The sequence below is a fragment of the Apium graveolens genome, unplaced genomic scaffold (genome assembly GCF_009905375.1).
Source record: "Apium graveolens cultivar Ventura unplaced genomic scaffold, ASM990537v1 ctg24, whole genome shotgun sequence".
Classification (NCBI taxonomy): domain Eukaryota; kingdom Viridiplantae; phylum Streptophyta; class Magnoliopsida; order Apiales; family Apiaceae; genus Apium; species Apium graveolens.
The window spans coordinates 77-144,255 of NW_027417638.1; the positions used below are offsets into that span (position 1 = coordinate 77).

The 144,179-nt window shown below is 34.1% G+C and overlaps 6 long non-coding RNA genes, 16 other non-coding genes and 5 pseudogenes across 22 annotated transcripts; 23 read left to right on the plus strand and 4 right to left on the minus strand.

The window, feature by feature from the left end:
- Positions 1 to 401: 401 nt before the first annotated feature.
- On the plus strand, positions 402 to 504 carry LOC141700469 (U6 spliceosomal RNA). Its single transcript, XR_012566358.1, has one exon. It is a non-coding gene; the product is annotated as a U6 spliceosomal RNA (small nuclear RNA).
- A 1,576-nt stretch (positions 505 to 2,080) lies between these two features.
- On the plus strand, positions 2,081 to 2,201 carry LOC141700464 (U5 spliceosomal RNA; annotated as a pseudogene).
- A 16,927-nt stretch (positions 2,202 to 19,128) lies between these two features.
- LOC141700473 (small nucleolar RNA U3) lies at positions 19,129 to 19,345 on the plus strand. The gene has a single exon (XR_012566362.1). It is a non-coding gene; the product is annotated as a small nucleolar RNA U3 (small nucleolar RNA).
- A 1,624-nt stretch (positions 19,346 to 20,969) lies between these two features.
- Positions 20,970 to 21,086, plus strand: LOC141700461 (U5 spliceosomal RNA). Its single transcript, XR_012566353.1, has one exon. It is a non-coding gene; the product is annotated as a U5 spliceosomal RNA (small nuclear RNA).
- Positions 21,087 to 22,202: 1,116 nt separating this feature from the next.
- LOC141700459 (U4 spliceosomal RNA) lies at positions 22,203 to 22,348 on the plus strand. The gene has a single exon (XR_012566351.1). It is a non-coding gene; the product is annotated as a U4 spliceosomal RNA (small nuclear RNA).
- A 1,408-nt stretch (positions 22,349 to 23,756) lies between these two features.
- LOC141700457 (U2 spliceosomal RNA) lies at positions 23,757 to 23,967 on the plus strand (annotated as a pseudogene).
- Positions 23,968 to 25,470: 1,503 nt separating this feature from the next.
- Positions 25,471 to 25,573, plus strand: LOC141700468 (U6 spliceosomal RNA). Its single transcript, XR_012566357.1, has one exon. It is a non-coding gene; the product is annotated as a U6 spliceosomal RNA (small nuclear RNA).
- Positions 25,574 to 53,742: 28,169 nt separating this feature from the next.
- LOC141700476 (small nucleolar RNA U3) lies at positions 53,743 to 53,958 on the plus strand. The gene has a single exon (XR_012566365.1). It is a non-coding gene; the product is annotated as a small nucleolar RNA U3 (small nucleolar RNA).
- A 1,616-nt stretch (positions 53,959 to 55,574) lies between these two features.
- On the plus strand, positions 55,575 to 55,770 carry LOC141700456 (U2 spliceosomal RNA). Its single transcript, XR_012566350.1, has one exon. It is a non-coding gene; the product is annotated as a U2 spliceosomal RNA (small nuclear RNA).
- Positions 55,771 to 58,779: 3,009 nt separating this feature from the next.
- On the plus strand, positions 58,780 to 58,975 carry LOC141700479 (U2 spliceosomal RNA). Its single transcript, XR_012566367.1, has one exon. It is a non-coding gene; the product is annotated as a U2 spliceosomal RNA (small nuclear RNA).
- Positions 58,976 to 61,210: 2,235 nt separating this feature from the next.
- Positions 61,211 to 61,313, plus strand: LOC141700471 (U6 spliceosomal RNA). The gene has a single exon (XR_012566360.1). It is a non-coding gene; the product is annotated as a U6 spliceosomal RNA (small nuclear RNA).
- A 5,694-nt stretch (positions 61,314 to 67,007) lies between these two features.
- On the plus strand, positions 67,008 to 67,203 carry LOC141700474 (U2 spliceosomal RNA). Its single transcript, XR_012566363.1, has one exon. It is a non-coding gene; the product is annotated as a U2 spliceosomal RNA (small nuclear RNA).
- A 9,547-nt stretch (positions 67,204 to 76,750) lies between these two features.
- LOC141700453 (uncharacterized) lies at positions 76,751 to 78,340 on the minus strand. The gene is made up of 3 exons (XR_012566347.1): positions 78,158 to 78,340; positions 76,976 to 77,664; positions 76,751 to 76,875 (listed from the first exon to the last, which is right to left on the minus strand). It is a non-coding gene; the product is annotated as an uncharacterized LOC141700453 (long non-coding RNA).
- A 121-nt stretch (positions 78,341 to 78,461) lies between these two features.
- LOC141700450 (uncharacterized) lies at positions 78,462 to 84,912 on the minus strand. The gene is made up of 5 exons (XR_012566344.1): positions 84,705 to 84,912; positions 84,266 to 84,408; positions 83,310 to 83,390; positions 81,602 to 81,737; positions 78,462 to 78,502 (listed from the first exon to the last, which is right to left on the minus strand). It is a non-coding gene; the product is annotated as an uncharacterized LOC141700450 (long non-coding RNA).
- LOC141700455 (U1 spliceosomal RNA) lies at positions 79,602 to 79,761 on the plus strand. Its single transcript, XR_012566349.1, has one exon. It is a non-coding gene; the product is annotated as a U1 spliceosomal RNA (small nuclear RNA).
- LOC141700449 (uncharacterized) lies at positions 79,619 to 81,278 on the plus strand. Its single transcript, XR_012566343.1, has 2 exons — positions 79,619 to 80,046; positions 81,026 to 81,278. It is a non-coding gene; the product is annotated as an uncharacterized LOC141700449 (long non-coding RNA).
- Positions 82,205 to 82,308, plus strand: LOC141700472 (U6 spliceosomal RNA). Its single transcript, XR_012566361.1, has one exon. It is a non-coding gene; the product is annotated as a U6 spliceosomal RNA (small nuclear RNA).
- On the plus strand, positions 83,892 to 84,012 carry LOC141700465 (U5 spliceosomal RNA; annotated as a pseudogene).
- Positions 84,913 to 111,268: 26,356 nt separating the features above from the next.
- On the plus strand, positions 111,269 to 111,381 carry LOC141700477 (small nucleolar RNA U3; annotated as a pseudogene).
- A 1,501-nt stretch (positions 111,382 to 112,882) lies between these two features.
- LOC141700478 (U2 spliceosomal RNA) lies at positions 112,883 to 113,078 on the plus strand. Its single transcript, XR_012566366.1, has one exon. It is a non-coding gene; the product is annotated as a U2 spliceosomal RNA (small nuclear RNA).
- A 783-nt stretch (positions 113,079 to 113,861) lies between these two features.
- On the plus strand, positions 113,862 to 113,964 carry LOC141700470 (U6 spliceosomal RNA). Its single transcript, XR_012566359.1, has one exon. It is a non-coding gene; the product is annotated as a U6 spliceosomal RNA (small nuclear RNA).
- Positions 113,965 to 128,547: 14,583 nt separating this feature from the next.
- On the plus strand, positions 128,548 to 129,764 carry LOC141700451 (uncharacterized). The gene is made up of 3 exons (XR_012566345.1): positions 128,548 to 128,815; positions 129,434 to 129,499; positions 129,633 to 129,764. It is a non-coding gene; the product is annotated as an uncharacterized LOC141700451 (long non-coding RNA).
- LOC141700452 (uncharacterized) lies at positions 129,523 to 131,643 on the minus strand. The gene is made up of 3 exons (XR_012566346.1): positions 131,474 to 131,643; positions 130,292 to 130,980; positions 129,523 to 130,191 (listed from the first exon to the last, which is right to left on the minus strand). It is a non-coding gene; the product is annotated as an uncharacterized LOC141700452 (long non-coding RNA).
- A 118-nt stretch (positions 131,644 to 131,761) lies between these two features.
- Positions 131,762 to 135,016, minus strand: LOC141700454 (uncharacterized). Its single transcript, XR_012566348.1, has 3 exons — positions 134,650 to 135,016; positions 134,292 to 134,427; positions 131,762 to 131,818 (listed from the first exon to the last, which is right to left on the minus strand). It is a non-coding gene; the product is annotated as an uncharacterized LOC141700454 (long non-coding RNA).
- LOC141700463 (U1 spliceosomal RNA) lies at positions 132,365 to 132,527 on the plus strand. The gene has a single exon (XR_012566355.1). It is a non-coding gene; the product is annotated as a U1 spliceosomal RNA (small nuclear RNA).
- Positions 134,896 to 134,998, plus strand: LOC141700467 (U6 spliceosomal RNA). The gene has a single exon (XR_012566356.1). It is a non-coding gene; the product is annotated as a U6 spliceosomal RNA (small nuclear RNA).
- A 1,566-nt stretch (positions 135,017 to 136,582) lies between the features above and the next one.
- On the plus strand, positions 136,583 to 136,703 carry LOC141700466 (U5 spliceosomal RNA; annotated as a pseudogene).
- The last annotated feature ends 7,476 nt before the right edge of the window (positions 136,704 to 144,179 follow it).

Below are 144,179 nucleotides of genomic sequence, written 5' to 3' on the forward strand. Positions count from 1 at the left end.
CAGTAACCTAATAAATGCTCCTTTTACGTCAACCAGTCACTGATCTATATGAATTGTATGTCATGAATGAATTGTACTAAAAGACTAGCACAACAAAACGAAAATTTAAGCACAACATCAAACAAGAAAAAATTATAAGCAGGAAACGGAAACTAACCAGTGACTAGCTTAGAATTTAAAGAACAGTCTGCTAAAACTTTAAGCCATAACAATCCCATAGGAACGCAATGTTCGCGCAGCTTTGTTATCCATAACACCTAATGCATCAAGCATTGCATGAGCACAATTATAGATTCAAAGCCTTCATGTTGGCATACACTTGATTTCTTTTAAAAACCTCCCACATTGGCCAAGAATAGTGTTAACTTATTCTTTATATAATAACAGTTTAATTACACATTGTCCCTTCGGGGACATCCGATAAAATTGGAACGATACAGAGAAGATTAGCATGGCCCCTGCGCAAGGATGACACGCACAAATCGAGAAATGGTCCAAATTTTTTTGCCAATCAAATCTAGGAAATGGACCATAGTTTTGTTACAAAACTCTTTCCGTTCAAAATCTAGCCATGAAATCAGGGCTGGAGGAAACCTACTACGAGTCCAAGATCCCCGAATATATTTTTTAAAATTATTACATAAAATTAGAAAAAAATTACAATCACAATACATAGGAAAAATATCGGTTAACTGTAAAATATTAGCTAAGATACAACCAACCAGAAAAAAAACGTACTTCAAGATTTCCTTACTGATTGAATGGCCATTAGAGTCCACTATTTTTAATTTATCCAATAAAACTGATGAATACAAATAAAATACAATCACTCTTAATATAATACCTATTACTACTTTACTAGTTATAACTTATATTAATAGTAACAACTAATTTTAACTACTTCTGACCAATGGCCTATACTTATAAAGTTACTACGCACTGCATGCACTCACACATCCTCCTAACTTCCTATAGAGTATTATGTATGCACTCGCCCATTCTTACCGCACAATATGCCAGTTCTAGTTTAGTCCTTTATTTTGACATATCGACTAAATGGTGCAGAATTAGAATTTTAATTCTCAATTCAAGATATAAAGGACCATATCTATAAGTGAAATCTAGAAACATGCACTAAGCCTTTTATATCATGCCCTCTTGAACCTAGCCATGAAGTCACCTTCTTTTAAATGTACGACCGACAATTAAGAGATCAAAAGGTTTCTAGTTGCACAATTGAGGTTTCGTTCCTGGATTCTTAAGTCCGGCTCGGATACGTATGCTTGTGAATTTAAGTTTCGAGATAAATCAAAAGTAAAATGCCTATCTAATTAAGCTGCTATTGGATCCAATGAGATAATCTTTAGCAATCAACACAATCCTTGTTTTCGTTATCAACTCCAACAAGTTGAACACTGATGGAGGTTAAATAGTATCTTAAGAAGTGTCACTGTACACAACAAAACTTTTTTCAATTTAGCTAACTTTGCGCCCTTACCAGATTCATGCCCACTTATGTTTTCACCGTAACATTAGCGTTCTTTAAACTTTTGTACACGTAACAAATTGCTTCCTTGCTGCTGCATTGAATCAAATATACATTATTAATCATTTTTATTCAAATCAATTATGTAAAACAGAGTTTTGCTTAACAGGTTATAGGCTGCAATATGAACAGGTACTTGCACAAGGAAAAAGTACGGGCAGATTAGAGGCACTTAAGGCTCTGTCACGATCCTTTACTACAGTGACAGTATACGCATTAGGTTGAACTACAGCTTGTCACAAGCTAACAGATTACACAAAGAAAGCTAGCAGCGAATAATTCTCAAGCGTACAATCAGTACATCCTGCACATAATTTCACCTTGCTACAAAAAACTCTAGAATCGCCAATCCACATAACCCACGTCTATATACAGAATTATACAAGCCCCTCTTAGAATTACCAAGTTCCATATGGTTATTCATTTTTTTGGGAATTCAAAGAAATTCCACATTGCATGAATAAGGTAAACAACATTATCAACATCACATATCAAAGAGCTGTCCGGATTTCTACTAATTGAACGCAACCACGTGACCATGTGATGAGCACAAAGCAAACTATTGTTTCACCTTTTACTTAAAAATAACGTGTGCTTGTCACTTACAGTGGAATATTAATATCCTATCTTCAAGGGGGTTTCTGTATGGATCTCCGAGCAATTCAAGCTACAAGACTAATGCAATCCACCGACTAAAAGGGTTTACCAAACTCTGAAGTGTTTTAACAAACCCGTCCATCTGTGTCGTAATTATTTCAATATATTCACATAGTTGTTAAGTCTACAATTCAAGGTCTAAAATTTATGCAATACACCCACTTAAGGGATAACTAAATCCTAACTCACGTGTCTGAATATACTGGTTCAACAGTGAGAACATAACTATTAAGGCAAGGGACATGATTGCATAAAAACATATTACCATTAATACTTCATCATCATAACCTCTGATTTGAAGGGACGTACGAAACAACCCCGAATGTCTGAACCAGCCAAATGTTGATTCCCGTCTCAACTCCAAAAGTTAAATGGCTGATGGAGCATTTCCTTATGAGAAGTGATGCCTACATATTAAGAATGAAATTTGAGCAAGAGGTCAATTAATGTATAGAATCAGCTTTTAATTTTGTTCGAATAAAACATAAACAAACATATAAAAGAAATATAAAAAATGGAACGGAATTACATCAAATGATTCCACCTTGAATTTTGGACTAAAAAGGTCCACAAAGAAAGTAGATTTGCAATTGAACCGAGTGCATTTATTTTCTTACACGGAGATGTTAATTTTTTTGTCCTCTGTAACTTTAAAAAACAGAATGCAGATAGTACTTGTACTGATTTATTTTTCCATACCTGCTTTTAGATGTTATACAAGTTAACTTCTCGTAGGTAAATTTTTGGAATGCACAATATTTATCCATCCTTCCTTTCTATTTACTTGCCTCAAGCATAACTCTAGAAACGATGAAGACCGGAAGAATATATTGTTGACAATTGCAGTGACAGCCACTTGGTCAAAACTTTGAGTAGAAAGATGAATTCCTTGATATTAGTAGAAATCCCTGAGTCATTCAAAACAGAACATGAGATCAAAAGAATATGTTAATGCAGTCATACTATGTAGAGCTGGCAATTTGGTATACAACATGATAAAACGACACGAGAACGACACGATATAAATGGATATGTGTTCAGCTTTTTGGTACACGAACACGAAAGTACACGACACAAAAGAACACGAAATCTAAACGGGTACGGATATGTGTTTACCCTTAGATACACGACACGACACGAAAGTACACGAAATAATAAATTTTTTAATAATTTTTTAATATTTGTATATTCATTTATATAAATATACATATTACTATAATATTATATGTATATATACATAAAATTCATGTATATTATAAAGTTATATCCAAAAATATACAATTATATGTAAATATATATATTTGTAATATATATATAAATATTTATATGTAAAATTATATCAAACTATATAATATTTTATATATTTATTAAATTATTTATTTATTTATTTTTATACACGAAACGATGAGTTACGGATATGTGTTTACCCTTAAGTACACGAATGCTAAACGGGTCGGATATGTGTTTGTTCTTCACTACACAAAACACGAAAGTACACGATACGAAAAGTATACGAACGACATAAATTGCCAGCAAATAATGGGACCAAATTGTTGGAAGATGCAAATGTTCATAGTGATTAGCAGAACTCAGAATTAAGTTCACCAGTTCTTCTCCGGTTCTAATAATCAATAAACTCTTACAAAACAAACACTGCCTTATGCGTGAGAAGAGGACTCTGTCTGAACTCTGAAGTAGGTGTACGTGTACAACACACACTCAAACATGCTTTGAGTGTCTTGGAAATCGTGATGCTTGTCAGTTGCAGCTTAGGCCTCGAGACTTCCCTTTAAAATAATAATCTACTACTTTAGTCCTCGGGCCGTACCGGTTAATATCTAGTTTATTTGAAATGAATGTTTTAGTTTAGTTTAGAAAAATCAAGTAGATATTAAAAAAATATTTTATATTAATATTTTTTTAATATGGAAAAAATAATTTCATCAATAATATATTAATCATTTATGAAATAATATTAATAAAAATTTGCATCGCACGGGCGAATAAGATGTAATTTGATTCACCTCTCGATTTAGTTTAGTTGTCTCTTTTAATCACGACAGTCACATGTTTTTAATAAAATAACTATGACAATTCGATCAAAATTTTTTTAGTGTCTCTTGTTGGCTCTTCGTGGGAGGAATGCCGATCAAAATTGTCAACTTTTAGCTTCATTCGGCACTTTCCTAAAAATAAAAATGATGTCATGTGACCTACTAAAAACATGTACTTTCATATTTATTTTTAATTATATTTGTATATAAATATTTTGACAACTTTAAATGCTAATTGTTATAATAAATTTTGATAAGAAATATGTCAAAAAGTACGGTCCCAGAACAAAACAATAATATATTAGTATTACTGATGAGTTTGACAATATTAACAAACTTGAATTTGTACACCAATTGGTATTGCTCGTATGCCCACTAATTATGTAACATCGTATCAGAGTTCGGACCGATAAATGACTCAGATTCGAGTCCTTGTTATACTAATATTCTCATCTATATTATATTATAATAGACGAAATATTAAAAATTTGGTAGTCGGTTGGTCGGTACTTGCTGAAATTACTTAATTACTCTTACTTAATTATTTAAATTCTAATTATTGGGTCGAACAATTCTAATTATAATTGATCTTGTAGACAACTTCATCTATTACTTTACCAATTTCAATTCTATTTTATATCAAACTCTATATCATTATAATTTATATTAAATTCAACTTATTCTACCAATTCATATTGTAATTCATATCGACTTCTATATTATTCTAATTTGTTACTTCAGGCTAAATTAAATTTAAGCAAAATAAATATAATTATTAAGATTTAGTTGATATATCATGTGAATCAGGTTAAGATAAAATAATAATATTAGCAATCCTCCAAAAAAAATTATATAATGAACTTGGATAAATTAATTAATATATTTTATTTATCTAGGATAAAAAAATACATTATATAATTGATGCAGACTAACACAAAACTAAAATAAAAATATAATTCGACTAACAAAAATAAAATTATATATACTAATTATTCAGTCTAAAATAAAATTATCTTATTGATCTAGACTCTAAAAAATTAAAATTAAACTAAAAATAATTAGTTTGATTTGGTCGGTGTATTGGGTATCGGGTTAAAATAAAATAATGTAAACCACTGATCTGAGATAAATCAAATTAATATTAGAATAAGTATAATTCGTATCCTACTGATGTGAACTAAAAATTCAAATTTTAATTTAAACATAAATATTATTTTTTTTAAAATACATATAGAATTATCAATAAAATTATATTGTTCAATCAGTAATATTGTCTCTTTCAAATATCTTTTATAGAATTATAGTTAATCAATTAAGTAATCATCATGCTAAAAATAATATTTTTTTAAGGTCCCGACATAATGGAGATATTATATTTTTACCCTCAATAAAATAATAATTTCGTTATAATAATATTTCCCCCTTACCAATGCTATCACTTTAAATAAGTTTAAATGTTCTAAAAAGTTATGAATATACAAGTCTACTGATATAATTATTATGAATTCATATCATATAGAGTTTTAAATGAACAAAATTAGGAATTGAATTCAATTTTTTTAAAAAAAATTATATAATATTAAAAAAAATCTGTGAGATCCGTGCATCGCACGGGTTTTAACCTAGTAATAATTAATTAATCAATGCACCATAAGAGGATGCGCGTGATCTACTTTTCATGTGTCGGGACCGGTTGATGACTTGTGTGTGGGTTTTCGAGTGACCGGAAGTGGTTAAATATTAATATAAAATTGTGATAATTGTAATAAACGGAATACAATACAATTTTTTGTTTAATTTTCACAAATTTTGGTTCATTTTGTTTGATTTTCACATTTTTTGGTTCATTTTGTTGGGAATGGAAATTTTGTATCTAAATATCAAATCATAAATAAACAATATATCCTTTCATTTAAAACTGTGCATAATCTGTGATTATATCTCACAATTAAATGTATAAGATGAAGTAAATCTTAACAAATACTTATTAATTCTTAAATAGTCTGGGAATATATCACTAGAAGAAGACGGTTTTTCTCCTATGAAGTGAGAGCTTTTGTTTTTCTCTCCCTTTTCGAAGTGTGAGAGTGTTGTCTTTTTAATGGCGAGAGTAGAGGATATCAACGATAGGTTAGCAGAAATGGGGATTGACGATGAGCAGAATACGGAACTTGTGTTTGAGGAGGAGGACGAGGACATATCGAAAACGTTTGAAACTTGTCTAGTAGGTCATTTTTTGACTGATAAGAATCTGAATGTTCGAGCTATGAAGTCCAAAATGGCGGATATATGGCGACCTGCAAAGGGGATAAATATTAAGAAGTTGAAGCCAGGTGTGTTTCTTTTCCAACTTTATCAGTTGGATGATTTGGAATGGGTCACAAATGGAGGGCCTTGGAGTTTCGATGGTGCGATGCTTATCACTAGTAAAATTGGTTATGGTGAAGATCCACTGGAAGTTCCATTAATCCATTTACAATTCTGGATTCAGTTATTTGGTGTTCCTTCAGGGTTGATGACTAAAGCAGCGGGGAAACAGTTAGGCAATTTCTTTGGTACGTTTATCTCATATGATCCTAATAATAACTCTAGTATATGGCGTGACTGCATGCGTCTGAAGATCAATGTTGATATAAGGCAGCCTCTAAAACGTAAGAAAAAGATTTGCAGGAAGAATATGTCGGAATGCATTGTCCAATGTAAGTATGAAAGACTTGGCGACTTATGTTTTGTTTGTGACGTGGTGACACACACTGAAAGGTTCTGCAACAGAAAATCAGCATCGTTGAACAAATATTGTCCTCGTGAATGGGGGGCATGGTTACGAGCTCCGACCAGGAGATCGTTGGGGCAAGAACGAAGCCGTTTTCTCCGTGATGATAGGGATACAGATTGGGACGGGAGTCAAGGAAAATTTCATGTCAATCAGCATATTCCGAGGGATTCTTTTATTCTAGTGGGATGTACCGGTGTGTATGGGCGGGATTTAAGTATTGAGTTATCTGATAAAGCTAATAGTCAGGGATTTGTTTTTAAATCTGTTGGGGAGAACTCTTTGGCGGTACATGATAGAATTACTGGGCCTACTGAGGAGGAATTAATTGGGCTAAATATGGAGGACAGTAATAAAAGGATACGTGGGCCAGAAAATTCTATGTTAATGGATATTGAGAATGGGGTTACTTCTGTTATTGGGCTTTCTAAAGTTGATTGTCCAGTTTCATCTGGTTCTGATTTGGCTCGCTTGGGCTCAGCTTGCTTGGCAAGCGAGCCAGGCCCAATGATTTTTCTTAGTTGAAAATGTCGAGGGTTGGGATCCTCTCGCACAGTTCGAGTCCTTGGAGATCTCATCAGGTCACATAAGCCTGAGTTTCTTTTCCTTTCGGAGACTATCTCGTTTGCAAATAAAATTGAGGAGCTGCGTATCAAACATGGTTTTGCTTCTTATTTTTCAGTTGATAGAGTAGGTCGTAGCGGTGGTTTAGCAATTTTTTGGAGACACAATGTTAAGTGTGAGGTTACTAGCTTCTCTCGTAACCATATTAATGTAAATTTTCTGAATAATGGGGCTGCTAGTTGGTCCTTGTCGTGTTTTTACGGGTTCCCGGAGAGGGCTCGTAGAAAGGATTCTTGGGAGCTTATTCATAAGTTGGCTAGTATGACTCGGCTTCCTTGGCATATTATTGGTGATTTCAACGATATGTTGTATCCGCAAGACAAATGGGGGGGGTGTTCCTCAAGCTACTTCTTTATTGTCTGGTTTTAAAGATGCTTTGGACGATTCTTTGCTGGTTGAATTGGATTTACAGGGAGGTGACTATACCTGGGAGAAATCTCAAAGTACCCTGGAATGGGTTAAAGAGCGTTTAGATAGAGCTTTCGCAACTCGAGATTGGTTGCTTGCGTTTCCTCTCTGCAAGTTACAGGTGGTTCCAGTGCCGGTGTCTGATCATGATCATTTGCTTCTTGATCTGTATAGTGTGGCTTTTTCTAAAAAACAATTTCGTTTTCGGTTTGAAAACACGTGGTTACAAAAGCCTTCTTTTCGTTTCCTCTCTGTAATGTGCTTTATAAGATTTTATCAAAAGTGCTAGCCAACAGGTTGAAGAGAATTTTGCCACATATTATTTCCGAAAACCAAGCCGCTTTTGTTCCTCACAGAAGTATAAATGACAATGTGCTCATAGCATTTGAGCTCATTCATCACACGAAGAAAGCAGTTGGGGGTGGGGAAGGAGATGTGGCGCTTAAGCTCGATATTTCGAAGGCCTACGATAGAGTTGATTGGAACTATTTAAGGCGTCGTCTGCAAGTTATGGGTGTTTGTGACCAATGGATAAAGTGGATGCTCATGTGTGTCAAGACAGTATCTTATGATGTTTGCTTTAATAGTAGCACTATTGGTCCAATTATTCCGTCGAGAGGAATAAGGCAAGGAGACCCTCTTTCTCCCTACCTATTTCTATTTTGTGTTGAGGGATTATCAATCTCTTTGATAAATGTTGTTGATAGAGAGGATATTCATGGTGTCAAGGTGACTCGTACAGGCCCTGTAATATCCCACTTTTTATTCGTCGATGACTCGTTTTTGTTTTTCCGGGTAAATCAAGTTGAAGCAGAGGCAGTCAAACGAATTCTGGATGAGTATGCTGTAGTTTCGGGTTAATCCATCAACTATCAAAAATCGGGCATTTTCTTCAGTTCAAATGTCAAACAAGAAAAACGAGGGCTGATTTCAAATATTTTGGGGGTTCATAATGATCTTCAGAATAGTATGTACCTGGGTTTACCCTCTCTGATTGGGAGATCAAAGAAACGTGTGTTTGGGTTTGTGAAAGACAGGTTATGGAAGAGACTCCAAGGCTGGAAAGCTAAAAAAAAATCACGTGCAGGGAAGTCTGTCCTTATCAAGAATGTTGCAACAATTATTCCTTCATATTGTATGTCCTCTTTTCTTCTTCCTGAAATGATGTGTAAGCAGATGGAAATGATGATGAATAAGTACTGGTGGCAATCAGGTTTTGCGGACAGGAAAAGAATTCACCGGGTTGGTTGGGATGGCATGAGTATGTCCAAGTGTCAGGGGGTATCGCTTTCAGGAATCTGTATGGTTACAACATTGCTCTCATGGCCAAGCACGTATGGAATTTCATTTACAAGCCTAATTCTCTTGTGTCGCGATTTTACAAGGCAAGGTATTTCTCCAACACGCATATTCTCCAAGCTATTGTGCGTCCTGGTTCTAGTTTTATCTGGCAAGGCATTGTCAAGGCAAAGAACGAAGTTATGCAGGGTTATGGATGGATTCTTGGGGATGGGAAAACTATCAAATGTTTTCAAGATCCGTGGCTAGCTGGGAAGGTTGGTTTTAAAGTCGATCAGTCTAGAGAGTATGCTGATAACACCTCTGTTGTGTCTCCATTATTTCAAGAGAATGCTAGAGAATGGGACACTAGAAAAGTCATGGAGATTTTCTCTAATGTGGATGCTGATTTGATTTTGGCAACTCGAATTCCTGCTAGTTCTGTGGATGATCGTTTGGCGTGGACAAGGACTACGAATGGCAAATATTCAGTTAAAACTGGGTATCAATTATGGCATGGTCGAAATATTGGCACTGGTAATGTGGTTCAATCGCAGGGTTGGAGTAAACTATGGAAACTTGATCTCCCTCGTAAAATCAAGGTGTTTTTATGGCGATTATGCAGAGATAATATTCCGGTGAAGTCGAGATTAATTGTAAAAGGGGTGGCTTTATCTCTTGTGTGTCCTATGTGTGATAGGGGGAATGAAGACTTACTCCATCTTTTTATGTTATGTTCTTTTGCTATGAGTTGCTGGCACTATGCAGGGTTATCTGTCGATGCAGGGGTCGATGAATCTATCCCATCTTGGCTTCTTGCTCGACTCTCGTCAATGGATATGGCTCAGATTAGTACTGTTGTCAAGGTGTTATGGGGCATCTGGTTTTTCCAGAATAAGAAGGTGTGGAAAAATAAGTTAGTTACAACATCTCTGGAAATGGATTGGAGCGCCAAATGTATTGCAGATTGGAAACGTGCTAAAGATTCTCGAGCTCCTCGGTTAAACCAGCTCCATAAGTCGAGTTCTCAATACTCTATCCGACGGAAGAAGCCAGATGTTGGGTCATTTAAACTCAATGTGGATGAAATATTTCGAGTTGGAGCTTCTTCTTTCTCTGTAGGGTTGGTGATTAGTGATCATGACGGTGCTTTTGTAGCTGCTAAATCTTTGTCGTATCCGATGGTTTCTACGGTGTTTGAAGCAGAGGCTGTAGCCATTCATGCAGGTCTGTCTTGGCTATCCTCTCTTCACTATACTTCAGTTTTCATCAAATCGGATTCTCTAGTTAATGTTCGTGCTCTCCAGTGCTCTCACGAGAATTTGTTGGAGGTTGGCCATATGTTGGAAACTTGTCGTAGTATTCTTGATTCTTTTACAGGCTTTTCCATCTCGTTTATTTAAAGACAAGCGAACAAGGTTGCTCACTTAGTAGCATCTTTACCTTGTTCTCTAAATTGTCCTTATATTGTTATGTCTCCTTCAGGTCTGTTGTTGAAGGCTATTTTGTCTGATGTTTCTTAAGAATGCAAGCTGCTTTATTCAAAAAAAAAACACTTAGAGAGAAATATCATTTTAAAAATGATAATCTCATATCAAGATTTAAAATAAAAAATAATATATAAATGCACACCATATGTCCTTATATCTCACAATTATATATACAAGATGAAGTAAAGCTAAATTGAGAGAGAGAGCTACAGAAGAATGTTCTCGATTTACAATCATGCATTATGTTAATCTATTATCCACGAGTTCTACTACTTTATATCTAAGAACGTATCAAATGACCTTTAACAAGAAAATGTTGTTATGTCTAAGTGGCATAAACATGGTTATTGCTCCATTTTGATTAACATTTTTCAATTACAATTGTTAGATATTGTTAGGAATATGTGTATTAGTTTGATGATAAGTTAAGCAAAACACTTAAGTAAAATATAGTGTTTGTAGCCTCAACGGATAAGACCACTCTGGCTATCCGTTGATGGAGTAGTTTTACTTAGAAATAAGTTTAGTATTGTAGCACATTTCAGTTTCTGTATTTAAGTTATAATTCTTAGAAGTTGTGGGAAATTATAAGTCATGTTGACTACTAGTGGATATGCAAATAGGAGGGCTAATTGTAAAAAATTTCATGCCTTGTAAGTTTATATAAATGAAGTAGTATCAACTGATAAATTAAAGGCCTTCAACGGATGAGAAACAAAGCTTCAACGGATGTCTCTAAAGCTTCAACGGATAACATCCATCAACGGATGAATGCATCAATGGATAAAGCTTCAACTGCTAATACACCAACAGATGAAAACTTCAACGGATGCTCAATTCAATAGCAGTTGACAGTGACAATTCATAAGCTGACAGAGGCACATGGGTTGACAGAGACAATTGGAATGTGGCAGCCTCTTGGAGGAATCAAGAAAATGCAGCATTTCCATTCTGGTGCAAACAAGGAAGTATTCAAAGATTCACAGATTATCCTAGATTGCATTGATAGAGAAATGAAGAAGAAACATGTGAAGAACTATTTTAAAATTGTATTTTATCTTTGTCTTCACTTGTAAACTTGGTGATATATAAACCAGGTTGTAGCTAGTAATTAGAAATGAATTTTCCAGAGCTGTTTAGAAAAATATAGAGAGAAAATCATCTAGTTTGTACTAGGACGCAGCTGTGATCAATTCTTTGAATCACAGATTTTCTGAAATACACATCTCTGGTGGAATAACAAATCCACTAGAAAAGTTTTTAAAACTTTTGTGTTCTTTACATTTGTGTCCTGAATATATATCTGTCTACACATGCTCAAAGCAATTCACACACAACTGTTCATCAAAACACTCAGCCTTTGAAACTGCTCAAAACTTGAAAAAGTTTTGAAATTTACATTCAACCCCCCTTCTGTAAATCTTGTGGCACCCTCCAAACCCGGGTCAGAAGTTTGGGGTCCACACACACACCTTAATTATAACCTGCTTATAACAATAATAAAGATAATAATAATATATGCAATGACCCTACTTACCAACCACCACGGACCGCAACAGGTTAAAGTATGCACACAAGCCAAACACACTAATATATTACAAACCGTTCAAATCCCAACTATTTCAAATTCAAACTGAGTATTAAACATTATTACAAACTTTTACAAACTTAAATTATTCCAAAAGAAGCCTACTAGCTCAGCTTTCTCAACCTGAACCCCTAGCTCTCGCGCTGGACTGGGGATCCTCTTTACCAACTGGTTCCTTTTTAACTGGAAAGAATATAAACAACATCGCACAAATGAGCTAACTAGCTCAGCAAGTCACAATGACAAAACTGAGAATAATGATCATCAGGTGAATATGGTTATGATATCAAGTGAACAATGGATTACGATTTAGAATTGGATATTATACTTTTAATTTAAAACCAAGGTTAGGCTGCTGATCAGTCACGCACTAACCCCGAGCAAGGCACACAGCATTGCTCTAACTACTGGATCCAAGGCACACATTGGCCTAACTTGACCATTATATGGTCTGACCACGAATCTGGTCCACAATTTTATAAAAACAATCCAATTCTAACATAATAACAGAATATGCAATAATAAACAATAACCGAAATCATTAACAACAATAAATGTTTAACAATGAAAGGGTTTCAATCCTTGCAAGGATCAACAAGGTACTTTCAAAGCTTGAATGCTGGGTAATGAAAGAATTGGATAACAAAGGAAACAACGTTTCAGGGTTTCAAGAATTTGGTCTTTCAAAGCATAAGATATCATGGATTGAGTATATAATAATTCAGTTCAGTGTCTGGTATTTAGTTTGTATGTATTTGTGGAGTAGTATCGTAGATTTGTGGTTCGTGTTTGGGTATACAATAATCAATGGCTTAGAAAGAATATGGTTCATAGCTCAAGAACAATAACTGAAATCAGGATTTAGGTTTCCGTGCTTCAAAGCACTTGCAATGTCAACAAGACTATCAAGAATTACAATATCTCGAGAAAATTCAGAACACTTGCCTGATATTAGCTTACTATCCTGCACTTGCTTTCAATCACAATCGTTTTACTCCTCAACTACCTGTTTCCCTTTCCTACGCCTTGCCTCTTCTGCTCACATATCATAAGCATCTATCAATCATCAACTCACATGATTCTATTCAACACATACTTCTATCTACCCTTCGTTTTACCCAAATCCGATTAACGGATTGAAAGTTATGCGATAATCAAGTAAACACCGAATATATAGACCGATAGTCAATTAACAAGTCACATGTAGCACATAATACATCACGTAATCAATGATATATTATTTATAAAGAAATCTCGGGTCATAAATAGGCTTTCTGGTATTTAAAATGATTTTTAAAACATTTTTCGGAATTAAAACGGGTCGTTGGATCAATTTCGGGTTAATAAACAGGGTTCGGTTGGCCCATTCTGGCTCCGAAATAATTTTAGAATAATTATCGAGCCTTGGAAATAATTTAGAATAATATTTTAAAACTCGAAACTATTTTTCAGAATTTTTAAATTATTTTTAAATAATTAAATCTAATTAAATAACTAATTAAAATCAATTAATAATTAATTAAATCAATTAATCAATTAATTTTCGAATTAATTGACTAATTAATCAATTAAAAATTAACTGAAATTAATTAACTAATTAATTCAGATTTATTTGTGAATTAAAAATAATTTTCGGAATTAAAATAATAATTTTTAGAATTTTCAGAAATTAAAAACGAATTTTTATAATAAAAATAAATAGGAAATATGATTTTTAAACATTTTTAAAACAGGAATCCAATTTTTTGCAAAGTCTGGAAACTACAGGGACCAAACTACATCGTTTTCAAAACTGCAGGGACCAAACTACAATTTTGCAGTCCAGTCGCCGGGAAAAAATCGGAGTGGCCGGAGAACATGTTCCCGACGTCCTCACCCCACCAACACCTACAGATCACATCTACAGGTTACCGGGAACACAACCATGCAATCAAAACAACCTAACAATCCCTGAGTTGGCCGGAATTTGGCCGTGAAGTTTTCCAGTTTCCGGCGAACATCGAAAAACTTCAAAACACAACTCCCTTCTCTACAGACCTCGTTGGTTCATGAAACTTATACGACTAGATTGCAAATTTCACAGAGAACACAACCCACTATAACACAGCATCAATCTATCACAGAATAAGAAACCCCCAAATTTCAATTAAGAACATTCATACGGGTTATAAACCCTAATTTTGAAATTCGAAAATTAAACTCAAATTTGAACATGTTATTGAACTCCAAATCAGACATATGACATATGAAAATCATCAGGAAAACAATCTCTACAACATGCAATCATCAAATCATACAAACAATCATCCGAACAAAAAATCATATTTTTAATAAAATAAATTCGAAAATAAATAAATTTTTAGAAAAATAACCTTGATTTCTGCAGTGAAATAAAGCTCAGAATCTGATAGAACACCTCAAATCCTTCGTTTTGGTTACTCAAGCTTTAAAAACAGAGATCGGTAACGCCTTCGTTTTGCTGTTTGATTCTTAGAACAGTTTTAAGAAATTAGGGCTTTTCTCTGAAAATTATATAATTAACTATCTGCAAATGATTTTGATACGAAATAAAATACGGTAAAAGGCTATTTATAATTACGGAAAATTTGTATCCCGTTGGATCATTCCGGATATAAGACAGTACGTTTATCTGTAAAAACTGATCCAAACGGTATCGGTTTTCGGGATAATTATCCAAATCAGTACAATTTGTACTGCGGTCTTGATCTCAGCGCCTGGTTACACGTATTACGAAGTGATAATTGGAATAGTTTAATAAAAAGCTCCCGTTTATCGAAAATACGGGTTTTATTGATTTACCGAAACGAATATTGTATCGAAAATGTTGCGCCGGGACCCGCGCAGGACAAACCGTAAGCCGGATCGAAAAAGTCGAAACATGAAAAATGCTCGGAATATTCCAATTAGGTTAGGAAGGAGTTCTCGGAAGAGTTTCGGGTTCCAAAAACGTAACAACGGTTGACGTCGGTTGGTTCCTGTTTTTATAAAATAGATTTTAATTAACCGGAAAAAGATTTTAGAAATTTCATATGATTCTTATAAATCCATATATCAACATAAAAATAATTAGGAAGATATGATAATTATCTATATTTTATTTTGGACATATAAAAATTAAAATACTCAATTAATATTATTTTTGAATATTCAAGTACAGATAACACTTAACAATTAACTCACAGAATAGATACTGGGCACACATAATAATATCAAAAATAATTACACGATATATCCCGGATATTACAAATCTCATTGTTAGTTACTTGGGAATAACAGATATTTTAAATTAAATTGATAAAAAATATTAAATTTAGTAGTAAAATTATTATATACATTAGTCTCGTATTTAAATCTCATCAACAACATTAGCTAATTAATAAAATTACAACTAATTTATACATTCATCTCAAGTTTGAATTTCACCAATAACATTTAGTACCATAAACAATATTTATTAATTACAATGTAAACAAATTTCATTTAACAAATAATTCATACATATAATTCATATTACAAATACGACAAAAAAATATATTAAAAATAATGAAAAACTAGAGCTTGTAAAAACAACTGATACGAATTAATTATACACAAATTTAATATTATGATTTAAAACTATTCCAAAACAAGTTCATATAAAATTTATGCGACTCTTCCCTAATAATTGATTTTCACCCATTATAATGCGTTCGTTTAAGTTATTTATAAAAATGAAAAATTCAATTATTTTTAATGAAAGAATTTTAAAATATTTATTTACAAATAATTGAATGTATTGATTTACATGTACAAATAAATGACTCATTACCTCCTATTTAGAAAATAAATAGTATCTTTTATTTTTTTACACGTACATTTAAAAGTTTTACCAATGTAGTAAAAAATATCGTTTTCAAAATCTTTTTTTGGAATAAAAGTTATAAACTAATTATTTTATTTGCAAAAAAACATTAAAAAAATAATTTATTTACTATATAGTCAAACTTTTTAAAATTACGTGCAAAAAAGTCAAACGATTATTACAAACATAGAGAGTATTTTTTATGACAAAATAATATGATCCAATGAATACCCGATCTGAAATTTAAAATTTTGGATTTACCCAAACCTAAATTTTTTGATTTGAATTTGGATATGAAATTGATTTTTAACCTCGAAAAATTTTGAATTTGGATTTGGATTTCGAGTATATCGAGCCAAAATACGAAACGCAATTCAAACTTGATCCGAACTTGAAACCCGAAATAAACCTGAACATATGTATTATAATTATATATATTACACATTATAATATATTTTATAATATATATATATATATATATTTCCCGGAACCTATATTTTTATATTTATGTTAAATTTTAACTAAATAAATTTAATAAAATTTAATTATTGTATAATTAAAACAGTTGATAAGGTGCATAGAGAATCTTCTAGTAATAAATTTAATTAATTGGGTATCTATTAAGTTGATTTTTAAAATGTTAGTTATACATATAAAACACAATTAAAATTGTGGTGAAATGGTTGAAAATGGACTGTTAAAATGTTTCACTTGCAAGTCACAATTTTGATCTCAATCACTTGAAATATTATTAATTTATACAAAATTTTCAATTTCGGGTTTGAGTTTCGGATTTCAAATTTTGGGCGTGAATATTTAATTTAAAAAAATATATGTTTCACATATACCCGAATCCGATGAATTAGGTTCGGATATGCATTTTTGAGTATTTTCCGGGTTTAGACCGAACAATGAAATTCAGTTTGTTACGGTTCTGAAAATCATAATATACTTAACAAATAATATTAAAAGGCGAGTTTTTGACAAAACTTGAATATAATAACCAAAAACCAAAACCAAGGAAGTAGTTCCATCTTTGGAAAAATAGTATATTTAATGAATGGATCAATAAGTTGTATAAATATATAGTAGCATATAATCCGTGTGATTTACGAATAACTTTTAACATGACTTTTTTTATTACCATCTTGATTTAAAATTATATTTTCAATAGTTGGGAAATTAATTGAAAAAGATAATAAGTGATAATAATATATAGTTTATTGTATTTTGAGACAAATAGATGATGGTGAAAAATCAAAATACCCATCATTTGGAGGGGGCAAATTATCAAAACACAGTTTTGGCGATAAATATTCACCGAATAAGTATCTTGGAGATGCGTGTTTATTTCTTTTATCTCCGCGTGTTCCATTTTGGCAAATGCATGTTTTTTACCGAATTTTAAATAGTTGAATACGCACCTCCTGAATGCCATATTTTGGGTAGTGTTCAATTATTTTATTTTGGGCAGTTGATCTCCAAAAATGAGGTATTTTGATATTTTTTTAATAGATGAAGGGGGTTGTACCTGAATCCTAAATATAGATAATATAAAGTCTATAGATAATATGTTGATAATATGTTGTTAACGAGACTTGAACCAAGTGTTATGAAATACAGAATATCCAAATAAAAAATTAAAAATTTAATATGCTAAGGGGATTCGAACCCAGGTCCTACAAAAGTTATTAAGATATTAATATATTGAATATTATTTTATCATTACATCTAAGGGTTCTCATATTTTGCTTAAGATCTAAGATTGTTCTAAGATTGTTATTTATCATACCAAATAACTATACCGAACAACCAACAATACTATCAAATAGAGGGAGCCTATAACTCAGTAATGCACCGGTTGATTCCAACATTTGTTATCTTATTGTTAATATAATGTTAACCACATTATACCGAACAACCAACTTTCAAATAGTGAAGTCTATAACCGATGCGATACATGGATTAATTCCTAACATTTGAATATAATGTTTAACCGCATTTTCTATTCAGTCTTTTTCAAAATTATTGTTCATATTCAGTTAATATTATAATTTAAGTGTTAGTTTTTTTATAATCTAATTTAAGTATTAACTGTGTTAACTTATTTGAAAAATAAAATATATTTTTGGTAGGTATTAGGTTGTATGATCTTTACAGAAAAAGATGTGATTAAATAAAAAAAATGTAAATCTAATTGGTGACAAAATGAGTGAAACGAAGTGAGTATTATAATGGAGAATGTTAGCTCCAGTTGCAAGATAAAGAAAGAATATGCTCTTGTATTCTTCATAAAAAGAATACAAGACAAAACAAGTGGAACAAAGTGAGAATATTCTTCATAAAAAGGTGACAAAACAAGTGGAACAAAGTGAGAATTATAATTGAGAATGTTATAATTTTGAAGTTTAAAATAGATTGGCATGTACCGAACCTAAATATTCTATTAATGGAATTTGTTGAATAAAATACTATAATGGCTGGGCATATTGAAAAAGTTAAAGAACATATATTTAATGAATTCGAATATGCTCTTGTATTGGGCTGTTCAACTAAATAGATTTTAAAATAAATAGGTGAATATAAAAAATGCGCAGTTTTTTTAGCTCCAGTTGCAAGATAAAGAAAGAATATGCATACAAGTATCTAATCCTACAAAATACATGGGGCAAATGAAAAGAGATCAAGAAAAAAGTTATATTGCATGCTAAGTTTTGCCCCAGACCTTAACTTTTCAAAAGTTAAAAATACACTCATAGAGTGTTACTAGAAACTCGTGAATATCCCACATTGAAAGAACTTGAAACAAATACTCTGTATATTAACAAGGTGTGCAACCCTTTTGCTCACGACCTTACTTGAACAGGATCTGTTCTATAGTAATCGTACCTCTGTATCCTTGATTTCTAAGGAGACAGGTGACCAAGTCTGGTGGATGAATCATGACTGCAGGACCAGAGCGTGATTAACAGCCCTGCATGGTCAGTGCACCATTCAGAGCCGTAGAGGATCGTTCTCAGCTGGGGTTTCCCGGCTGGGGTGGTCTTGCAGTTGTCTGACAGACCCCCTTAAACTCTTTTTTGCTGCCCTCTTCATTTGGAGTGGTCTGCTAAAACATGGTGGCTTTTGTACATTCACAGACATTAACCCTTTTTTTCGTGCATCAAAGACCTTAACCTCTTTTCCCCACTGTTTTTCTTTGGATTCTTAAAATATTTGCTACTTATGAGTTGAGACCTGTACATCTTTAATCAAGGGGAACAGGGATGGTTGGGGCAAGACCAGAGCGTGATTAACAGCCCTCAGTGGTCAGTATGCCGCAGGTTCCCGTCTCTGCTATAAATGGATTTTTCTTTACTGGGACGGGCACATTACATTTCTAAGCATATTCTCTGCCTTGTATGTCCCATTTCTTCCAAGGAGCCGCAACACTAAGTTCAGGGTGTAGGGCAAAGAAAATGAGCTCAAACCGCACCTACATACGACAAATACAGAATAGTTTATTAGAGAACTGAAAATTGGACTACATCACAACAGTTAAAATCACTAGAACATTTAACAAAGATGGCCAAAACAGCAAACACAATTTCAAAGCACCTGATCATTTCCCTTTCCTGTGCATTCCAATCTCTCGGGCGACATCAACCATAGCCTGTCAGCATAAAATAAACAAGCTGAATACGTTACTAAACTACAGTGTAATGCATTTCATCTTTTTTATAAAATAGAGGTTATAGGTTTCAGGTTTTAGGTTTTCTGGCCCCAATTTTCTGTAATAGCCAAGTGAATTAGCTATTGACAATTCTTGCGTGATACTTAAGAAAGTATAAGGGCAGGCTGGATTGCATGAAAATGGTGAACGACGTTGTCAACATCACATATCAAAGAGCTGACCGGATTCCTTCTAATTAAACGCAGCCATGTGACGAGCACATAGCGAACTATTCTTTTGCCTAGGGACATACGCCTATTTTTAGAGTGGGGTTTATCTATGGAACACCTAACAATTCAAGCCATAAGATTTATGCAATCAATCGATGAAAAGGGTATACCTAAATCTTAACTTTGAAGTGTTTTAACAAACCTGTTCTACAATTGACGTGCTTCTCCTTTTTTGTCAACTGATAAGAACGTTCATGTGTCTTGATTCATTTAGTTAATGCTTTTTTTGTCAACTGATAAGAACGTTCATGTGTCTTGATTCATTTAGTTAATGCTTTCTGAAAGTTTACCTTCTACTATGTCCATCAAGTTATTTCCCGTGACTTCTATTAATTAATTTGGAGTTCATATCGCAAAAGCTAAAGATATTTAGCATAAAATAATGCAATAAGGAAATTTGTTGTGTTCTTCCCCTGTCCTGTCCCCTGGTTTACTTGGTGGAGTAAAGCCTTTTTCCTATTGAAGACCTGCAAAGCTTTGAATTTTAGACCACTCCGTTTTACATATTTTGACGGTCTCCTCGTTTGGCTTCTAGCTTTAAAACTTCAATAAAGGTTATATGGACTCTGAACTATTTCTTCTTATATTTAAATAGCACCAAAAGACAATATATTGTGAAGTGCATGCGAGCACTTGATCTACTCCGGTTAGCATACAACCCGCATCGAAAATATTATTTCACATCCATAAATAAATCGTCTAGCACACCTATAAATAACTAGCACCGAGGAAGCTTTAAAATCACACAGCCATGTGATGAGCACAAAGCGAACTATTCTTTCGCCTTTTACTAAAGAATACCGTGTGCTCGTCACTCATAGTGGCATACGCCTATTTTTGGAGGGGTCTTCCTTTTGGTTGGCTCCCTACAATTTAAGTTCATAATTAATAATTAATTCCATAGTTTAAATTGTTTTACTCACATGTGTTTGAAAAAAATTAAATATCAGATTTGTCACTCTTACTAATATTGATTAATAGAAAATTTGTATTTGTAAGTGTTAAATAAATTGATTACCAAGTGCAAATGATATCGATAAATGCACATATATGTGCTCGACAAGTAAAATTACTTCGAGTATCACACATTTTTCTTTTTTGAATGATACAACAAGCAACAAAATGAAAAGTTGTGAATTCTAGTATTTTATATAATATGTGGAGATTCTAAGAGATCTATTTACCAATTATTTTTAATTAATTAAAATAACTTTAAATTTAAAATAATTATTACTCAAAATTTTTTAAGATCTAAATATAATACATAAAATACTAGAATACACGAACTTTCACTTGGTTATAGTAACATTCAGGAAAAATATAGACTTAATAAAATATTATTCTTAGTTCTCAAGCACGTGTAATTTTTTTAGTTTGAATACATTTATTTTTTTATAATTACTATTAAACTTTGAGGGACGTGTAGTGTGTAGCACAAGTATAACAAAATTGGCATTCCAAAGGTGTTGCAAAATGAAAAGGCAATGCATTAGAACTTCGCAAATTCAATTGGTAAATTCATAAGTTCAATTCCAACTAGATGCCGGTTAAGTGCTCCTCGCTTATAATAGTATACCTAATTTTGAAGGGTGTCTACTGATTTTGCCACTACAACTTCAAAAATTTTTAAAATTAATTTTAAACATTTACTTAAAATCTACTTAGGTGTTCAACTCGAACTTTCTACCTCTAATTTTGCAAAAAAATATTGGTTGTTGAAGTTTGTATCATTTCCTTATTTTGTAAAATAATTATGTAAAACATCGTAAACTCTCGGTTTAGAAGGAGAAAACAACTTCTTATTTTAAGAATAAGATTAAAATTAAAAAAATGAAATGACCAAAGCTTGGGAAATGTTAAAACACTCTAGCACTTTTTTTCACTAGTCATACACTCGAACACCTAAACCACATCGCTTGATTTCTCAATAAAATTAGGAGGCAGCTGTTTAAAATACAAACAAGTACCAAGTTTAGTGGCATCTTTGCGCTTGGGGCAATGACGCAGCTAGTGAGGAACTAACCGAGGCGCGTCAATTGCTGGTTGAAAACTATTTCCAAACCCCCTCCTTGGTCTTGGCTTTGCCTCGTGTCATTGAGAATTTTTGGAAGGGTTCCCTCTAAACTAGGGAAAAGCCCTACAATTCTCAGTTTAATATTTTTCTAGTCCCACCCAAACCAACTTCACTAAATATCTCAACAGTTTACATCACGCTTGCTAAATACTAGTAACAGTTTAAAGCAGCAATCAAATATGATTTCTATAGCACAGAGGGCAATAAAAGCTTAAGAACTGATCTTCGTACCTTGCTTGTGGAAACATAACACCAACCTTCCTGATTACCATCTCAACTTGCCACCGTCTACCATCTCAACTTGCCACCTCAATTCCAAAAGTAGTTAAAAAAAATTTGAGCAACAGGTCGATCCCGTGGCATCAAACACAAACAACTGTCCAATCCATCAAACACAAACAACTGTCCAATCCCCCTAAGAATATATATGGTTATTTTTTTTTTTTTGAGAAGCCATGCAGCATGTAAAGACAGCAAGTCAGCAACAGGTCAATGCCCTGGCATCAAACACAAAAACTGTCTAATCCCACTAACACTTATAAATTTGTAGCAATTAACAGGATTATGTGAACAAAAGCCCCATTTACCTCATTTTCTGGCCATTGAGTTTTGATGCCAAATAAAAATTTTGTATTTCTTTGTATAGAACAGGCTCGGGATTGCACACTTTCCTGCAAGTCAAAGGCAAGCAGCTATGAATCATGCATGTAGAGTGTTTGTTTTCCAAGAGCATCAACTTGTTGGAGATGGTAGTATGGCACACATTCTGGATACCATCAGAACCGACCAATCTATATTCAGTGTCGGGGATTTTTCGAAGGAATCCCTTTAATACAGGGGTGAATCCTTATAACTCCAGTGTAAAATTTTTCATTGTTCACTAAAATCTGGTGGAACAAACAAGGCCTCGAATTAGTGAATCGCATTGAGAAGAATAATTTGACCATAAAACCAAAAATGTAACTCATGAAAGCTTAGATGTCTCCGCCAGCACCTATAATTAATCAAGTTTTCTGCTCTAGACTAAATATCTACATGATACATTAGTCCAGAATGTATCAAATCTGAATGGGACTTCATGAAAATTAAGATAAAAGCATAAACGCAGTATAAAGGGAACTTGTAAAAAAGAAGAGAATGCCTGATGTCTTAGTACAAGCAGAAGCGGATGGAAGACAAGTCTTCATGCTAGGGCTGTCTATTTAGATTATACATGATGTAACCTGCCATGATTTAAAAGCAATTAAATAAAAAATTTAGAAGCGTGACATTAACAATGTTCATCTAGGTAATCAATAAAGTCAGAACACCAGATTGGGGAATAAACTTTTAGTTTGAGTGTGCAATTAATTGTTGGTGAATCTGTATTTTGGACTAAAAACAAATCAATTAGGGAGATCTCAAAGGCAAGCAGATTGTAACGTTTTAGTTCAATAGGCAGACTTTGTTTTGCATCAAAGTTATTTTCTCCCTAATTCAATAGGCAGACTCTGTTTTAGATCAAGTGTAGTATATGTTCTTAACAGTTTAATAGGTTTAATATCTGATATGTAGGCCATTGGTTCACATGATATTAAATTAATTTTATAAAGGGGGGAGACTCGTCACAATAGCTTGCTATTGGAGTCTTTATGAGGTGCCCAAGTGTTGCACTGGCTCACCCCACCAAAACATAGTTTAAATATATTCATGACGCTTAGCTTTATATATTCATCTTTTTGAAAGTACCTTTTAGCAAGAGTGTAACAATTATAACAGTTTGATCAAGGTTTTTCTCAACCAACTGACAGTGCAAGGTTGCATGATACCAAAAATTAATGATTATGAATACCTTATTTTCCGCTTGGAGTGAATATCAGCAACTGTGCGGACTAACTTCAGGCAGAACAATAGAGTGACCATTTGATGCAGAAATTGGACTTCTGTCTGCTTGTCAACACTCCCGAGGAAAAAATGATGCTGTCACTCTTGATAATTATATCGCTCCTGAATCAATTGTAGTAGCCTAATAAATGCTTTCTTTTACGTCAAGAACCCGTCATGGATCCATATGAATGGTACGATGTAATGAAGGAAATGTATTAAATGACGAGCACAACATAAGAAATATTTCACCACAACAGCAAACAAGAAAAAGAATATAAACAGGCAACCTGTTACTCGTTCACACAACCATCTTTTCACATTGGGAGAGGTTCCGTTATTCATTCGTGAAGTTGTGGTTCTGAAAATTCAGTTTTGACCCCGTGGTTGTTTGGATGGCAGATGACACAACTTGTTTCAAATCTCAACCTTTCAATGTTTTAATCAGCTTTTACTAAATGAAACTAAACTAATAATGTATAAGGCAGGTTCTCAAGATTCTGATATTGGAGACGATATGTATTGTTGCATTAAAAAATGTTACGATTTATGTTGACGATGCAAAAAGTCTAAAGTTCTCTTCCTAGTAAATAAAATTTTGTGGCTGACCTATGACAATACCATGGTGTGCTCACCACATGTTTAACCATTACAACCCACTTAAAATATATTTCCAAAATGCAGGTTACTCACAACTTGGATAAATTATATTTAAAAAAATATGTAAATTTGACGAAGACTAATAATTATGACCAAGTAAAATATACAGCCTTTGGTGCCCGGGGATAAACAGCACTATTCAACATAAACACAAGTCTTGCGGTTGAAAGTCACCACTTCAACAAGCACAAACTAAAAAGTAAAATAATATACGAAATAGTGAAATACTATTTTGTGGGGATTAAGTACTTTGCATGCTATAAGCAAATGTTGGACATTCACTTCTAATTTGGGATGCGACCAGCTTTTCTTTATATACAATCATGTCCCAATTAGAATATCTTCTGTTAAATAAATAGGCCTGGTCAAATAAAAATATCCAGGGGTCCAATTCAGATAGATAGGCTACGATCTAACCATTGACTAGCTTAGAATTTATAGAACAATCCGCTAAATTTTAAGCCACAACAATCTCATAGGAAAGCAACACCCGCTCATCTTTGTTATCCATAACACCTAATCATTAGATTAAAAGCATTGCATGTTGGCATACACTTGCTCTCTTAAAAGCCTTCATATAATAATCTCCCACATTGGCTGAGGACAGAGATAACATCTTATTCATATTATAACAGTTTAAGTACATATTATGTCCCTTCGGGGACATCCGATAAAATTGGAACGATACAGAGAAGATTAGCATGGCCCCTGCGCAAGGATGACACGCACAAATCGAGAAATGGTCCAAATTTTTTTTTTTGCCAAAACCAAATACAGGAAATGGATGGACTATGTAAATATTTTTAAAAAATATTACATTTAAATAGAAAAAATAACAATAACACTACATACATGAAAATTTGTTAAATTGTAAAAAAATAGCTTAGATACAACTAACTGGGAAAAAAACATAATTCGAGATTTTCTTACTGATTGAATGGTGCCATTAGATGCACTAATTTTAATTTCTTCAATAAAAACTAATGAATACAATTAGAATACAAATCAATTTAAATTTAATACCTTTTTCTAGTTACATAAGGAGTCTATTACAGTTTAGTTACATTAGGAGTCTAATACAGTTTTAGAGATTAAATGTGTAATTAAAGTAACAACTAATTTCAACTAGTCCTAAGCAATGGCTACTCTACTCATGAAGTGACGCTGCACCTGCATGCACTCACCCATCCTCCTATAAAGTAACTCTGCAGCACTCACCCATTCTTAACCGCGCAATATATTAGTTTATGACTAAATGGTGCGGGATTTTAATTCTCAAATCAAAGATGATAAATGGACCATATCTATAAGTGAAATCTAGAAACATGCAATAAGCCTTTTGTACCATGCCCTCTTGTAACCATGAAATCGCCTTCTTTTAAATGTACGACTGGCAATAAAGAGATCAAAAAGCTTCTACTGGCACAAATAGAGGTTACCATCCTGGATTTTAAGCAGGCTCGGATACAATATGCTTGTGAATTTAGGTTTCGAGATAAATCAAAAGCTATAATGCCTATACAATTAAGCTGCTATTGGATTCAATGAGATAAATCTGTAGCAATCAACATGATCATGTAAACAAGAAAAGATAAATTTGTAGCAATTAACAGGATATTGTAAACAAGAAAAAGCAACATAAATTAGTTGACTTGTACAAATATAAGAATTTGCATACTTCATAGACTTGTGAAATGGATACCTCTTTCGCATCGACATGGAACGACTTAATGGAAGAGGTGATTTTTCCTAAACGCCGGAACCAACACGATCCCTGTTTCCGTTTTAAACCTGCCTAAGACTCGATGATGGAGAATAAACAGTATTCAAAGAAGTGTCATTGTACACCAATGCAACTTTTGCAATTTAGCTAACTTTGTGCCCTTACCAGATTCATTTCCACTTATGTTTTTCACCGTGAATAGTGTTCTTTAAACTTTTCTACACGTAATAAATTGCTTCCTTGCTGCTGAATTGAATCAGATACACAATATTAGTAACATATTATCATTGCATACTTCATCAAAATACCCTCTGATTTGAAGGGACGTACGAAACAAGCCCGAATGTCTGAACCAGCCAAATATTGATTCACATCTTTAAAAGTTAAATGGCTGATGCAGCATTTCCCTATGAGAAGCGATGCCTGCATATTAAGAATGAAATTTGAGCAAGAGGTCAATTAATGTACAAAATCATCTTTTAGATGTCATATGAATTAACTTCTCGTAGGTGAATTTTTGGAATGCACAATCCAATATATACATCATTCCTTTCTAAAATTCACTTGCCTCGAGCATAACTCTAGAATATATTGTTGACAATTGCCACTTGGTTAAAAATTTTGAGTATAGAGATGAGATAAATTCCTTGATATTAGTGGAAATCCCTGTGTCATTCACAACACCAAGTGAGATCAATTGAATATGTTAATACATTCATGCCAGCATATAACGGGACCAAACTGTTGGAAGATGCAAATGTTCATAGTGATTAGCCTTAGAATTAAGTTCACCAGTTCTTCGACATGAATTGCTAAAGGTTCAGGTTCGTGTACTCCAAAACAATAAATAATTAAAAAATTAAAAAAAAAATCATGCACCAAAAAGCATCTATATTATAACCTAACCATCATTTAGAGTGAAACAGCATATAGAACTATAACATATGTTCCTACTGCCTCCAAATTTTTGCATAGAAAAGAAAAACATAATCTAAACAACTTAAATATGTTAATCCCACTCCATTCTTTACATACTTTTTCCCTATACACGGATACTTTTTAATTATTTACTAAATAATTAAAAAAATTTAAAAAAAAACTACATGTACCAAAAAGCATCAATATCTTGTAACCTAACCATCATTTAGATAGTGAAACAGCATATGTGATATAAACAACTTAAATATGTTAACATGTATAACAAAACTGATAGGGTGTTTGTGTTGGTGCAGTGGCTTTCCCGAGGGAGGTAAAGAGTTCGAATCTCGGGATGCGCGAGTGTTGTAACTATAAAAAAATAAAAGAAAGCTGATAGGAGAAACAATGTAACTAACCGGAAAGTGACGCCGGAAGTTTCGTCGATCGAAATAGACCGTCACTCGCTCCTCTTTCATCTTCTGCTTTGGTTGTTTTTGTTTGAGTTTTGAGAATCCCAAAAAACCCTCAAGTAATAATAAAGCAAATACTTGTTTGCAGTAATATTTTTGTACAAAACAAACACGGCCTTATATGTGAGAGTGGGGGACCGTGAAGTAGGTGTACGTGTCCACCATCAAACATGCTTTTAAGATGCTCTTGTTTCATTTTCAATGCACATTTCCCATGAGCAGAAGAAGCAATAAAATACTAATAAATAAACCCTGCTTCAAAAACTAACACAACTCAAGTTTTAAAAAGAAAGAAAATTACCTGACAAAAAAAAAGAAAATTAAGTGTTCGAATTTAAAAAAAAAAAAGTGATGATGAATATATAAATTTAACAAATTTTTACTACTTCAAAAATGAAATTGAAAATATTTTACCTCATAATCACTTATTTCTTCTTTTTAAAAACTCGGGAATAAAAGTGAAACTAATTTATGCACAACTAATTGATACTATTTTCTTAACAACCCTCTACCACGACTAATAATGTAAGATCAGACTTCAACTTCTTTTCTCTCAAAACTCTAATCAGAGTCGGTCGTCATTCATAATTATCATCCATCTTTCACCATCCCCTCCTTCCATCAAATTCACATGCATCTCATCAATCTTCTCATCCCGTTTCCTCCATTTCTAAATCTTTAATTTCTATTATAATAATTTTTAATAAAATCGAGATCTAAATCTTTTTGGGTGTGATCTTGTTACCGTACCCATCTTTTTGGGTTGTTGATTGTCCCCAATTTTTGGATTTTTGGGTGTATGTCTTGTTGCGTTTTTGATTCATTGTCATGTTGCATTAAGAATGATTTCTACGGTGTATTGGGAGATCTGGGCAACCCACTTCAAAACTGAAATTGTGGTACTTATCGCGAGAGCTCACATCGCACAACAAAGGATTGTTCAATATATGAGGCATCTGTACCCCCGACCTTAGTTGGTGTAACTGACAAATATGGACAGTGGTCTATCACCGGTTTTTTATATGCGCGGGTCAATTGTGATTCTACTATTTTCAGTTATAGTGGTGTCGACTGGATTGCTCGAGAAACTTTTGTAATCATTTTTATTATCAAGAATATTTGGGTAAATGGGCAAATTCATCACTGTGCTTTTCGAAAACTTTCACTTGGGTCACCAACCCAAAAAAGCTTTCAGTCACATAACAGTTTCATACAATATTGTCAATCGTAACACTTGATTTCAAATTATTTTCACGTCCGTTAAATCGCCATTGACTTTAATGGTGTGTCGTTAACTTTAACCACGTCGGTGCCACTTCGGTGTCACATCTGTGCCAGATGTAATAACCCGACCCGTTTCTAAATAACCACCCATATCAAATAAACCCGATTTACTAAAGAAAATTAAGGGTTTATTATTACTTACATCTAAACCAACACATACGACTGGAGAAAGGGGGCGATCGATCAATCAAAACGGACGACAGATGTGATCGAAGATTGAAGGCAACCTAGTAATCATGTAAGTTTCGATCTTATGCTCATATTTACCCTATTATATATATATGGTTTATATATGTAAGTTTCGACCTTATTGTGATATATAGGTTAAACCCTAAACTGGTAGTTATTACAATTCTGAAACCCTAATTTGTACTCATTACTTAATTGGTAGTATAATTATGAACCCTAAATCGATATACATGTGTTTTACAGGCCTCAAGATCTAGTAATATATTATGGTGGTCATTTTATGACTTTTATCTGCTGTAGGGAGGGATGGAAATAACTCCATTTTTCATGTTGCAATGGTTGTGGTTGAGACTGAATCATATGATAGCTGGAAGTGGTTCTTAATGCTTGTTGCTGAAGATCTTAGATTAGGGACTGGTTATGGATATACCTTCATTTCTGACCAACAAAAGGTACATCAGTCCCTTCATTATTTTATTATGTTGGATAATTTTTTGTTTGATAATTTTTTGTTGGTTATAGATCTTTATTTTGTTGGATAATTTTTTGACAGGGGCTAATAAAGGTTGTGAAAGAACTGCTACCACATATAGAGCACAGGAATTGCACAAGGCATATATATTCCAACCTTGGAAAGAAATATGGAAGTGAGGCTGTGAGGAATATTTTTTATGATGCTAGTGATGCCACATATCCTGAAGCTTTTAAAGCTGCAATGAGGGATCTTGAGAAGGCATCAAAGAGGGATTGGGTGATAATGAATAGGTTTGAACCACATGTATGGTCTAAAGCTTTCTTTGGAACACATTGCAACACAGATATCACCGAGAATAACATCTCGGAGTGTTTTAATTCATGGATTCTGAAATCCAGATTCATGCCATTAATTGAAATATTGACTGATATCCATGATAAGATTATGGAAAGATTACATCAGAAAAGAGATGTTATGCAAAATGTAGATTGTATTATTCTTCCTTGAACTCAGAAAATTTTAAATGATGCGGTTGTAGCAAGTTCTGAGTATAGTGTGCTTTGGGATGGGAGACATAATTTTCAAGTGAAATGGAGGGGGGTAGGATTTTGTGTAAACTTAACAGAACATACATGCTCATGTAGGGTCTGGGAATTAACAGGGGCACCATATTGTCACGCTGTTGCTGCTATACAGAAAAGTAGGCCTAATCCAACTGATTTTGTGTCCCGTTATTTTAAGAAAGAAACTTATATGAAGGCTTACTCTCACTTTTTGGAAGTGATAAGGGGTGAGCCTTTTTGGGAAGAGGTTGATGGAGATACTATTATGCCACCTCCAAGAATGAAGACATTGAGAGGAAGGCCTAAAAGGCAGAGAAGGAGAGAAGGTTGGGAAGGATCAGTTAACAGGGGTGGGAATAGTAAGTTAAGCAAGCTAAGTAGACAAGGCAGGGTGATGCACTGCAGTAATTGTAAGAAACCGGGACATAACATCACCAAATGCCCTGAAGAAACTCAGAGGACCCCTTCAACAAAGAAACAGAGAGGGAAAAAAAGAAGAAAACTCAAGAAGAAGAAGAAATTGCAAGTGAGATGGAGAGGCATGACATTGAAAAAGAAACAGGGGAAGATGAGCTTATGGAGGAGGCAATGAGAAATGAGGAAATGTTTTCAAGTCAAAAACCTAACACACCAAGGAGAAGCCAGAGGCTTGCACAGTCCACTCAAAGCACACTTGAAGATGTTACTCCAAGCACTCAAGTCAACTGGCTTATTTTTGTAAGATCTTAAAGATTTCTATCAAGTTTTGTAATTTCTTAGCCCATTACTAATGTTTACTATCTTATTATTGCAGATGCATACACCTGGTTTGGTTTACAATGGTGGAACTAGTGGCACTCCAGATGCAGACATGCCAGGAACATCAAGAGTGAGAAAGGGGAAGAAAAGCAAGGGTCCAGTCAAATCATTCAAAGCCCCAAGGAAGAAGTAGTATTTGTTTTTATCAAAGTCATGTTTAAGTTTAAGTTTAAACTAAGTGACAGTCATGCTTAGTTTAAGTGCTTTTGTAAACTTCTATGAACTTAGCTTATGTCTTTTGTATGGTCAAGGAACCTATTTTATTACTTTTGTAAGCTCCAAGTGGGGAACCATGGCTGTCTTTTGGTGTTGAATTTATGATCTTGTAAGGAATCTTTCATGTTATGCAATGACAGAAATCACCCTTTCTTTCTTTTATCTTTCACAAACTAAAACAATCAAAATAAACCAAAATATTGTATTCACTTGCACTTAATATCACCATTACAACCAACAAACTGCTACTTCAACAACCAACTACTCCAACTACACTAATAAAACTACAACTACAATCATCATATATCACCAACCAAAACATAAATACAAATATTACTGCAACTGCCAACAACTTCTTCAAAATACAATTTGCTCTCATCAATTTCTTTAACAACTCTTCCGCCTCCTCATTTTTGCGACGAAGTTTGCACACTTCTTCATGTAACACAAGCATTTTTCTTTCACAAAAATTGACATCAACTCCAACATTGTTCAAAGCATCTTCCTTCTTCTGCATTTTCGACTTTAAAACATTGATCACCTCTCTAGCCCTTTCCGAGTATGGTGGATCAGCCCAAACGAAAAAATTACATTTCTTACTAGGATTCTACCAATAAAACAAAAAAATCATCACATTCAACAATCTCAAAAGTTTTAAATTCTGAAAAAAACTCAATGTTACCTTGTATTGTGAACACCCAAAAAATCGCCTTCCCGGATCTAGTGTGCCCTCTTTCCACGCTTCTTGACATGGTGCTGGCAAATCGCATTTACATCTCACATCAAGATATTCAAACTCGCAGTTGTTTTTTCTACTAGTATAGAATGTATTAGAACTATTACCATAAGGGTTCCTAATTGAAGAAGATGAACTGTTCGAGCTAGACATGGAAGGGGGAAGAATGAAGGGTTGCATCTTCTAAGAATGAAATGGGGGATGGGTGGGTTATTCAAGAAGCAGGATAACGGGTAGTTCATGCCATGTCACTCTTCCATATAAGCATTCTGTTACTTTTTTAACGGGAGTAACGGGAGAAACTCAATTGAAATGTATACGTAGTACAAGTGTTTTTGGGTTGATGACCCAAGTGAAAGTTTTCGAAAAGTACAGTGATGAATTTGCCCATTTATCCAAGAATATTTATATTCTATCTGTTAAGCAATCTGAAAACAAAACGGCTATTTGTTTAGCTCGGTCTTTGTTTCACAATCAGGTTGTATTTGTCAGTTTGGGGGTTTGTCCCGACTGTGTTTTTATGTTTTATGTTTAATAAAATCTTATTGTTCGTCAAAAAAAAATTGATACTCCCTCCCTCATACGTATCATTTTGAAAGAAAAAAAAGTTATCCGATATTTTAAGAAAAAAAATGTTTTTCGTGAAATAATTTTTCCTATAGCTTATGTTACTTTTACCAAAAACTTTAGTTCAATATAGTTTTGAGAATCAAAAATGAAAAATAATTAAAAACATACTATTTAACAGAAGAAATAAACAAATGATTGACGTATGCAAATCTTCATACTTCATAGTGATTAGCAGAATTTAAAATTAAGTTCACGAGTTTCTCTTCTAACCATCACATTTTTAGAAAGAAAGTTATGAATAAAAAATTGTTAATCTTCGATCATCACAGTTTTAGGAATCAAATTATGGATAAAAAGTTGATAGAATTTTATTTACAAATTTCTTTTTTTCTCTGAAAAAACTCGATAGCATAGTTTGGAAAAAAAAATTTGAATTTTTTTTATTCTATTATCTTATCTTTTTTTATGAATCTAATTAGGGAGTACATAGTTCAAGACTTTCTCTTTAATAAAGACCTGCCAAGAACTTATAAAGGGGAAATAACTATATTCCTCATTTCTTTTAATTTAATATTAAAATAAGTCATTTTTAATTATAACGCATTATTGATAAAAAAAATAGCTATGAAAATAAATGACATCCAAACTTCTTATTATTTTTACTTTAGATTTAGATAAATCATTATAACTCAACAATTAGGCACATAGATTTAGACGCCTTGAAATTTTTTAGGGCTTGTGATAAGTGTCGAAGGTTCATAATATTTAGCAACATGCCCGCTGTGAGCCTGACTTCACTCACTAGCCCATGGCCGTTTGCTATGTGAGGGATTGATTTAATAGGGGAATTATCCAAGGTAAAACGGGGCGTGAAATATGCAGTGGTCGTAGTAGACTATTTCACAAAATGGGCAGAAGTTGAACCATTAGCCATTATAACTGTTAAAAAACTTATGGATTTTGTTCATCGGGCCATTGTATGTCGCTACGAGATCCCTTATCAGCTTATTTCTGATAATGGCAAGCAATTTGATAGTGAAAAAATGAATAAGTTTTGCAAAAATCGGAAAATCAAGAAGAGTTTTCCGGTCGTTAGTCATCCAAAAAGTAACAGGTACATTGAGGCGATATATAAGATTATCAAGCACACTTCAAAAACCAGGCTGGAAGACATTAAAGGAAATGGGTCGACGAATTACCTAGAGCACTCTGGTCGTATAACACGACTGCTCGCAGTACCACGGGTGAGACCCCGTTTTCTCTCACATACGGGTGCAAAGCCATGGTACCTATTTAGATCAGTTCAGGGTCATTCATAAGCGATCATTATGACTCTCAGGCTAACGAGGTGAATCATCGGTTGTATCTTGATATGCTAAAAGAAACACGACAAGATTCTGACGCTCGTTTAGCGTCCTATCATCAGCGGGTCGCTAGATATTATAATGGGAAAGTTAAAGTACTCCCGTTGCATGTTGGAGATCTGGTCTTACGACGTGTCATGCCAAACACCAAAGTTCCTGGCCACGGGGTCTTTGGGGCAAACTGGGCGGGGACCTACAAGGTCAAAGCAGTGTTGTGGGAAGGTAGTTATCATCTCACATATATGAATGACACGTTAATTTCGCGGGCCTGAAATGCGGAGTATCTCAAAAAATACTACCAGTAGCGGACACACTTCACTCAGTAGCCTCTATTTTAAGTGTTTTTTTATATTTTAGACTCGGTATGAATAAATACATCTTAGTATAGGGGTAAGGGTCATATAGACGTCCCCTCTAGGTGGTACATATGTAATATGACCTTTTGGGTTTCGCTCTACTTATTTATGAATAATTTGTTTATTTGTTCAATTTTAAGAATTATGTATTGGTTAAGGATTATTCCATGTTAAATATAAAAAATTACGAGTAAATATTGAGGTAGGCATCACCCTCGCTTTGCTTTCAAACTTGTGGCATTCGCTAAAACATGCTGCAACATGATACTAAGAGGAACTCGCTATAGGCAACATTTTGGATAGGTCGCTTACTAAAAGGAATATCGATCAAGGTCGCCATTGCCAGCCTAATAAGGTTTATGATGATTATTAAACGTGATCCATATACAAATTAATAATAAGATTTGATATATCTAAGTTAAGGAATACATTTAAAGCGACCTTTGAAAAATATAAAGGGGCAGCTAAAATGCGGACCCCGCTTACTTGTATAAATTAATTGCAAAAAGCCACCAAGAGGAGCATACATAATATGCGACCCAGGAGGAAGCTTAAATGCATAAAAAACAACATATAAAAGGAACTAAAAGACGATTAAATAAAATCATTAAAATTCGTAGTTAAAGAGCGACCCAAATCAGTTAAATAAATTATAATTGTGGAGTTTTGAATGAATCCAATCTTCTTTAAGTTTGACATTGTTCATAAATAAATAAGAAAAACAGGAAATGAAGTTGGTGGCCGCACCTACTTTGGCCCACGGGCGGCATCCTCGACCTGCTTCTTTGCAAGCCCGACCGGCTTTTCTTCATGCCCCTTTTTAGATTCCTCATCCATTTTCACTTTAAGGTCTTCAACATATTGAACGAGGTGTTGCCCAAAAACGAACCAGTCAGAGTTAGGAACTTTGCGGAGAAAACGCTTCATGAAAACCTGTTGACAAAAACTGATTGTTCGGTCTCAAGCCCCGTCTTATCAAAAGTAGCGGCCTCTAGCTGAGTGGTCAAATCAATAATTTTTTTTATTAAGAAGCTCATTTTCCAACTGAGCCGTCTCAATTACAGTATCACGAGCTTTCTCCGTGTCCTTTACCTTTGCCATCTCCTTGCGGAGATCCTTTCACACCACCGTGATGTCCTCCTTCAACTTTAGTTTGTAATTCTCGGACATCTTCTCCGCATCCTTCTCTGTTTGAGCTAACTTGAATCGCATAATCATGTTGTCACATCTCAAATTCTTTCACTCTTTTGTATGGGAAACCTTTCTCATAAAGAGTTCCACGATCAGCTCAGAGGTAATGTCAATTGAGACACCAACATCTGCGTTAACCCAGTCATGGACCCCCGCTTCAGTTATGAATTGAGACCCTATTTTTATATATATATGATGAACCATTATAGCATTAGGAGTGCCAGCCCATTGTTTCTTTGATGCGACGCCAGATTCAGGCGGCCCCTCAGGTTGAACCCGCTTAACAGAAGCTTCCACCGTGTTAGCGAGAGCAAGGGTCGGTTGGGGCTCGTGAATGACGATCCCCAAGATCAATGGGAGAAGAATGTATAACCCTATAATTGAACGGTAGCTATTAGGGTTGATTTGAATGGGTGCAAGGGAATATTCCTCGCAAACGTCCACGACGAAAGGGTGGAGATGAGAGGAAAACCCCAACTTTAGGCAGGCCACAGATGAGACCATGCGAGGAACGCGCCCACCATTTTCAGAATAATTAAAATGATAACATCTCATATGGTTCAGAGGAATAATTGGTTTGCAAACTAAGTGCAGTTTATCCACTAATTTCACCAGGTTCTCGGCTGTAAGGGTAGAATGTTGATCCATACAGGCCAACACACGGGGGCGATCCTGCCTTCACATTTGAGCTCCCCTCCTTATTAGGGGCTGGTCCTCCAACATAAATTGTTCCCTCTAGTTTAGGCCGGGGTAGAGATATATAGCTCAGGCTCTCTTCTAGCACGTAATCATGATCACACACAATTATTATCTTTTTTATCTCGTCAATGTCGCCATATGCGAACTCTCACTCGATATTTTTATCATCGTCAGAATCTTGAGCATCATAAAATTAACATGCAGGCTCTGTTAACGAGCTTGTGAGCGTTTCACTCTTTACATCAATTACATCTCTTTGGCCAGAGGGCCCTACCCCAACAAACAACCGATCAACTTTCGCGGTTAGCTGGCTTATCTCACGATGAGCCTTCTCGACATAGGTCAGGGGCTCTTGAGTCATTTCCACATCCTCGCAAAACGCTGCGTTCTCTCCTATATCCTCATCATTGGGATCAGGGTCATTAACCGAAAATAAATTCTGGAATGGTAACATTGAAAGGTTTCTTTTTGTGCCATTTACCAAGATCAGAGTCGCGGGTAAAATGTTCTTGATTCCATGATGGATCTGAAAATAGTTAGAATGAATAGGAGGAACTAGTCGCCACTTGGACTCTTGCTATGTTAGCGGCAAATTCCTCGCTAATTCTTGGGGTCGGAGAAAGAGGGTGCCGTGTTTTTCCAGATATTTCGTTAAGTTCCTTTTGGAACTCCTCAGAACTGTGCTGGTGGCGAGGAAAGTGGCTAAGTGGGGAAGAAGCTGATGACGCGTCACTCGACATCTGAAAAGATGGTGTTGTAATTAGTGCGTGATCCTAAAAAAAATAAAATAAAATAAAATAATGAAAGTCAAGGACAAGAAGAGTGTAAACTAGTGGCCTCATCACACACGAGCCTATATCTGAAATGGGGTCGTTGTCATATATCTAACTGGGTTCTCATGATTCCTAGGGCTCGTTTCAGGGTCCCCTCGTGATTAAGATATATCAAGAGACACATGTTATGAATAAACAAGCAAATATTTGACTTAACAAAGATTATAAGATTAAAAATTTTATTGTTTGAAGATTGAGATGAACTTGAAGAGTGCGATGACTGAATATGGTAAACTATTCTTGATGTTCTTCGAATATTCACCGTTTTGATCATTTAGCAGATGAAGAGTGATTTGTTAAAAATATTCCTGAGAAATTAAGGAAATGAGTTAAAATCCAACATATTTATAGACGGTTCAGGAGAGAGAAAATGTTGGACATGTGGCATGATCCCAACCTCGAGGTCTAATCTCAATGAAAGACACATGTCAAATAATTGTTTCATTTATAATAATTAATGAAGGTGAAAATATGGCCACTTATGAAAGGTCGCAACTACGGCCATGACCATACTTCGTCCTTTTTATGATGAACTCTAATTTTGTGTCATTTTTTTAATAGCAACCCTGAATGGAGGTAGTTGTTATGCCCGCTTTTTGCATAGGTCCTAAACATGCCTAATGGGCTTTACATTATAAATCAACAGGTATGAGCTCCGTTAAGGGTCATAGAAAGCCTCGTGAAAGGAATTTGTTGATAGAGGCCATTACTACGACCCTCAAAAGTAACACTCGCTAAACAGGGTCGTTATTATCACTAATAGCGAACCCAACTTTGGGGACGTATTACTCCTTTACTTGTAATATGGAGGCTCAAATGATAAGTTCTAAAGAGGACGCCTCGCGAATGTAGAAGATCAGCAGACAAAACTCTTAAGAGGGCGCCTCATGAATGTAGAAAACCAGCGAGCCAAGATCGTAAGGCGGCATATCGCTATGAAAGCTAATAAGTATAAACTCCTCAAAAAGGGTTACATGGACATAATTACCAGATCGCTGTATGGGCCAAGGTTCCCAGGGATCGCATACGTGACATCATTACTCTGCGACCCTAGCAGTTATGATACCACTTGTGCTTAAACTTCGGTTGATCTTGATGGGTTAGACGAAACCCTAAACCATTTAGAGGTAACTTATCCTCCAAGAATTAAGTGTGGCTCGATTATCTATAAATAAGATACATAGACCTCTTATTTTGGGTTGAGAAATAGTTTACATTAGAAGGAATATACATATTTTCTCTGGTATTCAAGTAATCAATCAATAAGATTAATCACAACATTCATTTCATGTTTTTCGAGTGTTTAGCAAAATATCTATATTTTGTTCCGTAATTTCAGCAATCTTCAAAATATTATTATACTAAATTTATGTTATGTAGTTATTGTGAATGTAGTAGAGTCCGGATCCGTTATTATTAAGAAGTGTGGGCAATCAAAACAAGTTAAACTTGCGAGAAAAACCGTAGGTTGTGATGATTTACATTTCAAATACAAACAATCACAAAAAATGACAACGAAATGATTGATGAATGCTGTGGTGACGTAAAATGACAAGGAGCATAAAATAAAAACAAACTCAAATATCTCATCTCTCCAACCAACAAAAATGGTTTCAACGAGACGAAGTGGATCTCTTTCCACCAACAACACCGCTAGGCGATCATCATCATCTGAAGATAAGCCTCAGTCTCCTAAGCGCCAAAAGGTAATTTCATTTCATCTCATCTCATCTCATCAAATCTCAGCCGTTGATTTTCACGCTTTATTTATCGTTATTTTATAGGTAGATAATGATGCCACGTCGGATAAAACGACGTCGCTTGATACTTCAAACTCGCCGGCCGATCCGCCGAAATGCGACGCCGGAGAGACGGAGGCTGCTCCTGGAACTAATGTCGTGGAACTAAAACACGAGATTTTACAAGAAGCGCATAACTCGAGATTTTCAATTCACCCTGGGAGTACGAAGATGTACCAGGATTTGAAAGAAAATTATTGGTGGCCAAACATGAAAAAGGAAATTGTGGAATGGATAAGTAAATGTTACACGTGCCGAAGAGTTAAAGCGGAATATCAAAGGCCAAGCGGATTGCTTCAGCCACTGGACATACCTGAATGGAAATGGGAACATATCGCGATGGATTTCGTGGTAGGATTACCTAAAACCAAGTCAAATCACGATACGATTTGGGTGGTAATCGATCGGTTGACAAAGTCAGCACATTTCTTGCCGATAAACGAAAGGTTTTCATTAGAGAAGTTGGTCAAATTGTATCTGGATGAGATCGTGATGCGTCATGGAGTTCCTGTATCTATCATGTCTGATAGAGATCCAAGGTTTAATTCGAGATTTTGGCGACAATTTCATGATCATTTGGGAATGAAATTGAAAATGAGTACGTCATATCATCCGCAGACAGACGGACAAAGTGAAAGGATAATTCAGACGATTGAAGACATGTTGCGAACCTGCGCAATAGATTTCAAAGGAAATTGGGACGATTATTTGCCCTTAATTGAGTTTTCCTACAACAACAGTTATCACGCGAGTATTGGCATGCCGCCTTATGAAGCGTTGTATGGAAGAAAGTGTAGATCCCCTACTTATTGGGACGAAGTTGGTGAGCGCAAGTTAATTGGCCCAGAGCTAGTTCAGCAAATGAAGGAAAAGGTTGAAATGATACGAAAGAGATTAATTGCAGCTCAAGACCGACAGGCAAAGTACGCGAATCAAGAACGAAAAGATGAGCAATTTGAAACTGGAGACAAAGTCTTGTTGAAGATATCTCCTTGGAAAGGTTTAACTCGATTTGGAAAGAAAGGAAAGCTGAGTCCAAGGTACATTGGACCATTTGAAGTATTGCGACAAGTTGGGAAAGTGGCGTATGAATTGGCGCTGCCGCCGCAAATGCAACATCTGCACAATGTGTTTCATGTATCTCTCCTGAAAAAGTATAATGCTGATGCGAGCCATGTGATCGAGTTGGAACCAGTGGAAATCCAACCATATTTATCCTATATAAAACAACCAGTGCGAATTTTGAATCGAAAAGAAAGGACGCTTAGAAATAAAGTTGTACCTCTAGTTAGAGTGTTGTGGAGAAATCCTTTAGTCGAAGAATCGACTTGGGAATTAGAAAGCGAAATGAAAGAAAAGTATCCCCATTTGTTTGCTTAGATTAGATTCTGGGGACAAAATCCCTTTAAGGAGGGTAGATTGTAACGACCGAGAATTTTGCGTCGTAATTAAGAAAATAAAGTATGTGTTATATGATGAGATTATAATTATGTGACTAAGTGATGATTATTTGTCTTACCTGGATACTAGAGTTAAGGAGCGTGGATAAAAACGTTCCAATTTAAAGAGTCAGCTTAGAAGTCGAGCTGTGGTGTCGGGCCATCAGGTAGAACGGAACCCGTCCTAGTATGAAAATTAAATAATATAAAATGAGAATTGTATGTGAAGTGAATGAATAAAGTATTTCGTCCTAAGAGACGTGTTGATTGGCAAAGATAATGAGAAGCGTAATCGAAACGCTGAGCGTCGGGCCGTCAGGCTGAACGTGACCCGGTACGCGTAAAAGAGGATAAAGATTAAAGAGGGATATATTCTATAATCCGACCTAAGTCGTTTTGTGACTGTATATGTGTGATTGCTTGACTGTATGCATGACTATGTGTTCTGTGTCGATTTTGTGAATTTTAAATGAATTATGTGATTTAAGTAAAGGTTTAATTAACCTTCGCGTATTTTTATAAAATCATCTGAGAAGGATAAAAACATGGGATTTATTCTGTTATCTTCATAAAGATCCTAGAGATTTTTTAAAAATAATAAGTGAATTTGATTGTTGATCTTTGCATTTTTAAATTGATTTTATGTGGAAAATATATTTATTAAAGCAAGATTGCAAAATTCATATAAAATCAACCGTTCGCTCAAATTCTTATTATGAGTAATGGATAAAAAGCTAATTTCGAGACCTACGTGTTAAAATTATCATTTTCAATAATCTTCGACTTTCCGAGAGAAAAATATTTTTATTTTGAATTTCGTTGCATTTGAGTTAAAAGAGAAAGAAAGTGCAAGTCAAAAAGAAATTAATGAATTACTAAATTGCCCTTGTTTTGGTGGAGTATAAATTACTCCTTCCTCCCCCATTTTCTTTCTTCTTGCTCCCGTGACCTCATTTTTTTTCTCTTCTCTCTAATCTCTTCTTCTCTCACTCGAACAACTCTCTCTCGGCTCTCTCTTCAATCTCTCTCGGTATACCTCCTTTTTCCTTGATCAAACTCATCAATCTTCCCTAATTCTTCTTGCTAAACACTTATGTGTAGGTAGAAGTATGTGCATATGTGTGATTAGGCTTGCATGCCGAAGTGTGTGTGTGTTTTCGGGTTCGGTTTTGAGCCAAGAACCGATGGCTTGCTTGATTAGTTCGTGTTCTGTGATTACTATGCTGAAATCAGATTGCATGTAGTGTTGTTGCATTTCTTTTGTTAAGAAATCGGGGGTTTCGTGGTTGGACACCCTCGAATGAGGGCACCACCGTGATGCCACCGCCACCGGTGATGAACTCCGGTGAACCGGTGGTGAGCTATGATGTTAAAAACTGAGCTCTAGAACCTTAAGATCACTTATTTATGTTTGCATGTGATGTTTTGATTAAAAGGCCGAATGGCCCTTACTATTTTAAGGAAATCAAGTTGATTGTATTGAAATGCATGAGTTATTGATTTGATGTTGAAATATAGGTTGATTTGTGATTCAAGGATTAAGAATATCAAGTTGCATGTTTGTTTTTGAAAAAGGCCGAATGGTTTTAATCTTTAAAGTTGTTTGATTTGAGTTAACTTGCTTAAAAATGATGATGGATTGTTATTAGATTAAAAATGAATGAAATTGTTGTTACATGCTAAGTCTAAGTTCGATTTTTTGTGTTAACAAGAAAGGAAATTGAATTGTGTGAGATAATCTTGGTAAACACTAAGTTTGTATGGTTTAAAAGTGATTGCATGATAGTTTTAAAGGAGATCAATAAGTGCATGCTAGTGATTAGTCTTTGAGTTGAAAACTATGTTTTGCCGAATAAAAATAAGATAAAAAGGGGATTAATTATTGATTAAGTCAATGCATGTTGGTTGAATGAGTTAATTGATGCATGATTTGATGTTTAAGTGAATAGAATGATCTAGTTAAAAACTAAGATAAGTGGGAAATGTGATGTATTGCCTTGCATGTTAAAATCCATTCTTGAATGTTGATTTATGGAAAAACTCGAATGGATTCTTAGGAATAAAAAGGTGAAATTAAATGGATTAAATTGCTAAGTGAGATTTTGATTGCATGACAAAGATTAAATAATGTTGTGTTCGAACTTTAATAATTAAACAAAAGTGTTGATTTCAACCCTTAATGAAAGTAGGATTCGGATTTTTGGTTAAAAAGGGATGAAAGTGCTAAATGATCCTTGTGAATTGCATTAGTTGTGTTTGTTTATATGAGGTTGAAATTGAATATATGTGGATGCGTTTTGTATGTGTGGTTCGAATTAAGGAACAAAAGAAAAGGAAACTGAGATGATTGATATAAGTGATGGTTATGAATGTAAATGTTTGGTTGTGAATAGGTCTTGTAAAAGAGTCGTGTTAGTTTGATTTGTGAAATAGCCAAGGTCAAGCGAGTACGCTTTGATTGTTAAGTATATAAGGATATAAAAGCTACGAGAAAGGAATATGCTATGTGCTATGTGCTATGTGCTTATATGTATAAGCTATATTCGTATACTCGAGTCAAAGATATAATCGAGTTATCGTATAGAGTGATCGTTCCGGGAACGAGAGTTGAGAATCTGATTAAGATTTTGGTTTTATTGTAGATTCGGAGCGTGAGGGCATTCAGGCTAGGAAAGGAAAGGATTTACTAGGTGGCAGTAGTTCAACCCTCAGGAAAGCAAATTCAGGCAAGTAACTCTGATTACTTGTGTGAGCGATTATAAAGAGAATGTTGTTCATACCATGTAGAGTATTGAACTGTTAAAATGTGAAACCTTTGCTTTATGAAACCCTGATATTGATTTGAAGAACTCTTGTTCTTAATAACCTGTTATTGATAATCCTATTGATTTCACCCTTTGATAATCTGTCTTTCTGTTCAAGTTACCCATAATGCCATGAATCATATTGAACCTATTGATTATCTTGGTTAACCCTGTTTAATGATATTCTGTTTCTCTTGATCACCCTATTGATCCCTAAATCAATGTTTATCCTTCTAATTTGGTGTCTTGTTATCCTTGACACAGAATTCTTGTGAATTGTTCCTTGCGTATCTTTGATTCACTCCCTGAACCTTGTTTCTTTAAAATCTGATTTAAGAATGAGTTTCGACTTGAAAGAGTCTGAATGATTTCAAATGCTTGGTAATGATAAAAAATGGATTTTAGAAAACCTATTTGTTTTTCCAACTCAAGGTTTTCCAAATGAATTCCTGATGGATTGGATTGAGACGTAAGAGGCTAGTGGGACTAGTCCAGTCATGGTAAGAGGCTAGTGGGACTAGTCCAATTTAAGGCTGAAATTATGCTGATTGGTACCTTTAAGACCGGAATGGAGGTCGATACGGGCTGATCACCCGTATATAATGAAATGGAAAGATAAAGTGATCCAATCAAGGGTTCTAATTGATTATTTAAAAAGGGAACTAAAACTTTCATTCAATAAATTGATTTTTGGAAATGAAAATGGTTTATATTGCTTTGAAAAGAGTTGATTATGTTATTGTGGAGCTTAAAGCTCGAGAACCCTGATTCTTGAAATTGTTGATCATATGGTTGATTCTATCTTGAAATACTGATGCTTTCCTCTATCGAAAGATCTATTTTGATCCTATAATGATTTGTGATGAATATCGGCTTTCGTCCTTCTTCGAGCCTTGTTCCTTGAAACCCCTACTATTCTTCAGATACCTTTCCTTATTCCAAAAAAAAAAAATAGAAATCTGCCACCTAGATTAATTGAAGTAGAATGCCCTAGTTTGTTCAAGTATATTGTGATTTGATATTGTAGAACTGCTATATAGTTATTTGCTGAGTTTTATACTCATTTGATTTGTCTTAATCTAACCATGGCAGTTAAGCAAGAAGATGGCCAGACTTAGGCGCACTGCTCGTAAGAGCGTACCTGGTGGTCCCTACCGTGTTGAGGGCTTTCGGTTGCCAGAGCAGGTAGTGGTGTTTATGAGTGAGCTCGCGCCTAGAAAGTGGTGTATAAGGATACAATGGGTTATCTGTCGGTTCCCAGCCGGAATCGATATTGTTTATTTAATAATATATTGGGTTTGTAAGTTATATTTTATGATTGGTAGTTGTAATCTTGTCTCATACTTTATCCTGTTGATCCTGTTAGTAGTTAATCGGGGTTTATGTATATTTAATTATTAGATTAGAGGTGTGTGAGTCCTCATTTCCTAACCCCGAGATTGAGGGCGTCACATCTGTGATTATATCTCACAATTACATGAATAAGATAAAGTAGAGCTCAACTCTTAAAAAGAGATACCATGTTAAAAATGATAATTTCGCATCAAGATTTAAAATAAAAAATAATTCATAGCTGCACACATTATGTCCTTATATATCATAATTACATGAACAAGATGAAGTAAAGCTCAACTCTTAGAGAGGGAAAATAACAGAAGAATATTCTCAATTTACAGTCATGCATTGTCTTAATCTTTATCCTCTAACTCTAATACGATATTGTTCATCAAAGGTGAGAAAGAAAATCGAATAACTTGTGTGAATGTAGAGTCGTGACATGAATTAACACTATCCTAAAATTGAATTTGCCTTGCTACGTACACACGGCCTATTAGCAATCAACCTACAGGATTACACGACCTCTATTAATTCAGTGTAGTACAAAGAAATACATTGAAATTACTCTTAATCATTTCCCAAAAACATTCATATATTTATATGATAGTACTTGAGAGAATATAATTTTTTGTGTTCAAAATTGAGGAAAGAGACCTCCTTTTATATGAGTGAAACTAATAACTCCAAGGATAGTCATAGGTCACTATTGATAATGGGAGGTGAAATGTAAAAGGTCTTTGAATGAAGAGTATCAAAATGAAAGGTTTTAAAAACAAAAGTATTAAAAATAAAAGTCTTAAAACCAAAATACTCATACATTATTTTATTTTGAAGCAAACATATTTTTGAAATAATATTTATATTAATTCTAACATTCCCCACATGATTCAAAAGAAAAATAAATTGAGTAATTTAATGGGCAATGGTAGTCGGTTTCTTCAACATCATTATCTTGTGGACTTGAATTGATACACAGTAAATACAAACATCCCTCACAACCATGTAAGGTAGAAAGTTCTTGAACGTCTCATGGTAGTTAGTGAGAATATATTTGCGCACTTAAACCTTTCTCAAATCAAGAAGCGATTTCGCATCATTTTATAAAAATGCCCCACGTTGTACCTGAATTTTCGTGAATGCTCCATAGGTCCTTCTCTTAAAGAACTCTCATAGGGGGTTGGGCATAACCCCCACATTCACATAGATAAGTTCATCAAATTTGTATTCACGAGGGTATGAACTTATTAAGAGCATTAGCTCATCCTTACATATATGACAATAATAAAAATACTAAATCACTTTGTTAGTAAGGTTGGGAGTAGTATACATAAACATTAGTTCTTTTGTGATTTCGTTTGACCCATTGAACTTAGACAAGTCTAATATTGAATTCACAATTTACTCCACAATATGATTTAAACCCATTCATAGTGCTGACTCCAATACTAATTTTCTACAAAGGCCTTTGATGAGAGGATCTGTAATACTCCTCTCTGATTTACATACTCGAGTGATATCACATTATTTCTGATCAGACTTTGAACTATAGCATGCCTCAAGCGAATATGTCTTTTTTTCCCATCGTATAATTGATTATTAGCTAGTCCCATTGCAGCTTGTGAGTCCCAATGCATTGAAGTTGATGGAGCTAGCTTCCCCCATAATGGAATATCATCAAGTAAACATCTTAGCCATTCGACTTCTTATCTGCCAACTTTAGCGCAATAAACTCAAATTCTTGTGTGGATTTAGCATAACAAGTTTGTTTTGAATATTTTCAAGATATAGTAGCTCCAGAAAGAGTAAAGTTATAACCACTAGTAGACTGAATCTCATAATTGTCTAACACCTAATTTACATCACAATATCCTTCTAAAACATACGGAGTTCTTTGATAATTTAAACCCCAGTTGATAGTGTCTTTTAAGTACTTCAACAATCTAATTAAAGCATCCCAATGATCACGATTAAGATTGTGAGTGTATCTACTCAGTCTACTAACAATATACACTATATCAGGCTTGATATAGTTCATTAAGAACATTACGATTCTAGTTATCTTGGCATATTTTTCCTAGAAAAACACTAATGCCTTTATTCTGTTTCAAATGAATACTAGGATCATATGAAGTTTTCACGGAGGTAAAATCAAATTGATTAATTTTTTTAAAATTTTCTCAATATAATGAGACTGATTTAATATTAACCCATATGAATTCCTAGTAATCTTTATGCCAAGAATCACATATGTTTCTCCTAAATCCTTCATATCAAAATATGAGCTTAGGAAAGCTTTGCTTGTATATACTACATCAATTTTGGTACCAAAAATTAACATATCCACACATTGATATATGATCAAACAATCAAATTGATTAAATTTGGAATAAACACATGCATCTGAACCATTTACCTGAAAGTCATTAGAGGTGATTGTTTGATGTAGATTTTTCATACCAGTCTTTCGGAGCTTATTTAAGACCATATAATGATCTTATAAGCCGGCATACCTTGTCTTCATATCCAGGGACAACACATCCCTCTGGTTGTTTCATGTATATCTCATCATTTATATATCCATTTAAAAAGGCAGTCTTCATATCCATTTGATGCACAATAAGATTATGAATAGATGCAAGAGTTATTAAGACTCTTATGGTGGAAATATTGGTCACGGGGAGAAAGTATCAATTAAATCTACCCTTTTTATGTCCATCACCCACTAGCCTGGCTTGGTATTTTTCAATTGATCCATCAAGATTATATTTCTTTATGAAAATCCACTTATTTCCCAGTGCTTTACAATCTTTAGGAAGATCACATAAACCCAAGTGTTATTATTCATAAAGAACTATATTTCATTATTTATGGCTTCTAGCCAAAAATTGGAGTCAATTGATCTCATGGTCTCCTCATAGGTATTAGGGTCTTCTTCAAGAATGATAGCATTTATTTCATCATCACCATAATGCACCACCATTAAAACCGACAAAAATACCATCAACAGTCTTGGGCCCAATTTTACTTCTTTGAAAATTTGGGAGCCCTATTTTTTCCAAACACTCCTACAATTTGAGGTAACTCAAGTTGGGATTAAAAACCTTCCATAATTCATAAGGAGTTTTATCTAATTTTTTTATGCGGCATACGGTTAAGCACATAAAAAGCATAAATAATAGCTTCACCCCACATATTAATGGGCATTCTTGAACTAATAAGCATATCATTCTATTTTTAAGAGTTCTATTTTTACGTTCCGCTATTCCATTTTGTTCAGGCATATATGATGTTGTAACCTCATGAATAATCCAATTAAGTTCACAAAATCTCTTTAGAGTTGTTCCATCGTATTCTCCGCCCCTATCTGATCTTAACCTTTTAATTTTTATATTTAACTGATTCTCAAATTTAGCCTTATAAATAAGAAATTTTTCTTCAGCCTCATCTTTCGAACTCAACAAGTAAAACTTTGGTGTATCGAGAAAAATCATCCACAAAAGTGATATAATAATGTTTACCTCCTCTACTCATAGTGTTCTTAAAGTCACCTAAATCACTGTGAATCAATTCAAGAAATGCTGATGACGGATTTCCACTTAATTAAAGGCCTTTTTAGGGTGTTTTGCTACAATACATACTTCACATTTATTAAAAGATGTATTATTGAATTCAACTATTAAACTAAGTTGTTGAAACCTTTTGATAGAAGCAACATTGATGTTACCTAGTCTAGCATGCCATAAAGTAACAAATTCGACAATATAAGCAGAAACAGTAGCAATTTTATTCTCAGTCAAAATATCAAGTACAAATAGTCCTCCATTACAAAATATTTGCCCACTATTTTTAGTAAGAACAAGTTTATCATATTCAATAGTCAATTTAATACCAGCTTTTTTCAATTTGCCCACCGTTTTTTTAGTAAGAACAAGCTTATCAATAAAAATTTGTATAAATGTTGACTTAAAGCTAAAAATACGGCTTAAAATCACAAGTTGATAAGATGTAACTTATAAATTAACAAATTTATAAATATTGACTTAAATTAATTCTATTGTATTTTTATTGTCATCACTTATAATACAACTTATAAATTATATTACGGTAATATTCTAACTCATTTCCATAAAAACAAAATAGAGCTCCGCTAAATAATCTTTGAATGACAAGGATGAAATATGTCATCGGTATTTAAAATCAAGCATAACTCAACTGTTCACCAGTTATGCGCAATAATTATAAAATAAGGGGGCTGTTTCAAATTTTACTTTAGTAGTTACTAGACATTATTCAATAAAATTATTTTTATGTATCATTGTATCATTTTATACATTAAACACATTGATATTCCCGACCAATCTAACAACAGAATTACAGAAGAGGTTGAATGAAATTCTGGTTTCTTTTTGGAAATTTAAAACTTCTTACGAATATATATAACAGTGTTTGAATAAGTTAGTCGCAGATAAGAAATATTCAAGTATTCAAAGACAAAGTAAATACACAAGGGTGTTTAATAAAACTTTCTGGTGGATTTATACTTCCACTAGAGATATATATAAATGTAGAAGATCTTTGTGATGCAAAAACACACAGCTGCTGAACTTGAGAGTTCTAAAGGATACAACTTACAAATGCTCTCTAGTTCTTGCTTGTGTTGACTGTGTCGATCGATATTAAGTCTTTACTACACTTGGTTTATATATCACCAAGTTACATGTGTAATATGACAAAATATAAATCTATTGTTTAGGTCTAATCACATGTTTCTTCATTTCTCTGTCCCATGCAATCCAGATAGATATAGCATCTTTGAATGTCCCTGTTTTGCATGAAAATGTAAATGCTTCTTGATCTTCATAACCCTAATTATAGGCTGCCGCATTCCTTTTGTATACAATCAACCCATGTGACTGTCAAGTCGCTTTCAACTGCTATTTAAATGTGATGTTCCTTGAGACTTGAGCATTATCCGTTGAGTCTGTTATGGATCATCCGTTGAAGGTGCCTTGAATCATCCGTTGAGAGCTTTGCAGATTATCCGTTGATAGTATTTCCTTAGTAGTTGATACCCTTTCACTTATGCAGAAGTACAAGGTATCATCTATTTATAATTAGCCAACATGTTTTGCATATCTTACTGGTAGTCAACATGACTTGAAATGTCTAACAATTTCTAAACCTCTAAGATATTATAGTATACATGAATGAGCTACATACTTGTTTAATACAAGCTACTCCATCAAAAGATGGTTACACAAATCATTTAACTTAACTTAGAGTGGATTGTTAAGTTATCATCAAGTTTACATCATATTCATAACACACATGTATCTGTGCACATACAAGTTAGGGGTCTTTTAAGAAAAAAATATTTTCATTATTTGGAACAAGGGTAAGGCTGCGTACGGTATACCCTCCTCAAACACTGTCCTCTACGGTATTTACTGGGTACAGTTGATTGATTATTTGATTGACTAAATCACTTTGCTAGGGAAAAAAATATTGCAAGTGATTAAAAAGAACAAAATTAATATTTAACAATCACATTTTGAATCTGAATTTAAATTTTGGATCACTGGATTAACATACCTAACATAATTAGATACGCACAAAAAGTTCATTGGGTGGGGTTTTATCCGGACTTTAAAAAATCCGATTTTTTTCAAAACGGACCGGCCCCGAGTTTTAAAAAAATTTGGGTCGGACCGGGCCTACTGAGAAATATAAGGCCCGTTTTAGACTCGCGGACCGGGCTGGATCGGGCCGAACCGAGCTTTATTCGGGTTTTTTTATTTATATATTAAAAATTATTTTTATATTTTATAACTCGAATTATGAGCAGTTTAAATATCAGAGAGAATAATATCTTGATATATCAGATATAGTAGTTTAGACACCAAAATAAACAATTATTTTTTAATATAACATATATAATTATGTACAACTTGTATTATGCAAAATCTGTATGGCAGCTAGTTATCAGTATCAAACACAAGCTTGTTAGTTAAGCTTGGTAGTTTTTATTTCTCTCTAGGCATTCTTGATACACTAAGTTGCCTAATTCATATATTTTGTATAGTCACAAACAATATAATTTAGAGTTGGGTTCAGTGGAGACCAGTATTATTTTGAGACCTGGAGACCTATATAACTACAGTTACATTTTTGTCAGATTGTGGGGTACAGATGAGTGAGAAACATGATTAATATTACTTATAAACCTAAGTAAAAAATGTAATGTAACATGTATATAAATATTATGTTAAAAATATATTAAAAAAATAGAGTGCTGAACTTTGTAAATATAGTGAAGTAGTTTAAATTGTAAAATGATTAAAATCATACTGAAAATTTTATTTAAAAAAATAGAGTGCTGAACTTTGTAAATATAGTGAAGTAGTTTAAATTGTAAAATGATTAAAATCATACGTGAAAATTTTATTTAAAAAAATAGAGTGCAGAGCATATCGTACAACTTTATAAATATAGTGTAACTTCAAATTATAAAATTTAATACATTTAATTGCAAATAAAAAATATAATGTAACCTGCAGAATAAAATATTATGTGAAAAAATATATTAAAAAATAATGTGCAGAACATATTGTAGAACTTTATAAATATAATGTAGTAATTAAAATTACAAAATATAATACTTTTAAACCTAAATAAAAAACATAATACAACCAGAATAAAATATTATGTGAAAAAAAATATATTAAAAAATGAAAGAAAGAACATAGTGCAAAATTTTATAATTAGAGTGTAGTACTTAACATTATAAAATTTAGTACTTTAAATCTAAATAAAAAATATAATGCAACTTACAAAATCAAATATTATGTTAAAAATATATTAGAAAAAATATAGTGCAGAACTTAGTGTAGAATTTTTTTATAGATAAAATGTAGTACTTTAAAATCTAAATAAAAAATATATAATTTAACATGCAGAACACATATATGTGAAAAATATATTTAAAAATAGAGTTTTAATGCATAACTTAGTCTAATAAAAATTATAATGCAATATATTTGATGTGGAGTAAATGACAATAAAAGTATTTATACATAAATAAAAACTTAGTACTTTTAATCCTAAATAAAAAAAATATAATGCAATCTGCAGAATAAAATATTATGTGAAAAAACTATTAAAAAATAATAATGCAAAATAAATCGTAGAACTTTATAAATAGAGTGGAGTACTTAAAATTATAACATGTAGTACTTTTAAACCTAAATAAAAAATATAATGCAAGAATAAAATATTATGTGAAATATTTAAAAAAATAGAGTGCAAAATATATTGTAGATTTTTTATATATAAAGTGTAGTATTTTATATTCTAAATAAAAAATATTATTTAAAATAAACAAATAATATTTGAAAATTATATTCAGAAATAGAGTTCTAATGCATAACTTAGCTTAATAAAAGTTATAGCGTAATATATTTGAGTAAAGAAAAATAAACTACTTGATCTATGTAAAGTAATACACTTGTAATGTAATATGAGTCGGTCCATTTCATCCCTATAAACAGGACTCCAAGTCTCCAAATAAAACACAGACTCCACTAAAATTTTGTCATATAATCTAAATTATAAATTTAAATAAGATGTCATTTGCAATTTATAATAATTTACAACTAACTTAGTAATTATCTTTAATACTTTTTATTTTGGTGAAGAAAACATAAAATCTTAACAAAATAAATAAAATCTTAACAAATAAATCGGCAAATAATCATATATACCTTATTGCTTCTAATATTATAATATATTTTTTAAAAAATTTATCAAAAGTATTATATGTTCAAATTTTATATAAAAATTTCAATTTTTTAATCAGACTTTTCAAAACGGCCGAGCTTTTATCCGGGTCGAACCAATTTTTTATCCGGGTTTTTTTAGATCCGGGCTTTGTTAAATCTGGGCCTTTATCCGGATTTCTCGGATTTCGGTCCGGACCAAATTTTTGATAAAAAGGAGGTCCATTTAAAGCCCACGGACCGGGCTGAATTGAGCCGGAATTTTTTCCCGAATCAAAGTTTTCGGATTTTTTTCGGATCGGATCGGATCGGATTTGAAATCTCTAAACATAATAACAATGTAAACTATTTATATTGGAGAATGTCAAAGAAATCAAACGAGCGATTTCATATGCTAATTTTATTTTAAAAGAAAATAAGAAATCAAAGAAATTACAATAAGATGGATTGGGATGTAAAAAGTTAGCATCTCAAAATAGGGCACCAAACTTATTTGGTAGCATCAATTATCAAAATATTATTATTTTTTTTTAAATATTATACAACTTTTTGAATATCTACTTGTAAGTCCAAAGTATGCATAAATTGCAATAATTATGAGTTGATATTTAAACACGCATCAAATTGGGATCACATAAACACGCATCAAATTGGGATCACATGGGGTTCATATATGAAATAAAAAAGGTAAATTAATGAAGAACTTGAACAACCTTTAAGTTGTCCAAAATGTTCGTAGATATGTACCCCATCAGTGATATGATATTGCTGCTTATATTTTAGTACATTTCAAAGGGCAGGTACCATAATGGATTCAAGAATCATCAACTGTGCACCTGAAACAATCAATTGCAACATATATATTAGCTGGTTAAGAAATAGAGTGCTTCCTGACCGACCTATTTCCGACCAACAAGTCGACAACTGTCAGGGGTCAAAAAATTTCCACAGGAATTAACTCTGTTTTTGTAGTGATATATATCATGTCCAGTTAAAGATGTCTACATGTTTAAAGTTACTTTAATCCTACAAATGGGTAATGGAAAAAAACTAGGGAAACAGAAAACTGATCATCTCCTCTCTACTAATTCAATTCAGGAACTAAACTCACACCAAGAATCACAGAAAATCAGATACCCTTGTCAAGCACGACACGAAACTACAAGACTAACATGATTTTGGAGGACGGTGGTCGCACATAAACAAATGAGTTGGCAGATAATGACCTTGTTATCTATTGCAGGCTAAGTTTTGCCCAGCTTATCTTTTCAGAACTTAAAAACATACTCAAAAGAGTGTTACTAGAAACTCGTGAATATTCCACATCGAAAGAACTTAAAACAAGTACTATAAATATTAGCAAAATGTGCAAGCCTTTAGCTTACGACCTTACTTGAACAGGATCTGTTCTATAGTAATCATACCTCCTTATTCTTGATTTCTAAGGAGACAGGTGACCAAGTCTGGTGGATGAATAATGACTGCAGGATCAGAGCAGTGATTAACAGCACTGCATGGTCAGTGCACCATTCAGAGCCGTAGAGGATCCTTCCCAGCTTGGTTCTCCTGGCTGGTGGTCTTGCAGTTGTCTGACAGACCTCTAAACCTTTTTTTTCGTGATGTTGCTCAGAAATTTTCAACCTGCCAAGTATTTTCTTTTCACAATTTATGGTCTGCCACACATATGATCGAATGAACTATTGGGATGAGTCAAAATTTCTGAAGAAAAAATACTTACCTTTCTATAGCTGAGACAAGTTGCAAAAGGAATCAAGGCTGATTGGCACGGACACATTATCACGAAGAAGTTGTTTCAAATGTCTCTGCAAAGTGTTTGCAGGTATCGAAGAATGATTTTCAACTGTTATCTTATTGGTTAATTAATGAAGTATGCGATAATAACTTTACTGTTATCGGTTTCTTAATGAAGTATGTGACAGTAATTCATATTTATGCTTTGTATAATTGTATATAGGGTAGCTAAACTGTTAGAAGACAGCAGTTATTATCAACAATGCACCATTTTGTAGCTCAAGTCGACAGATTTCTTAAGATTGCATAAAAATATCCAATCCTACATAATACACTGGGAAAAGGAGAAAAATCGGGGAAATAGATTAACTGATCATGGAAATAAGAGACACTTTTCAAGCACATCCAAGCAAGACATATTACATTGTTAGTACCAGCTAGTGAAACTTTGTGGAAGCTTCGATTGACCTTTGGGAAGTAAATTACAGATTGTTGAAGTTAAAATGAGAGAATTTGTTATACCACCAGAATTCCTGGAATTTCTTTGGAACTCAGCTTGCAAATATATAATTTAACCAAGATGGTCAAAACAGCAAACACAATTTGGAAGCATGTCTGGTCATTTCCCATGACTTCTATTAATTAATTCGGAGTTCATATCGCAAAAGGACCATTTTTAAAAACACTCCAACACTCTTTTCTTACTAGTCATACACTCGGACACTATTTCCAAAATACGAACAAGGACCATTTTTCTTACTAGTCATACACTCGGACACTATTTCCAAAATAGGAACAAGGACCATGTTTAATGTATCTTTGCGCTTGGGGCAATGACGCAATGACGGGGCTAGTGAGGTACTAACCGAGGCGCGTCCCAAACCCCCTCCTTGGTCTTGGCTTCGTCATGTGCCATTGAGAATTTCTGGAAGGGTTCCCTCTAAACCAAGGTAAAGCCCTACAATTCTAAGTTAAATTTATTTCTTGGCTATCTCTAGATATGTTTAGGAAGGCATTAAAGGCAGCATGAGCCACCCAAACCAACCTTACAGAACTCTTAAACTTGTTTAAAATTAAGATAACAGCAAAAACCAAGGAAGCTTATAAATCAGAAGAGGATACATGATGACTTTATGCTAGATTATACATGATATAATCACAAAAGTTGCAATGATTTTTTTTTTAAAAGAAATTAAAAAAATAGAAGCGTAAAAGTATAACCATGTTCATCTAGGTAATCAACAAAGTTAGAACAGCAGATTATGGACTACAACTAATAGTTCATGAATCAGTACTATAGACTTGAAAAGAAATCAATAATGAAGATCTTAAAAGCCAGGACGTTTTAGTTCAAAAGGCAGACTGTGTTTTGCAACAAGGTTAATTTCATCCCTCATCGAAGTCGACAGAGAATATATAATTTAAGTGTTGTATAAAAGCAGAGCTGGCCTATTTTTAAAAGCATACCTTTCTCGGCCTTTTGGCTAAGATCAAGTGTAGTATCTGTTCTTATCAGTTTAATATCTGATATGTGGGTCATTGGCTCACACGATATTAAATTAATTTGTTAAGGGGGAAGATCCTTCACAATAGCTTGCTATTGGGTTCTTCAAGAGTCGCTCAAGTGTTGCACTACTGCTTAGGCCTGGCTCACCCCACCAAAACATAGTTCAATGTGTATTAATGACAATTAGCCTTAAAATTATGTTCTAATACAGTTGATTAAAAATCTTCGGGAGATAATAACATCTTGTTTTTAGTGACTGAGCACGGTTGTGTAATACCAAACAAATTATGGAATACCTGTGAAACTTTTTAGCTTGGGGTGAATAGTCTGCTTTTCAACACTCTTGAGGAATAAAAAGATGCCATCACTCTTTATAATTATATCGCTCCTGCATCAATTCTGTCACCGATGAATTGTATTAAATGACAAAGAAAAGTTTCACAACAGCAAACAGGGAAAAGAATATAAGCAGGCAAACTGTTATTCATTCACACAACCACCTTTTACATTGAGTTACCGTTATTTATTTATTCGTACAGGGTGGCTCTGAAAATTCAGTTTATAGCAGATGAGACAAATTGTTTCAAATTGTTTTTTAAAACTATTTTTAAAAAACTAGTTTTTTTAAGTGAAAAATGAAAAAATAAATCAATTTAATATATCATCTTAGTTTTAACCAATCTCGTGAGATCTCATGTCAAATTTTGAATATTTTTAAAATCGGGACAATACCCAAAAACAGTAATGCGCTACCAATGAAGTTAGTAATTTTAATACAAATAATCAATTGACTTGATCCTATAAAGACCTCAAACACATTAATTTATATTAACATAAGATATTAGAAAATTTCACATTATTGGTAAGATATTCTCGCCAGTCTTGTAATTTAAATTTACTAAACGTATAATCTGACGATGTTTTTTGGCGGGTCCTATAGTCAAATTTCGAGTATTTTTTGAACAATGAGCCAAGTTCTTATTTCAAATTCGAAATAAACTGAAATGCATTGACTTATTATAATTTGAACTTATCTAAATGTGTAATACCAATATAGATTATTTATATATAAGTGATTCTATTTTCAATATTTTCTTTAAAAATCATAATGTACATTTTAGTTACTTTTTATAATAAAAAATATGTTAAAGAGATATGAGATATATTATCAAACTAAAAAATGATTAATAAATAAGATAAAAATGTACCATGCCTAACTTTACATATAGAATTCAATTTTTTAAAATTAATTAATTTTTTAAAATAATTGTACAAATATTCAAGTAACTATTTTTTTTTTGCGGAATTCAAGTAACTATTTTTTACGAACATGCGTCTCACCCTATTTGTTTAAAATTAATAGATGCATTAGACGATTTGACGTATTTGATGGGTAGGTTGGGCCAAACATACTGAAATTGTAGTATTTTGGTGATTATCTCTTATAATGGCTTTGTTTAAGTTATTTATAAAAATGAAAAATTTAATTTTTTAATGAAAAAATTTTAAAATCTTTATTTACAAGTAATTAAATATATTGAAATATGTATAAAAATGAATCCTCGTCAGACCTTCTGTTTGTAAATAGCAGTGTATTGACTTTTTTTATGCGTACTTTTAAGAGTTTTGTCATTATAGTAAAAAGAATTGTTTCCAAACTTTTTTTTGAAATAAAAATTATAACTAAGTTTTTTATTTATATATTTTTTTAAATAATATCATTTACTATATAGTCAAACTTCCTAAAATTATGTGCAAAAAAGTCAAACAAACTATTATATAAAGATAAAGAGTAGTATTTGTAAAAAAGATAGGGCGGTCAATTTCGAATTACAGGCCGGGTTCGTGTCGGGTCAATTTCTTAAGTCGAATTTTAGGTCTGACACTAACCCGACCTGAAAAATATTGACCCACAAAATATTGAATGTTTGTGTCCGATTCTAAAGTGTTGGTTGAAGCTTGAAGTTAAGGATAGAGTTATTTCCACATTATTGTGTTGGATTGTCCTGAGTTTTGTAAGCACTTTAATCATGTGCTGATTGTGTTTACTACGAGGTATGCGAATAATGTGACGCATATACTAGCTACTTATTATATGTATAATGAGTGTATTATTCCCCTGATTTCCTTAATCATGAATTGAATCTTGATTTAAATTGTTAATGAAGTACGTTTGTTTCAAAAAAATGAACTTAATATGTGAAATATAGTTTTGAAAATATAAATTAGATATATATAAAATATAATTAAATTAGATATGAAATAGATCAAATAGAATTGAAGTGAATAGCAAATTTAAAACAAATTCATTTTCTACAATTAAAGATGTCTACATGTTTAAAGTTACTTTAATCTTATAAATGGGTAAAGGAAAAAAATTGGGTAAACAGAAAACTGATCATGGAAATAAGAGACACTTTTCAAGCACATCCAAGCAAGACATATTACATTGTTAGTACCAGCTAGTGAAACTTTGTGGAAGCTTTGATTGACCTTTGGGAAGTAAACTACAGATTGTTTAAATTAAAATGAGAGAATTAATATACCGAAGATGGTCAAAACAGCAAACACAATTTAGAAGCATGTCTGGTCATTTCCCATGACTTCTATTAATTAATTCGGAGTTCATATTGCAAAAGCTAAAGATAATTAGCATATAATAATGCAACAAAGATATTTATTGCGTTCTATAGATATGTTTAGGAAGGCATTAAAGCATGAGCCACCCAAAACAACCTTACTGAACTCTTGAACTTGTTTAAAATTAAGATAATAGTAAAAACCAAGGAAGCTTATAAATCAGAAGAGGATACATGATGACTTTATGCTAGATTATACATGATATAATCACAAAAGTTGCAATGATTTTTTTTCCAAAAGAAATTAAAAAAATAGAAGCGTAAAAGTATAACCATGTTCATTTAGGTAATCAACAAAGTTAGAACAGCAGATTATAGATTATGGACTGCAATTAATAGTTCGTGAATCAGTACTATGGACTTGAAAATAAATCAATAATGAAGATCTTAAAAGCCACGACGTTTTAGTTCAAAAGGCAGACTGTGTTTTGCAACAAAGTTAATTTCATCCCTCATCGAAGTCGACAGAGAATATCTAATTTCAGTGTTGTATAAAAGCAGAGCTGGCCTACTTTTTAAAGCATACCTTTCTCGGCCTTTTGGCTAAGATCAAGTGTAGTATCTGTTCTTATCAGTTTAATATCTGATATGTGGGTCATTGGCTCACACGATATTAAATTAATTTTTTAAGGGGGAAGATCCTTCACAATAGCTTGCTATAGGGTTCTTCACGAGTCGCCCAAGTGTTGCACTATTGCTTAGGCCTGGCTCACCCCACCAAAACATAGTTCAATGTTTGTTAATCACAATTAGCCTTGATTTCATGTTCTAAGCATTACAGTTGATAAAAATTCTGGTGTGGATAATAACATCTTGTTTTTAGTGACTGAGCAAAGTTGCATAAAAACAGAACATAAAAACTTTTGATAGAATACCTGTGAAAGTTTTTAGCTTGGGTGAATAGCTGCAACTTAAGAACAGATTTGTTGTTAGAAATTGCACTCCTGTCTGCTTTTCAACACTCCCGAGGAATAAAAAAGATGCCATCACTCTTTATAATTATATCGTCTTTATAATTATATCGCTCCTGCATCAATTCCGTCACGGATTCATATGAATGGTACGATGTCATGAAGGAATTGTATTAAATGACAAGCACAACATAAAGAAAAGTTTCACCACAACAGCAAACAGGAAAAGAATAAAATTCAGCAGGCAAACTGTTATTCATTCACACAATCGCCTTTTTACATTCGTACAGGGTGGCTCTGAAAATTCAGTTGAATACCCCCACGGGTGGGAGGATGGCAGATGACACAAATTGTTTCAAATCTCAACCTTTAAAGGATTTATCAGCTTTTACTAAATGAAACTATACTAATAACATAGAAGGCAGCTTCTCAAGATTCCAATACTGGAGACGAGAATACCGATGGTTGCATCCGTGTTAGCAAACATGTTACAATTCATGTTGTGATGCAAAGTCTAAAGTTCACTTCATAGAAAATAACATGTTAAACCATGGAATGTGCTCACCACATGTTAAACCATTTCAACACACTTAAAACAAATTTCCAAAAGGCAGGTTACTCACAACTTGGATAAATTATAGTTAAAACAAAGTTATATAAAAATTTGATGAATACTAAGAATTATGACCAAGTGGAATATACAACCTTTGGTGCCTAGGGATAAAAAGCCTCCACTCTCTAATTACAGAATTTCTAGCCAACTAATCTATAATCAAGAAACATGACATACACTATTCAACATAAAAATGTTGGACAATCACTTCTAATTTGGGATGCGACCAGCTTCTCTATATATACGTCCCAATTAGATTAATCTTTGATAAATAAATAGGCTTCATGTTGGCATACACTTGCTTCCTTATAATAACTCCCACTTGGCTAAGGGGTGCAGGAAACCGACTACGAGTCCAAGATGACCCGGAATATATTTTATAAATTTTTTTACATAAATATAAAAAAATCACAAAACGTACGGAAAATATTTGTTAAATTGCAAAATTTACATAAATATTTGTTAAATTGCAAATAGCGTTGGCTATTTAGTTTATATATATGCTTGTCCACTTGGTTTCTATATGCTGTAATGGCAAAAGTTGCCATTAAAAGTTTATAAAAGCAAGTGTTGCACGAGTCGCCCAAGTGTTGCACTATTGCTTAGGCCTGGCTCACCCCACCAGAACATAGTTCAATGTGGACTTATGACATTAGCCTTGTGTTCCAAGATTTTAGGAGGCACGGGGCTTGGAATTTTGAAGTAAGAGTAAAACATTCCCACTGACATTAATTATAGCAACTTTGATCATGTTTTTTCCCAACCACTGACAGCAAAGTTACGTAAAACAACTTAGCAAAAAAGAAAGTTGCATAATACCAAACATTTATTTTTTATGGGATACCTGAGATTGTTTCAGCTTCAGCTTGCAGTGAACATTCTGCAACATAAGTGCAGACTAACTTCAGGCAGACGATAGAGCGGCCATTTGATGCTAGAAATTGGACTTCTGTCCTCGGCTTACCACTGCTTTTCAACACTATAAAGGAAAAAAATGATGCCGTCACTTTTGATAATTGTATCACTCCTGAATCAATTGCAGTACGTCAACCAGTCACTGATCTATATGAATAGTACGATGTCATGAATGAAGTGTGTATTAAAAGAAGACGAGCACAAGAAAAAGAAAAGTTTCAGCACAACATCAAACAAGAAAAAGATATAAGCAGGAATCTAACCAGTGACTAGCTTAGAATTTAAAGAACAGTCTGCTAAAATTTTAAGCCATAACAATCCCATAGGAAAGCAACGCTCGCTCAGCTTTGTTATCCATAACATCTAATGCCTCAAGCGTTGCATGAGCACAATTATAGATTCAAAGCCTTCATGTTGGCATACACATACACTTGATTTCTTCTAAAATCTCGCACATTGGTTAAGAATATTTATTACTTATTCTTTATATAGTAACAGTTTGAGTGCATATATTGTCCCTTCGGGGACATCCAATAAAATTGGAATGATACAGAGAAGATTAGCATGGCCCCTGCACAAGGATGACACGCACAAATCGAGAAATGGTCCAAAATCTTTTTGCCAACCAAATCTAGGAAATGGACCATAGTTTTGTTTGAAAAAAGCTCCCAGCAAAACTCTTTTTGTTCAAATCTAGCCATGAAATCAGGGGTGGAGGAAATGTACGAGTCCTAGATCCCCGAATATTTTTTTTTTAAAATATTACATAAAAATAGAAAAAAATTACAATCACAATACATACGTATTTTGGTTGACTGTAAAATATTAGCTAAGATACAACTAACCAGAAAAAAATGTATTTCAAGATTTCCTTACTGATTGAATGGTCATTAGAGTGCACTATTTTGAATTTATTCAATAAAATGATGAATACAAATAAAATACAATCTCTTAATATAATACCTATTACTAGTTATATATTAGGAGTCTAATACAGTTTTAGAGATCACATGTACAATAATAGTAACAACTAATTTTTAACTACTTCTGAGCAATGGCCTACTCTACTTATAAAGTTAATTTGCACCTGTATGCACTCACCAATCCTCCTAACTTCTAAAGTAACTATGTATGCGCTCGCCCATTGTTAACCGCACAATATGCTAGTTTAGTCCTTTATTTTTGACATATTGACTAAATAGTGCAGAATTTTGATTCTCAAATCAAAGATATTATATGAACCATATCTATAAGTGAGTCTAGAAACATGCAATAAGCCTTTTATATCATGCCCTCTTGAACCTAGCCATGAAATCGCCTTCTTTTAAATGTACGACCGACAATTAAGAGATCAAAAGGTTTCTAGTTGCACAAATTGAGGTTTCCATCCTGGATTCTTAAGCCGGCTCGGATACGATATGCTTGTGAATTTAAGTTTCGAGATAAATCAAAAGTTATAATGCCTACCTCATTAAGCTACTATTGGATTCAATGAGATAGATCTGTAGCAATCAACATGATCACGTTAACAAAAAAGGATAAGTTTGTAGCAACTAACAGAATATCGTAAAACAAGAAAAAGTAACATAAATTAACTGACTTGTACAATTAGAATATATATTTGCATGCTTCATATGCATGTGAAATCGATACCACTTTCGCATAGACACGTTGAATGACTTAATGGAGGAGGTGATCTTTCCTGAACGCCGGAACCAACACGATCCCTGTTTTCGTTATCAACCTGCCTAAGTCTCAACTCCAAAAAGTTGAACACTGATGGAGGTTAAAAAGTATCTAAAGAAGTGTCACGATACAGTGTACACTAACAAAACTTTTTCAATTTAGCTAACTTTGTGCCCTCACAAGATTCATGCCCACTTATGTTTTTCACCGTAAATAGTTTTCTTTAAATTTTTGTGCACGAAATAAATTGCTTCCTTGCTGCTGCATTGAATCATATATACATTATTAATCATTTTTATTCAAATCATATTATGTAAAGCAGAGTTTTACTGAATAGATTATAGGGTGCAATATGAACAGGTACTTGCACAAGGACAGTATACATATACACATTAGGTTGAACTACAGCTTGTCACAAGCTAACAGATTACAAAGAAAGCTAGCAGCAAATAAGTTCTCAAGCGTACAATCAGTACATCCTGCACATAATTTGACCTTGCTACAAAAAACTCTAGAATCACCAATCCACATATCCAACATAGCCCACCTGGTTGAGAACTATATACAGAATTATACAAGCCCCTCTTAGAATTACCAAGTTCCATGTGGTTATTCATTTTTTTGGGACTTCAAAAGAAATTCCACATTGCACGAATAAGGTAAACAACATTATTAACATCACATATCAAAGAGCTGTCCGGATTTCTACTAATTGAACGCAACCGCGTGATCATGTGATGAGCATAGAGCAAACTATTGTTTCACATTTTACTAAAAAATAACATGTGCTTATCACTTGCAGTGGAATATTAATATCCTATCTTCAAGGGGAGTTTTGTATGGATCTCCGAGCAATTCAAGCTACAAGACTAATGCAATCCACCGACTAAAAGGGTTTACCGAACTCTGAAGTGTTTTAACAAACTCGTTCATCTGTGTCGTAATTATTTCAATATATTCACATAGTTGTTAAGTCTACAATTCCAGGTCTAAAATTTATGCAATAAACCACTATAGGGATAACTAAATCCTAACTCAAGTGTCTTAACAAATTGGTTCAACAGTGAGAACATAACTATTAAGGCAAGGGACATAATTGCATAATAACATATTACCATTACATACTTCATCATCATAACCTCTGATCTGAAGGGATGTACGAAACAAGCCCGAATGTCTGAAACAGCCAAAGGTTGATTCCCGTTTCAACTCCAAAAGTTAAATGGCTGATGGAGCATTTTCTCATGAGAAGTGATGCCTACATGTTAAGAATGAAATTTGAGCAAGAGGTCAATTAATGTACAGAATCAACTTTTAATATGTTCGCTTAAAACAGAACCAAAGCATATAAATGAAGATATAAAAAATGGAACGGAATTAAGCAAATAAAGGGACCAAACTGTTGGAAGATGCAAATGTTCATAGTCATTAGCAGAACTTAGAATTAAGTTCACGAGTTCTTTGACATGAATTGCTCATATACTCCAAAACATTGTTCTAATATATGGTTAATTTTTTCTCAACCACCCTAATGTTCGTACCTAGATCCGCCACTGACCATGAGTATTTTTTCTCGTTAACTTTGCAAAAAAAAAATCATTATTTTAAGCCATCGCCCTATGGCTCCTAGTCCTTGGACATGAATTGCTGAAGGTTCATATACTTCAAAACATTAAAATAATTAATATTTTTTCTAAAAAAAACATATATAAGACCATGTTCTTATAATCTACTAATCACCATTTAGATAGGTAAAACAGCATATGAAACATAGAACTATACACATATTTGCATAAAAAATGATACAAAATCTAAACAACTTATGTTAATATTATGTATAAGAAAAACGGATCGGAGAAAAGAGTTACATACCGGAAAAAGATGCCGGGAATTGCATTGATCAGTAGCTCCTCTTTCATCTTCTGCTTTGGTTTTTGTTTGAGTTAAGAATCCCAAAAAACCCTCAAGTCAATAGTAATATTTAAATATAATAAACTCCTACAAAACAAACACTGCCTTATGTGTGAGAGTGGGGACTCTGAAGTAGGTGTACGTGTACACACTCAGACATGCTTTGAGTATCTTGGAAATTGTGCACGACTTGCAACCATATGGCCCCCTCCGGCTTTCTATACAGGTTAAAAAATATAAATTTAAGCACGAAATATAAGAGTATATGCCAAAAATAATAAAACCAAAACCAATACTTCTTGCGACTGTGATCATAAATTAACCTCCCAGTAATATTAAGAGAACTACATATACTAGCTGAAAAGAGACCAAGAACTTAAATAAAGATACAAACTCATGAAGGGAAATTATATGCCCTAAAAAGCTCAGTACTAAATGTCATTAATCATATACATGATCCGAATGAGTAAGCATCAAGTCCAAATTCTCCCTCCATTAACTTTGTCCCGTCTTGCTACAATGATATAAATCTTATCATTTAATTCGGAAGAACTAAAGTCTCCGAAAGAAATTTGATGATCACTATTTACTTTTCATTCAAATTTAAGCAACATCTTGATAATGCTTTTGCATAAGTAGAACTGAGCTTATATTCTTATTATTATTCATATATCCTAAGTGATTCAGACTATCAGAGACGGGTCTGGTAGGAATGAAAAAAATTGTTAATAAGGGTCCACAACTTCACATGAAAGCAAAATTAATTTAACATGTGACCTTACTCAGTTCAAAATCATGGCAAAGAAGGTTTGGAAAATATGACATGGCAGCTTAGACCTGACTAAATTTTCTAATAGTGTGTGACAGAACATTGTGACTTTTTTTTTGATAATTAGGATAGTGCTATCTGCCAGAAGTTTTTTAGAAAAGGAACCAATCTTTTATCCAAACAAAGAGTCCATCAATAATGCGTAGTTAACAATATAAAGTAGAGCATGCCTGCTGCTTTGACGAAAGATATAACGATGCTAATCCACAGGGGGGAGGGAAGCATGATGAATGTTGAAGATTTATACCTCAGTACATATAAAGATGAGACAACGCCAAAAAATTGAGTGCCTCTTTTAGTAACATGATTGGCTTTGTTGCGGTTAACTCAATCCTAGAGAGAACTGCTCCATTATATAGCCCAGTGTCTTCCAACAATTTCCCGTATTGCGATGTGATGTCATGATTTAAAAGGCCTGCCCATGAGCCGACGGTCCTTTAGTTACTAAACTCTGTAATTGCATTAACTATTGGGATGAGTCAAAATTTCTGAAAAAAAAAATACTTACCTTTCTAGAGCTGAGACCTGAGACAAGTTGCAAAAGGAATCAAGGCTGGATGGCTCAAGCACATTATCGGTTTCTAAATGAAGTCTGCGACAGTAGTTTATCTTTATGCAAGTCAACTGCTTTGTATCTAGGATAGCTAAACTGGTGCAATTAATTATACAATGGAACAGGAAGATGAAAGCACTCCCTTTGTTTAACTTGAACAATTGTTAGAGGACAGCAGTTAGTAAATCAATAAGGCACCATTTTGTAGCCCAAATTGACAGATTTCTTAAGATTGCATAAAATATCCAATCCTACATAATACATTGGGTAGAGGAGAAAAACTGGGGAATTAGATAACTGATCACCACCTCTCTACTGATAATCATGGAAATAAGAGACCCTTTTCAAGCATATCCAAGCACTGCACATATCAAAGCAAGACATGTTACATTGTTAGTACCAGCTAGTGAAACTTTGTGGAAGCTTCGATTGACCTTTGGGAAGTAAATTACAGATTGTTTAAGTTAAAATGAGATAATTTGTTACACCACCAGAATTCCTGGAATTTCTTTGGAACTCAGCTTGCAAATATATAATTTAACAAAGATGGTCAAAACAGCAAAACAATTTGGAAGCATGTCTGGTCATTTCCCATGACTTCTATTAATTAATTCGGAGTTCGTATCGGAAAAGCTAAAGATAATTAGCATAAAATAATGCAGCAAAGAAATTTATTGCGTTCTTTCCCGGTCTACTTGGTACAACCTGGCAGAGCAAAGCCTTTTCTATTGAAGACCTGCCGAAGCTTGATTTTCAGACCACTCCGTTTTACATTTTATGACAGTCTCCTCGTTTTGCTTCCACGCTTTAAAACATCTACACAGGTTATCTGCACTCTAAACTATTTCTTCTTATATTTAAATAGCACTAAAAGAGCATATACTGCAAAGTGCAAGCGAGCACTTGATCTAATCCATGTTAGTGCAGTAACCCACGTCGAAACTATCTAATCCATGTTAGTGCAGTAACCCAACCTTACAGAACTCTTAAACTAGTTTAAAATTAAGATAATTATACATGATGTAATCACAAAAGTTGCAATTATTTTTTTAAAAAGAAATTAAAAAAAATAGAAGCGTAAAAGTATAACCATGTTCATCTAGGTAATCAACAAAGTTAGAAGAGCAGATTATGGACTGCAATTAATAGTTCGTGAATCAGTACTATGGACTTGAAAATAAATCAATAATGAAGATCTTAAAAGCCAGGACGTTTTAGTTCAAGAGGCAGACTGTGTTTTGCAACAAGGTTAATTTCATCCCTCATCGAAGTCGACAGAGAATATCTAATTTAAGTGTTGTATAAAAGCAGAGCTGGCCTATTGTTTAAAGCATACCTTTCTCGGCCTTTTGGCTAAGATCAAGTGTAGTATCTGTTCTTATCAGTTTAATATCTGATATGTGAGTCATTGGCTCACACGATATTAAATTAATTTTTTAAGGGGGAAGATCCTTCACAATAGCTTGCTATTGGGTTCTTCGCGAGTCGCCCAAGTGTTGCACTACTGCTTAGGCCTGGCTCACTCCACCAAAACATAGTTCAATGTTTACCCTTGAATTCATGTTCTAAGCTGTACAGTTGATAAAAATTCTGGTGCGGATCATAACTTCATGTTTATACCAAACAAACATAAAAACATATGATAAAATACCTGTGAAAGTTATCCGCAACTTAAGAACATATTTGTTGTTAGAAATTGTACTCCTGTCTGCTTTTCAACACTCCTGATGAATAAAAAAGATGCCATCACTCTTTATAATTATATCGCTCCTGCATCAATTCCGTCACGGATTCATATGAATGGTACGATGTTATGAAGGAATTGTATTAAATGACAAGCACAACATAAAGACAAGTTTCACCACAACAGCAAACAGGAAAAAGAATAAAATTCAGCAGGCAAACAAAAATACAGGAAATGGTTGGAGTTTGTATATATTTTTTAAAAATATTACATATAAATAGAAAAAATTAAAAATCACAATACATACATGAAATATTTGTTAAATTGTAAAAAAATAGCAAAGATACAACTAACGGGGAAAAAACATAATTTGAGATTTCCTTACCAATTGAATGGCGCCATTAGATGCACTAATTTTAATTTCTTTAATAAAAACTAATAAATACAATTAGAATACAAATCAATCTTAATTTAATACCTTTTTCTAGTTACATTAGGAGTCTAATACAGTTTAGTTACATTAGGAGTATAATTAAAGTAACAACTAATTTCAACTAGTCCTAAGCAATGGCTACTCTTCTCAGTTTAGTTATTATTGTTTCAATATATTCACATAGTTGTTAAGTCTACAGTTCAAGCTCTAAAATTTATGCAATACACCCACTAAAGGATATAAACCAAATCATAACTCAAGTTTCAACAGTGTCTGTACCAACGTAAAAGACCAGAGAATCTTACTTATTATGAGCACATTTAACATTTAACCTATGTTCTTTATGTATGTATGTACATAAATCAATGTTCTTTATGTACCAAAAAAGTAAACAATCTATCTTATAACCTAATTAATCACCATTTAAATAGTGAAATATGAAACATAGAACTAAAAACATACTCTAAACAGCTGAAATATGTGAGAAAATATATCGGATAATAGAGTTTACTTACCGGAAAGTGACGACACAATGTTGCATATGATGGACACTAACTCCTCATTTCATCTTCTTGCACAAGGAGAAAGTACCGGCATATTAGAGGCACTTAAGGCTCTGTCAGGATCCTTTTCTACAATGACAGTATACGCATTAGATCGAATTACGGCTTGTCACAAGCTAACAGATTACACAAAGAAAGGTAGCAGCGAATAAGTTCTCAAGCGAGCAATCAGTACATCCTGCACATAAATTTACCTTGCTACAAAAAACTCTAGAATCACCAATCCACATATCTCACATCTATCTTAATATTAATATTGCTAAACAAATTAACAACTATTTAGCCCACAAGCCCCTCCTAGAATTACCGGGTTCCGTATGCTTATTCAATTTTTTGGGAATTTGAAATAAATTCCACATTACAAGAACAAGGTAAACAACATTGCCAAAGACTCAAAATCACATATCTCACATCTATATTAATATTACTAAATAATTAAAAAATTAAAAAAAAAAAACTTCATGTACCAAAAGGCATCAATATCTTATAACCTAACCATCATTTAGATAGTGAAACAGCATATGAGATATAAACAACTTAAATATGTTAACATGTATGACAAAACTGATAGCGTGTTTGTGTTGGTGCAGTGGCTTCCCCGAGGGAGGCCAAGAGTTCGAATCTCGGGATGCGCGAGTGTCGTAACTATAAAAAAATAAAAGAAAACTGATAGGAGAAAAAATGTAACTAACCGGAAAGTGACGCCGGAAGTTTCATCGATCGAATAGACCGACACTCGCTCCTCTTTCATCTTCTCATTTGGTTGTTTTTGTTGGAGTTTTGAGAATCCCAAAAAACCCTCTTCAATAATAGAGCAGGTACTATTATAAGTACTTCAACTAAACAAACAGTAAAGTAGGTGTACTTGTAATATTTTTGTACAAAACAAACACGGCCTTATGTGTTAAGAGGGGGGACTGTGAAGCAGGTGTACGTGTACACACTCGGTTTCAAACATGCTTTTAACATGCTCTTGTGTTTCATTTTCAATGCACATTTCCGATGAGTAGAAGCACTAAAATAAAATACCCGAAAATGGGCCCGGCCTGCGAACCTTAAATGAACCTCCTTTTTTCTCGAAAATTCGACCAGGCCCGAAACCCGAAAAACTCGGATAAAAATCCGGATTTATAAAAGTCCGGATCGAAAAAAAACTCGGATAAAAACCCGGTTCGGCCCGGATAAAAGCCCCGGCTTTTTGAAAAGTCCGATTAAAAAAACAATTTTTTATATAAAATTTGAAAATATACAATACTTTTTATGATTTTTCACTTACCAGAACAAATAGTATTCAAAGAAGTGTCATTCTGTCCTCCAGGCACCAATACCCTCATGTGTTATCCTCCACATACCACAACATATGCAATCTCCTCTCCGACCTTTAAGATAATATCTCCTTCGTCTACCAAAGTATCCACACACTTTCCAAGACCTTACTAGTCAGATACTTCTTTGCAATTAGGTCGATTAAAGTCACATAATCCTCCATGCAGTCATTAAAAGAGAATATACGGTGTTTGAGGAATCTTTTAATTCAGAAAGTCAAAAAGCTATGTAAATGGATATATATGCATTTTAAATATACATAACCATATAACACAAACAATGTCCTATGTATTTTATTAAAAATGCTGGAGAAGCCCAAGTAGTGTTTTAAGTATTTGTCAAAAATTGGTGATGATTTGTTATAATAAAATTTAATTAAAGGGATAAACAGCTTTCACCATAGTAAAGATTTTTTTATTTAATATTTTTCAGACAAAAGTCTTATTTAATATTCATTCAAAAAAATTGAATACATTTGTTTTTCTATTTGATTTATATAATTAATAACATGCAAGTTTTCGGAGTGGAGTGGTTAGCCATAATATAGAAGAAGCACATCGAGAACTAAAATAATGGTAAAAGAGGACATGAGAGAATTGTTACTAATATATTTACATATCCTCTTAGTTTTATGTTATACAATATTATGTTTTCTAACTTGTAAGATATAGGAGACATCCAAAATGACCTTAAAACAATATCTTGCAACTCTACTTGAAACTCTAAATTATCATTTGATGGCTCTTATTCTGGAACTTATGTACTAGCTAGAAATGGTGATGTATATTTCAACTGACGGTCTACTACTATTTAGAAATTGCACATGAGAATTTTTTCAAGAGGAATTTCAGAGGTCATGGGATAATCCATACATTCCGATCCATCTTTAGTTTTGAGCATACATACTTCTTTGAGACATGGATGTATGCTTTGCCTCCTCAAAAGTTGGAAAGGTTTTTGCATCAAAATATTCATCTATAGCAGCTCTCAAATCACATGCATCATGATACTTTCCGATTACGAAATCTTTGCTTGCCAAAAAATTGCTTAGATCTCCCTTTTCTCTGAACACACCTCTCAAGGTGCCCTCCGTTATTTAACACCTCTTCTCGATGCACAATAACACTTTCATTATGTCCCCTGGGCTCCATAACACTTCTATTATGTCCTACATACACCAATACCCTGCCATGCTCTCCTTCACCTACCGTAACATCTCCAATCTCCTCTTCGGCCCTTTAGATAGTTTCTCCTTCACCTACCAAAGTATCCCCTACAATACCCAAAACCTTATTACTCATACACTTCTTTGTAATTATACCGGTTAAAGTCACTAATCCTTAATCCAGTCATCAAAAGAGAATCTACAGTGTCCGAGAAACCTTTTAATTCAGAAAGTCAAGAAGTTAGGTAAATGTATATATACATTTAAAATATACATAACCAAATAACACAAATAATGAACTATATAGTTTATTAAAAATGTTAAAGTATTAAAAATGTTAGAGATGCCAAAATAATATTTTAAGTATTTTTCAAAAATCAATATTGAAGTAAAATTTAATGAAAGGGATAAGTAGCTTTCATCCTAGTAAAGATTGTCTTATTTAATATTTTTATGACATAATTCTTATTTAAATTTTAATTGAGAATACATTTGTGTATTTATTTTCCTATTTGGTTTATATAATTAATAGCATGCAAGGTTCCGGGGTGTAGTGGTTAGTCAACACATAGAGACCAACATAATGGTAGAAGAGGACATGGGAGAATTGGTACTAATATATTTACATATCCTCCCAGTTTTCTGTTATACAATATTATGTTTTATCACTTGAAAGACATGGGAGATATACCCAGAATGACCTAAAATAATGTCTTGCAGCTGTACTTGCATTCAACTATCATTTGATGACTCTTATTCGCGAACTCATATACTAGCTAGAAACTGTGATCTATATTGCAACTGACAGTCTACTACTATTTAGAAATTACGTATGAGAAATTTTTCAGGAGGAATTTCAGAGGCCATAGAATGATCAATAGAGTATGAGCCATCTAGTTTTGAGCAGGTATACTTTTTTGAGATAGGGATGTATGTTTTGCTCCTTAAAAGTTGGAAATGTTTCTGTTTCAAAATATTCATCTATAGTAGCTTTCAAATCACATGCATCATGTTACTTTCCGGTTACGATATCTTTGATTGCCAAAAAACTGCCTAGATCTCCCTTTCTCTGAACACACATCTCAAGGTGCCCTCCCATATTTAACACTTTTTTTCCAAGCACAATAACACTTTCATTATGTCCTCTAGGCACCATAACACTTCCATCATATCCTCCATGCATCAATACCCTCCCGTGCTCTCCTCCACCTACCATAACATCTCTAATCTCCTTTCCAGCCCTTAAGACATTATCTTTTTCACCCACCAAAGTATACCCACACTTCCCAAGACCTTTTTAGTCAGATACTTATTTGAAATTAGGCCGGTTAAAGTCAAATAATCCTCGATGCAGTCATCAAAAGAGAATCTACGGTGTTCGAGGAACCTTTTAATGTAGAAAGTCAAGAAGCTAGGTAAAAGCATATATGTGCATTTCAAATATACAAAACCAAATAACACAAACAACGACCAATACATTTTATTAGAAATGTTAGAGTATTAAAAATGTTAAAGATACCAAAATAGTAATTTAAGTATTTGTCAAAAATCAGTGTTGATTCGTTATAATAAAATTTAGTGAACGGGATAAGTAGCTTTCACCATATTAAAGATTGTCTTATTTAATATTTTTTTTGACAGAAGTCTTATTTAATATTCATTCATAAAATATTGAAAGCATTTGTTTTCCAATTTGGTTTATATAATCAATAACATGAAGATTCTGGAGTGGAGTGGTTAGTCAACATATAGAAGAATCACATTTATTGTGCAAAACGTGCCTTAACAAAACAAGACCAGGTCACTTCGACAATCCTAAGATTCAATTGAATTGTAATTTTATGTAATTTGTAATGGTATTTCTCGAGTCTGTAAAAATGTTTGAATAAACTAGATTGGAGTATTTTTGTAGTAAACAACCAACAAGTTAGGAATAAATCTTCGGAAGAAGATCAAGCCTGATTATGCCTCATAATGAAGAAAAACTGTTTGGTGAAAAATAAAGTTGTAGATTGAAAAATATTTTAAGTCAAATGTCAAGAAGTCACAGATCAAGAAACGTCAAGAAACATATCGGGAAGTCAATTTGGATTGTAGAGAAGTCTCTTTACTTGTAGAGAAATCTATTTACTTGTAGAGAAGTTAATTTGACCTATACAGAAATGGAGATGTCGACAAGTCAATTTGGCATGTAGAGAAATGGAGATATCGACAAGTCAAAACACATGTAGAGGAGTGGAGATATCGACAAGTGGAGATACCGACAAGTCCAAACACGTGTAGAGTAGTGGAGATGCCGACAAATCATCTACACATGTAGAGAAGTGGAGATATCGACAAGGAATTCTACATCTCGATACAGATATCTCCATACACTTTGAAGATCTCGATAACAACTTCAATTACAGAATGCATCTATCACTGCAAATTTCTATTTGGTCTGTTGAGTTCCATAGCCTAAACACAAATTTGATTTTCTTGAAAGTAATTTCTAAAATTTTAAAAAAAACAAGAAATACACATTCACCCCCCTATGTGTGCATTTCATACATAACACACAGATAGACCAATGTAATGGCGGGAGGGGACATGAGAGAATCGGTATTAATATATTTACATATCCTCTCAGTTTTCTGTTATACAACATTTTTTTCTAACTTATAAAAAATATTACATTGATTATTGAATAATAAATAATATAATTTTATGATATTATATTTGTGAATAATGAGAGAGCGACATGTTTAACGAGAGAACAATTTTTTAAACTTTCCAACTTATTATATTTATTTATTATTCATAATTTCAGAATGACAAAAATCAGATAAGAAATGCAAAAAAAAAAACTGTGAAGCGCGGCTTAGTAAACTACTCCCTCCATCCCAATAGATTGTTAATATTTGAAATAGAGAGTTCGACACACATATTAATGCTCTTATCTAATATAATTCTATAACTTATTTTGATTTTTTTTAAAATAAAAAATTAAACATTTAACATTTTTTAGAAGAAAAAGATTTTAAAATAATTTATGTAATAATAGTAGATTAGAGCCTTAAAATTTGTGTCGAAGATCCTAATCTTTTTTCAAATAAAAAATAAATTAAAAGTGAGTTTTTGACGGAACTTGAATATAAATACCAAAAATGGAAAATCAAGGAAGTAGATCCATATTTGGGCAACATAATATATTTAACAAATCGAACAATATAAGTTCTACAAATATATAGGCTAGCCATCAAATAGAAGCTAATATTAGAATAAAATTATAAATCAATGATCACTTATTAATTGATATAGTTATAATTAGTGATTATAAAATAGAGAGAATTGCAAAATGCACCCCTTAATTTTGGCCAAAATTCAAAGTTGTATAACTGCTTTGAACAATTGCAGATTGCATCCCATTTCTTTCAAACCCGTTACAAGTTGCACCCCTTTTGTAATTTCCATCAAATATTAGTTATAATTAGTGATTATAAAATAGAGAGAATTGCAAAATGCACCCCTTAATTTTGGCCAAAATTCAAAGTTGTATAACTGCTTTGAACAATTGCAGATTGCATCCCATTTCTTTCAAACCCGATACAAGTTGCACCCCTTTTGTAATTTCCATCAAATATGACCGTTAACGTGAAATGTTTGAATGGTAAAGTTGGTGTATTAGTATTTGAATGGTAATTGCAGTTTGCAACCCCTAACTTTCAGCTCGCATGCAAAATGCACCACTTTGTCAGTTACAACTAAAATAATGAGGGTAAAATATGAATTTTAATATAAATTTTAAATAAATTTTGTAGTCATAATTCGAAAAAGCTAAAAATATTTATAATAATGAATTCTTCCCCTACATTAAAAAAAATAATAACGTCACATTATTTAAAAATAATCGATGCAATTGATTTAATATTAAAATTTAATACACATGTAATTTAAATTAATTTTAGTGAATTATAAATTTTTGGAATTAACACCATGTAATAAAAACTAAATTTGAAACTATGACTCAAAAATTGAAAAATATAAAATATATGTAAAATTCATTTTAACACAATTTAGAACATATAAATATTTGTTAATTAATTTTTTAAGCTGAAATTCATATTTTTCCCCTGCCCAATAAAGGAAACTAGGCAAAAGAGGTGCTTTTTGTACCGAGTTTCAAAGAGAAGGATGCAAATTCTGAAAATAGGTGTATAATATTGATTTTGGACCAAAATTAAAGGATACAAAATGCAATTCTCTAAAAGATATAAGTATGTTTTAATTATGAAAGTACTAAATTACCCCATTGACTAACGTTAACGGTCATATTTGATGGAAAATTTGCAACGTGAAACGAGTTTTAAAATAATGGGATGCAATTTGCAATTGTTCAAAACAGATATATAATTTTGAATTTCGGCCAAAGTTAAGGGGTAAATTCTGTAATTTTCTCTATAAAATAATACACTTATTATTGTTAATAAATACAAATGTAAAATATATATTGTTAAGCTGATCACAAGGTGCATCTGTGTGTGTGTGAGAGTGAGTGTCTCAATAAATTGAAGTGTCTTTAGCCATAAAAGATTGTATGAACATCTCAGATTACGGAGTCAAAATCAATATGTGAAACTGATATCCTCTAATATGTTCTTTATATGTTGTAGGTTAAGGCTGAGCATTTGGCAGCTAAGGTTATTGTTATATGTTTTACGCCCATTCTTCTTGATATACATACTTGGCGTTACTATGTACCCCTGCTGGAGAATCTGTACAATGATTTATATCCTCACAATGGTTTCGAGGTCGCTTTTGTCGCTGTTAAAAATGATGCTGATCAGGATCATGTTCGTTATAGAGACTGTTGCAAACATCTTGAAGAAAAGGTTTCCCTGAAATATCTGCTGATAATCCAACTGTTTTGATTGTTGATTCGACAGGCATGGTTTTGCAGCAATGTCATGATGCTTATTATATTCTTGAACTTTATGGAACCTTGGGGTATCCTTTCAGTGATGAAAGGATACAATTTTTGCAATCAGAAGATGATGCAATTGCAATGCAGCCGTCTTTGCAGTCTCTTCTGGCCTCTCCTCAACGTGATTATGTGATATCAAACAAAGGAGACAAGGAAATTTTATTTACTAAATAGAGAACATGATTTCGAAATCCTAGTCCCTGATTCATTGTGTTAAATGTTATTATGCATGTACATGTTGAATGAAGTTATGCAATCTCTCTAACAGCACTCCTACTACTGGCAGGTACCTATTCACACTCTTGAAGACAAGGTGGTAGCCATATATTTTTATGAAGAAGATGGGTCTGAGGTAAGTTGTATGAACATCATTGGTGCATGTTATATATATGATTTAAAACAGAGAAGCCAAATGTAAAGTTACAAAGTATACGATTCAACGACTACTTTACGTGCTTAAATTAATTCCTGAATCTAACTTGTAGGTTCCTGTCTCTCAACTTGCTGGTAAAAATGTGCTTGTGTTTTTCGATTCTTATGGTTTAGACACCGAAAGGATAGAGTTTCTCAAGATATTAAAAGGAAGGTACTCAAAGGGGCACTCAAGATGAATTTGAGGTGATCCATATACCAAAGGGGGGGAAGAAAACTGATCATCACCTCTAATAATTCAATTCTTGCACTTGGTTGTATTGCAAGACTAGAGCGTAATTAACAGCGCTCTGTGGTCTTCTCATATTTCTGAACAATCTGAGTCCTCTCATTGATTTGTTTGGCCGACTCGGCCTGACTCATCTTCTTCTCGATCCTCGTCTTCTGAATTGACTGTCTCACTTCCGTCGCCACTCTCTCCAGCGCCACTGGTTCTGCTGCCGCGCCCAGCTTCCTCGCATCCACGATCGGAGCTGTGGTTGTCTTCTTGTTCTGACCGGCAGTATGATTCTTCACTGCACCATGGAGAGAAGTAGAGGATCATTCTCAGCCGGGTTTCCTGGCTGGGGTGGTCTTGCAGTTGTCTGACAGATCTTAACCTTTTTTTCCTTGCTGTTGCTCAGAAATTTTCAACCTGCCAAGTTTTTTTCCTTTTTCACAATTTATGGTCTGCTACACATATGATCAGAAGAACTACTGGGATAAGTCAAAATTTTTGAAGAAAAAATGCTTACCTTTATAGAGCTCAGACCTCAGACAAGTTGCAAAAGGAATCAAGGCTGATTGGCTCAAGCACATTATCTCGAAGAAGTTGTTCTGATGTCTCCGCAAAGTGTTTGCAGGTATCAAAGAATGATTTTTAACTGTTATTGGTTTATTAATGAAGTATGCGATAATAACTTTACTGTTATCGGTTTCTTAATGAAGCATGCGACGGTAATTTATATTTATGCAAGTCAACTGCTTTGTATCTAGGATAGCTAAACTGCTTTGTAAATGAGGTAAGTTGTATCAACATCATTGGCGCATGTTTTATATATGATTCAAAACAAAGAATCCAAACGTAAGTCACAAAGTACATGATTCTACGACTACTTTATGTTCTTAACTTAAACCTTGAATCTAACTTGTAGGTTCCTGTCTCTCGACTTGCAGTTATATGTTGAGACTATCTTCAGAGTCAGATGAATCAGATGCAGGGGAGGTTGATCCACCTGAGAGGAAGAAAAAAAAAATCAAGAAAGGAGATATGATAAATTTGCATGACCTTCTTTGGTACCAAAGACATGGATTATCTCGCAAGATATCAGGACAATCAACATGCACGTTCTTAGTTAGACGATGAGTTGTTCAATTGAAAGTCCTGTTATGTGCTATGCCAACGCGAATCTATTCATCAGACAATATGAATGCTCCTGTAACTCTGCAAGTTTACAGAGTTACATTATGTTAATTTTTTTGACAAAAATGACTACCTTATAAATGAGTATATGTTCTAAGAAAGATATTAAACATTCAACGGAAGTTTCTGAACATGATAAAAAGAATTATAAGAGATTGAAATAACTATATGCCAAGTAACAACAGCCCTGCAACAGATTGACAAGTACATTGTATCTTTAAATCCCCTTGTCACCATACCAATATAAGGAATGGCTCCTCTAACAATAAAAGTTGACCAGATTTTTAACTCGGCCCCAACATGGTTCATGTATGAGAGTTCTAACATGACTTATCGTCTACATATTGGATAATTCAAGAACTGCTATTAATTAATGACCGTTTAACAAATGTATATTGCTCATTTATCAGTCATTTGAAGAATAATTGCTTCATTTTCTTCACTACATCTAGCACTCATTAAAGGTTTCATCATCCCAAAACTAAATGAGGCATAATACAACTGTCAGAATTACCTCAGGACTGAGGCCACAGGTTCCCGTCTCTGCGATAAAGAATAATTGCTATAAATGGATTACGTTTCTAAGCATATTCTACAGCATCTCCTCTGCCCCGTATGTCCCATTCCTTCCAAGGAGCCACAACGCTAAGTCAGGATTTAGAGCAAAGAAAATGAGCTCAAACCGCACCTAAATACGACAAATATAGAATAGTTTATTGGAGAACTAATGGACTGCATTACAACATTTAAAATCACTAGAACATTTAACCAAGATGGTCAAAACAGCAAGCACAATTCGAAGCATGCCTGATCATTTCTCCATGTGCATTGAACCTCTCGGGGAGACATCAACCATAGCCTGTCGGCACAAAAACAAACAAGCTGCATACGTTACTAAACTACAGTGTAATGCATTTCATCTTTTTATAAAATAGATGTTATAGGTTTCCTGGCCCCAATTTCTTTATAATAGCCGAGTAAATTAGCTATTGACTATTGTTGCGCGGTACTTGAGAAGTCGCCAACATCACATATCAAAGAGCTGACCGGATTCCTTCTAATTAAGCACATCCATGTGATGAGCACATAGCAAACTATTCTTTCGACTTTTACTAAACTCTTTTTATATTTAAATAGCACCAAAAGACAATATACTGCGAAGGGCAAGTGTTCGTATGGTAACCCACATCAAAAATATTTTGAAACATTGTCTAGCACACCTCTAAATAAAGCAAACTATTCCTTCGCTTTTTACTAAAGAATACCCTGTGCTCGTCACTTATAGTATGCCTATTTTTGAAGGGGCCTTTCTTTTCGTTGCCTTCCTACAATCTAAGATCAGAATTATAAAAACTGCATTAGATAATGAGTAGTTCATTATAAATTTGCCCCAGGCTTGTAGAAATTGTAAGAAAGAATTGAAGGTGTTTGTAGCCAGTAAAATATCAAATGGGTCACCCTTGTTAATATTAATTACTACCTCTTGTTTGACTTTTGATGGTCAAATTGAATGAATTTTGACCGTAAATAAAAACTTATTTTTTTATTATTTTGAAAAACTGAAAAATACATATTAAAGTACATTAAATATACTTTCAAATGATATAATTTTTATAAATACTTTCGATAATCCACTATGTGAAACTTTCAGTCAAAGTTGGGTCAATTTGACCGTAAAAAGTCAAACAAGACAGATAAATTGGGACGGAGGGAGTATTTTTTTAAAATATTTTACGAGAACACATTTTTTTAGAATTTTACCGAGTATTACTCATTTGTAACTACATTTTTTTGTGACATTCATAACTAGAGGAGAAACGGATCTCACTAGGATTATTGTAAAGACCTTAATAGCTTTTGTGTTCTTAGTAGTGATCACTACATTCCCACATCGATAACATACTAAAGCAAACACTACCACCTGGATATAAGTATGGACATACTTCCAACCTTGTAACATACTTACCTGGATGGGGTCAATGAGCGATCAGGAAGGCTTATGGCCTAGATTAGTGACCTCCATTGCACTTAGGAGGGGTGCTCGTCTAAGATCTACCCAAGTGGTGGAGTCTACATCATAATTTGTGTTAGGGGTGGCTTGCGTTCGCGCAGCCCCTGCCAATATAGTTTTAAAGTTTGTGTTGTGTTAAATGTTATCCTGGTTTTGTCCCTTACTCTCTTTAAATTTGTCTTCATACTCCTTCCTTCTATTCATTTATCTATAATGCCTGATTAGAATGCATGAAATAAATGAATACAAGGTTTCGTCAAATTATGTATTCAAAAAAAAGTGGACGAGGTCATTGGATGGATTATTGTTCAAACCCAGGAAAGGGAAAACTGTTCATAAGCAGCCTGAAGGTTGTAAGCAATGTGGCAGACGTTGTCTCCCTCGAACCACAGGTAAAGCAACACAACTCTTAACTTAAATATATTTTTTTAGCAGTCTTCCTCTAGGAGGGACGGATGAAACATATTTTAAATCAAACCAAAGTAACGTCAATTAAGGAGGTGAGCAAAACCAGGTCTGCACATTCAAGTGGTGACAAAAATTTCTAAGCAGTTCATGTAGAGAGAGTAGAAAAGATTCTTTATCTAAACATCTCACCCTTTAAAGAGAGGAGTTCATGTGGTTCAATATTCTGCACTCTGCAGTCTTAACTTTTTACCGTTGAAAAAGAGATTAAAAAAACGTAATATGCAAACATCTCATAATTCATGCGGACAGACTTAAATATCCTACGCATTTGGAGCTCATCCATCACCATTGAATATGAACTAACTTCGCATCACATGTTTAGGATATCTTAGCATTTTGTGAAGATTGTGAAGATCAAGTGTACCTCATTTTCAATTCTATCGTTTTCTAAAATTACTCTATTAATAATTTACGATAACAGTGAACTACTTAAAAACGAATGTATTCTAAGTTATTTCAAAGGTAAGAAACACAAGAAGACCCACATCGTTTCAAGAAAAGCATAAATGGTTCATTATATTAAAGGAGATTCAGCACCTACAACATCTGGGCCTTGTAGCGGGGGCCTGTAACTCATGTGAGAGATTTGAGATGGTTGAAGATTGGCATGGTTCAGAAGGTCGGTCTCTGCTGAGTAATTCACAAGCATGCCCATTTCAAGTATGGAGTTGTACCATGGGTCTTGGGCGAAGGCCTGGACCTCATGGTCACTAAAGGGGAAGGCACTGCGCTAGGCAGGTTCCACTGAGCAGCGATAACTTCCCTCTCCTGTCGGTGGAAGGATAACATGCATGTTCTTGGCAAGTCCATTAGCACCTGATGAGCCACTCAACCCAACAACCATCTTTTGTTATTTTTTTTAAAATGCTGGTTGCTGGTGAGCATGTGTTGTCATTTTTTCAGCCTGATGTGCATCATCATTGTTATGTTTCTTTCCCTGCCTTTTCACTGGATTTAGCAACGTACTCAACTTAAGCTCACAGTTGATGTGGTCTAAAAAGGTTGGAGCTTATGTTGGTTGTCTCTCATGAATGCACCAGAAAGGGAATTAAACAGGCACTTCAAAATTGTGCCATCTGTTTTGGCGATCTCAAACTATTGACGGGGAATGAGCCGCACACTTCTATGTTGTGTGATCTCAGTTTCTTGCTTTAAATCCTGAACTCAGTGTTGTGCATACAAGGCAAGATGCCTAAGTTATTTATTAGCAATACATTAGTCCCTCCAAACTGATAATAATCTAAATTTCCTCCTCATAACCCCCAAAATATTAACTTCTCATCATATTCTACAAGTAAACTGGACATAAAAAAAAGTTTAAGAAAAGGCTTCTAGCATGAATACAATATCTAAGAAACTAGCTAATTTTTAGTCTTCCCAATAAGGAAAACGAAAGAGCAAGAAACAAGAAATAGGCCACAAGAAATGAGAATCATAAAAAAGGTTGCATAATACCAACATTTATTTTTTATGGGATACCTGAGAATGTTTCAGCTTCAGCTTGCAGTGAATGTCCTGCAACACAAGTGCAGACTAACTTCAGGCAGTACGATATAGAGACCATTTGATTCTAGAAATTGCACTTCTGTCCTTGGTTTACTACAGCTTTTCAACACTATAAAGGAAAAAAAATGATGCCGTCACTTTTGATAATTTTATCCCTACTGAATCAATTGCAGTAACCTAATAAATGCTCCTTTTACGTCAACCAGTCACTGATCTATATGAATTGTACGATGTCATGAATAAATTGTACTAAAAGACGAGCACAACAAAACGAAAAGTTTAAGCACAACATCAAACAAGAAAAAATTATAAGCAGGAAACGGAAATTAACCAGTGACTAGCTTAGAATTTAAAGAACAGTCTGCTAAAACTTTAAGCCATAACAATCCCATATGAACGCAATGTTCGCGCAGCTTTGTTATCCATAACACCTAATGCATCAAGCATTGCATGAGCACAATTATAGATTCAAAGCCTTCATGTTGGCATACACTTGATTTCTTTTAAAAACCTCCCACATTGGCCAAGAATAGTGTTAACTTATTCTTTATATAATGACAGTTTAATTATACACATTTTCCGTTCGGTGACATCCGATAAAATTGGAACGATACAGAGAAGATTAGCATGGCCCCTGCGCAAGGATGACACGCACAAATCGAGAAATGGTCCAAATTTTTTTGCCAATCAAACTAGGAAATGGACCATAGTTTTGTTACAAAACTCTTTCCGTTCAAAATCTAGCCATGAAATCAGGGCTGGAGGAAACCTACTACGAGTCCAAGATCCCCGAATATATTTTTTAAAATTATTACATAAAATTAGAAAAAAATTACAATCACAATACATAGGAAAAATATCGGTTAACTGTAAAATATTAGCTAAGATACAACCAACCAGAAAAAAAACGTACTTCAAGATTTCCTTACTGATTGAATGGCCATTAGAGTCCACTATTTTTAATTTATTCAATAAAACTGATGAATACAAATAAAATACAATCACTCTTAATATAATACCTATTACTACTTTACTAGTTATAACTTATATTAATAGTAACAACTAATTTTAACTACTTCTGACCAATGGCCTATACTTATAAAGTTACTACGCACCTGCATGCACTCACACATCCTCCTAACTTCTATAGAGTAATTATGTATGCACTCGCCCATTCTTAACCGCACAATATGCCAGTTACTAGTTTAGTCCTTTATTTTTGACATATCGACTAAATGGTGCAGAATTAGAATTTTAATTCTCAAATTCAAGATATTAAATGGACCATATCTATAAGTGAAATCTAGAAACATGCACTAAGCCTTTTATATCATGACCTCTTGAACCTAGCCACGAAGTCACCTTCTTTTAAATGTACGACCGACAATTAAGAGATCAAAAGGTTTCTAGTTGCACAAATTGAGGTTTCCTTCCTGGATTCTTAAGCCGGCTCGGATACGATATGCTTGTGAATTTAAGTTTCGAGATAAATCAAAAGTAAAATGCCTATCTAATTAAGCTGCTATTGGATCCAATGAGATAAATCTTTAGCAATCAACACGATCCTTGTTTTCGTTATCAACTCCAACAAGTTGAACACTGATGGAGGTTAAATAGTATCTTAAGAAGTGTCACTGTACACAACAAAACTTTTTCAATTTAGCTAACTTTGCGCCCTTACCAGATTCATGCCCACTTATGTTTTTCACCGTTAATAGCGTTCTTTAAACTTTTGTACACGTAACAAATTGCTTCCTTGCTGCTGCATTGAATCAAATATACATTATTAATCATTTTTATTCAAATCAATTATGTAAAGCAGAGTTTTGCTTAACAGGTTATAGGCTGCAATATGAACAGGTACTTGCACAAGGAAAAAGTACGGGCAGATTAGAGGCACTTAAGGCTCTGTCACGATCCTTTACTACAGTGACAGTATACGCATTAGGTTGAACTACAGCTTGTCACAAGCTAACAGATTACACAAAGAAAGCTAGCAGCGAATAATTCTCAAGCGTACAATCAGTACATCCTGCACATAATTTCACCTTGCTACAAAAAACTCTAGAATCGCCAATCCACATAACCCACGTCTATATACAGAATTATACAAGCCCCTCTTAGAATTACCAAGTTCCATATGGTTATTCATTTTTTTGGGAATTCAAAAGAAATTCCACATTGCATGAATAAGGTAAACAACATTATCAACATCACATATCAAAGAGCTGTCCGGATTTCTACTAATTGAACGCAACCATGTGACCATGTGATGAGCACAAAGCAAACTATTGTTTCACCTTTTACTTAAAAATAACGTGTGCTTGTCACTTACAGTGGAATATTAATATCCTATCTTCAAGGGGGTTTCTGTATGGATCTCCGAGCAATTCAAGCTACAAGACTAATGCAATCCACCGACTAAAAGGGTTTACCAAACTCTGAAGTGTTTTAACAAACTCGTCCATCTGTGTCGTAATTATTTCAATATATTCACATAGTTGTTAAGTCTACAATTCAAGGTCTAAAATTTATGCAATACACCCACTTAAGGGATAACTAAATCCTAACTCACGTGTTCAACAGTGAGAACATAACTATTAAGGCAAGGGACATGATTGCATAAAAACATATTACCATTACATACTTCATCATTATAACTTCTGATTTGAAGGGACGTACGAAACAACCCCGAATGTCTGAACCAGCCAAATGTTGATTCCCGTCTCAACTCCAAAAGTTAAATGGCTGATGGAGCATTTCCTTATGAGAAGTGATGCCTACATATTAAGAATGAAATTTGAACAAGAGGTCAATTAATGTATAGAATCAGCTTTTAATTTTGTTCGAATAAAACATAAACAAAACATATAAAAGAAAATATAAAAAATGGAACGGAATTACATCAAATGATTTCCACCTTGAATTTTGGACTAAAAAGGTCCACAAAAGAAAGTAGATTTGCAATTGAACCGAGTGCATTTATTTTCTTACACGGAGATGTTAATTTTTTTGTCCTCTGTAACTTTAAAAAACAGAATGCAGATAGTACTTGTACTGATTTATTTTTCCATACCTGCTTTTAGATGTTATACAAGTTAACTTCTCGTAGGTAAATTTTTGGAATGCACAATATTTATCCATCCTTCCTTTCTATTTACTTGCCTCAAGCATAACTCTAGAAACGATGAAGACCGGAAGAATATATTGTTGACAATTGCAGTGACAGCCACTTGGTCAAAAACTTTGAGTAGAAAGATGAATTCCTTGATATTAGTAGAAATCCCTGAGTCATTCAAAATAGAACATGAGATCAAAAGAATATGTTAATGCAGTCATACTATGTAGAGCTGGCAATTTGGTATACAACATGATAAAACGACACGAGAACGACACGATATAAATGGATATGTGTTCAGCTTTTTGGTACACGAACACGAAAGTACACGACACAAAAGAACACGAAATCTAAACGGGTACGGATATGTGTTTACCCTTAGATACACGACACGACACGAAAGTACACGAAATAATAAATTTTTTAATAATTTTTTTAATATTTGTATATTCATTTATATAAATATACATATTACTATAATATTATATGTATATATACATAAAATTCATGTATATTTATAAAGTTATATCCAAAAATATACAATTATATGTAAATATATATATTTGTAATATATATATAAATATTTATATGTAAAATTATATCAAACTATATAATATTTTATATATTTATTAAATTATTTATTTATTTATTTTTATACACGAAACGATGAGTTACGGATATGTGTTTACCCTTAAGTACACGAATGCTAAACGGGTCGGATATGTGTTTGTTCTTCACTACACAAAACACGAAAGTACACGATACGAAAAGTATACGAACGACATAAATTGCCAGCAAATAATGGGACCAAATTGTTGGAAGATGCAAATGTTCATAGTGATTAGCAGAACTCAGAATTAAGTTCACCAGTTCTTCTCCGGTTCTAATAATCAATAAATTTAAAAAAAAAACATGTATAAGACTGCCTCGTCAGTATCAAGTATAATAAACTCTTACAAAACAAACACTGCCTTATGCGTGAGAAGAGGACTCTGTCTGAACTCTGAAGTAGGTGTACGTGTACTACACACACTCAAACATGCTTTGAGTGTCTTGGAAACCGTGATGCAAACTTGAATTTGTACACCAATTGGTATTGCTCGTATGCCCACTAATTATGTAACATCGTATCAGAGTTCGGACCGATAAATGACTCAGATTCGAGTCCTTGTTATACTAATATTCTCATCTATATTATATTATAATAGACGAAATATTAAAAATTTGGTAGTCGGTTGGTCGGTACTTGCTGAAATTACTTAATTACTCTTACTTAATTATTTAAATTATAATTATTGGGTCGAACAATTCTAATTATAATTGATCTTGTAGACAACTTCATCTATTACTTTACCAATTTCAATTCTATTTTATATCAAACTCTATATCATTATAATTTATATTAAATTCAACTTATTCTACCAATTCATATTGTAATTCATATCGACTTCTATATTATTCTAATTTGTTACTTCAGGCTAAATTAAATTTAAGCAAACTAAATATAATTATTAAGATTTAGTTGATATATCATGTGAATCAGGTTAAGATAAAATAATAATATTAGCAATCCTCCAAAAAAAATTATATAATGAACTTGGATAAATTAATTAATATATTTTATTTATCTAGGATAAAAAAATACATTATATAATTGATGCAGACTAACACAAAACTAAAATAAAGATATAATTCGACTAACAAAAATAAAATTATATATACTAATTATTCAGTCTAAAATAAAATTATCTTATTGATCTAGACTCTAAAAAAATTAAAATTAAACTAAAAATAATTAGTTTGATTTGGTCGGTGTATTGGGTATCGGGTTAAAATAAAATAATGTAAACCACTGATCTGAGATAAATCAAATTAATATTAGAATAAGTATAATTCGTATCCTATTGATGTGAACTAAAAATTCAAATTTTAATTTAAACATAAATATTATTTTTTTTAAAATACATATAGAATTATCAATAAAATTATATTGTTCAATCAGTAATATTGTCTCTTTCAAATATCTTTTATAGAATTATAGTTAATCAATTAAGTAATCATCATGCTAAAAATAATATTTTTTTAAGGTCCCGACATAATGGAGATATTATATTTTTACCCTCAATAAAATAATAATTTCGTTATAATAATATTTCCCCCTTACCAATGCTATCACTTTAAATAAGTTTAAATGTTCTAAAAAGTTATGAATATACAAGTCTACTGATATAATTATTATGAATTCATATCATATAGAGTTTTAAATGAACAAAATTAGGAATTGAATTCAATTTTTTTTAAAAAAATTATATAATATTAAAAAAAATCTGTGAGATCCGTGCATCGCACGGGTTTTAACCTAGTAATAATTAATTAATCAATGCACCATAAGAGGATGCGCGTGATCTACTTTTCATGTGTCGGGACCGGTTGATGACTTGTGTGTGGGTTTTCGAGTGACCGGAAGTGGTTAAATATTAATATAAAATTGTGATAATTGTAATAAACGGAATACAATACAATTTTTTGTTTAATTTTCACAAATTTTGGTTCATTTTGTTTGATTTTCACATTTTTTGGTTCATTTTGTTGGGAATGGAAATTTTGTATCTAAATATCAAATCATAAATAAACAATATATCCTTTCATTTAAAACTGTGCATAATCTGTGATTATATCTCACAATTAAATGTATAAGATGAAGTAAATCTTAACAAATACTTATTAATTCTTAAATAGTCTGGGAATATATCACTAGAAGAAGACGGTTTTTCTCCTATGAAGTGAGAGCTTTTGTTTTTCTCTCCCTTTTCGAAGTGTGAGAGTGTTGTCTTTTTAATGGCGAAAGTAGAGGATATCAACGATAGGTTAGCAGAAATGGGGATTGACGATGAGCAGAATACGGAACTTGTGTTTGAGGAGGAGGACGAGGACATATCGAACAAGTTTGAAACTTGTCTGGTAGGTCATTTTTTGACTGATAAGAATCTGAATGTTCGAGCTATGAAGTCCAAAATGGCGGATATATGGCGACCTGCAAAGGGGATTAATATTAAGAAGTTGAAGCCAGGTGTGTTTCTTTTCCAACTTTATCAGTTGGATGATTTGGAATGGGTCACAAATGGAGGGCCTTGGAGTTTCGATGGTGCGATGCTTATCACTAGTAAAATTGGTTATGGTGAAGATCCACTGGAAGTTCCATTAATCCATTTACAATTCTGGATTCAGTTATTTGGTGTTCCTTCAGGGTTGATGACTAAAGCAGCGGGGAAACAGTTAGGCAATTTCTTTGGTACATTTATCTCATATGATCCTAATAATAACTCTAGTATATGGCGTGACTGCATGCGTCTGAAGATCAATGTTGATATAAGGCAGCCTCTAAAACGTAAGAAAAAGATTTGCAGGAAGAATATGTCGGAATGCATTGTCCAATGTAAGTATGAAAGACTTGGCGACTTCTGTTTTGTTTGTGACGTGGTGACACACACTGAAAGGTTCTGCGACAGAAAATCAGCATCGTTGAACAAATATTGTCCTCGTGAATGGGGGGCATGGTTACGAGCTCCGACCAGGAGATCGTTGGGGCAAGAACGAAGCCGTTTTCTCCGTGATGATAGGGATACAGATTGGGACGGGAGTCAAGGAAAATTTCATGTCAATCAGCATGTTCCGAGGGATTCTTTTATTCTAGTGGGATGTACCGGTGTGTATGGGCGGGATTTAAGTATTGAGTTATCTGATAAAGCTAATAGTCAGGGATTTGTTTTTAAATCTGTTGGGGAGAACTCTTTGGCGGTACATGATAGAATTACTGGGCCTACTGAGGAGGAATTAATTGGGCTAAATATGGAGGACAGTAATAAAAGGATACGTGGGCCAGAAAATTCTATGTTAATGGATATTGAGAATAGGGTTACTTCTGTTATTGGGCTTTCTAAAGTTGATTGTCCAGTTTCATCTGGTTCTGATTTGGCTCGCTTGGGCTCAGCTTGCTTGGCAAGCGAGCCAGGCCCAATGATTTTTCTTAGTTGAAAATGTCGAGGGGTGGGATCCTCTCGCACAGTTCGAGTCCTTGGAGATCTCATCAGGTCACATAAGCCTGAGTTTCTTTTCCTTTCGGAGACTATCTCGTTTGCAAATAAAATTGAGGAGCTGCGTATCAAACATGGTTTTGCTTCTTGTTTTTCAGTTGATAGAGTAGGTCGTAGCGGTGGTTTAGCAATTTTTTGGAGACACAATGTTAAGTGTGAGGTTACTAGCTTCTCTCGTAACCATATTAATGTAAATTTTCTGAATAATGGGGCTGCTAGTTGGTCCTTGTCGTGTTTTTACGGGTTCCCGGAGAGGGCTCGTAGAAAGGATTCTTGGGAGCTTATTCGTAAGTTGGCTAGTATGACTCGGCTTCCTTGGCATATTATTGGTGATTTCAACGATATGTTGTATCCGCAAGACAAATGGGGGGGTGTTCCTCAAGCTACTTCTTTATTGTCTGGTTTTAAAGATGCTTTGGACGATTCTTTGCTGGTTGAATTGGATTTACAGGGAGGTGACTATACCTGGGAGAAATCTCAAAGTACCCTGGAATGGGTTAAAGAGCGTTTAGATAGAGCTTTCGCAACTCGAGATTGGTTGCTTGCGTTTCCTCTCTGCAAGTTACAGGTGGTTCCAGTGCCGGTGTCTGATCATGATCATTTGCTTCTTGATCTGTATAGTGTGGCTTTTTTTAAAAAACAATTTCGTTTTCGGTTTGAAAACACGTGGTTACAAAAGCCTTATTTTCGTTTCCTCTCTGTAATGTGCTTTATAAGATTTTATCAAAAGTGCTAGCCAACAGGTTGAAGAGAATTTTGCCACATATTATTTCCGAAAACCAAGCCGCTTTTGTTCCTCACAGAAGTATAAATGATAATGTGCTCATAGCATTTGAGCTCATTCATCACACGAAGAAAGCAGTTGGGGGTGGGGAAGGAGATGTGGCGCTTAAGCTCGATATTTCGAAGGCCTACGATAGAGTTGATTGGAACTATTTAAGGCGTCGTCTGCAAGTTATGGGTGCTTGTGACCAATGGATAAAGTGGATGCTCATGTGTGTCAAGACAGTATCTTATGATGTTTGCTTTAATAGTAGCACTATTGGTCCAATTATTCCGTCGAGAGGAATAAGGCAAGGAGACCCTCTTTCTCCCTACCTATTTCTATTTTGTGTTGAGGGATTATCAATCTCTTTGACAAATGTTGTTGATAGAGAGGATATTCATGGTGTCAAGGTGACTCGTACAGGCCCTGTAATATCCCACTTTTTATTCGTCGATGACTCGTTTTTGTTTTTCCGGGTAAATCAAGTTGAAGCAGAGACAGTCAAACGAATTCTGGATGAGTATGCTGTAGTTTCGGGTTAATCCATCAACTATCAAAAATCGGGAATTTTCTTCAGTTCAAATGTCAAACAAGAAAAACGAGGGCTGATTTCAAATATTTTGGGGGTTCATAATGATCTTCAGAATAGTATGTACCTGGGTTTACCCTCTCTGGTTGGGAGATCAAAGAAACGTGTGTTTGGGTTTGTGAAAGACAGGTTATGGAAGAGACTCCAAGGCTGGAAAGCTAAAAAAAAATCGCGTGCAGGGAAGTCTGTCCTTATCAAGAATGTTGCAACAATTATTCCTTCATATTGTATGTCCTCTTTTCTTCTTCCTGAAATGATGTGTAAGCAGATGGAAATGATGATGAATAAGTACTGGTGGCAATCAGGTTTTGCGGACAGGAAAAGAATTCACCGGGTTGGTTGGGATGGTATGAGTATGTCCAAGTGTCAGGGGGTATCGCTTTCAGGAATCTGTATGGTTACAACATTGCTCTCATGGCCAAGCACGTATGGAATTTCATTTACAAGCCTAATTCTCTTGTGTCGCGATTTTACAAGGCAAGGTATTTCTCCAACACGCATATTCTCCAAGCTATTGTGCGTCCTGGTTCTAGTTTTATCTGGCAAGGCATTGTCAAGGCAAAGAACGAAGTTATGCAGGGTTATAGATGGATTCTTGGGGATGGGAAAACTATCAAATGTTTTCAAGATCCGTGGCTAGCTGGGAAGGTTGGTTTTAAAGTCGATCAGTCTAGAGAGTATGCTGATAACACCTCTGTTGTGTCTCAATTATTTCAAGAGAATGCTAGAGAATGGGACACTAGAAAAGTCATGGAGATTTTCTCTAATGTGGATGCTGATTTGATTTTGGCAACTCGAATTCCTGCTAGTGCTGTGGATGATCGTTTGGCGTGGACAAGGACTACGAATGGAAAATATTCAGTTAAAACTGGGTATTAATTATGGCATGGTCGAAATATTGGCAGTGGTAATGTGGTTCAATCGCAGGGTTGGAGTAAACTATGGAAACTTGATCTCCCTCGTAAAATCAAGGTGTTTTTATGGCGATTATGCAGAGATAATATTCCGGTGAAGTCGAGATTAATTGTAAAAGGGGTGGCTTTATCTCCTGTGTGTCCTATGTGTGATAGGGGGAATGAAGACTTACTCCATCTCTTTATGTTATGTTCTTTTGCTATGAGTTGCTGGCACTATGCAGGGTTATCTGTCGATGCAGGGGTCGATGAATCTATCCCATCTTGGCTTCTTGCTCGACTCTCGTCAATGGATATGGCTCAGATTAGTACTGTTGTCAAGGTGTTATGGGGCATCTGGTTTTTCCAGAATAAGAAGGTGTGGAAAAATAAGTTAGTTACAACATCTCTGGCAATGGATTGGAGCGCCAAATGTATTGCAGATTGGAAACGTGCTAAAGATTCTCGAGCTCCTCGGTTAAACCAGCTCCATAAGTCGAGTTCTCAATACTCTATCCGACGGAAGAAGCCAGATGTTGGGTCATTTAAACTCAATGTGGATGAAACATTTCGAGTTGGAGCTTCTTCTTTCTCTGTAGGGTTGGTGATTAGTGATCATGACGGTGCTTTTGTAGCTGCTAAATCTTTGTCATATCCGATAGTTTCTACGGTGTTTGAAGCAGAGGTTGTAGCCATTCATGCAGGTCTGTCTTGGCTATCCTCTCTTCACTATACTTCAGTTTTCATCGAATCGGATTCTCTAGTTAATGTTCGTGCTCTCCAGTGCTCTCACGAGAATTTGTTGGAGGTTGGCCATGTGTTGGAAACTTGTCGTAGTATTCTTGATTCTTTTACAGGCTTTTCCATCTCGTTTATTTAAAGACAAGCGAACAAGGTTGCTCACTTAGTAGCATCTTTACCTTGTTCTCTAAATTGTCCTTATATTGTTATGTCTCCTTCAGGTCTGTTGTTGAAGGCTATTTTGTCTGATGTTTCTTAAGAATGCAAGCTGCTTTATTCAAAAAAAAAACACTTAGAGAGAAATATCATTTTAAAAATGATAATCTCATATCAAGATTTAAAATAAAAAATAATATATAAATGCACACCATATGTCCTTATATCTCACAATTGTATATACAAGATGAAGTAAAGCTAAATTGAGAGAGAGAGCTACAGAAGAATGTTCTCGATTTACAATCATGCATTATGTTAATCTATTATCCACGAGTTCTACTACTTTATATCTAAGAACGTATCAAATGACCTTTAACAAGAAAATGTTGTTATGTCTAAGTGGCATAAACATGGTTATTGCTCCATTTTGATTAACATTTTTCAATTACAATTGTTAGATATTGTTAGGAATATGTGTATTAGTTTGATGATAAGTTAAGCAAAACACTTAAGTAAAATCTAGTGTTTGTAGCCTCAACGGATAAGACCACTCTGGCTATCCGTTGATGGAGTAGCTTTACTTAGAAATAAGTTTAGTATTGTAGCACATTTCAGTTTCTGTATTTAAGTTATAATTCTTAGAAGTTGTGGGAAATTATAAGTCATGTTGACTACTAGTGGATATGCAAATAGGAGGGCTAATTGTAAAAAATTTCATGCCTTGTAAGTTTATATAAATGAAGTAGTATCAACTGATAAATTAAAGGCCTTCAACGGATGAGAAACAAAGCTTCAACGGATGTCTCTAAAGCTTCAACGGATAACATCCATCAACGGATGAATGCATCAATGGATAAAGCTTCAACTGCTAATACACCAACAGATGAAAACTTCAACGGATGCTCAATTCAATAGCAGTTGACAGTGACAATTCATAAGCTGACAGAGGCACATGGGTTAACAGAGACAATTGGAATGTGGTAGCCTCTTGGAGGAATCAAGAAAATGCAGCATTTCCATTCTGGTGCAAACAAGGAAGTATTCAAAGATTCACAGATTATCCTAGATTGCATTGATAGAGAAATGAAGAAGAAACATGTGAAGAACTATTTTAAAATTGTATTTTATCTTTGTCTTCACTTGTAAACTTGGTGATATATAAACCAGGTTGTAGCTAGTAATTAGAAATGAATTTTCCAGAGCTGTTTAGAAAAATATAGAGAGAAAATCATCTAGTTTGTACTAGGACGCAGCTGTGATCAATTCTTTGAATCACAGATTTTCTGAAATACACATCTCTGGTGGAATAACAAATCCACCAGAAAAGTTTTTAAAACTTTTGTGTTCTTTACATTTGTGTCCTGAATATATATCTGTCTACACATGCTCAAAGCAATTCACACACAACTGTTCATCAAAACACTCAGCCTTTGAAACTGCTCAAAACTTGAAAAAGTTTTGAAATTTACATTCAACCCCCCTTCTGTAAATCTTGTGGCGCCCTCCAAACCCGGGTCAGAAGTTTGGGGTCCACACACACACCTTAATTATAACCTGCTTATAACAATAATAAAGATAATAATAATATATGCAATGACCGTACTTACCAACCACCACGGACCGCGACAGGTTAAAGTATGCACACAAGCCAAACACACTAATATATTACAAACCGTTCAAATCCCAACTATTTCAAATTCAAACCGAGTATTAAACATTATTACAAACTTTTACAAACTTAAATTATTCCAAAAGAAGCCTACTAGCTCAGCTTTCTCAACCGGAACCCCTAGCTCTCGCGCTGGACTGGGGATCCTCTTTACCAACTGGTTCCTTTTTAACTGGAAAGAATATAAACAACATCGCACAAATGAGCTAACTAGCTCAGCAAGTCACAATGACAAAACTGAGAATAATGATCATCAGGTGAACATGGTTATGATATCAAGTGAACAATGGATTACGATTTAGAATTGGATATTATACTTTTAATTTAAAACCAAGGTTAGGCTGCTGATCAGTCACGCACTAACCCCGAGCAAGGCACACAGCATTGCTCTAACTACTGGATCCAAGGCACACATTGGCCTAACTTGACCATTATATGGTCTGACCACGAATCTGGTCCACAATTTTATAAAAACAATCCAATTCTAACATAATAACAGAATATGCAATAATAAACAATAACCGAAATCATTAACAATAATAAATGTTTAACAATGAAAGGGTTTCAATCCTTGCAAGGATCAACAAGGTACTTTCAAAGCTTGAATGCTGGGTAATGAAAGAATTGGATAACAAAGGAAACAACGTTTCAGGGTTTCAAGAATTTGGTCTTTCAAAGCATAAGATATCATGGATTGAGTATATAATAATTCAGTTCAGTGTCTGGTATTTAGTTTGTATGTATTTGTGGAGTAGTATCGTAGATTTGTGGTTCGTGTTTGGGTATACAATAATCAATGGCTTAGAAAGAATATGGTTCATAGCTCAAGAACAATAACTGAAATCAGAATTTAGGTTTCCGTGCTTCAAAGCACTTGCAATGTCAATAAGACTATCAAGAATTATAATATCTCGAGAAAGTTCAGAACACTTGCCTGATATTAGCTTACTATCCTGCACTTGCTTTCAATCACAATCGTCTTACTCCTCAACTACCTGTTTCCCTTTCCTACGCCTTGCCTCTTCTGCTCACATATCATAAGCATCTATCAATCATCAACTCACATGATTCTATTCAACACATACTTCTATCTACCCTTCGTTTTACCCAAATCCGATTAACGGATTGAAAGTTATGCGATAATCAAGTAAACACCGAATATATAGACCGATAGTCAATTAACAAGTCACATGTAGCACATAATACATCACGTAATCAATGATATATTATTTATAAAGAAATCTCGGGTCATAAATAGGCTTTCTGGTATTTAAAATGATTTTTAAAACATTTTTCGGAATTAAAACGGGTCGTTGGATCAATTTCGGGTTAATAAACAGGGTTCGGTTGGCCCATTCTGGCTCCGAAATAATTTTAGAATAATTATCGAGCCTTGGAAATAATTTAGAATAATATTTTAAAGCTCGAAACTATTTTTCAGAATTTTTAAATCATTTTTAAATAATTAAATCTAATTAAATAACTAATTAAAATCAATTAATAATTAATTAAATCAATTAATCAATTAATTTTCGAATTAATTGACTAATTAATCAATTAAAAATTAACTGAAATTAATTAACTAATTAATTCAGATTTATTTGTGAATTAAAAATAATTTTCGGAATTAAAATAATAATTTTTAGAATTTTCAGAAATTAAAAACAAATTTTTATAATAAAAATAAATAGGAAATATGATTTTTAAACATTTTTAAAACAGGAATCCAATTTTTTGCAAAGTCTGGAAACTACAGGGACCAAACTACATCGTTTTCAAAACTGCAGGGACCAAACTACAATTTTGCAGTCCAGTCGCCGGAAAAAAATCGGAGTGGCCGGAGAACATGTTCCCGACGTCCTCACCCCACCAACACCTACAGATCACATCTACAGGTTACCGGGAACACAACCATGCAATCAAAACAACCTAACAATCCCTGAGTTGGCCGGAATTTGGCCGTGAAATTTTCCAGTTTCCGGCGAACATCGGAAAACTTCAAAACACAACTCTCTTCTCTACAGACCTCGTTGGTTCATGAAACTTATACGACTATATTGCAAATTTCACAGAGAACACAACCCACTATAACACAGCATCAATCTATCACAGAATAAGAAACCCCCAAATTTCAATTAAGAACATTCATACGGGTTATAAACCCTAATTTTGAAATTCGAAAATTAAACTCAAATTTGAACATGTTATTGAACTCCAAATCAGACATATGACATATGAAAATCATCAGGAAAACAAGCTCTACAACATGCAATCATCAAATCATACAAACAATCATCCGAACAAAAATTCATATTTTTAATAAAATAAATTCGAAAATAAATAAATTTTTAGAAAAATAACCTTGATTTCTGCAGTGAAATAAAGCTCAGAATCTGATAGAACACCTCAAATCCTTCGTTTTGGTTACTCAAGCTTTAAAAACAGAGATCGGAAACGCCTTCGTTTTGCTGTTTGATTCTTAGAACAGTTTTAAGAAATTAGGGCTTTTCTCTGAAAATTATATAATTAACTATCTGCAAATGATTTTTATACGAAATAAAATACGGTAAAAGGCTATTTATAATTACGGAAAATTTGTATCCCGTTGGATCATTCCGGATATAAAACAGTACGTTTATCTGTAAAAACTTATCCAAACGGTATTGGTTTTCGGGATAATTATCCAAATCAGTACAATTTGTACTGCGGTCTTGGTCTCAGCGCCTGGTTACACGTATTACGAAGTGATAATTGGAATAGTTTAATAAAAAGCTCCCGTTTATCGAAAATATGGGTTTTATTGATTTACCGAAACGAATATTGTATCGAAAATGTTGCGCCGGGACCCGCGCAGGATAAACCGTAAGCCGGATCGAAAAAGTCGAAACATGAAAAATGCTCGGAATATTCCAATTAGGTTAGGAAGGAGTTCTCGGAAGAGTTTCGGGTTCCAAAAACGTAACAACGGTTGACGTCGGTTGGTTCCTGTTTTTATAAAATAGATTCTAATTACCCGGAAAAAGATTTTAGAAATTTCATATGATTCTTATAAATCCATAAATCAACATAAAAATAATTAGGAAGATATGACAATTATCTATATTTTATTTTGGACATATAAAAATTAAAATACTCAATTAATATTATTTTTGAATATTCAAGTACAGATAACACTTAACAATTAACTCACAGAATAGATACTGGGCACACATAATAATATCAAAAATAATTACACGATATATCCCGGATATTACAAATCTCATTGTTAGTTACTTGGGAATAACAGATATTTTAAATTAAATTGATAAAAAATATTAAATTTAGTAGTAAAATTATTATATACATTAGTCTCGTATTTAAATCTCATCAACAACATTAGCTAATTAATAAAATTACAACTAATTTATACATTCATCTCAAGTTTGAATTTCACCAATAACATTTAGTACCATAAACAATATTTATTAATTACAATGTAAACAAATTTCATTTAACAAATAATTCATACATATAATTCATATTACAAATACGACAAAAAAATATATTAAAAATATTGAAAAACTAGAGCTTGTAAAAACAACTGATACGAATTAATTATACACAAATTTAATATTATGATTTAAAACTATTCCAAAACAAGTTCATATAAAATTTATGCGACTCTTCCCTAATAATTGATTTTCACCCATTATAATGCGTTCGTTTAAGTTATTTATAAAAATGAAAAATTCAATTATTTTTAATGAAAGAATTTTAAAATATTTATTTACAAATAATTGAATGTATTGATTTACATGTACAAATAAATGACTCATTACCTCCTATTTAGAAAATAAATAGTATCTTTTATTTTTTTACACGTACATTTAAAAGTTTTACCAATGTAGTAAAAAATATCGTTTTCAAAATCTTTTTTTTGAATAAAAGTTATAAACTAATTATTTTATTTGCAAAAAAACATTAAAAAAATAATTTATTAACTATATAGTCAAACTTTTTAAAATTACGTGCAAAAAAGTCAAACGATTATTACAAACATAGAGAGTATTTTTTATGACAAAATAATATGATCCAATGGATACCCGATCTGAAATTTAAAATTTTGGATTTACCCAAACCTAAATTTTTTGATTTGAATTTGGATATGAAATTGATTTTTAACCTCGAAAAATTTTGAATTTGGATTTGGATTTCGAGTATATCGAGCCAAAATACGAAACGCAATTCAAACTTGATCCGAACTTGAAACCCGAAATAAACCTGAACATATGTGATAAGGATAAATAAATTATGTTTGTATAATTAAATACTGCATTAATTGTACAAACTGTGGGCTGCTAGGCCCAATAAAAAGATATATGATACTCAGACCAGAAAGGTTAAGCCTGATGGACCAGATCAGGCCTGATGGAATAAAAAAGGCCCAAAAGCCCTGATTATTAATTAATTACGAAATTAATTAATAAGGGACAAATCAGATGTTGAAAAGAGTCCCGATAAAGATATAAATCCTTGGAGATTAGCCTCAAGGGGACCTAAAAGGATAAGGAATCAGTTTCCTACTACCTAGGACCCCTAAGTCTATCCTAATTCAGAGGTTTATCCACCAAGTCTCCTATACCAAGTCCAATTCAAGGACTCCCACATCTATATAAGGGGCCTCACCCCACAAATCAGAACTACGTTTTTTGGCTTGATTCTCTAATTCACAGAGATACGTAGGCATCTCGTAAAGGCAGATTGAGTCACGAAACACGAGAGCAGCCATTAAAGGCCTTGAGCTCCCGAATCTTAGTATTAAATACAGCAAGTAATAACCTTAGTTTTTTATCCACAACATTTGGCGCCGTCTGTGGGAAAGCAATAACAACCATGGCGAGAACACGGAGAACAATTGGAGCTCTAGAGGAAGGAACACCATCAGAGACAACCCAGGTGATTTCATCAACCGTGGAGGTTCCTCCCCATTCAACTTATGCATCTACTCAGGGGGAAGCCCAGACAGGGGCAACTCAACCTCAGCCACAAGGGACAACTCCCCCGACTATTCAAGGTACGAATCCTCAAGTTCAACAAATACATATACCTGTGAATTCTCGACCCGTCGGGTATGAATATTCAACTATTGTTACTACTAACCCTCCTTATGGGATGCCCCTTCACCCTGAGGTTGGAGGAAGTGGATATGCTGGGCGAAGCGAAGCACGAGGGCGGTCGCCCCCCTATATACGAGGTTTGGATCCTATCCCTGAGAATCGGGAATTTTCTGGTCCATACACTGAGAGAGACTCCGAATCTTCGGATGATGAAGTGGCCCCGAGAAGGAGGCGTCCTGGAAAAGAGCCAATGGCCGATGGAAGGCAACGCCCCCAAAGCACCCCAGGGGCGAATCCCCAAGAAGTGCAGGAAAAGATCAGGGCTCATGAGGCTGAAATCCAAAGGCTGAGGCGTGATTTGGAGGCTCACCAAGCCACCAGACCCCACATACCTCCTAGGGGGAGAAATCCTCCTCCTATCATAGACCTGGATGGTCCGGTAAGAAGAAGGGCTGCTGTCCCAAGAACTGATCCAAGCAATCTCCTTCCCCTTGGAGATCCTGATGATCCAACTCCACCCTTCACATAAGAGATAATGAATGCCCATATCTCAAGGAAATTCAAGATGCCCACTATCAAAGCCTATGATGGCACGGGAGACCCCGCTAATCATGTTAGGACATTCTCTAATGCACTGCTGCTGCAACCCGTGAATGATGCTATAAAATGTCGGGCCTTCCCTCAAACCCTGTCGGGTATGGCTCAAAGATGGTACAGTCGCCTACCCCCAAATTCTATTGGATCATTCAGAGAATTAAGTCAGGCTTTTATTAAGCAATTCATCAGTGGAAGAGTCCATGAGAAAAGTTCAGCATCTCTTATGAGTCTTGTGCAGGGAGCTAAGGAATCCTTAAGAGATTACCTGAATCGTTTCACAAAGGAGGCTTTAAAAGTCCCAGACCTTGATGATAAGGTAGCCATGATAGCACTGCAACAAGGAACTAGGGATGAGTTTTTCAAGATGTCTTTGGCCAAACGACCCCCTGAGAGCATGTTGCAGCTCCAAGAGAGGGCAGGAAAGTATATCAAGGTTGAAAAAAGTATGAGGAAGACCGTAGTAAGTAATGAGCCCACTGGAGGCAAGAAACGAAAAACTGATTTGGAGTATATCGCTAAGGACAAATATCCTAGAACCGAACAAAACCCTGATTCAATCCCCAAAAAGGGAGGACCTGGGCAAAAGTTCACTGAATACGCTAAGCTGAATGCTCCCAGAAGTCAGATTTTGATGGAGATTGAGAAAGACAGAGATATTCGCTGGCCTAAGCCCTTGAAGGCTGATCCCGCCAAGCTAGATAAGGGCAAGTATTGCAGGTTTCACAAAGATGTTGGCCATGACACCGATGAGTGTAGGCAATTGAAAGATGAAATTGAGTTTTTGATTCGAAAAGGAAGATTGAACAAGTATACTGGAGATGGAGGGGACAGAAATAATAATGGAAGGAAGAACTTTGAAGATCGTAGGAGGGACCAAGACGATCAGGGGCGAAACCCCCGGCCTAGAGGACCAGTTATAAACACCATTTATGGAGGGCCGAGACCTCGAGGGCCTGTGATAAACACGATCTTTGGAGGTCCAACTGCTGCTGGATTGTCCAAAAATTCCAGAAAGGCATATACTAGAGAGGTTATGCATATTGTTGGAGAAGCCCCGAAGAGGGCCAGGACAGAAGTAACATTGGCTTTTGATGATTCCGACCTAGAGGGTGTGAAGTTTCCCCATGACGACCCGCTGGTCATAACACCAATAATAGGAAATAGCCCGGTTAAGAGGGTCCTTGTGGATAATGGTGCTTCTGTGGATATCTTGCTCCACGACACCTTTCTAAGGATGGGGTATAACGACTCTCAGTTAACACCAACCGACATGCCGATATATGGATTTGCTGGAGTAGAATGTCCTGTGGAAGGGATAATCAAATTGCCAACCACCATAGGTACAGAGCCAAGGCAAGCAACGCAGATGCTGGATTTCGTGGTGGTAAAGGCTAGTTCAACTTATAATGCTATCATGGGGAGAACAGGGATACATGCCTTCAAGGCAGTCCCCTCTTCCTACCATTCAGTCATGAAGTTTCCCACCCGAAACGGGATTGGAGAAGAAAGAGGAAATCAAAAAATGGCTAGAAGCTGTTATGTGGCCTCTTTGAGGGCAGATGGAGTCGGGGGGCAGGTTCATCCTATTGAAGATATGGATATTCGAGAAAATGATGAGAATAGAGGAAGGCCAGCAGAAGAATTGGTCTCGGTTCCTTTAGACCCCGAGAATCCTGAGAGGACGATTTTCATTGGAGCCACGTTAGAGGAGCCCCTTAGAGGGAAGTTAGTGAAATTTTTGCAAAAAAATAGTGATGTGTTTGCATGGTCAGCAGCTGATATGCCAGGCATAGACCCGGAGTTAATTACTCACAAGCTAAACGTAGATCCAAGCCGGAAGACAGTGAAACAAAAGAAAAGAAATTTTGCCCCAGAAAGACAAGAGGCTATAAAGCAGGAAGTGGAAAAGCTCTTAGAGGCTGGTTTCATTGAGGAGATTCAATTTCCGGAGTGGTTAGCAAACCCTGTAATGGTGAAGAAGGCTAATGGAAAGTGGAGGATGTGTATAGACTTCACCGATTTGAATGATGCATGCCCCAAAGACTGTTTTCCGCTGCCTAGAATTGATACTTTGATTGACGCCACCGCTGGACATGAGATGCTGAGTTTCATGGATGAGTTTAGCGGATACAACCAGATCAAAATGCATAAGGATGACATTCCAAAGGTATCATTTATCACTGACTTTGGTGTTTATTGTTATCTTGTTATGGCGTTTGGTCTCAAGAATGCAGGAGCCACCTATCAAAGGTTGGTGAATAGAATTTTTAAGGATCTTATTGGTAAGACTATGGAAGTCTATGTTGATGACATGTTAGTCAAGAGTCTAGTAAAGACTGATCATATAGCCCATTTAAGGGAAGCTTTTGAGGTCCTGAGGTACGACAAGATGATGTTGAATCCGACGAAGTGTGCTTTCGGAGTAGGATCTGGAAAATTCTTGGGATTGATGGTCTCGAAGAGGGGAATTGAGGCAAACCCCGATAAAATAAAGGCAATCCTGGACATGGAACCCCCCAAAACTGTCAAGGATGTTCAGAAGCTCACAGGAAGGGTTGCTGCGTTAGGACGATTCATCTCCAAGTCAGGAGACAAGTGCTTGTCATTTTTCAAGTCACTAAAGAACATCAAAGACTTTGTATGGAGTGAGGAAAATCAGAAGGCATTTGAAGAGTTAAAGAAGTATATGGGCCAGGCCCCGTTGTTGGCCAAGCCGGTTCTAAATGAAGTTTTATTCTTGTACTTAGCTGTTTCGGAGAGCGCCTTGAGCGCCGTGTTGGTTAAGGAGGAACTGAAAGTCCAGAAACCCGTATACTATGTCAGCAAAATTTTGCATGGTGCTGAGTTGAATTATTCAGCCATTGAGAAATTCGCTTTAGCCTTGGTAATGGCTTCAAGAAAGCTGTGTCCTTATTTTCAAGCTCACCAAATTGAAGTGCTAACAAATCAGCCACTGAGAAATATCATTCACAGTCCCAATGCAAGTGGGAGACTGATTAAGTGGGCAATACAGTTGGGAGAGTTCGATCTCAAGTATAAGCCACGTACGGCCATAAAAGCCCAGGCACTAGCTGACGTCGTGGTGGAATGTACCATACCCAACCAAGAAGTCGGGGGGCAGGAAGATACCATACCTCAAGACAAGGGAGTCGACAATGGGGACAAGGAGAAAGAATATTGGGTTCTCTATTTTGATGGAGCATCAAAAACAAATTCCAGTGGAGCAGGGTTGGTTTTGCAAAGCCCTGATGGATTCTTAATTGAGTATGCTATGAAACTAGACTTCCCAACCACAAACAATGAGGCAGAGTATGAAGCCCTGATTGCTGGCCTTGGTCTAGCTGGGACACTTAGAGTCAAAAATTTAAAGGTCCGTGGAGACTCGAAGTTGATCATATCCCAGGTAAAGGGAGAATTTGAGGCAAGGGATGATACGATGGCTAAGTATGTTCGCCTAGTAAGGGCTGTGATGACCCAATTTAATGAATGCCATGTTGAACACATTCCAAGGGAAGAAAATGCTAAAGCGGATGCGCTATCAAAGTTTGCTTCATCTGAGATTGAAGAAAGTTCAGGAAGTGTGTACTTCCGTGTTTTGAAGACACGAAGCATAGATGTTAAGCTTGTGGCTCCCGTAGGCTTGGGAACGTCATGGATTGATCCCATCAAGGCTCACATTCAGACCGGTTGGTTGCCAAGCGATGCGATTGAGGCACGGAAGTTAACTGTTCGAGCACTAAGGTACTCTTTGATAGATGGGATCTTATATAAAAGATCTTTCGTGGTTCCTTACTTGAGGTGTCTCAGGCCCGATGAGGCACGCTTAGCTCTTGAGGAAGTGCATGGAGGTATTTGTGGGCAACACTTGGGGGGCAGGGCCTTGGCTCATAAGATAACCCGTTTAGGCTTCTATTGGCCAGAAATGATGGCTGATGCCAAAGAATATGTAAAGAAGTGTGATCGCTGTCAGAAGCATGCACCAGTCGCCAGACAACCCCCCGAGATGCTGACCTCTATCAACTCACCTATTCCCTTTGCTATGTGGGGGATGGATATTCTAGGGCCTTTTCCTATGGCCACAGCACAAAGGAAGTTTCTGATTGTAGCCATTGATTATTTCACCAAGTGGATCGAAGCCAAACCTTTGGCCAAAATCACAACTAAGCAGGTTGCACAATTCCTGTGGGAAAACATTATGTGCCGATATGGAATTCCCCGTATCCTCGTCACTGACAATGGAACACAATTCAACAACGAGGAATTCAAGAAGTATTGCGAAGAAAATGAAATTGAGTTACGGTTCACCTCTGTGGCTCACCCGCAAGCCAATGGGCAAGCGGAGGTAGCAAATCGGATAATCTTGGATGGACTAAAGAAGAGGATCGAAAAGTCAAGAAATAATTGGGTGGATGAGATACTTCCCATATTATGGGCCTATAGGACTACCTGTAGAGTCACGACAGATGCAACTCCTTTCATGTTGGCATATGGGGCAGAAGCAGTAGTTCCCGTGGAGATATCACATTCCTCTCCAAGGATTCAGGCTTTTGATGAAAAAGAAAATGAAGAAGGGCAGAAGTTAGCCCTGGATTTAATCGATGAAGTGCGAGATAAAGCACATGCGAAGATAGTAGAATATCAGAAAAAAGCTTCATTCTACTACAACTTAAGGGTTAAAGAGAGGTTTTTTAAACAAGGTGATCTAGTTTTGAGAAAAATAGAGGCTTCTGGTATTGGACAGAAAGGAAAGCTCGCCCCAAATTGGGAAGGGCCGTACAGAGTCAAGAACGTTCAGGGTAGAGGAACCTACAAGCTGGAAACTATGGATGGTTTTGAAGTCCCGAGGACCTGGCATGCACAAAACCTGAAGGTTTACTACGTGTAAGATAGGCTAAGTACGATTCTCACTTGTCATTGTGACAAATAGGTTTAAAAGCACCTGGAAGCTTTGCTTGCGTAGAATTTTATATTCTAGTAGAATTTACAATGTCTAGTTATTATTGATTAGGGTCGAACCCATGCTGTGTAAGGTTTTGAAAAACCAGACTTCATATTAAAAAGCTTGAAATTATTTCAATCCAAGGATGTTTAAGGTTCAAATGCATATTAAGATTGTAAAGTTAAAACAGAAAAAGGCAAGAAAAGCAATGTATAAAACATAACCCCGAAGGGTAACAAGTTCTGATATAAATAAAGTTCAAAAAGAAGATATACAAAAAGCTAGACCTTGGAAGGCTGAGATTCCTCAGAACCACTATCTGAAGTCTCTTCGGAAGTTTCAGTCGTTTCTTCGGACGTCTCGGTCGTCCCCTCCGAAGTCCCTGTAGAAGTTCCCTCAGCAGGAGATGATGGCTGTTGAGGCGCTGCTTTGGGAGATTCTTCCACCCTGGCCTTCTTAGCGACAGGCTCGAATTCCTCCTCAGAGGAATCTTCCTCCTCTCCATCCTTGATCATGCCAGCAAGCTTTTCAGTATCACCTCCAAGCTCTGGAACCCGCACTGGGCAAGGAAAGGGCGACTGCTCAAGGACCTCGGGAAACTCATCCTGGATGGCCTCCACAGCAGCGTCCCAGCCTTTCTTATAGCTAACAGGATGAAGAAGGGCGTCATGCTCCACCATCAAGTCTTTGAATTCTTGAGTGTCCATCCAGCCATCAAAGGCTTTTTCCTTCTGCGCCTTCAAGATGACATTTTCAGCCCGGGCCGTCTCCAGGTCAGAAGTGGAAGAGGCCAATTGAGCTTCAAGGGCCTCAATTTTTTGATTGGCCTCCTCCAACTTCTTGTTGGCATCTTCCAGGCCAACCTTCCAAGCCTTGGCTTGGTGAATTGCCCCTTGAAAATGGGCGTTAGCCTGCAAGAGAAAAACAGCAAAGGTTTAAAAAAGAAAGAAAAGAGAATTGTAAAAAGCATAAGTAAAGTACGTACCGTCGCCAGAGCTTGGGCTCCAAACAGCTCATTCCCCTCCAAGTCCTGTTGAAGGACAAAATCTTGATAATCCACCGGGGAAATGGAATGCTTAGACCATTCCTTGGACAGGGCCGTGCTACCCACAATTGAGTCCTTGCCCCGGATCCCCCAAGCAGGTTGAAAATAGGCACCTGGCCTCTGCTTGGTGCGCAGAACTTGGCTGGGGCCTTCCTCATCTGGCTCCGTTGCCTGAAGAAGGAACTCCGGGAAGCGGTCACCTAGTCGAGGGTCCTTAAAGATCTTCCCGGCCCTCTTCATCCTGGTTGTCTCCAGGTCCTTCGGCTTGGTAGCCTCCTCAATCTTCTCAGCCACTGCAACAAACAAAGTCAGTTGAAAATCAATGAAATAAAAGTGCAGGAAATAAAGGAGATAAGAAAGGGAACTTACTTTTCTTATTAACGGGCGAAAGGCCGCGTTCTACCAGGACGGTCTCCCGGATAAGGTCCCAACAATGGGAAGTGCCGTTGTCTTGCGTAAGGAGGTTGCAACCTCTAGCCTCCTCCTCAGACAAAGTTATGTCATTCGGGCTCCCGTCTACGGCCAGCCCAAAGGATGATCGAAACAGGGAGCCCCAATCTCCACCTTCCCAAATAACAAACAAAAAATCTTTCTTCCACCCCAAGTTATTGTCAGGGATGGACTTCCCATTCACGATATGGGGGATAGTGGGGCGCTGGTTGATAGAAACCCAACCCGGACTTTTATCAGGGCTGTTCTTGAACTGAAAAATCTTCCTGAAGACAGCAACAGATGTGGGGACGTTGTGCTTGGCGCATTGCGACAGATAGCACAGAATCAACCTCCAGGAATTAGGGGGAAGTTGGCAAGGGCTGATGCCCACATCAGCCAGTAGCAAAGGAATGAATGGATGAAAAGGGAGTCTAATACCTGCCCTCAGAGTATCCCTATAGACGCATAGCGCGTCCTTCTTCCACTGACAGGCCCTGTCGGCCGGACCCGCAAGAACCAGCTTAAAAGGCTCCTTGATTTTGAAGCAGCTGCTCAACTTTTCCAGCTCCTTGGGATCCCGTAAAGCGCTGATATGATCGTGCGCGTCCAGATGCGCATCAGACGGATACTCGTCCCCTCGAGTATTGATCATGTCGATTAAGGAAGTATACATCGATCGAATAGGAAAATCATTGGATTTTCTAGCCACGTTCATCTTGGCCAAACGAGTCATTCTTTTTTCAGCCATCTGAAAAAAGTATGAGGCACGTAAATAGGCTATCTTAAAATGGCACACAATGGAAAAATAGAAACGAAAAGCAAAGGGAGGAAACTTACCTAAAGAAGCACTCCTGAAAAAGGCTTTGAGCTCCGACTTGCTGTTATTGCTCTGAGAATCTTAGCAGGAGGATGAAGAAGAAAACTAAGAAATGAGAAAGTGAGGAGTAATAGCCTTTCCTCATTCCTTTATATAGGAGGAAAAAGAAGTTGAAGGGACGAAAAGCCCATTAAGAACAAAGGCCCATAAGAAGAGGCCCAGAAAAAAGAACATTCCAGAATATACCTAGGAATTCTAGGGCATTCTAAACAGGGTGTGTTAAGCCCAACAATATTTGAAAAGCCCAATGAGAAGGCCCAGTAATATTTGACAAAGCCCAATGAAGAGGCCCCACAATATTTGATAAAGCCCAATAAAAGAGGCCCAATAAGATTTGAAAAGGCCCAATAAAAGAGGCCCAATGAGATTTGAAAAGCCCAATAATAGAAGCTCAGTAAAATTTTATAGGGCCCAACAAAAAGGCCAGGCCCAAATCCAATTAGGATTTGGAAAATACAATACCCTAAATTAAAGCTAAATAAAGAAGGCTAGTGAAAGACCAGGAACCAGGTCGAAATCCAGGTCGTGAATCCTCCCCGAAATCTTTCGAGCAGACACCCGAAAATAACGGATAAAAAAGACCAGAATCCAGGTCGAATTTCAGGTCGTGAATCCTGCCCGAAATCTTTCGAGCAGACACCCGATAATAACGGGTAAAAAAGACCAGAATCCAGGTCGAATTCCAGGTCGTGGATCCTGCCCGAAATCTTTCGAGCAGACACCCGAAAATAGCTGGAATAACGGGACTGAATTGAGGTCGAAGCTTCGACCAGGAATGAGGTCGAATAAACCAAGCATCTTTCAAAAAATAGGGATTAAAAACCCAGGTCGAAGTTCGACTAGGATCCTGGTCGAATTCCAGGTCGTGGATCCTAGTCGAAATCCTTCGACCAGGAAACAAGAAAATCAAGGAATTTTCGAACAGGATTCAGGTCGAAATATCGACTAGAATCCTAGTCGAAAGGCTCATGACAAGAAGCTAAAAAAAAAAAAAAAGGGGTGGAATTTTCGACCTAGATCCAGGTCGAATTTTCGACTAGGATCCTGGTCGAATTCCAGGTCCTAGATCCAGGTCGAAATTTCGACTAGGATCCTGGTCGAATTCCAGGTCGTGGATCCTAGTCGAATTCCTTCGACCAAGATGACAAGGGTGGCCCTTATTTTCGACTAGGATCCAGGTCGAAATTTCGACTAGGATCCTGGTCGAAAAAAGGGCTGGAAATTTGAAGAATCCAGAAAATAGGGAAAATTCCAGAAAATAAGGAAAAATCCCAGGAAATTAGGGAAAATTCCAGAAAATAAGGAAAAATCCCAGAAAAATAGGGAAAAATCCCAGAAAATTAGGGAATATTCCAGAAAATAAGGAAAAATCCCAGAAAATTAGGGAAAAATTCCAGAAAATAGGGAAAAATCCCAGAAAATTAGGGAATAATCCCGGAAATAAGGGAAAAATCCCGGAAATAAGGGAAAAATTCCTGGAAATTAAGATAATTCCTGAATAAAAGGAAAAATTCATTGTAAATGTGTAGGTCGCTCCACACTTTACGGAAAAACGAAACCCTGTAAGGGAACAAATAGACTTAACTTCTGCGAAACCTAATCAATGTTTCCCAAAAGTTGGGGGGCAAATGATAAGGATAAATAAATTATGTTTGTATAATTAAATACTGCATTAATTGTACAAACTGTGGGCTGCTAGGCCCAATAAAAAGATATATGATACTCAGACCAGAAAGGTTAAGCCTGATGGACCAGATCAGGCCTGATGGAATAAAAAAGGCCCAAAAGCCCTGATTATTAATTAATTACGAAATTAATTAATAAGGGACAAATCAGATGTTGAAAAGAGTCCCGATAAAGATATAAATCCTTGGAGATTAGCCTCAAGGGGACCTAAAAGGATAAGGAATCAGTTTCCTACTACCTAGGACCCCTAAGTCTATCCTAATTCAGAGGTTTATCCACCAAGTCTCCTATACCAAGTCCAATTCAAGGACTCCCACATCTATATAAGGGGCCTCACCCCACAAATCAGAACTACGTTTTTTGGCTTGATTCTCTAATTCACAGAGATACGTAGGCATCTCGTAAAGGCAGATTGAGTCACGAAACACGAGAGCAGCCATTAAAGGCCTTGAGCTCCCGAATCTTAGTATTAAATACAGCAAGTAATAACCTTAGTTTTTTATCCACAACAATATGTATTATAATTATATATATTACACATTATAATATATTTTATAATATATATATATATATATTTTCCGGAACCTATATTTTTATATTTATGTTAAATTTTAACTAAATAAATTTAATAAAATTTAATTATTGTATAATTAAAACAGTTGATAAGGTGCATAGAGAATCTTCTAGTAATAAATTTAATTAATTGGGTATCTATTAAGTTGATTTTTAAAATGTTAGTTATACATATAAAACACAATTAAAATTGTGGTGAAATGGTTGAAAATGGACTGTTAAAATGTTTCACTTGCAAGTCGCAATTTTGATCTCAATCACTTGAAATATTATTAATTTATACAAAATTTTCAATTTCGGGTTTAAGTTTCGGATTTCAAATTTTGGGCGTGAATATTTAATTAAAAAAAATATATGTTTCACGTATACCCGAATCCGATGAATTAGGTTCAGATATGCATTTTTGAGTATTTTCCGGGTTTAGACCGAACATTGAAATTCAGTTTGTTACGGTTCTGAAAATCATAATATACTTAACAAATAATATTAAAAGGCGAGTTTTTGACAAAACTTGAATATAATAACCAAAAACCAAAACCAAGGAAGTAGTTCCATCTTTGGAAAAATAGTATATTTAATGAATGGATCAATAAGTTGTATAAATATATAGTAGCATATAATCCGTGTGATTCACGAATAACTTTTAACATGACTTTTTTTATTACCATCTTGATTTAAAATTATATTTTCAATAGTTGGGAAATTAATTGAAAAAGATAATAAGTGATAATAATATATAGTTTATTGTATTTTGAGACAAATAGATGATGGTGAAAAATCAAAATACCCATCATTTGGAGGGGGAAATTATCAAAACACAGTTTTGGCGATAAATATTCACCGAATAAGTATCTTGGAGATGCGTGTTTATTTCTTTTATCTCCGCGTGTTCCATTTTGGCAAATACATGTTTTTTACCGAATTTTAAATAGTTGAATACGCACCTCCTGAATGCCATATTTTGGGTAGTGTTCAATTATTTTATTTTGGGCAGTTGATCTCCAAAAATGAGGTATTTTGATATTTTTTTAATAGATGAAGGGGGTTGTACCTGAATCCTACATATAGATAATATAAAGTCTATAGATAATATGTTGATAATATGTTGTTAACGAGACTTGAACCAAGTGTTATGAAATACAGAATATCCAAATAAAAAATTAAAAATTTAATATGCTGAGGGGATTCGAACCCAGGTAAAAGTTATTAAGATATTAATATATTGAATATTATTTTATCATTACATCTAAGGGTTCTCATATTTTGCTTCATATCTAAGATTGTTCTAAGATTGTTATTTATCATACCAAATAACTATACCGAACAACCAACAATACTATCAAATAAATAGAGGGAGCCTATAACTCAGTAATGCACCGGTTGATTCCAACATTTGTTATCTTATTGTTAATATAATGTTAACCACATTATACCGAACAACCAACTTTCAAATAGTGAAGTCTATAACCGATGCGATACATGGATTAATTCCTAACATTTGAATATAATGTTTAACCGCATTTTCTATTCAGTCTTTTTCAAAATTATTGTTCATATTCAGTTAATATTATAATTTAAGTGTTAGTTTTTTTATAATCTAATTTAAGTATTAACTGTGTTAACTTATTTGAAAAATAAAATATATTTTTGGTAGGTATTAGGTTGTATGATCTTTACAGAAAAAAATGTGATTAAATAAAAAAAATGTAAATCTAATTGGTGACAAAATGAGTGAAACGAAGTGAGTATTATAATGGAGAATGTTAGCTCCAGTTGCAAGATAAAGAAAGAATATGCTCTTGTATTCTTCATAAAAAGAATACAAGACAAAACAAGTGGAACAAAGTGAGAATATTCTTCATAAAAAGGTGACAAAACAAGTGGAACAAAGTGAGAATTATAATTGAGAATGTTATAATTTTGAAGTTTAAAATAGATTGGCATGTACCGAACCTAAATATTCTATTAATGGAATTTGTTGAATAAAATACTATAATGGCTGGGCATATTGAAAAAGTTAAAGAACATATATTTAATGAATTCGAATATGCTCTTGTATTGAGCGGTTCAACTAAATAGATTTTTAAAACAAATATGGTGAATATAAAAAATGCGCAGTTTTTTTAGCTCCAGTTGCAAGATAAAGAAAGAATATGCATACAAGTATCTAATCCTACAAAATACATGGGGCAAATGAAAAGAGATCAAGAAAAAAGTTATATTGCATGCTAAGGTTTGCCCCAGACCTTAACTTTTCAAAAGTTAAAAATACACTCATAGAGTGTTACTAGAAACTCGTGAATATCCCACATTGAAAGAACTTGAAACAAATACTATGTATATTAACAAGGTGTGCAATCCTTTTGCTCACGACCTTACTTGAACAGGATCTGTTCTATAGTAATCGTACCTCTGTATCCTTGATTTCTAAGGAGACAGATGACCAATTCTGGTGGATGAATAATGACTGCTGGATCAGAGCAAACAAGTTGCAAAAGGAATCAAGGCTGATTGGCACGGACACATTATCACGAAGAAGTTGTTTCAAATGTCTCTGCAAAGTGTTTGCAGGTATCCAAGAATGATTTTCAACTGTTAATGACTGCTGGATCAGAGCAAACAAGTTGCAAAAGGAATCAAGGCTGATTGGCACGGACACATTATCACGAAGAAGTTGTTTCAAATGTCTCTGCAAAGTGTTTGCAGGTATCCAAGAATGATTTTCAACTGTTATCTTATTGGTTAATTAATGAAGTATGCGATAATAACTTTACTGTTATCGGTTTCTTAATGAAGTATGTGACAGTAATTCATATTTATGCTTTGTATAATTGTATATAGGGTAGCTAAACTGTTAGAAGACAGCAGTTATTATCAACAATGCACCATTTTGTAGCTCAAGTCGACAGATTTCTTAAGATTGCATAAAAATATCCAATCCTACATAATACACTGGGAAAAGGAGAAAAACCGGGGAAATAGATTAACTGATCATGGAAATAAGAGATACTTTTCAAGCACATCCAAGCAAGACATATTACATTGTTAGTACCAGCTAGTGAAACTTTGTGGAAGCTTCGATTGACCTTTGGGAAGTAAATTACAGACTGTTGAAGTTAAAATGAGAGAATTTGTTATACCACCAGAATTCCTGGAATTTCTTTGGAACTCAGCTTGCAAATATATAATTTAACCAAGATGGTCAAAACAGCAAACACAATTTGGAAGCATGTCTGGTCATTTCCCATGACTTCTATTAATTAATAGAAGTTCGTATCGGAAAAGCTAAAGATAATTAGCATAAAATAATGCAGCAAAGAAATTTATTGCGTTCTTTCCCGGTCTACTTGGCACAACCTGGCAGAGCAAAGCCTTTTCTATTGAAGACCTGCCGAAGCTTGATTTTCAGACCACTCCGTTTTACATTTTATGACAGTCTCCTCGTTTCGCTTCCACGCTTTAAAACATCTACACAGGTTATCTGCACTCTAAACTATTTCTTCTTATATTTAAATAGCACTAAAAGAGCATATACTGCAAAGTGCAAGCGAGCACTTGATCTAATCCATGTTAGCGCAGTAACCCACGTCGAAACTATCTAATCCATGTTAGTGCAGTAACCCAACCTTACAGAACTCTTAAACTAGTTTAAAATTAAGATAATTATACATGATGTAATCACAAAAGTTGCAATTATTTTTTTTAAAAGAAATTAAAAAAATAGAAGCGTAAAAGTATAACCATGTTCATCTAGGTAATCAACAAAGTTAGAACAGCAGATTATGGACTGCAATTAATAGTTCGTGAATCAGTACTATGAACTTGAAAATAAATCAATAATGAAGATCTTAAAAGCCAGGACGTTTTAGTTCAAGAGGCAGACTGTGTTTTGCAACAAGGTTAATTTCATCCCTCATCGAAGTCGACAGAGAATATCTAATTTAAGTGTTGTATAAAAGCAGAGCTGGCCTATTGTTTAAAGCATACCTTTCTCGGCCTTTTGGCTAAGATCAAGTGTAGTATCTGTTCTTATCAGTTTAATATCTGATATGTGAGTCATTGGCTCACACGATATTAAATTAATTTTTTAAGGGGGAAGATCCTTCACAATAGCTTGCTATTGGGTTCTTCATGAGTTGCCCAAGTGTTGCACTACTGCTTAGGCCTGGCTCACCCCACCAAAACATAGTTCAATGTGTATTAATGACAATTAGCCTTAAAATTATGTTCTAATACAGTTGATTAAAAATCTTGGGGAGATAATATCATCTTGTTTTTAGTGACTGAGCACGGTTGTGTAATACCAAACAAATTATGGAATACCTGTGAAACTTTTTAGCTTGGGGTGAATAGTCTGCTTTTCAACACTCTTGAGGAATAAAAAGATGCCATCACTCTTTATAATTATATCGCTCCTGCATCAATTCTGTCACCGATGAATTGTATTAAATGACATAAAGAAAAGTTTCACAACAGCAAACAGGGAAAAGAATATAAACAGGCAAACTGTTATTCATTCACACAACCACCTTTTACATTGAGTTACCGTTATTTATTTATTCGTACAGGGTGGCTCTGAAAATTCAGTTTATAGCAGATGAGACAAATTGTTTCAAATCTCAGCCTTTCAAGGATTTATCAGCTTTTATTAAATGAAACTATACTAAAAACATAGAAGGCAGTTTCTCAAGATTCCAATACTGGAGACGAGAATACCGATGGTTGCATCGGTGTTAGCAAACATGTTACAATTCATGTTGTGATGGAAAGTCTAAAGTTCACTTCATAGTAAATAACATGTTAAACCATGGAATATGATCACCACAGGTAAACCATTTCAACCTATAATCAATAAATAGGCTTCATGTTGGCATACACATGCTTTCTTATAATAACCTCCCACATTGGCTAAAAATAGAAATAACATGGTCTTGATATAAGAAAAGTTTAATTTTAAGCTTTGTCCCTTCGGGGACATCTGATAAAATTGGAACGATACAGAGAAGATTAGCATGGCCCCTGCGCAAGGATGACACGCACAAATCGAGAAATGGTCCGAATTTTTTTGGACAACCAAATCTAGGAAATAAAGACCATAATTTTGTTTGAAACAAGCTCCCTGCAAAAATTTTTTTGTTAAAATCTAGCCATGCAAACAGGGGTGCAGGAAACCGACTACGAGTCCAAGATGACCTGGAATATATTTTATAAAAAAAAATCCATAAATAACGTTTGGAAAATATTTGTTAAATTGCAAAATTTGCATAGATATTTGTTAAATTGCAAATAGCGCTAGCTATTTAGTTTATATATATGTTTGTCTACTTAGTTTATACTAGCTTAAATCCCGTGCAATGCACGGGTTCCCGTTTTTATTTAAAAAAATTATTTATCTGTTCATATTATAATTTTAAAATATCTATATAAATATATAACAATTATAAAGTTATAATAAAAATAATAAGATAAACATGTGGTCGTAGTTTAGTAGGATAAGTAAACTATGTCTAGTATTTAAGATTTTAGTTGTTTAGCGGATATATACCACTATTTATTTATTTTTTAATAATATGATAAGTTGTGGTCGTAGTTTATTAATATAAGTACTCTAAGTCTTTTTTTTTTGCCAAGATAAGTACTCTAAGTCTAGTAGTCTAACAATTTAGTAGTTTAGAGAATATATAACACTATTTATTTACTTTTTAATAATAGAATACGTTGTGCCTATAGTTTAGTAGGATAAGTAGACTATATATCTAGTAGTTTAACAATTCAGTAGTTTAGCGGATATATAACAGTATTTATTTATTTTCTTTAATAAGTAAAATTAGGGAATAACCGTTGAACCAAATTATAGGCCATTCCGGTTATTATAATATATATATATATAGTATAGATATGCTGTAATGGCAAAAGTTTAAAAGTTTATAAAAGTTGTCATTAAGAATACTGTGTACTCGTCACTTACAATGGCATACGCCTATTTTTAGAGTAGGGTTTCTGTATGGAACACCTAACAATTCACCACAAGATCTATCCAATCAACCGATGAAAACTGAAAAGGGTATATCTAAATCTTAACTTTGAAGTGTTTTAACAAACTCGTTCTACAATTGACGTGTTTCTCCCTTTTTGTCAATTGATAAGATCTTAACTTTGAAGTGTTATAACAAACTCGTTCTACAATTGGCGTGCTTCTCCCATGTGTCTTGATTTAGTTAATGAATGCTTTCTGAAAGTTTACCTTCTACTATGTCCATCAAGTTATTTCCCACGACTTCTATTAATTAAATTGGAGTTCATATTGCAAAAGCTAAAGATATTTAGCATAAAATAATGTAATTAGGAAATTTATTGTGTTCCTCCCCCGGTTTACTTGGCGGAGCAAAGCCTTTTTCCTATTGAAGACCCGATGAAGCTTTGAATTTTAGACCACTCCGGCAAATTCGTAAGCTCAATTCCTACTAGATGCACATTAAGTGCTCCACACTTATTGCTTAGGCCTGGCTCACCCCACCAAAACATAGTTCAATGTTTAGCCTTGAATTCATGTTCTAAGCTGTACAGTTGATAAAAATTCTGGTGCGGATAGTAACTTCATGTTTACCAAACAAACATAAAAACATATGATTACCTGTGAAAGTTATCCGCAACTTAAGAACAGATTTGTTGTTAGAAATTGTACTCCTGTCTGCTTTTCAACACTCCTGATGAATAAAAAAGATGCCATCATTCTTTATAATAATATCGCTCCTGCATCAATTCCGTCACGGATTCATATGAATGGTACGATGTCATGAAGGAATTGTATTAAATGACAAGCACAACATAAAGACAAGTTTCACCACAACAGCAAACAGGAAAAAGAATAAAATTCAGCAGGCAAACTGTTATTCATTCACACAATCGCCTTTTTACAATCGTACAGGGTGGCTCTGAAAATTCAGTTTATACCCCCACGGTTGGGAGGATGGCAGATGACACATTGTTTCAAATCTCAACCTTTAAAGGATTTATCAGCTTTTACTAAATGAAACTATACTAATAACATAGAAGGCAGCTTCTCAAGATTCCAATACTGGAGATGAGAATACCGATGGTTGCATCGGTGTTAGCAAACATGTTACAATTCATGTTGTGACGCAAAGTCTAAAGTTCACTTCATAGTAAATAACATGTTAAACCATGGAATGTGCTCACCACATGTTAAACCATTTCAACCCACTTAAAACAAATTTCCAAAAGGCAGGTTACTCACAACTTGGATAAATTATACTCTCTCTGTCCCGTTGATTTCTATACGTTTACTATTTGCACGTATTTCGAGATCTCTATAAAATATAGTTCCGTAATGTTTTTTTCAAAATTTTTTTTTTTGAATAAAAGTTTAAACATGAAACTTTTTTTCAGAAATTTTTTTTAAAAAAAAAATATTGTGGAATTATGTTTTAAATGAGGATTGAAAAGCGTGTCGAAAAGTAACGTATAGAATTCAATGGGACAGAGGGAGTAGTTAAAACAAAGTTATATAAAAATTTGATGAATACTAAGAATTATGACCAAGTGGAATATACAACCTTTGGTGCCTAGGGGATAAACAGCCTCCACTCTCTAATTACAGAATTTCTAGCCAACTAATCTATAATCAAGGAACATGACATACACTATTCAACATAAACACAAGTCTTACGGTTGAAAGTCACCACTTCATCAAGCACAAACTAAAAAGTAAAATAATATACGAAATACTATTTTGTGGGGATTAAGTACTTTGCATGCTATAAGCAAATGTTGGACATTCACTTCTAATTTGGGATGCGACCAGCTTTATTTTTTAAAAATATTACATATAAATAGAAAAAATTAACAATCACAATACATACATGAAATATTTGTTAAATTGTAAAAAAATAGCAAAGATACAACTAACGGGGAAAAAACATAATTTGAGATTTCCTTACCAATTGAATGGCACCATTAGATGCACTAATTTTAATTTCTTTAATAAAACTAATAAATACAATTAGAATACAAATCAATCTTAATTTAATACCTTTTTCTAGTTACATTAGGAGTCTAATACAGTTTAGTTACATTAGGAGTCTAATACAGTTTAGAGATTATATGTATAATTAATAATTAAAGTAACAACTAATTTCAACTAGTCCTAAGCAATGGCCTACTCTTCTCAGTTTAGTTATTGTTTCAATATATTCACATAGTTGTTAAGTCTACAGTTCAAGCTCTAAAATTTATGCAATACACCCACTAAAGGATATAAACCAAATCATAACTCAAGTTTCAACAGTGTCTGTACCAGCGTAAAAGACCAGAGAATCTTACTTATTATGAGCACATTTAACATTTAACCTATGTTCTTTATGTATGTATGTACATAAATCAATGTTCTTTATGTACCAAAAAAGTAAACAATCTATCTTATAACCTAATTAATCACCATTTAAATAGTGAAATATGAAACATAGAACTAAAAACATACTCTAAACAGCTGAAATATGTGAGAAAATATATCGGATAATAGAGTTTACTTACCGGAAAGTGACGACACAATGTTGCATATGAAGGACACTAACTCCTCACTTCATCTTCTTGCACAAGGAGAAAGTACCGGCATATTAGAGGCACTTAAGGCTCTGTCAGGATCCTTTTCTACAATGACAGTATACGCATTAGATTGAATTACGGCTTGTCACAAGCTAACAGATTACACAAAGAAAGGTAGCAGCGAATAAGTTCTCAAGCGAACAATCAGTACATCCTGCACATAAATTTACCTTGCTACAAAAAACTCTAGAATCACCAATCCACATATCTCACATCTATCTTAATATTAATATTGCTAAACAAATTAACAACTATTTAGCCCACAAGCCCCTCCTAGAATTACCGGGTTCCGTATGCTTATTCAATTTTTTGGGACTTTGAAATAAATTCCACATTACAAGAACAAGGTAAACAACATTGTCAAAGACTCAAAATCACATATCAAAGAGCTGTCCGGATTTCTACTAATTGAACTGATCAACGTGACCGTGCGATGAGCCCAGAGCAAACTATTCTTTCACCTTTAATTTTAGGCTTTTTACTAAAGAATAAAGTGTGCTTGTCACTTACAGTGGAATATCAATATCCTATCTTCAGATGGGGTTTCTGAATGCATGGATCTCCTAGCAATTCAAGCTGCAAAATTTATGCAATCCACCGACTGAAAGGGTTTACCAAACTCTGAAGTGTATTAACAAACTGGTTCATCTGTGTAGTAATTATTTCAACATATTCAAATAGTTACTAAGTCTAGAATTCAGTCTAAAATTTATGCAATCCACCCACTTAAGGGATAACTAAATCCTAACTCACGTGTCTGAATATACTAGTTCAACACTGAGAAAATAACTAGTAAGGCAAGGGGCATAATTGCATAATAACATATTATCATTGCATACTTCATCATCATGCCCTCTGATTTGAAGGGACGTACAAAACAACCCTGAATGTCTGAACCAGCCAACAATGAGATAAATCTGTAGCAATCAACATGATCATGTAAACAAGAAAAGATAAATTTGTAGCAATTAACAGTATATTGTAAACAAGAAAAAACAACATAAATTAGTTGACTTGTACAAATATAAGAATTTTCATACTTCGTATACTTGTGAAATGGATACCTCTTTCGCATCGACACATGGAACGACTTAATGAAGAGGTGATCTTTCCTAAACACCGGAACCAACACGATCCCTGTTTCCGTTTTAAACCTGCCTAAGGCTCAATGATGGAGAATAAATAGTATTCAAAGAAGTGTCATTTTACACCAATGCAACTTTTGCAATTTAGCTAACTTTGTGCCCTTGCTAGATTCATTTCCACTTATGTTTTTCACTGTGAATAGTGTTCTTTAACTTTTGTACACGTAATAAATTGCTTCCTTGCTGCTGAATTGAATCAGATATACAATATAAATCATTTTTATTCAAATCATATTATGTAAAGCAGAGTTTTGCTTAACAGATTATAGGCTGCAATATGACAGGTACTTGCACAAGGAAGAAGTACAGGCAGATTAATGACAGTATACGCATTAGATTGAATTACGGCTTGTCACAAAGAAAGCTAACAGCGAATAAGTTCTCAAGCGAGTAATCAGTACATCCTGCACATATATTTACCTTGCTACAAAAAACTCTAGAATCACCGATCCACATATCTCACATCTATATTAATATTACTAAATAATTAAAAAAAATTAAAAAAAAAACTACATGTACCAAAAAGCATCAATATCTTATAACCTAACCATCATTTAGATAGTGAAACAGCATATGAGATATAAACAACTTAAATATGTTAACATGTATAACAAAACTGATAGCGTGTTTGTGTTGGTGCAGTGGCTTTCCCGAGGGAGGTCAAAAGTTCGAATCTCGAGATGCGCGAGTGTCGTAACTATAAAAAAATAAAAGAAAACTGATAGGAGAAAAAATGTAACTAACCGGGAAGTCACGCCGGAAGTTTCATCGATCGAATAGACCGACACTCGCTCCTCTTTCATCTTCTCATTTGGTTGTTTTTGTTGGAGTTTTGAGCATCCCAAAAAACCCTCAAGTCAATAATAGAGCAAGTACTGTTATAATACTTTTGTACAAACAAACACGGCCTTATGTGTGACAGGGTGAGAGGGGGGACTGGGAAGTAGGTGTACGTGTACACACTCCGCATCAAACATGCTTTTAATATACTCGTGTTTCATTTTCAATGCATATTCCTCGTTCCTCGGGTATACAAGGATCGGGTTGGACGAACTGAGAGAATTTAGCAACCTGACTTAATTAATTTGAGTTTTAAGAATTTCAATTCAAATCAAATCGTTTAAATTTGTAATTTAAATCAATTAATAATACTTCATTTTGGATCGGATTGGATCAATTTGATTTGTTTAGTAAATATTCAAAACTAATATTAATAATTATAGAATAAAGTAGTAAGTCTCAAAATCTAAAATAATTGAAAATTGTTCAACAGAATATTACAATCATTCATGTCAGATATGGCTTAAACATCCAAAATAGAGTAATAATAATAAACATTAAACTCAATAAAAGAAAACGGCGGTATATTATTTAAACATTGAGGACTGATGTTATAAGTTACAAATAAATGAGTTTATCTATTAGGCCAGAACATATTCACAATTATAAAATCAACAGATTAACGTATAAGTCTATTTTTAATCGAATTGGATTGTAACAGTTTAAAAATATCGAAACTCATATCCAACCTAATTAAATCAGGTTGACATTCTTTCAACCCAAATATGTATCGGGTTGGAAAAAATCGATTTGATCGGGTTGTATACACCCCTAGACGTTTCCCACTCGAAAAATTAAAAATAAAAGCTCAATTAAAACTTTTCTGACCACATTCTCCATAGGCCCCCTTATCTCTTCCTTCTCTGAGCTCAGGTTATGGAAGGAGCCGAAATTTCTTTCTCTGGTATTTGTTTCTAAGAGAAATTCTAGAGACCGGACATGGTCCAAGCCCGATGAAGAAATGAAGCCAATGGGGATGCTACTTGATACAACTAATTGATACCCCTCCTTCCTAAAAAAAGAAAATTTCGATACTCCCTCCCCGTCATTAGATAAGAAAATTTTGATACTCCCATTATATGTGTTCATTTAAAAAAAAATCTCAAATACAAATTAAATTAACGATAATTTTTCAAAATTATTCTTATATTTGTCATTCTCTTAAAAATTTAACTCTATTCTGATGTTTTAATGCATTAGATAAGAGTATTTGGACTTATTTGCGGGAAAATAGAATTATAATAAAAAAAAATCAAATAACAAAAAAAATAACCAAATATGCATATTTGCGAATTGCGTCTGGGTAAATGCATATATGTGCATTTTAAATATACACAACCAATAACACAAACAACAAACAATGGCCTATATATTTTATTAAAAATGTTAGAAATATCAAAGTAATATTTTAAGTATTTGTCATAAATTATTCGTTATAATAAAATTTAATGAAAGGGATAAGCAATTGTTACCCTAGTAAAAATTGTTTTATTTAATATTTTTCTGACAAAAGTCTTATTTAATATTCATTCAGAAAAGATTGGATGCATTTGTTTTCCTAGTTGGTTTATATAATTAATAACATGTAAGGTTCCGGAGTAGAGTGGTTAGTTAGCACACATAGAGACTAATATAATAGCACACATAGAGACTAATATAATGGTAAGAGAGTACATCAGAGAATTGACAATAATTAATTAAGATAAAATTTAGATTAATATTATGAAAAAATCCGCGAGTCCGATACGGGGATACATATATGCGAAAATTCGACACGGGGACTCGGCATGCTACCCAAATGTCCCTGCTTCTTAGCCTAAAAATAATATCTTGCAACTTTACTTGCATTCAACTATCATTTCATGGCTCTTATTCTATAACTTTAGAAATTGTGATATATATTGCAACTAACAGTCTACTGTTATTTAGAAATTACGCATGAGAAATTTTTCAGGAGGAATTTCAGAGGCCATAAGATGATCCATACACTTCAAGCCATCTTTAGTTTTGAGTAGGCATACTTTTTTGAAACAGGGATGTATGCCTTACTCCTCAAAAGTTGGAAAGGTTTTCGCTTCAAAATATTCATCTGTAGCAGTTTTCAAATCAGATGTGTCATGGTACTTTCCGATTACGAAATCTTTGCTTGCCAAAAAACTGTATTGATCTCTCTTTTTATGAGGTGTCTTCCTATATTTAACATCTCTTCTCCAGACACAATGACATTTTCATTATGTCCTCCACGCACCATAACACTTACATTATGTCCTCCAGGCACCAATACCCTCATGTGCTATCCTCCACATACCACAACATCTGCAATCTCCTCTCCGACCTTTAAGATAATATATCCTTCATCTACCAAAGTATCCACACACTTCCCAAGACCTTACTAGTCAGATACTTCTTTGCAATTAGGTCGATTAAAGTCACATAATCCTCGATGCGGTCATTAAAATATAATATACGGTGTTTGAGGAATCTTTTAATTCAGAAAGTCAAAAAGCTATGTAAATGGATATATATGCATTTTAAATATACATAACCATATAACACAAACAATGACCTATGTATTTTATTAAAAATGCTAGAGAAACCCAAGTAGTGTTTTAAGTATTTGTCAAAAATTGGTGATGATTTGTTATAATAAAATTTAATGAAAGGGATAAACAGCTTTCACCATAGTAAAGATTTTATTATTTAATATTTTTCAGACAAAAGTCTTATTTAATATTCATTCAAAAAAATTGGATGCATTTGTTTTCCTATTTGATTTATATAATTAATAACATGCAAGTTTTCGGAGTGGAGTGGTTAGCCATAATATAGAAGAAGCACATCGAGACTAATACAATGGTAAAAGAGGACATGAGAGAATTGTTACTAATATAATTTACATATCCTCTCAGTTTTATGTTATACAATATTATGTTTTCTAACTTGTAAGATATAAGAGACATATCCAAAATGACCTTAAAACAATATCTTGCAACTCTACTTGAAACTCTAAATTATCATTTGATGGCTCTTATGCTGGAACTTATGTACTAGCTATAAATGGTGATGTATATTTCAACTGACGGTCTACTACTATTTAGAAATTGCGCATGAGAATTTTTTTCAAGAGGAATTTCAGAGGCCATGGGATAATCCATACATTCCGATCCATCTTTAGTTTTGAGCATACATACTTCTTTGAGACAGGGATGTATGCTTTGCCTCCTCAAAAGTTGGAAAGGTTTTTGCATCAAAATATTCATCTATAGCAGCTCTCGAATCACATGCATCATGATACTTTCCGATTACGAAATCTTTGTTTGCCAAAAAATTGCTTAGATCTCCCTTTTCTCTGAACACACCTCTTAAGGTGCCCTCCGTTATTTAACACCTCTTCTCGACGCACAATAACACTTTCATTATGTCCCCTGGGCACCATAACACTTCTATTATGTCCTCCATGCACTAATACCCTGCCATGCTCTCCTTCACCTACCGTAACATCTCCAATCTCCTCTTCGGCCCTTTAGATAGTTTCTCCTTCACCTACCAAAATATCCCCTACAATACCCAAAACCTTATTAGACATACACTTCTTTGTAATTATACCGGTTAAAGTCACATATCCTTAATGCAGTCATCAAAAGAGAATCTACAGTGTCCGAGAAACCTTTTAATCTGGAAAGTCAAGAAGTTAGGTAAATGTATATATACATATATATATATATATATATATATATATATTTAAAATATACATAACCAAATAACACAAATAATGAACTATATAGTTTATTAAAAATGTTAGAGTATTAAAAATGTTAGAGATGCCAAAGTAATATTTTAAGTATTTTTTAAAAATCAATATTGAAGTAAAATTTAATGAAAGGGATAAGTAGCTTTCACCCTAGTAAAGATTGTCTTATTTAATATTTTTATGACATAATTCTTATTTAATATTCATTGAGAATATATTTGTGTATTTTTTTTCCTATTTGGTTTATATAATTAATAGCATGCAAGGTTCTGGGGTGTAGTGGTTAGTCAACACATAGAGACCAACATAATGGTAGAAGAGGACATGGGAGAATTGGTACTAATATATTTATATATCCTCCCAGTTTTCTGTTATACTATATTATGTTTTATCACTTGTAAGACATGGGAGATATACCCAGAATGACCTAAAATAATGTCTTGCAACTGTACTTGCATTCAACTATCATTTGATGACTCTTATTCGCGAACTCATATACTAGCTAGAAACTGTGATCTATATTGCAACTAACAGTCTACTACTATTTAGAAATTACGTATGAGAAATTTTTCAGAAGGAATTTCAGAGGCCATAGAATGATCAATAGAGTCTGAGCCATCTAGTTTTGAGCAGGTATACTTCTTTGAGATAGGGATGTATGCTTTGCTCCTTAAAAGTTGGAAATGTTTCTGTTTCAAAATATTCATCTATAGTAGCTTTCAAATCACATGCATCATGTTACTTTCCGGTTACGATATCTTTGATTGCCAAAAAACTGCCTAGATCTCCCTTTCTCTGAACACACCTCTCAAGGTGCCCTCCCATATTTAACACCTCTTCTCCAAGCACAATAACACTTTCATTATGTCCTTTAGGCACCATAACACTTTCATCATATCCTCCATGCATCAATACCCTCCCGTGCTCTCCTCCACCTACCATAACATCTCTCATCTCCTTTCCAGCCCTTAAGACATTATCTTTTTCACCTACCAAAGTATACCCACACTTCCCAAGACCTTATTAGTCAGATACTTATTTGAAATTAGGCCGTTTAAAGTCAAATAATCCTCGATGCAGTCATCAAAAGAGAATCTACGGTGTTCGAGGAACCTTTCAATGTAGAAAGTCAAGAAGCTAGGTAAAAGCATATATGTGCATTTCAAATATACAAAACCAAATAACACAAACAACAACCAATACATTTTACTAGAAATGTTAGAGTACTAAAAATGTTAAAGATACAAAAATAGTAATTTAAGTATTTGTCAAAAATCAGTGTTGATTCGTTATAATAAAATTTAGTGAACGGGATAAGCAGCTTTCACCATATTAAAGATTGTTTTATTTAATATTTTTTTTGACAGAATTCTTATTTAATATTTATTCATAAAATATTGAATGCATTTGTTATCCTATTTGGTTTATATAATCAATAACATGAAGATTCTGGAGTGGAGTCAACATATAGAAGAATCACATTTATTGTGCAAAACGTGCCTTAACAAAACAAGACCATGTCGCTTCGACAATCCTAAGATTCAATTGAATTGTAATTTTATGTAATTTGTAATGGTATTTCTTGAGTCTGTAAAAATGTTTGAATAAACTAGACTGGAGTATTTTTGTAGTAAACAACCAACAAGTTAGGAATAAATCTTCGGAAGAAGATCAAGCCTGATTATGCCTCATAATGAAGATAAACTGTTTGGTGAAAAATAAAGTTGTAGATTGAAAAATATTTTAAGTCAAATGTCAAGAAGTCACAGATCAAGAAAAGTCAAGAAATATATCGGGAAGTCAATTTGGATTGTAGAGAAGTCTCTTTACTTGTAGAGAAATCTATTTACTTGTAGAGAAGTCAATTTGACCTGTACAGAAATGGAGATGTCGACAAGTCAATTTGGCATGTAGAGAAGTGGAGATATCGACAAGTCAAAACACATGTAGAGAAGTGGAGATATCGACAAGTCAAAATACATGTAGAGAAGTGGAGATACCGACAAGTCCAAACACGTGTAGAGAAATGGAGATGCCGACAAATCATCTACACATGTAGAGAAGTGGAGATATCGACAAGGAATTCTACATCTCGATACAGATATCTCCATACACTTTGAAGATCTCGATAACAACTTCAATTACAGAATGCATCTATCCTGAAGATTCAAGATTATCAGTCAACAAACATGGAAAGTCTATAAATGCAGCTTGAAGAGTGCAAGATCAAGGGTTAAGATGAACTGGACAAAGGAGGGTCACATGCCTAGAAATTTGTATGCAAATTTGCAGCAATTAAAATAAAAATAGAAATAGACAAAAATACTTTAGAAAATATGTTAGTATTTTTAGTGTAATTTCTGTAAACTGTGCATGTTGATCTATAAAACATGTCATGGGTCCTTAGTACCAATGCAACAAACAGTCTAGGATTTCTTGTATTCTCTCAAGAAGTAGACGAGTTTTAAAACATTCAAGAAATCGGATTTGTAACACAACATATTTGATTTTTAATATAAAGATCAAGTAAATTTTAATAACTATTTTCCGTGTCTTTTACAATTAATTGATTATCACTGCAAATTTCTATTTGGTCTGTTGAGTTCCATAGCCTAAACACAAATTTGATTTTCTTGAAAGTAATTTCTAAAATTTAAAAAAAATCAAGAAATATACATTCACCCCTACGTGTGCATTTCATACCTAACACACAGATAGACCAATGTAATGGCGGGAGGGGACATGAAAGAATTGGTATTAGTATATTTACATATCCTCTCAGTTTTCTGTTATACAATATTTTTTTCTAACTTATAAAAAATATTACATTGATTATTGAATAATAAATAATATAATTTTATGATATTATATTTGTGAATAATGAGAGAGCGACATGTTTAACGAGAGAACAATTTTTTAAACTTTCTGACTTATTATATTTATTTATTATTCATAATTTCAGAATGACAAAAATCAGATAAGAAATGCAAAAAAAAAACTTTGAAGCGCAACTTAGTAAACTACTCCCTCCATCCCAATAGATTGTTAATATTTGAAATAGAGAGTTCGACACACATATTAATGCTCTTATCTAATATAATTTTATAATTATTTTGATTTTTTTAAAATAAAAAAATTAAACATTTAATATTTTTTCAGAAGAAAAAGATTTTAAAATAATTTATGTAATAATAGTATATTAGAGCCTTAAAATTTGTGTCGAAGATCCTAATCTTTTTTCAAACAAAAAAATAAATTAAAAGTGAGTTTTTGACGGAACTTGAATATAAATACCAAAAATGGAAAATCAAGGAAGTAGATCCATATTTGGGCAACATAATATATTTAACAAATCGAACAATATAAGTTTTACAAATATATAGGCTAGCCATCAAATAGAAGCTAATATTAGAATAAAATTATAAATCAATGATCACTTATTAATTGATATAGTTATAATTAGTGATTATAAAATAGAGAGAATTGCAAAATGCACCCCTTAATTTTGGCCAAAATTCAAAGTTGTATAACTGTTTTGAACAATTGCAGATTGCATCCCATTTCTTTCAAACCCGTTACAAGTTACACCCCTTTTGTAATTTTCCATCAAATATGACCGTTAACGTTAAGTGTTTGAATGGTAAAGTTGGTATATTAGTATTTGAATAGTAATTGCAGCTTGCAACCCCTAACTTCCAGTTCGTATGCAAAATGCACCACTTTGTCAGTTACAACTAAAATAATGAGGGTAAAATATGAATTTTAATATAAATTTTAAATAAATTTTGTAGTCATAATTCGAAAAAGCTAAAAATATTTATAATAATGAATTCTTCCCCTACATTAAAAAAATAATAACGTCACATTATTTAAAAATAATCCATGCAATTGATTTAATATTAAAATTTAATATACATGTAATTTAAATTAATTTTAGTGAATTATAAATTTTTGGAATTAACACCCTGTAATAAAAACTAAATTTGAAACTATGACTCAAAAATTGAAAAATATAAAATATATGTAAAATTCATTTTTAACACAATTTAGAACATATAAATATTTGTTAATTAATTTTTCAAGCTGAAATTCATATTTTTCCCCTGCCCAATAAAGGAAACTAGGCAAAAGAGGTGCTTTTTGTACCGAGTTTCAAAGAGAAGGATGCAAATTGCAAATTATGAAAATAGGTGTATAATATTGATTTTGGAGCAAAACTAAGGGATATAAAATGCAATTTTCTAAAAGATATAAGTATGTTTTAATTATGAAAGTACTAAATTACCCCATTGACTAACGTTAACGGTCATATTTGACGAAAAATTACAAAAGAGGTGCAACGTGAAACGAGTTTTAAAGTAATGGGATGCAATTTGCAATTGTTCAAAACAGATATACAACTTTGAATTTCGGCCAAAGTTAAGGGGTGAATTCTGTAATTTTCTCTATAAAATAATACACTTATATATTTATGACGGTGTCACGACTCATTTACTTATCAGTATTATCTAATTTAGCGTTTCTAAGTAATTTCGTGATTATTTTTGTGTTTATTTGCCACTAAATTGTTAATATATAATTTATTTTTATATTTAATAATTTTTAGTATGCAAATTAGTGATTTACAGAGGTTTATTATTTATATTTTAATTTAATTTGTATTGGAATAATACTCTAAAGATGACATATTTAGGGTGTGTTTGATATTGTTGTTGCAGACAACAACAACAGTTTTTCGCTGAAAAGCAATTAAAATACTGTTTGGTAAAATTTAAAAATTAATTTTCGGAAAAGTGTTTTTGGCTAAAAGCGGGTGTTACCAGAAAACAAGTGCCCCCATACTTTTAAAAAAGCTGTTTTTTAGCTATTGCGGGAATCAGATGCTGATTTCACCATCAAACCTTACCAAAAACATTATTATTTTTAATTTTTTGCATCAAAACATATATACTTATAAAAAAATTACCAAACAATCATCTGATTTTTACAACAACACTTTTTTCAGCAACATTTTTTCTAACAACACATCAATTTTTAACAACAATCCCAAATAGAGTCTTAATTTAATATCAAAATAAATCATTTTTAATTATAACATATAAGTTGACAAAAAGAAATTACATCCAACTTCTTATATGTATCAACTAAATAAATGACAGATAATTTTAGATTTATCAACTAATTCTACAATCAATCAGATATTCCCCGTTGTTGTATAATTACTTTAATAGTATTCTCCAATTCTCCTAGCCCATTTAAATAAAACCCTCTGGACAACTACTCAAGTAGTCCAAATTTTTGGGAGCATCATATTCATATCATATTCATAGATGTCGGGATCATTAAGCCATTGTCTATATTGTCCAAATTTATCTTCAATACCGAATCATCGTTATGTTTTCTCTTTTTTGCAGGTCTCCCGTATTGGAGGTTGTTTATTCTATATTTCTTTCACATAATTTGAATTTCAATTTATTTTACTTGTTGTAGTTTATGTGCTTGCTTTATTTACCGAAGACAGGGATTATCTCGTCAGATATCAAGATAATCAACATGTACGTCATGTTTACGTACTTGTAATTTATTTTCTGAATTTATCTGAATTCGTTTTGTTAATAATATACTCCCTGCGTCTCAATTTAATTCCGTTTTTAGAGACACTTTTTTTACTCATGGCCTTGCAATTTGAGCGTCTATTCTATATAATTCTCGGGTGAGGCGGAATCGAACCCAAGACCATGGACGGCCATCCCATTATCAGATATACCATCTGAGAGTAGTTTAAAAAGAAAAGGTTTCCCCGAAATATCAAATGGATAATCCAACTGTTTTGATTGTTGATTCGACATGCATGGTTTTGCAGCAATGTCATGATGCTAATTATATTCTTGAACTTTATGGATCCTTGGGGTATCCTTTCAGTGATGAAAGGATACAATTTTTGCAATCAGAAGATGATGCAATTGCAATGCAGCCGTCTTTGCAGTCTCTTCTGGCCTCTCCTCAACGTGATTATGTGATATCAAACAAAGGAGACAAGGAAATTTTATTTACTAAATAGAGAACATAATTTCGAAATCCTAGTCCCTGATTCATTGTGTTAAATGTTATTATGCATGTACATGTTGAATGAAGTTATGCAATCTCTTTAACAGCACTCCTACTACTGGCAGGTACCTATTCACACTCTTGAAGACAAGGTGGTAGCCATATATTTTTATGAAGAAGATGGGTCTGAGGTAAGTTGTATGAACATCATTGGTGCATGTTATATATATGATTTAAAACAGAGAAGCCAAATGTAAAGTTACAAAGTATACGATTCAACGACTACTTTACGTGCTTAAATTAATTCCTGAATCTAACTTGTAGGTTCCTGTCTCTCAACTTGCTGGTAAAAATGTGCTTGTGTTTTTCAATTCTTATGGTTTAGACACCGAAAGGATAGAGTTTCTCAAGATATTAAAAGGAAGGCACTCAAAGGGGCACTCAAGATACCAAAGGGGGAAGAAAACTGATCATCACCTCTAATAATTCAATTCTTGCACTTGGTTGTATTGCAAGACTAGAGCGTAATTAACAGCGCTCTGTGGTCTTCTCATATTTCTGAACAATCTGAGTCCTCTCATTGATTTGTTTGGCCGACTCGGCCTGACTCATCTTCTTCTCAATCCTCGTCTTCTGAATTGACTGTCTCACTTCCGTCGCCACTCTCTCCAGCGCCACTGGTTCTGCTGCCGCGTCCAGCTTCCTCGCATCCAAGATCGGAGCTGTGGTTGTCTTCTTGTTCTGACCGGCAGTATGATTCTTCACTGCACCATGGAGAGAAGTAGAGGATCATTCTCAGCCGGGTTTCCTGGCTGGGGTGGTCTTGCAGTTGTCTGACAGATCTTAACCTTTTTTTCCTTGCTGTTGCTCAGAAATTTTCAACCTGCCAAGTTTTTTTCCTTTTTCACAATTTATGGTCTGCTACACATATGATCAGAAGAACTACTGGGATAAGTCAAAATTTTTGAAGAAAAAATGCTTACCTTTATAGAGCTCAGACCTCAGACAAGTTGCAAAAGGAATCAAGGCTGATTGGCTCAAGCACATTATCTCGAAGAAGTTGTTCTGATGTCTCCGCAAAGTGTTTGCAGGTATCAAAGAATGATTTTTAACTGTTATTGGTTTATTAATGAAGTATGCGATAATAACTTTACTGTTATCGGTTTCTTAATGAAGCATGCGACGGTAATTTATATTTATGCAAGTCAACTGCTTTGTATCTAGGATAGCTAAACTGCTTTGTAAATGAGGTAAGTTGTATCAACATCATTGGCGCATGTTTTATATATGATTCAAAACAAAGAATCCAAACGTAAGTCACAAAGTACATGATTCTACGACTACTTTATGTTCTTAACTTAAACCTTGAATCTAACTTGTAGGTTCCTGTCTCTCGACTTGCAGTTATATGTTGAGACTATCTTCAGAGTCAGATGAATCAGATGCAGGGGAGGTTGATCCACCTGAGAGGAAGAAAAAAAAAATCAAGAAAGGAGATATGATAAATTTGCATGACCTTCTTTGGTACCAAAGACATGGATTATCTCGCAAGATATCAGGACAATCAACATGCACGTTCTTAGTTAGACGATGAGTTGTTCAATTGAAAGTCCTGTTATGTGCTATGCCAACGCGAATCTATTCATCAGACAATATGAATGCTCCTGTAACTCTGCAAGTTTACAGAGTTACATTATGTTAATTTTTTTGACAAAAATGACTACCTTATAAATGAGTATATGTTCTAAGAAAGATATTAAACATTCAACGGAAGTTTCTGAACATGATAAAAAGAATTATAAGAGATTGAAATAACTATATGCCAAGTAACAACAGCCCTGCAACAGATTGACAAGTACATTGTATCTTTAAATCCCCTTGTCACCATACCAATATAAGGAATGGCTCCTCTAACAATAAAAGTTGACCAGATTTTTAACTCGGCCCCAACATGGTTCATGTATGAGAGTTCTAACATGACTTATCGTCTACATATTGGATAATTCAAGAACTGCTATTAATTAATGACCGTTTAACAAATGTATATTGCTCATTTATCAGTCATTTGAAGAATAATTGCTTCATTTTCTTCACTACATCTAGCACTCATTAAAGGTTTCATCATCCCAAAACTAAATGAGGCATAATACAACTGTCAGAATTACCTCAGGACTGAGGCCACAGGTTCCCGTCTCTGCGATAAAGAATGTTTGCTATAAATGGATTACGTTTCTAAGCATATTCTACAGCATCTCCTCTGCCTCGTATGTCCCATTCCTTCCAAGGAGCCACAACACTAAGTCAGGATTTAGAGCAAAGAAAATGAGCTCAAACCGCACCTAAATACGACAAATATAGAATAGTTTATTGAAGAACTAATGGACTGCATTACAACATTTAAAATCACTAGAACATTTAACCAAGATGGTCAAAACAGCAAGCACAATTCGAAGCATGCCTGATCATTTCTCCATGTGCATTCAACCTCTCGGGGAGACATCAACCATAGCCTGTCGGCACAAAAACAAACAAGCTGAATACGTTACTAAACTACAGTGTAATGCATTTCATCTTTTTATAAAATAGAGGTTATAGGTTTCCTGGCCCCAATTTCTTTATAATAGCCGAGTAAATTAGCTATTGACTATTGTTGCGCGGTACTTGAGAAGTCGCCAACATCACATATCAAAGAGCTGACCGGATTCCTTCTAATTAAGCACATCCATGTGATGAGCACATAGCAAACTATTCTTTCGACTTTTACTAAACTATTTCTTTTTATATTTAAATAGCACCAAAAGACAATATACTGCGAAGTGCAAGTGTTCGTATGGTAACCCACATCAAAAATATTTTGAAACATTGTCTAGCACACCTCTACATAAAGCAAACTATTCCTTCGCTTTTTACTAAAGAATACCGTGTGCTCGTCACTTATAGTATGCCTATTTTTGAAGGGGCCTTTCTTTTCGTTGCCTTCCTACAATCTAAGATCAGAATTATAAAAACTGCATTAGATAATGAGTAGTTCATTATAAATTTGCCCCAGGCTTGTAGAAATTGTAAGAAAGAATTGTCAATGAGCGAACAGGAAGGCTCATGGCCTAGATTAGTGACCTCCATTGCACTTAGGAGGGGTGCTCGTCTAAGATCTACCCAAGTGGTGGAGTCTACATCATAATTTGTGTTGGGGGTGGCTTGCGTTCGCGCAGCCCCCCTGCCAATATAGTTTTAAAGTTTGTGTTGCGTTAAATGTTATCCTGGTTTTGTCACTTACTCTCTTTAAATTGGTCTTCATACTCCTTCCTTCTATTCATTTATCAATCATGCCTGACTAGAATGCATGATTATAAACCAAATTACTGCAATGTGTAAATCTCCATTGGTCCATCTAGTAACAACACATATTTGTAGTTCCCCGTTGTCTCCCTCTAAACACAGGTAAAGCCACACAACTCTTAACTTCAATATATTTTTTTAGCAGTCTTCCTCTAGGAGGGACGGATGAAACATATTTTAAATCAAACCAAAGTAACGTCAATTAAGGAGGTGAGTAAAACCAAGTCTGCACATTCAAGTGGTGACAAAAATTTCTAAGCAGTTCATGTAGAGAGAGTAGAAAAGATTCTTTATCTAAACATCTCACCCTTTAAAGAGAGGAGTTCATGTGGTTCAATATTCTGCACTCTGCAGTCTTAACTTTTTACCGTTGAAAAAGAGATTAAAAAAACGTAATATGCAAACATCTCATAATTCATGCGGACAGACTTAAATATCCTATGCATTTGGAGCTCATCCATCAACATTGAATATGAACTAACTTCGCATCACATGTTTAGGATATCTTAGCATTTTGTGAAGATTGTGAAGATCAAGTGTACCTCATTTTCAATTCTATCGTTTTCTAAAATTACTGTATTAATAATTTACGATAACAGTGAACTACTTAAAAACGAATGTATTCTAAGTTATTTCAAAGGTAAGAAACACAAGAAGACCCACATCGTTTCAAGAAAAGCATAAATGGTTCATTATATTAAAGGAGATTCAGCACATACAACATCTGGGCCTTGTAGCGGGGGCCTGTTACTCATGTGAGAGATTTGAGATGGTTGAAGATTGGCATGGTTCAGAAGGTCGGTCTCTGCTGAGTAATTCACAAGCATGCCCATTTCAAGTATGGAGTTGTACCATGGGTCTTGGGCGAAGGCCTGGACCTCATGGTCACTAAAGGGGAAGGCACTGCGCTAGGCAGGTTCCACTGAGCAGCGATAACTTCCCTCTCCTGTCGGTGGAAGGATAACATGCATGTTCTTGGCAAGTCCATTAGCACCTGATGAGCCACTCAACCCAACAACCATCTTTTGTTATTTTTTTTAAAATGCTGGTTGCTGGTGAGCATGTGTTGTCATTTTTTCAGCCTGATGTGCATCATCATTGTTATGTTTCTTTCCCTGCCTTTTCACTGGATTTAGCAACGTACTCGACTTAAGCTCACAGTTGATGTTGTCATGTTCATGTGCTGTCTCTCATGAATGCACCAGAAAGGGAATTAAACAGGCACTTCAAAATTGTGCCATCTGTTTTGGCGATCTCAAACTATTGACGGGGAATGAGCCGCACACTTCTATGTTGTGTGATCTCAGTTTCTTGCTTTAAATCCTGAACTCAGTGTTGTGCATACAAGGCAAGATGCCTAAGTTATTTATTAGCAATACATTAGTCCCTCCAAACTGATAATAATCTAAATTTCCTCCTCATAACCCCCAAAATATTAACTTCTCATCATATTCTACAAGTAAACTGGACATAAAAAAAAGTTTAAGATAAGGCTTCTAGCATGAATACAATATCTAAGAAACTAGCTAATTTTTAGTCTTCCCAATAAGGAAAACGAAAGAGCAAGAAACAAGAAATAGGCCACAAGAAATGAGAATCATAAAAAAGGTTGCATAATACCAACATTTATTTTTTATGGGATACCTGAGAATGTTTCAGCTTCAGCTTGCAGTGAATGTCCTGCAACACAAGTGCAGACTAACTTCAGGCAGTACGATATAGAGACCATTTGATTCTAGAAATTGCACTTCTGTCCTTGGTTTACTACAGCTTTTCAACACTATAAAGGAAAAAAAATGATGCCGTCAGTTTTGATAATTTTATCCCTACTGAATCAATTGCAGTAACCTAATAAATGCTCCTTTTACGTCAACCAGTCACTGATCTATATGAATTGTACGATGTCATGAATAAATTGTACTAAAAGACGAGCACAACAAAACGAAAAGTTTAAGCACAACATCAAACAAGAAAAAATTATAAGCAGGAAACGGAAACTAACCAGTGACTAGCTTAGAATTTAAAGAACAGTCTGCTAAAACTTTAAGCCATAACAATCCCATAGGAACGCAATGTTCGCGCAGCTTTGTTATCCATAACACCTAATGCATCAAGCATTGCATGAGCACAATTATAGATTCAAAGCCTTCATGTTGGCATACACTTGATTTCTTTTAAAAACCTCCCACATTGGCCAAGAATAGTGTTAACTTATTCTTTATATAATAACAGTTTAATTATACACATTGTCCCTTCGGGGACATCTGATAAAATTGGAACGATACAGAGAAGATTAGCATGGCCCCTGCGCAAGGATGACACGCACAAATCGAGAAATGGTCCAAATTTTTTTGCCAATCAAATCTAGGAAATGGACCATAGTTTTGTTACAAAACTCTTTCCGTTCAAAATCTAGCCATGAAATCAGGGCTGGAGGAAACCTACTACGAGTCCAAGATCCCCGAATATATTTTTTAAAATTATTACATAAAATTAGAAAAAAATTACAATCACAATACATAGGAAAAATATCGGTTAACTGTAAAATATTAGCTAAGATACAACCAACCAGAAAAAAAACGTACTTCAAGATTTCCTTACTGATTAAATGGCCATTAGAGTCCACTATTTTTAATTTATTCAATAAAACTGATGAATACAAATAAAATACAATCACTCTTAATATAATACCTATTACTACTTTACTAGTTATAACTTATATTAATAGTAACAACTAATTTTAACTACTTCTGACCAATGGCCTATACTTATAAAGTTACTACGCACCTGCATGCACTCACACATCCTCCTAACTTCTATAGAGTAATTATGTATGCACTCGCCCATTCTTAACCGCACAATATGCCAGTTCCTAGTTTAGTCCTTTATTTTTGACATATCGACTAAATGGTGCAGAATTAGAATTTTAATTCTCAAATTCAAGATATTAAATGGACCATATCTATAAGTGAAATCTAGAAACATGCACTAAGCCTTTTATATCATGACCTCTTGAACCTAGCCATGAAGTCACCTTCTTTTAAATGTACGACCGACAATTAAGAGATCAAAAGGTTTCTAGTTGCACAAATTGAGGTTTCCTTCCTGGATTCTTAAGCCGGCTCGGATACGATATGCTTGTGAATTTAAGTTTCGAGATAAATCAAAAGTAAAATGCCTATCTAATTAAGCTGCTATTGGATCCAATGAGATAAATCTTTAGCAATCAACACGATCCTTGTTTTCGTTATCAACTCCAACAAGTTGAACACTGATGGAGGTTAAATAGTATCTTAAGAAGTGTCACTGTACACAACAAAACTTTTTCAATTTAGCTAACTTTGCGCCCTTACCAGATTCATGCCCACTTATGTTTTTCACCGTTAATAGCGTTCTTTAAACTTTTGTATACGTAACAAATTGCTTCCTTGCTGCTGCATTGAATCAAATATACATTATTAATCATTTTTATTCAAATCAATTATGTAAAGCAGAGTTTTGCTTAACAGGTTATAGGCTGCAATATGAACAGGTACTTGCACAAGGAAAAAGTACGGGCAGATTAGAGGCACTTAAGGCTCTGTCACGATCCTTTACTACAGTGACAGTATACGCATTAGGTTGAACTACAGCTTGTCACAAGCTAACAGATTACACAAAGAAAGCTAGCAGCGAATAATTCTCAAGCGTACAATCAGTACATCCTGCACATAATTTCACCTTGCTACAAAAAACTCTAGAATCGCCAATCCACATAACCCACGTCTATATACAGAATTATACAAGCCCCTCTTAGAATTACCAAGTTCCATATGGTTATTCATTATTTTGGGAATTCAAAAGAAATTCCACATTGCATGAATAAGGTAAACAACATTATCAACATCACATATCAAAGAGCTGTCCGGATTTCTACTAATTGAACGCAACCACGTGACCATGTGATGAGCACAAAGCAAACTATTGTTTCACCTTTTACTTAAAAATAACGTGTGCTTGTCACTTACAGTGGAATATTAATATCCTATCTTCAAGGGGGTTTCTGTATGGATCTCCGAGCAATTCAAGCTACAAGACTAATGCAATCCACCGACTAAAAGGGTTTACCAAACTCTGAAGTGTTTTAACAAACCCGTCCATCTGTGTCGTAATTATTTCAATATATTCACATAGTTGTTAAGTCTACAATTCAAGGTCTAAAATTTATGCAATACACCCACTTAAGGGATAACTAAATCCTAACTCACGTGTCTGAATATACTGGTTCAACAGTGAGAACATAACTATTAAGGCAAGGGACATGATTGCATAAAAACATATTACCATTAAATACTTCATCATCATAACCTCTGATTTGAAGGGACGTACGAAACAACCCCGAATGTCTGAACCAGCCAAATGTTGATTCCCGTCTCAACTCCAAAAGTTAAATGGCTGATGGAGCATTTCCTTATGAGAAGTGATGCCTACATATAAAGAATGAAATTTGAGCAAGAGGTCAATTAATGTATAGAATCAGCTTTTAATTTTGTTCGGATAAAACACAAACAAAACATATAAAAGAAAATATAAAAAATGGAACGGAATTACATCAAATGATTTCCACCTTGAATTTTGGACAAAAAAGGTCCACAAAAGAAAGTAGATTTGCAATTGAACCGAGTGCATTTATTTTCTTACACGGAGATGTTAATTTTTTTGTCCTCTGTAACTTTAAAAAACAGAATGCAGATAGTACTTGTACTGATTTATTTTTCCATACCTGCTTTTAGATGTTATACAAGTTAACTTCTCGTAGGTAAATTTTTGGAATGCACAATATTTATCCATCCTTCCTTTCTATTTACTTGCCTCAAGCATAACTCTAGAAACGATGAAGACCGGAAGAATATATTGTTGACAATTGCAGTGACAACCACTTGGTCAAAAACTTTGAGTAGAAAGATGAATTCCTTGATATTAGTAGAAATCCCTGAGTCATTCAAAACAGAACATGAGATCAAAAGAATATGTTAATGCAGTCGTACCAGTAGAGCTGGCAATTTGGTATACAACATGATAAAACGACACGAGAACGACACGATATAAATGGATATGTGTTCAGCTTTTTGGTACACGAACACGAAAGTACACGACACAAAAGAACACGAAATCTAAACGGGTACGGATATGTGTTTACCCTTAGATACACGACACGACACGAAAGTACACGAAATAATAAATTTTTTAATAATTTTTTTAATATTTGTATATTCATTTATATAAATATACATATTACTATAATATTATATGTATATATACATAAAATTCATGTATATTTATAAAGTTATATCCAAAAATATACAATTATATGTAAATATATATATTTGTAATATATATATAAATATTTATATGTAAAATTATATCAAACTATATAATATTTTATATATTTATTAAATTATTTATTTATTTATTTTTATACACGAAACGATGAGTTACGGATATGTGTTTACCCTTAAGTACACGAATGCTAAACGGGTCGGATATGTGTTTGTTCTTCACTACACAAAACACGAAAGTACACGATACGAAAAGTATACGAACGACATAAATTGCCAGCAAATAATGGGACCAAATTGTTGGAAGATGCAAATGTTCATAGTGATTAGCAGAACTCAGAATTAAGTTCACCAGTTCTTCTCCGGTTCTAATAATCAATAAACTCTTACAAAACAAACACTGCCTTATGCGTGAGAAGAGGACTCTGTCTGAACTCTGAAGTAGGTGTACGTGTACAACACACACTCAAACATGCTTTGAGTGTCTTGGAAATCGTGATGCTTGTCAGTTGCAGCTTAGGCCTCGAGACTTCCCTTTAAAATAATAATCTACTACTTTAGTCCTCGGGCCGGTACCGGTTAATATCTAGTTTATTTGAAATGAATGTTTTAGTTTAGTTTAGAAAAATCAAGTAGATATTAAAAAAATATTTTATATTAATATTTTTTTAATATGGAAAAAATAATTTCATCAATAATATATTAATCATTTATGAAATAATATTAATAAAAATTTGCATCGCACGGGCGAATAAGATGTAATTTGATTCACCTCTCGATTTAGTTTAGTTGTCTCTTTTAATCACGACAGTCACATGTTTTTAATAAAATAACTATGACAATTCGATCAAAATTTTTTTAGTGTCTCTTGTTGGCTCTTCGTGGGAGGAATGCCGATCAAAATTGTCAACTTTTAGCTTCATTCGGCACTTTCCTAAAAATAAAAATGATGTCATGTGACCTACTAAAAACATGTACTTTCATATTTATTTTTAATTATATTTGTATATAAATATTTTGACAACTTTAAATGCTAATTGTTATAATAAATTTTGATAAGAAATATGTCAAAAAGTACGGTCCCAGAACAAAACAATAATATATTAGTATTACTGATGAGTTTGACAATATTAACAAACTTGAATTTGTACACCAATTGGTATTGCTCGTATGCCCACTAATTATGTAACATCGTATCAGAGTTCGGACCGATAAATGACTCAGATTCGAGTCCTTGTTATACTAATATTCTCATCTATATTATATTATAATAGACGAAATATTAAAAATTTGGTAGTCGGTTGGTCGGTACTTGCTGAAATTACTTAATTACTCTTACTTAATTATTTAAATTCTAATTATTGGGTCGAACAATTCTAATTATAATTGATCTTGTAGACAACTTCATCTATTACTTTACCAATTTCAATTCTATTTTATATCAAACTCTATATCATTATAATTTATATTAAATTCAACTTATTCTACCAATTCATATTGTAATTCATATCGACTTCTATATTATTCTAATTTGTTACTTCAGGCTAAATTAAATTTAAGCAAAATAAATATAATTATTAAGATTTAGTTGATATATCATGTGAATCAGGTTAAGATAAAATAATAATATTAGCAATCCTCCAAAAAAAATTATATAATGAACTTGGATAAATTAATTAATATATTTTATTTATCTAGGATAAAAAAATACATTATATAATTGATGCAGACTAACACAAAACTAAAATAAAAATATAATTCGACTAACAAAAATAAAATTATATATACTAATTATTCAGTCTAAAATAAAATTATCTTATTGATCTAGACTCTAAAAAAATTAAAATTAAACTAAAAATAATTAGTTTGATTTGGTCGGTGTATTGGGTATCGGGTTAAAATAAAATAATGTAAACCACTGATCTGAGATAAATCAAATTAATATTAGAATAAGTATAATTCGTATCCTATTGATGTGAACTAAAAATTCAAATTTTAATTTAAACATAAATATTATTTTTTTTAAAATACATATAGAATTATCAATAAAATTATATTGTTCAATCAGTAATATTGTCTCTTTCAAATATCTTTTATAGAATTATAGTTAATCAATTAAGTAATCATCATGCTAAAAATAATATTTTTTTAAGGTCCCGACATAATGGAGATATTATATTTTTACCCTCAATAAAATAATAATTTCGTTATAATAATATTTCCCCCTTACCAATGCTATCACTTTAAATAAGTTTAAATGTTCTAAAAAGTTATGAATATACAAGTCTACTGATATAATTATTATGAATTCATATCATATAGAGTTTTAAATGAACAAAATTAGGAATTGAATTCAATTTTTTTTAAAAAAATTATATAATATTAAAAAAAATCTGTGAGATCCGTGCATCGCACGGGTTTTAACCTAGTAATAATTAATTAATCAATGCACCATAAGAGGATGCGCGTGATCTACTTTTCATGTGTCGGGACCGGTTGATGACTTGTGTGTGGGTTTTCGAGTGACCGGAAGTGGTTAAATATTAATATAAAATTGTGATAATTGTAATAAACGGAATACAATACAATTTTTTGTTTAATTTTCACAAATTTTGGTTCATTTTGTTTGATTTTCACATTTTTTGGTTCATTTTGTTGGGAATGGAAATTTTGTATCTAAATATCAAATCATAAATAAACAATATATCCTTTCATTTAAAACTGTGCATAATCTGTGATTATATCTCACAATTAAATGTATAAGATGAAGTAAATCTTAACAAATACTTATTAATTCTTAAATAGTCTGGGAATATATCACTAGAAGAAGACGGTTTTTCTCCCATGAAGTGAGAGCTTTTGTTTTTCTCTCCCTTTTCGAAGTGTGAGAGTGTTGTCTTTTTAATGGCGAGAGTAGAGGATATCAACGATAGGTTAGCAGAAATGGGGATTGACGATGAGCAGAATACGGAACTTGTGTTTGAGGAGGAGGACGAGGACATATCGAAAAAGTTTGAAACTTGTCTAGTAGGTCATTTTTTGACTGATAAGAATCTGAATGTTCGAGCTATGAAGTCCAAAATGGCGGATATATGGCGACCTGCAAAGGGGATAAATATTAAGAAGTTGAAGCCAGGTGTGTTTCTTTTCCAACTTTATCAGTTGGATGATTTGGAATGGGTCACAAATGGAGGGCCTTGGAGTTTCGATGGTGCGATGCTTATCACTAGTAAAATTGGTTATGGTGAAGATCCACTGGAAGTTCCATTAATCCATTTACAATTCTGGATTCAGTTATTTGGTGTTCCTTCAGGGTTGATGACTAAAGCAGCGGGGGAAACAGTTAGGCAATTTCTTTGGTACGTTTATCTCATATGATCCTAATAATAACTCTAGTATATGGCGTGACTGCATGCGTCTGAAGATCAATGTTGATATAAGGCAGCCTCTAAAACGTAAGAAAAAGATTTGCAGGAAGAATATGTCGGAATGCATTGTCCAATGTAAGTATGAAAGACTTGGCGACTTCTGTTTTGTTTGTGACGTGGTGACACACACTGAAAGGTTCTGCAACAGAAAATCAGCATCGTTGAACAAATATTGTCCTCGTGAATGGGGGGCATGGTTACGAGCTCCGACCAGGAGATCGTTGGGGCAAGAACGAAGCCGTTTTCTCCGTGATGATAGGGATACAGATTGGGACGGGAGTCAAGGAAAATTTCATGTCAATCAGCATGTTCCGAGGGATTCTTTTATTCTAGTGGGATGTACCGGTGTGTATGGGCGGGATTTAAGTATTGAGTTATCTGATAAAGCTAATAGTCAGGGATTTGTTTTTAAATCTGTTGGGGAGAACTCTTTGGCGGTACATGATAGAATTACTGGGCCTACTGAGGAGGAATTAATTGGGCTAAATATGGAGGACAGTAATAAAAGGATACGTGGGCCAGAAAATTCTATGTTAATGGATATTGAGAATGGGGTTACTTCTGTTATTGGGCTTTCTAAAGTTGATTGTCCAGTTTCATCTGGTTCTGATTTGGCTCGCTTGGGCTCAGCTTGCTTGGCAAGCGAGCCAGGCCCAATGATTTTTCTTAGTTAAAAATGTCGAGGGTTGGGATCCTCTCGCACAGTTCGAGTCCTTGGAGATCTCATCAGGTCACATAAGCCTGAGTTTCTTTTCCTTTCGGAGACTATCTCGTTTGCAAATAAAATTGAGGAGCTGCGTATCAAACATGGTTTTGCTTCTTATTTTTCAGTTGATAGAGTAGGTCGTAGCGGTGGTTTAGCAATTTTTTGGAGACACAATGTTAAGTGTGAGGTTACTAGCTTCTCTCGTAACCATATTAATGTAAATTTTCTGAATAATGAGGCTGCTAGTTGGTCCTTGTCGTGTTTTTACGGGTTCCCGGAGAGGGCTCGTAGAAAGGATTCTTGGGAGCTTATTCATAAGTTGGCTAGTATGACTCGGCTTCCTTGGCATATTATTGGTGATTTCAACGATATGTTGTATCCGCAAGACAAATGGGGGGGTGTTCCTCAAGCTACTTCTTTATTGTCTGGTTTTAAAGATGCTTTGGACGATTCTTTGCTGGTTGAATTGGATTTACAGGGAGGTGACTATACCTGGGAGAAATCTCAAAGTACCCTGGAATGGGTTAAAGAGCGTTTAGATAGAGCTTTCGCAACTCGAGATTGGTTGCTTGCGTTTCCTCTCTGCAAGTTACAGGTGGTTCCAGTGCCGGTGTCTGATCATGATCATTTGCTTCTTGATCTGTATAGTGTGGCTTTTTCTAAAAAACAATTTCGTTTTCGGTTTGAAAACACGTGGTTACAAAAGCCTTCTTTTCGTTTCCTCTCTGTAATGTGCTTTATAAGATTTTATCAAAAGTGCTAGCCAACAGGTTGAAGAGAATTTTGCCACATATTATTTCCGAAAACCAAGCCGCTTTTGTTCCTCACAGAAGTATAAATGACAATGTGCTCATAGCATTTGAGCTCATTCATCACACGAAGAAAGCAGTTGGGGGTGGGGAAGGAGATGTGGCGCTTAAGCTCGATATTTCGAAGGCCTACGATAGAGTTGATTGGAACTATTTAAGGCGTCGTCTGCAAGTTATGGGTGTTTGTGACCAATGGATAAAGTGGATGCTCATGTGTGTCAAGACAGTATCTTATGATGTTTGCTTTAATAGTAGCACTATTGGTCCAATTATTCCGTCGAGAGGAATAAGGCAAGGAGACCCTCTTTCTCCCTACCTATTTCTATTTTGTGTTGAGGGATTATCAATCTCTTTGATAAATGTTGTTGATAGAGAGGATATTCATGGTGTCAAGGTGACTCGTACAGGCCCTGTAATATCCCACTTTTTATTCGTCGATGACTCGTTTTTGTTTTTCCGGGTAAATCAAGTTGAAGCAGAGGCAGTCAAACGAATTCTGGATGAGTATGCTGTAGTTTCGGGTTAATCCATCAACTATCAAAAATCGGGCATTTTCTTCAGTTCAAATGTCAAACAAGAAAAACGAGGGCTGATTTCAAATATTTTGGGGGTTCATAATGATCTTCAGAATAGTATGTACCTGGGTTTACCCTCTCTGATTGGGAGATCAAAGAAACGTGTGTTTGGGTTTGTGAAAGACAGGTTATGGAAGAGACTCCAAGGCTGGAAAGCTAAAAAAAAATCACGTGCAGGGAAGTCTGTCCTTATCAAGAATGTTGCAACAATTATTCCTTCATATTGTATGTCCTCTTTTCTTCTTCCTGAAATGATGTGTAAGCAGATGGAAATGATGATGAATAAGTACTGGTGGCAATCAGGTTTTGCGGACAGGAAAAGAATTCACCGGGTTGGTTGGGATGGCATGAGTATGTCCAAGTGTCAGGGGGTATCGCTTTCAGGAATCTGTATGGTTACAACATTGCTCTCATGGCCAAGCACGTATGGAATTTCATTTACAAGCCTAATTCTCTTGTGTCGCGATTTTACAAGGCAAGGTATTTCTCCAACACACATATTCTCCAAGCTATTGTGCGTCCTGGTTCTAGTTTTATCTGGCAAGGCATTGTCAAGGCAAAGAACGAAGTTATGCAGGGTTATGGATGGATTCTTGGGGATGGGAAAACTATCAAATGTTTTCAAGATCCGTGGCTAGCTGGGAAGGTTGGTTTTAAAGTCGATCAGTCTAGAGAGTATGCTGATAACACCTCTGT